Raw genomic sequence first — 144,179 nt, forward strand, 5'->3', positions numbered from 1 at the left:
GCTCCGGTTTTCCCAGCTCTCCCCGCCCGCGGGCATCCTTCACCCCACACCTGCCCGCAACTGAGTTTGGGGGAGAGGAGGTTTGGGAGGTCCCCCAGAAAGGACGAAAAAGGGTAAAAATGAGGAAAAGGGGTGTGGGAAGAGGATTCCCTTTTTTCTTTTACTCCCAGCTCCGCTCCCCCCCGGCCACCTCGGACCCCAGGGGCTTCGGCCGCGGTCCCCCTCCTCACCCACCCACCCACTCCCTCCATCCTGGGCCCCCCAAACTTGCTCCGGGCGTTTTTGCCATCACACCACTGAGAGAAAGTGGGTCACGGCTGAGTCCAAGCCTGGCTGAAGCCGAGGCAGCCGAGCCTCGAAAGCTTCCCCACAAAGCAGACTTTGGGGTCGTCGTTTGCAATGCCTTTTTTTTTTTTTTAATTATGATGAGATGATGATTTATTTTGGACACCTTGGGCGATCAGCTGAGTCGACTCCTGTAGTCCAAGCTGGAAGGAGAGGGAGAAGGGAGGTAGTTTGGGAGATGGAGGTGGGGATTAATAGTTTTTTAACTTTTTTTTTTTTTGCTATTTCCCCACCCCCACTCCGAGAAAAACTAAGTTGCAAAAACCGATCCACGGCCTGTTACAGCTCCAGCATCTCTCCCTCTGCCCTCTTAAACTAGCACTTTCTCTAAAAACCAACAGATAAAACCCCGACCCAGACAAGTCTTCAGAGCCGGTATTTAACTAAAATACTTCACGGCAGTAAAAGCGATGCTTTAAACCGGTTTCCACCCTCGGGGCTCCCTGTTTGAGCACACGTGTGTGTTTGTTTTCAGGGAGACTGTGGGGAGGGCTCAATTGCCAGTCCTTTCCAGCCTCTGACTTACAGGCAAAAAAAAAAAAAAAATAAATAAAATATATATTTTTTCCATAATAAGTCCGGAAAAAAAAAAAAGAAAAAATCCTGAGACTTTAATCTGTCCCCTCTCCTCCTCTTTCACTCAGCCGCAGGGTAAACCCCGAGTCACTCCGGAGTGGCTCCGGGTTAACCCCAGGGATCCGGATTTCCCCTCAGCTCTTCTTCATGGGTGTCCATTACAAACCTAAAAAAAAAAAAAAAAAAAAAAAAAGGCGACTTGGGAAAGGAGGGGAAAGAGGGAGAGGTGGAGGAAGAAGGGTGTGGTTTTTTTGTTTGAATATTTTCTTTTGCTAGTTACTGGTGCTGCAACTGGAGACCTAAAGGTAGAAAATAATCCCGCGTTGTGAATATGAACATCACTCCTGATCTGTATATAAGAGCATATACATATATATATACACACATATACACACTCACATCCACGTGTACATAAGTGAAACGTATAGGAACACAGGAGTGGGAAAAAAAAAAAAAAAAAGAAACCTCTTTCCTGATCTCGCAGGCTTACAAAAGATTTTCTTTTAATGGCTAATACTTTGAAAAGAAAAAGAAGGTTTACTCCTAATTCAGCTGGTAAAAGCAAAATGAAACGAAAGCTCACGTTAACATGACATGAGGTTTATTATAGGTCTGTTTAAAATGAAGAGGTAAGAGTTGTCAAAATATGGACACTTTTGAGTCAGACAGAAATAAAATACCAACATTTCTGAGAAGCAGTATTTATTGTCTTTTTTTTTTTTTTAATGTAGAGACATGTCCTGAATTTCCCCAAAACCTAGATTGGGAAAATAAAGACTTCTTGGAGTTATAAGTAAATCCGTCTGCAGAATCGAAGCAGCACCAACATTCAAAAAAACTGAAGAGGAAAATACAACGAAACACAACAATCTCTCTTTTTTTTTATTCTTATTCTTATTATTTATGTAAATCAGGTCATCACTGGACAAGAAACCAATTTCTACCCATTACCATAACAGCTTGTCTATAAAGAACAGAAAAGATTCCGATAGGATACTATCTAGTCAAGCGGGATTTTTTTTTTTTGTTGGTTTTGTTTTTTCTTTCTTTTTTGTTTTTTTTTTTTTTACTTTTTGTTTTTAAATTCCCCCACCCATTCACAGAGGTATAGATTCACAGATAAATAACCCAAAAACTACTTGCTCGCCATATTTACACATTCCCGTTAAATTAAGCATAAATAAATATATACAAACTCAATACTGAATGCCTCTCCGCGTTTCTTCTCAGGAAGAGTCGATAAACTGATATTTCTCACTGCATGGTCAGATTTTTTCAAGAAGAGGAGGTGAAAGGGATCGTTTGGGGCATAAAAGGAGATTTTTTTTTTTTTTCTTTCATCTTTCCAGTTTTTCATTCGCTTTTTCTGAGCTTTGCATTTGTTTTGGGTTTGTGTGTTTTGTTTTGTTCCTGGGTTTTTTTTTTTCCTTTATTTCTCGCTGGCACACAATGTTTCGTCTCTCTCGAAGTGTTCAGGCGTTTGCCAGTGTGTTTGGGGACATTTCCTTTTACTTTTTCCCTTTGTATAAGAAAATATACTATTTGTAAAAAGCCTACGGTCTCTCTCACGCAGGGAAGCCGGAGGGAAGGGGGAGTGCGGCCGGATCGATCTGGCAAAGCTTAGGGCAGCTGAAACGAGCACCAAGTTCTCCGAGAAACGCATTAAAACAGAGCCGAATAGGTCTGCGTGATAAACCGGTCAGAAAGAGAAGAGCAGGGGAAGGGAATAAGCCCTTTGGGCACAGCTCAACGTCTTAAACCCATCCTCCCTCCTTTCCCTCCCAGCCCCAAATGCAAATTTGGGGATTTTGCGGGAGGTTGGTCTGGGATGCAAAGGGACTTGAAACAGCTTCTCACAGAGAATTTCTATTAGGTGGGACAAGAGACGACCCGATTTTAAAGAAATCATCGGGTTGTAAAAGGATTTCCATAAAATTGGCTTCTTGTTTCCTTCACACCTTGTGTGAATAACAACCAGGAAAAAAATAAAAAATAGTCAGGGAGAGTATGAAAACAGAGATCTTTCCAATGGAAAATAGATAATTGTTATTAAAAAAAAAAAAAGTGAGACTAAGAATGAAATAAAATTTACAGCAATCCACCTGTTTGGTTAGAAAATAAACTTTTCCTGGTCTCTCCTCAAACTTTTCCCTTGAGTTAAAAAGCAAAGCTGCCGTGTTAATCCTCCTGTTTATTAATTTATGATCCCGAGGAAACCAAATCTTTTAATAACTCAATTATCAGATAAACGTCTGAGGTGCCCCGCCAACTCAAGTAGTTGGGTTGGGAAAGTGCAAGGGAGCAGGAGCTTTCCAGTGGGAGGGTGAGTTTGATTTTTGAGGGATTTCAGTTCTCAGCACTGATAGGAGCCACCGGGCGGTGGATGTTTCCCTCTGGGACCAGCATTAGGCTAGGGGGAAGAACAGTGGTGGGTGTACTCCTACACCATGTTTTCTCCCTGTTTATATTTAAATCAGAAACTTTGTGGATTTTGTCTCCAGACTTTGGGGAAGAAACAAGGGGAGTCCCACCAAAATCAGTGGGAATTTTACGTTCGCTTTCATTTCACCTGAGCGAAGCACAGCCTGGCATTTTGAGCCTGTCTCTTCCAGGTAGAAGGCATGAGAGGCAGATCTAAAGTTGCCAGAAGCCAACTGAAACTCTTCCTTCAACCTTCTCGGGGTTTGAGACCCTGGTCCAGGTGACCAAACCCGTGCCTAGGGGACACTTCAGCAGCAGGATCAAACCCTCATGCATGCCTAAGCACCTGCATACATGTATGCACGTCTTTACCCAAGAAGTTGCAAGTGGTTCCCTCTCCTCACCAACTTGCAGTGGTGGTGGGATACTGTCTTCTGCAGTTAAAAGGAGCATCCCCAACATCTCCCCAAAGGCAAGGAAGGACCATCCCAAACATCCCCCCCAAAAGCCTTCAGCTGGAAGCTCTGGGGTGGCAGGCAGCAGGTCCCCACATCCCTACGTGTGCAGCTGGGGAGGTGGAAGACTGAGAGCTAACTTGGAGGTCTCCCCATACCCAGGAGCCCCACTGGGCTGGGTAATGCCGGAGGGCTGGGCCCATGGGCTCCTCACAAAGGCTTTTTGCAGAAAGCAGACAAAGCACGTTCAACACTTTGTGCTCTGCTTTAATAAACTGTATATTGTCATCAGGCAGAGAAGGGAGATGTGCTTTCAGGTGGTACCATCCGTTCCTCCCCAGATACACACACACACACCCCCTGTATGTTTCCCGCACATCATTGCTGGGTCATGCCCTGCACTGGAGTTTGGATTGTCCTTCCCCAGGGCTCCGCTGAAACTGGCGGTGGATGGCAAGGGCTGGGCTGTAGAGGACCAGGGGCTGCCTGGGGGCTGCTTTTCAACCTGGGGGTCCCCAATCTACTGGTGGGGGATCCATGAGATCTACATCACCCAGGGATCCACACCTCCTCTGGTGACATCCTCAGGGACATGCCAATTGCCAAACCCAGGGACCTGCCAGGGTCAAAGCCTACCTCCAGCTCATCCCAGCATCCACGGAGAAGGCTGCCTGCCTCAGTTTTCCCCTTCTCTAATGTGAGATTTCCCACAGCGTTCTGCCACAGAGGAACGAACAGTACAGGACTGCAGAGCAGCTCTGGAGGGGTCAGTGCTCCTTGGGGCTGGATGATTCCTGGGATTCTATTGCCACACACGTTCCCTACCTGTGAACTGGATGCAAGAGCCGAGACCTTTGCTTGGATGTAAAGATTTGGAAAGCAGAGCAGGCCCTAAGCCACAGCCATTTCTCACATAGCTTAGGACACTAAGGGTGACCATCAAGAGGCTCGTTTGTTTTTTTTTTTTGTTTTAAGAAAAATTTTGGGGGTGGTGCGGAGAGTATTGCTGAACTATTTCTCCCCCACCATCCCCTCTGGAAAGTATCTAGAACCTAAAACAAGGCTAAAGTTTCTCTTTACTCTCTCCCCTGTTTTGAGTTCAAGTGTGCCTACTTGGGTGGGTGGGATTGAGTCCTGCAGCTTTCACAGGGATGCCAGGGGGAGGCCTGACCCCACTGGAGTTTTGGCAGTGACTCCAGGAGGTTTACCCACACCGAGTAACTGTTCTGATACAAGCAAAAAGACGTGTTAGTGCACCAACCCTACCCCACTGAGAAACACATGCAATTACCCAGTACGGCAGAATCCAAATAGAAATTCGTATCCTTACACTTCAGCATTATTTTTACCATAGAAGACAAAGAAATGTATGTTAAAAAAAAAAAAGGAAATAAATCAGACTCCCTCTCCACCCCCCCAAATCATATGCATAAGACATCCTGTCACACACCAAACCACTGAGATAAACATTGGAGTTGAGAAGTTTTTTCCCCCCTACCACACCGACTTGTTCTAAAGCAAGAGTCACAAGACATATTTCTTTAAAAGCTTTCTAAGAGAAAGAGATTTCCTCAGACCGAGCTCAGAAATCAGGATATTCCCTGGCAAACCCTCCCCACTCCCATCACGAGGAGCCAGCTCACATGGCAATCCTTTCCTCTCTGGGTACAAAACCCTAGTGCCAAGCAAGCGCGGTAACATTCAACACAGCTCTTATTTTCTTTGCAATATTACACCTCAATTTCAACTTATATTTTTATCTCGTTCAAATTATTCCCTTTGAGCTTCTTTAAAGAAGTGCACCTACAGAATTCAGAAACAACTGGCTTTGATTTGAAAAAGGAAAAAAAAAAAAAGAAAAGTATCAGAATATCAGAATTGTGGATTTTTTTTCTCTGTACCTGATATATTGTGTAGGGATCTCTAGTCCTCTTTGAAGAAGCTCATAAGCCAAGCGGGCAAAGCTTTAGGAAACAGAAGAAAATAAAATAGTGCATACTCCTGAGAAAGAATTACATACTCATATCACTCATTTTTTTGTTGTTGTTAACAGTTCTTTAAAAATGAGGAAAGATATCTCTCAGACACACTACTCAAGGAAACTGAGGACTGAAACATTGGCATAGTTAAGAATCTAAAACTCCCTAGAGAAAAAGAGGAGATCTCAGAAAATTAAGAAATCAGATAGCGCTGACATTTTACCAAACCTCACTTTCAAATTTTGCAATCCATGATAGACAAGGCATGGTACCATCAAAGGCAAGTACTAAATTACAACGGTATGTTTGCATGCATGAGTATGTGTGGCTATACTCACATATATATATATGTACACACATATATATATATGTATATACAAACATACATAGGATACACACACACCCCTCTCCAGGGGCACACACGCGCCCATACACACCTGTAAACGCTGGTAACATAAACAGAGAGTCTGTCTAGACCAGGAAAAACAAAACAAAAAAATTCTTAAAAAAATAGAAATAGCTAATTCGACTGAGCTACGATGACTTGAAACTTCCTGGCTAATGTTAAGATGCTGCCATGAACGCAGCTCAAACCAGCTGGTGTCGATGACTTCGTGAGAGGTCTACACGCTCGCCTCCCCTCCTTTCCTAGTCTAGACAGAAACAGGGCGGTGAGATGAAATGGGAAGAGCTGGGGGAAAATGAGGCGATGGGGTTGCTCAGAAAGGAATGCTCTGGAAGATCATTTTAGCTAGGGTGAAGACAGGACATCATTCAAGAAAAAAAAAAAGAAGAAAATAAAAATAATAGCAAGACAGACCGTGCAGCTCAAGAAATCAAAGCACTGACACCAAAAATGTTTCTCCAATTTCTTCCAATAAGTTATTCATTTCTTTCTTTTATTATTATTATTATTAATTATTATTATATTCCCCTCCCCCCCAATCATTATTTTAAAAAGGTGAAAGAACAGAAGTGGGAAAAAAATCCTGGTGGTTGTCTTCACATGATCCTGGCAAGAGACTCTGAACCACTGGTCTTGCGCCATTGTGCTCCTCTGATCTTAAATTATTGTCTTTCTTTTATTATTTTTTATTATTTTTATTATTATTATTTTATTATTATTATTATTTTGTCCTACCTAATAGAATTCTTCCAAAGCCCAATCCAACATTTTTAAAGCTAAAATTAAGACGGTTTTGTTTTAAAAGATTCTCTCTCTCTCTTTTCTCCTTTTATTTAACTTTTTTCTTTTCCTTTCTTTCTTTCTTTTTTTTTCCTCCTCTCTCCCTCTCTCATTTTCTGTGTTTTTCTTCCTTGTCTCCAGTTTTACTACCTGGTCCTTCGCCAGATGTGTGCCTGTTAGCAGTGTTGTTGTTCAAGAACATCTTGTCCATGCCTTTGAGAGCTTCAGTCAGGTAGTTTTGAAGGGCCGTGAGGGCGGCGCAGATAGCAGGGGCCCCAAAGCCATGAGTGATGAGGCTGAAGTGAGTCAAGCAGCTCTGAATGCCTGGTTCCAAAATAGGGGTAGGCCGGCTGTTTCCAATGGGCGTCCTGTCCTGGGCCAGGAGATCTGTAAATTCTTTACAAAGTTGCCTGCATGGAAGAAAGAAAGGCAAAGAGAAGACAAGAGAGAGAGAAAAATGGTGGTTAGGCCCATCCCACATTTCTCTGAGACAATTAAGGTTGAAGGAGGGTAGGTGCAAGCCTAAGCTGATCCCAAGACCCAGGATAGGACCTTTTCGCCCCATTCCTTTCCCTCAGCAGTGCTTGGGGACTGGCCATGGCAAGCCAACAGCTCTCTGCTCAGGATGACATTCTTCAGGAGGGAGTGAAACAAAGTTCACTGAACGCTCAGCCTCCGATATTGTTTAGTGAACTTCTTTGTTTCAGGAGGTTTCTGCAATTGCAGGATAACACCGGGTCTGGAGAGAAAAATCTCTCCTACAGCCACAAGGATGCTTCTGGGAAGGTTTAGATTGGATATTAGGAAAATTTTTTTCACTGAAAGTTATCAAGCATTGGAACAGGCTGCCCAGGGAAGTGGTTGAGTCACTATGCCTGGAGATATTTAAAAGATGCGTAGATATGGTACTTAGGGACATGGTTTAGTGGTGGACTTGGCAGTGCTAGGTTAATGGTTGGACTTGATGATCTTAAAGGTCTTTTCCAACCAAAATAGTTCTATGATTCCGAAGCACTGTGAAAACCCAGCCCTGCTTGGTAGCTCTAGAAATAACCAGGCCAAAAGGGACATGATCTGCCAACCACTGCAGAGAGGCCTGACCCTGGCTCAAACCAGCTGTTCCTGGAGGAAAGTGCAACCATGCACTGACAGCTACCGGGTGGCACAGGGCCGTGGTGCAGGGAAGGGTCAAAATGGAGCCTCCGCTGAAGATGCTCTGGTTGAGCCACCTTGTCGAGAAAGCTCAGGATGTTGGGAGTCCATGCTGGCTTATTCACTGTATGAGAAGCAAAGCTAGCATTTCCTTTTTTTTTTTTTTTTTTTGGGGGGGGGGGGTGGCATCCCAATTAACACATCAGAGTTGACATCTGGCTCTTGTTTGTTTGCCCATGCCTTTGAAAAATCAGATTCAATTTTTATGATTAATTCCGGCCACACATTTTCTTTTTCATTGCTCTGGTCCAAAAGGCCTTCAAGTCAACAGGTGCTTGGGCAATGTAGAAACCTTAGGGTTTCTAGTGGGGTTCCCAAATGAATAGTTTCTTCGAGACAGATGCCTACCCAGGGACTGGAGAGGAAAAAAAACGGCCAGGAAAAAAAAATAGAAAGAAAAAGAAAAAAAAAAAAAGAAAGAAAAGAAAAAGAAAGAAAAAAATAAACCCTTAAAAAAGGCATTCAGCTCTTATCCTCTGAAATTCTCTGAAATTCCCGGTGGGTTCAGGGTTTCAGAGGGTGGGCAAAGATAAAGGTCTACTTCTATGTGTATTATCCATTAAGAAAGTGCAAGAGAGGAAACTTTGAATTTGGAGAACAAACAGTAATGAGTCCAACATTTTACATCTTCAAAGAGCAAAGCAGGGTCTGCGAGCAATTAAAGTTCTGGGACATTAATATCTTCTGACCCTGCGGAAAAGGCCAATCAAATTCCAACCACGTCTAAAAAACATCTGGACAAATTTGAGCAAATGATTTTTCAACCCTCCATATATTTCTTTAAATTACACTGTCATCGGAGGCAAGCCACGTCCCAGAGCATGAAATAAATGAGAGCTGTTCGGGCTGGCTGTGTTTTTTTTTTTCTTTTTTTTTTTTTTTTCCCCATTTTTTGCTGGATAGACGGAGATGTATGGAAACACATAGCACCCACTACCAAGGATCCGAGCAAACTACGAAGCTCCTGGTTTGTAACCTGGGAGGCACAGCCAAGTGTAAATCATCAAGCACAGCACATCCACAGAGAAAGTCCCAAGGGAGAGAGATGGGTTGGGGGGACCAAACCAACAACAATTAGTGGGCTGTTCTCCTTTTTTTTTTTTTCTCTTTTTTCCCCCTTCTTTAATTTTTTTTTTAATTGAATCGTATGGAAAAGACATTGCAATCTGATAGCAGACAGACAGATATATCAGGAGGGACAGACAGATGTGCTGTGGAAGCAAAATGTAGATTTTTTGCTCCCCTTTCCATAAAGATTTTTGAACTGAGGGTGGCCTGGAAGCCAGGTACAGTAGCTAGAGCACAGGCTCCTCCATCCTCTATAGGGACAAGCATGTGTTGACAGAAACCCCACTGCAGAATCTATAGGGTCTGCCCTTCCTATAGGGAGATCCAGCATCCCTCCTCCCCGAGTGGCCGGTGTAATTTAGGGGCTGGAAATGCTGGCTGCTTTCAGAACGAGCTGGGAGGAAGGGTTTGAGGAAGGGGGAGGATTTTCTCGGAGGGGTGGGCGGGGGAGTTAAGTTCGCACTCACTTTGTAGCAAGCAGCATGTTTTTCCTGGAGTGCAGGTCGCTGGGGTCCGTGTGCTGCCTGTTCAGGTACTCGGAAACAGCTTTGGCTGGGAATTCCGTTTCGCAGATGTACCCAAAATCCCGAGCTAAATGAACGGCCTCACCTGGAGGGAATGAGAGGGGAATTAACCCACCCTGCCGAGGCGGCTACCCACCAGCTCTTTCGGGCCGTGTTTAGAAACCTTCTGACATCCCTCACACTTCAGGGTGCAGGTATGGGTTGTCCCTCCACAAGCCCTGTTTTGGGGGCAGAAGTAAGAGGATGGGACAATTTTTCTGCTGATGAGATTTGCCTTTGCTACAAGGCATTCATGATGATGCCTGCGTATGAAGCTAATTTCGCAGAACTGGGGAGAAAAATACACCCACACACAACATACATACATACATACATACATACATACACATACACACATGGAACATACATACACACACACTTTCAAATAAACTGGGCCAAAAAAAAAACTAGGGGAAACTAGTTAAATCCCGAAAGACAGAAGGACCCAAACTTCCCTTCCAGCAGAGAAATAATTCCTGATTAAATTCACCAGAACACAGTCCAAAATTTTACAGATGTGGACATAATGCTAATGTAAATGTGGGGGTTTTTTTGTGGGACATGGTATATACACTTGTTTGTACACCCACATGGAGCACTTGCATCGTTATCGCAATTATCGCCACATCTGTCAAATGATGGAGATAACTGCATTTCGCCCGATGGAAATTATGAATCTGCTTTCTTAACTGACCATCAGGCAACAGGAACTCCTCTCTGCCCGGTGGAAGGATAGCAACTAATGGCAATGTTTCCCACGAAAAAAAAAAAAATAATAATAATAATTATTCGAACTCTAATTCTAATTGTCACTTTTTCTGCCTGCCTGCTTTCGGGTTTCTTGCCTCCAGAGGTTCGTGTCATCCAACTCCTACTGATGTATTTTATGCCACAAGAAGAAGATAGTAGCTGAAGAAAGGAGGAAAAGAGGAGGGAAAAAAACAAAAAAAAAAACAACCAACCACCCCTCAGACTCTAAGGGGATTCCACCAGATTATAGCTCAGCCCCTCTAGAATAAAGCATTAAACCCTTTAAAGCACCGCCTGAGGGACCGAGAGGGAAGATTTCCAACACGCAAACCAGATATGTCTAGTAACTCCAGGACCATATTATTTTTTAACGATCGGGAGTTGCTTTCCAACGTCACCGTTCTGTTTTTCTCCCAAGCCTTCTCACTAATCACCAAATCGCTTCGGGAAAACCACAGCAGCCGGTGGGGCCCCGGGGAGTCCCCGCCGCCCTCTCCCCGCCCCGGGCAGGGTCCTCCCAGGCTACCCGCTCTCGGGTGAGCCCAATCGGGGCTGACCGGAGCTTTTCTGCTCTCGGCGAGATCAGAGCAGCGAAGCTAAAGCCTGGCTGATAGCAGGAAAGAAGATAAATCAGCAGGCACAGCTTCTTCCAAAAAAAAAAAAAAGAGGGAGCTCTCTTAAGGTAAATTGTTGATTTGTAAGGAAATCAGGGGAGAGGAGGGTAACGCACTCCTTTCCACACACTTGGCAGAGATTTTAGCATCACTGTACCACTGTGCAACCACCCAGGCTTTGGAGCCTCGAGCCAGCTCCGAGAAGAGGCCGACTTCGCTGTGAGTGGGGTGCACTGATTTTTTTTTTTTTTTTTTTCCGCTGAGGTGAAGCTGCACTAACCCCGGTGTTACAGGGCAGTCGTCGCACTCGAAATGCTTTGCATTTCCTATATCCGACCCCTATATCCATAACCTGCGCCGTGCTTTGCACCTAACCCCTGTGCGGGTACCAGGAGCTTCTTCCTATGAGCCCCCTTTTTTTTGTTGTTTTTTGCGGGCCCGCCTTCAGCTCAGCATGCGGCAAGGTCTTATCGCTCTCCCAACTTCGTCAAAAGAGTTGAAAAGTTAGTACCTCGCACGAATGTTTATGCACGCCTATATGCAGAAGAGATAAGTGGATTATTTATACGCCTCTCGGTGTGTATGTCTGATGCAGATACATATAATTCATAATTGCGTCCCTGCTACTGCGGTTGTGTTTTTTTGGAGAAGGTCCAACTTCCCTCCGCATAAACACGCGCATATCCCAAACGTATTAGCGGCTCTAAATTTTACTTTTCAACACCGTAACAATAAAAATCAGAGAAACACGCCGAACACCGAAATTACATTAACTGTCTTGAAATGGGGTGAAACTTCAGTCTCCCTTTCCCTCTCCCCTTCCTCAGGATTTGCTCAGTGCTAGCCACCTCAAGGTAAACCGCGCTCTGTGACTCTTCAATTGCTCTGATTTCTTAAGATTGAAAAAAAATTTAAAAAAATTGTGGTATTTTTCCTCACTGATCATCCCGTAGTGGCCATGAAGAAGCTGGGAAGGAGCGAATTAGAGGGATGATGGAGCAGATGTAGGGTCGGAGAGCTCAGGCTGGAAATCAATATCCATGGGGAATGGGAATGTCCTGCACAATCGCACACATAAATACACATATACACGCATACACACACATATACACACGCGCACATTCTTGCCAATCAGAGGGGTCAATGACCAGTGACTTCATTTTTGGGGATGGGATCCTGAACCGTGCCAGTGTTCCTCCTAACCCGCCCGGAATTTCACCTCTGCAAGATTTTCCCACCTGATTCCGATTTTTTTTTTTTCCTGTGTTTATAAAACGTCAGACAGCAGTTGAGAGTAGGCAGGGGTGTGAAGGGAGCTGCGACCCCCGGCTTACCTTCCACCAGGGAGGTGAGTAAAGTGACATTTGCGGCCTTACGCCTGCCGGCTGGTAAATTCAAACCGATTTTTTCTAGCCTTTCTCGCAAAGATCTCCCCCCGTTTTTCGATTTGGCTCTAGAATTGCAAAGAAATTAAGATCGTGATTAACCCCGCGGTGTTCCTGGAAGAAAGGTTTACTCTGTACAGTCAGTAGAGCTGGGGACGGTCTCTGGATGTGTTGATTTCTTGCTAGGGTTTGCTGAGATTTACTTAATTTCTCCCAGGGGTGGGAGGATGAACCCATTTTTCTCCCTGGTTTTTTTTTTTTTTTTCCCCCAGGAAATCAAATCATGCCAGATAGCAATAACTAGTGGACAGGGTTCTGATCCAGTGAGCAAGTCGGTTCCTATTGTACAACAGTAGTTAGTATTAGGATGGAGTCAGGAGATGGGCAGAAAGGTAGAGGAGGAGAATTAAATCCTCAATTATTCCAGGAAAGAGCCAGAACGGGAAAAAGAATAAGGGGAAAAAAAAAATCTGAAAGGCTCGAAGGAAGAATGTATGTGCCTGGGGATAAATATAAAAGGAGGAAAAGATTTATGAAACTTCAGGAACCATTTCGTGAGTGTGTGAGTGGGTTCTTGTGCGGAAAGGCGATGCTGAGAGGAAGAGCTCACCTGAAGGCAGGGAGCGTTATACAGAGGGAACAGATTGCCCGAAGGCAGATTTGAATATCTGTCGGAGGTTACTGATTAGGGCAATAAAAAGATGAGCGAGCTATAGGTGGGAAATACAGAGCTATTGTTTGGCCGCCTATACGTATGTAAACCCCCAGGGACGAAACCTTGCCCCCTGCGAAATCAGGGAGAGTTTTAGCACCTAAGATCAGAGTCCTCCCCAAATACCTCTTAGTCTTTGCTTAAAACGTGTTTAAGAATTAGCAGTCACGCTTAGCGAAAGGAAACCAGAAACGACAGAAAAGGCAGACTGGCTTCCCACGATTTTACGTCGAAGAAAATAGGGCTGGAGAATCGCAAAAGAGCACCTTTCCCTATTTCATCTGCTCTGGACCAAAAGCTAGTCTAAAATTTAGACTCAAGATAAGAGCTCAAGTAAGCCAGTGATTATGTCTTGGGCCGTCTCCAGAAATCCACTGAAGTCCAGTAATGACGCCTCTTTACCTTGATAATTACATTTTCTCCAGTGTATGTCCCTGCTCCATTTGCAGTTGCGCAGAACGAGCAGGCAGGTGAGCATCTGTAAGTAAAAATCTCTGCTGCTCTCACTGGCAAGGATCACAACTAAACATTGATTACAGACATTCACGTGGAACAGCGTTTATTTTAGGAAACCCTAATTCTCCCGTGTATTTTTGGGTGACTGACTGCATGTAGCAGGACCTTCTCCGTATCTCCAGACACGGAGCTGGAGCCCCTGACGTCATCACTTTAAAAAAAATAATAATAATAACTACTTAATTTTAAATCGCCTTAGAGTCAACGTTGCCCAACTGCTGCTACAGGAGTTAGCAAAATATTTGCATCTCGAAGATTAGCAACTTTTAAACGTGATCTGAAATTGATTCAGGGTCAGTTTGTATGCATTTGTTCCTGTCTCCAAGTTATGCTTCATCTTCCAGTTTGGTGTATACCTCACACTTAGAAAATGAAGTTTTACTCCCTCTCAGCTTTCTGTTGGCTTGAGTGAACTGGTACTTCATTATTTCTTCCCTGTTCTGACCAGAGCTGGAGCTTTAGCTCACCTTTCTTACAGACCAGTCATGTTGTCAACTCGCTTCTCAACTTCAGTCACTGTCAAGCAGATAAAGCCCTTTTTCCCTGATAGTCCTTCCAGCTGATGACCTCGGAGCTTAAATTCTTGTTGCTGGTCCCCAAACGCACAATCTCTCAGTTGACGTGATGGAGTGGCAACCAGGCCTCCAGGTTCTCCCTTGCTCCTCCTTTTCCTCAGTACCAATAACGCCAACTATTTAGAGGGCGTGATTTGCACAAAAGTTAAACAACAAAGGCCTGAAGACAAGGTGTGAGTAATTCCCATTAGCAACCTTCTCTAGATGAAGCACTAAGTTTCTGACTTTCAAAGCTTTCTGTTGATGGCTTCTCTTTAGTCAGGTCCTTACCTACCTTAAAGGTTGCCTATTAATCCCCTACCAATTTCAATAATGACCTGTGTGGCCCCATGTTAATTGCCTTATCAAGGAACCTCACAGATTTATCTGAAATACAAACAGTTCATCCTGCAACATCTAACTGCAACATGCCCACCATGGCATTTTATTTTGTTCATTTGCTAAGAGAGAAGTGTGAGGAGGAGGAGCAAAGATAGAAAGTGGGTGCATGTACAAGAGTGAAAAAAAAACTTCTTGTCTAAGTTCATTTTGAGATGCTTTGACAGAAAACGTACAAAGCCAACTCTTTCTCTAGTTTCCACATGTTGGCCTCAATGTCTGCATACAGCATATTTTCCCCTTATCCCAAACGTTATGCGCACGTGCTGTGACAATGAGATCAACACATATTTGCAACCACCTTTACCGTTGACCAAATATTTCCGGTGCACGCATGGATGCCTACAGAGGGGCATGGCCATGCGTTTGCCCCCAGTCTCTTACCTTCTGAGTACTCCTCCTAGGAGGGATGCGTTCAGACACTCCGGAGGAGAAAGGCGTCTTTGAACTTCTCCCACAGTTACTTTATACTTTGAAGTTGAACTAAGCAAAGACAAGCGGCCAGGTACAGAGCAAAACACCTCTCCGGTATTGACTGAAATTCCACCCAGGAAGCCATCTTTATTCATCATCAAAGAAGTAACAGATTTTGGAGGAACTGGAACTGGAGAAAGAGAAGGGGAAGAGGGGAGAGAGAAACCATCATGCCACGAAGGAGTGCAGGCTAACCACAGCCTCTCTGACATGCACAGAACAGCCAAATGAAAGGGAATTTTGAATCTCTGGCTACCTCCAGCAACCTAAAGGGTGCTGCTCCCCCAACCTCTAGGAAACTGCTCCATGAATGATGGATGGGGAGGAGGGTGGTGCAGTGCAGCCTCTATGCAGGGTTTGATCATTGGGAAATATAAATATGTATTGGCAAGCACCTGGCAACTTTCGGGTTTGAGCCTGTGTGTCACCCAGAGCCCCCCGATGCCTTTTGTACAACGGACAGCGCCTTTCTGGAGGGGAACAAAAAAAAAAAAAAAAAGCAAAATTTACTCTTTTTTTGCTAATGTTTCCATTACTGCTAAACTGAGCCAGGAATAAATTCACTACACGAAGTTGCTGTCTTAAATAAGTACCAAGGCTGGAGGATACAGCAACCAGAAGACAGCTCTGTTATTGCTTTGTGGTTTTATTAAGTCTAGTTTATGAAATAAAATGAGTTTTTTCCTTCAGAAAAATGAACACGGGAAAAAAAAATTCTGGTCTAATCATGGCATTCCCCACCTTGATCATACTGTGCTGTCCGTGAAGCCCTGCCCCTAATAAAGCTGATCCAGTTATTGTAAAACATACTTAAAGGTATTTGTGTGGAAAAAAAAACCAAACAAAACAATAAAGTGAAACTAAAAAGAACCCAAACAAACAAATCCAACCATGTTATTCTGTCCACGATAAAATGAAATATTTATTTTCTCTGAGAAACTAGCCAGGTTGTTTTAAGAGTAACCAAGGGGATTATAACGAACAAATTCCTATAATAACAACTCACTCAGAAATAAACAAACAAAAAAAAATGTGGCTAAACTAAAAATGAGAGCAATTCCCCCGTGACATGAATTTTGTTTACAAATGAACTTAAATAGCTCCCTCATAATTGTGTGTAACTGTTATGATTTACAGCAGGTGCTCTAATCAATCACCCAATCACTTTAATTTATAGGGAGCCTCGCTGCATTTTCCCAGTTGTTTCATTTCTGCAAGTAATTGATAACAAACCGTACTTAAGGTATGTTTTATGCAGGAGTTAATAAGAGCTGACAGCTGCTACTGCTGCTTCCTCTCAGAACTGCAGCAACACGCCTTTCTTTATGGACAAAAATACCCCAAAACTGGGGGTTTGCTGGTAGTAGAGTCCAGGCGTGCTTCAGAGGACAGGACTAATTGATTACACACCCTGCTCGAGCAGATACCGCTTCCCAATCTCCCGTTTCCACTCAATCAATCGCAAAACCAATTCGGCAAATAATAGGGTTCTATTCTGCACATATGCCAGCTATTTAGGTAGTTATAATGCATGTCAGTTAAGCCATAAAAACCCCCTGTTTATTTGCAACATATCTGGAGAATCAAGCCATTAGGGTTGAGGGGATATTTAAGTCGTCTGGAGCTGCTAAACAATAAGATCGGGTATCCCAATATATTACCAAGTGCTAACTACTGGGCAATTGCCAATTTTATAACCTCGGTGTATGGAATAGACACAACCGTGTTCCACCGGTTTTATTACAGATCATTTCCTACTGCCAGACCAGACCCCCACAATAAAAGCTCCATAACAGCTCAAAACCAAAAGGCATGTCGATTTTAGGCGTACATATTGCTTCATATGCCTTGTACACAGTCTCCAGCATAAACAAATTATTTTGAGTGGCTTTACTTCAGGGAATCGGAAAGTGGAATGGATTCCCATTTCTCTATTATTTTTAGTTAGGCACTTTATGCAGCTCATAAAGGCAGTTTCAAATAGTTTGAGAATGGCACAGAAACAGTTATAAAAGAGTTAGAGGCCTGCTCCTGCTTTCGTTGCTATTAATATCATTTGTTGCCATTGATTCTACAGGAAAAGACTTTTGGGGTATCAGAAGTAGTATTGGAAGTGAAAAATATAAGTACAGCTCTATCTTCTCCCATGTTGTACATAGAAATAGAACTTATTTCATGCACGATGTTCTGCAATGTCATTTGAGTGAAGCATCAAGAAAAAGTTTTTGTTATTAAAAAAAAAAAGGGAAAAAAAAGGGTTAGATTAAAGCAGTGCCACCAGACAGATTTTCATGACTGGCATTTTTTTTTTTCCTCGGACAAACACTCAGTGGCTCAAACACACCTTTGCAGTGGCTATATTTAGTGACCAGTTCATCAGGTCACTGTCCAGTGAACTGAGAAATTAAACAAGAGGCAGCAATTCCACGAGAATCTGATCTTAGTCCAAACTCACTAAAGACAGAGGGACCCGTGCAATGCTTCAGTGTCCCTCACCTCACTCACTTTGGCCTTTTGCAGCACTCATTACATTACTTAACCTTTGAAATATGGATTTTCACATGCTCAGTTTTTGGTTGGTTTGGTTTTTTTTTTTCTTTTTTTTTTTTTCTTTTTCCTTGCGAATTGCTTTTTGGGAAGCAGGCTGGCTCTCTTCCCTGCTATACTGAGAGCTGCTCAGCTTTTCTTCCTACCACTGCCTCCTCGAAAAGGACCCTATGTACATATCCATCAGTTGGAGCCTAATAACTCTATACCCCATTTTAGCAGCTTACCAGGCGGTGTAAGCATATCTATTGCAATTTCATAGCTTCAGAGAGATGTATTCTATCTAGATTCTATATCTTCTGTAAATTACCTAATGCTGCCTCAAAAAAAAAAAAGTGTTTGCCATGGAATGAATTATCTCTATCTCTATCTGTATCATATCTATATGTTTATCATGGCTATAGCTTTTCAGATACAGCCCAGGCATTACCAGGGAGAATACAACGTGGAGGTTTTAGTGGGTGAAGAGAGACACGCATCCGTGTGTGCAGCTGCATGTGTCAAATCCCTGCGTGTATGTAAATAAATGGTAATACACAGGGTATTTTTAGTCGAGGTCAACTTTCCCAGTTGGTTAAGGATTGCCACAACTGCTGAAATAATCCAGAATGACACACGGGGATACACACAGTGTCCCCACCACTTCTCCTTTAACTTTATCCCATTTAGTTCTTGTTATCCCCAGCAGAAACTATTCCATTTTCTTTCACTCCCAAAGTCTATTTGCTGTGTGTATGTGAGCACTCACAAATACATAATTCACCCTTCCAAAATATCTGCCTTCTCTCTTTCTTTCTCTTTATTTCTCTCTCCCTCTCTCCTTTCTTCTTTTCCATCCCTTTCTCTCTCTTTCTCATCTCTCTCTTCTTTCTATTTTTCTCTTTTCTCCTTTTATATCCTTTCACTTCTTTCTTCATTTCTCTTCTTTCTCTCCTTTCTTCTTTTCTGTACCTACCAACCTTCCTTCTTTCCTTCTTCTTTCTTTCTTTCTTTCTTTTTCTTTCTCTCTCTTTCTTTCTTTTTCTCTCTCTTTATTTTTTCTCCCTCTTTCTCTCTCGTCCTATGGTTACTTCCAGCCTCTTTATCATTTCTCCCCCTTCCATTTCTCTTCAGCTTATCAATAAACCGGGAGAGCAACAGTAGCCGCTTGATTTGTTAGTAATTATAAGCATACTGTTCCTGCAAACGGGATCTCTAGATGAGTGAGATCGCTTTAAAACGACAGCAGGAAATGGTGGGGAAATGGAGCATGGCGAAACTCAGCGTGAAGCTTTCAGTTCTTTACATGTTTACAATTTTCTGTGCATACATTAAGTCTCAGGGTTGTTGGGTTTGGGTTTTTTTTTTTGTTTTTTTGGTTTGGTTTTTTTTTTGTGGTGGTGGTGGTTCTCTGTTGGGTTGCTCTCTACAACCACACATAAATGCACGCGGACGAGAGGCAATGGAAATAAAAGGGCATTTCAGCAACACTAAAAATAAACAAATAAATATAATTATGTCCAATAACGAGGCTCTAAGCTATAGATATCCTTACAACAAACCTGGCAAATATCTGATAGTCCATCAGTCAAACAAACAATCAATCAGAATAAGTATTTCTTACTAGCAAACGTCATGGACAAACTTATTACTAATCCGCTATCAAACTGCCTTCAAATCTCTTTATCTGCTCACTGGATCTGAAATGAGTAAAAAGTCCTTTGTCCGTTATAACACCAGAAATTTGTTGCTACTGGTGATTTGGTTTGACTCGGTAGGCAGCCCTAGAAAGTCCATGGACAACGTTTTACTTGTTGCCACTAAAAGACTCCGTTCTTATTTTAATGAACAAACACAGAAATAGTGAGTTCATGTCCCCATTCCTCCTGTCCCTTTCCTCCCCTCCTCTTTCCCCCTCCTCTCCTCCACCGCAACCCTTTTCCCCTGAAAGCAGGGACCAAATTTCAAAGTGCAATGTATTCCCTCGAAATTGTTTTGCATTCAGTTAAAGGGGATCGTAAGGTTCAATGGGTAATCCAGGGAAAAATCACGGAACCCGAGTGGCAGCAAAGCAACGTCTCCCATTCCCAGATCTATCACCTGAAAAGCTGAGGCCAGAGTGGTTTTCGGTTAATCATTTATCCGGATATTTCAAGAAGGGGTGGGGAGGAATCTTATGCTGTGTTAATAAGAGTTTAAAAAAAAAAAAAAAAGTTCGGGCATCTCCTTTCAAGTGTTTCTTTAAAATAATATGAACAATAGAGAGTGTTTGCAAGGAGACAATGAATTAAGGTGTTAGGGTTAAAATGCCCTTTCGTGCTAAGTCAGATGTGAGCGCGCAGAAGCAGCTGAAAGTGAATAAATACATCGGGATAATGTTAAGGTCACTGACTGTGCCCCAGAGTCACAAAAAATTAACTTGGGACTCGGGCCACGCAAGGTTTTGCAAGAGGACAACTTCCACCGCTGTAGACTGTGCCAAGCAAATTTCAGATGAGCGGTTGACAAGGGGACCCGATCAGCTGTTCTCGACATAGGGAAAACTTTCCCTTCATTTCAGCAGAAACCCAGGGAAAGGCCTCAAAACCTGCAGCCGGTAAGCTCTTAAAGCCGAATTAAATCTGTTATTAACGCTCTTGGTGATTATGATCATCTTGATTATTTATCTGGCTCCCTCCCTCCCACTTCCACCACCCAAATCTTAATGGAACTGGGAGTTAACGATGATTTTTTAATGTCTTGTTGGATTTTTAGCCTGTTAATGTACCGCATCCTTCTCATTATTAGTTTATTGATTGTTCATTGACCAGCCCCCTTCAAATCGTATTAACCACCCTCTGCCACTTTAGATTAGGGGAGTTTAAAAAGCACCTTTCATTATTTCCCCACCACCACGGTAGAGTTCAGGCTTGGTGGCTTAATGTTCGCTCTAATGGGGCAGCTAAGAGACGAGGGGCCACGGTCCCTGCCTATTGCATTAATAGCTCAAAGGGGGCTAATACAGAAAATTAGCCTTAAACGAGCTCTGGAGATCTCCAAATGAAAGAGCCATTTATCACGCTGGCTACCTTCACTTCACTCGTTTGCTCTCTCTACTGGGAACAACTCATTTCCTCTTAACTAAATTACTTCAGAAATGTCAAGTAAGCTCAGAGAGCAAACGTAACGAGAGGCGGTGTATTTGTAATCTCTTGCGCGGGATCGATACGCGGGATAAATCGATAGCCGGGTATGAATCCCTATATAATTTCCCTAATATTTTTTAGCAATCCTTTTGCATAGAGAGATAATTCCCTCCGCAGGTCTCAAAGACCGTAAAGGAACAGACACTTGCAGTCTGGATGCTATAATTAAGTTTAGGCTTCAAGTCCACATCATACTTTTTTTTCCACTAGATTGTAATTAAAGCATTTCAAGCGTCAAACTAGGTCTTGGTGAAGCAGATCCTCTCCAATCCTCAGCTAGCAAATCCGTATCACGGGGAGTGCTCCACTGCCTCAAAAGCAGTCAACACCTCTCTGTTTGTCTACCCATGCCATCCGCCTGCCACAACGACTTGCAGAGTTTAAATAACTTATTCTCACTTCCAAGTGCATCCTCACAGCCACAAACTGAAGGGAACAAAGCGAAATTGATGCTGAATCCTCTCTGTGTTGCTTTTTTTTCCTCTCGTCCTGATTAAATATTTTCTGCCACCAACGTGACCTACTATTTATTACCCATTTCTGTTCCTCCGCACCCAGGAAAGCGGCTGTGCAAAAAAGAAACTGAGCTCACAATATTCCTTTGTGCTGGGAAGTTTCTTAGAGCTCAGCATTACTTCTAAGGAAGAAAATACTCCTACAGTGACTTCAAAACAGCTGCAGAAGCATCTCAGGATTATTATTTTTTTTTCAGTAACCTCATTTCCAAACTGTATATGTATCCTGTTCATCGCCCAAACACAACGAGCACACCTAAATCTGTACCTAACATATAAAATTATTTACATATCTTTGTCTTAACTGTACCACTCAGCATGCACATTAAATATCTCTGCTGTCTTCGCCATCTGAAGGAGGGAGACACACAGAGGGAGGAAAGGAGGGAGCAAAACCAAAAAAAAAGTGTTTTGGACTCGTGATCAACAGAAGAGTGTTCTGCGACAAAAACAAACAACAACAACAAAAAAAAAACCAAACCCCACAACAGATTGCGAAAGGAAAATGCGAGCGCAGAGTAAGGTTAAAGAGGAGGCTCTGGACCACAAATCAAGCACCAATTAATCAAATACACCCAAGAGGAAACGTCGTGTATGAGGTGTCAAGTGGGGGTGGGGAGGGGAGGAGCGGGGAGGAGAGTGAGGGGAAAAAAAAAAAAAAGAAAGAAAAATACAACCAGAACCCATCAGGTTACAGATCCTGAGCACAAAACCTGCTGAACATTCAAAATCGACCAAACCAGGAGAAATAACTCTTTTTTTTTTTTTTTTTTTTTTCCTAAGGATAAGTCTGTTTCTCCAAAAACACCTTCGACTTTTCAACCAGTGGTCAGAAATGATGCTGCCAAATGGCCTCCAAGTTTTAATCTGTCCTCCCTCAAATAACTACAACTTGATCGTGTGTGTGTGTGAGAGAGGATTTAAATGAAAAAAAAAAATAAATACAGGGAAGGACCTCATGCTGCCTTGAACACATTTTAAATAAACACCCTCCCTGTTATTTTGCTTTACTTTCTAGAAGATCGTCTCTATTAGAGCATTTGTGCGCGTTTGACAAATAATAAGGTCCTGGAGATAAGTGCTGCTGATAGTAAGCATAAGGGGCAGCATTTCTGAGGCTCATCTCTGGTACTTAAAATTGAATCTAGAAAGAGAAACTCCTTAGATAATTAAAGATAGCTTTCCCTGCATTTGCAGTGTGTGATCTGTTTAATGTCTATCAGCATAACACAACACTAATCGCCAAGCATCTTCGAGTGACTGTCAGAGAAACGTAAAAAAAATTAAGCAGCTGCAATACGCCCAAAATGAGTTATTGTAATTACATTTAATTAGTTTAATTAGTTAATTATTTTGCTTACAGCTGTACGAGAGACTGCAAACATTTGTTAATATCACATTCCCTTTAACAGTATGGGGTGATTCTGCAGTTACACTAAATCATGTGCGCATATGTAGAAAGATTTAAAAAATGGGTATGGGAAGGGGGGATTCTTGGGGGAAGGAGGTCGGGGCTGCCTTCCCACAGGCGTTTCTTTCTCTCCCCTTCACGTTCCATTCGCCTGGGAAATGCGTTTAAGCCCCAAAGGGAATCATCCCCTTCCCCCCATTAAAAGCCAAGGGGTCTCCATCGAGGACTACGGGGCGAGGGGGGCGGGGGGGGAGGAAGAGGAGGGGAAACTGCGTTTGAGCATGGGGTGCTGTGTTTGAGAGCATTTGTGTAATTAAACCCTTTGAAGGACGGGGAGGGAGGGATATCAACTCTTACTTCCCAATCTCTTTCCTTTTCCCCCTCACTTTATCTGATCCAGCTCCTCATCTTGCTGCCATGTACGCCTGCTTCCTGGATAAATATGTTGCCCCAAAGTAAAAAATATATCATGAAGATATTGCAACACAGTCAAAGTTTGTCTCGCTTGTTGGAATAATCCATACCTTTTTTAATGACAGACTGGTCCAATAAGTTCATACCGCTGTTATTGGCATCTTCAACTGACTGTGGATATAAAAACATCACTATTCAAATTGACTGGATATTAAAGAATCACGTACATAAATCATGTCATTCCAAACTGGAGTTTCTGTTATTTCCATTTATATTAATTCACTAGGGGAAGAGGGATTTTTTTTTTACTATTATTATTGTTATTATTATTCCCCCAAATCGACAAGGAAATGAAATTCTTACAAATTATATAGTCTTCTAATAAAAAAAAAAAAAAAAAGAGGTGTGAAGCATATGGGGTGCAATGCTGTTTTTGTTATCTTATAAAACATAGATATCACATAGACTTCTTTGCATGCGATAAAGCTTTATATTTCTTCCTTTGAAAATCTGGCAATCTGGCAACATCTGCAAGATCTATTGCATGACATAAATGAACGCGATTAAGGACAACTTAAATTCTCCCTCCCCTTTCCTCCCCCTCCCTCCCCCCCCTTCCTCTTTTTTTTTTTTTTTTTTTTTTTGGTTTTGCTTGTTTGTGTAACCCTGCTACATCTTAATAATTCAAGGACCGTTTACTTTTTATATATAATAGTTTACATTACGGACTTTTAATTAAAGCCTGAGCAATCCGGAGTGCAGCGCAACGCCCACATCGTGCTGGGTAGAGGCAGAAAGAGATTTACAGCTCCCGAGGTTGCTTCCATGTCCTGAATTAGTTGGGAGGGGGGAGCGGGAATATACATTATCGAAAGTATAAACCAATTTTGGCCTAGAAAAACTCTCCTGATCTGCTTTTCAAAGCCTTCTTTTTTTTTTTCTTCCTTTTCAACCCGCTTAGGAGCACACCTGTTATTATGGCATTAACTTCTTTAGGAGGGAAGAGAACAAAAAAGGGCACAGAGGACAGAGCAAATGTTGGGTTTTGTTTCTCAACACGAAAATGGGATGTACAAAAAAAATCAACCAACCAAACAACCAAGCAGCCAAGTACCACTGAATCTGCGGTCGGCGCAGCCAAATCGTCCCCCGAGGAGAAGAGATGTCATAAGAGCAATTTATTGCAGAATGACGACAGGTTCTGTTTTAGGGTAAATTCTGGGTTTCGGAGAAAGGGAGGACCCGTGGGTTTCTTGGTTTTATTATTTTTCTCATTCTTGTTTAGGGTTTGGGGGTTTTTCCCGGGTTATTGCATATCTGGGGAGCTGTCACTTTTTTTTTTTTTTTCCCCTGATAAGGAAAACATCTGTACAGTAAAGCAATGATTTCCTTCCCTATTATTTTAACTTTATCTTTGCTACACCGAAAGGCTGAGCTTATCCGCATCCAACCCTTATCTCCGGCTTCTCCCTGCTCAGCACAGACGTTCAAGATGGAATATGATTTAGGAGAAAATTACATCTCTCCAAAATGCGACCGAACAATATTTTCTATGAGATCTTTCCTTTCATTTTCCGTGAATCCCCACTCAAACCAGAGCGCACACAGAGCGGTTCCTTATGTTGTGTGTTCGTGCATGGCTGTGTCTCTCATAATCAATAGCCTACATACCTAAAGGGCACAAAATAAAATTACAAAGTCTTCCCTCCTTTCCCTGAGCAGCTCCCAAAGAGGGATGACGAGCAAATCCTTCTGGAGCGAGTCGTGGTGCACCTCGATGGCGCAGAATTGGGGGTAAATAATAAAAAAAAAAGCCATATTTTACCTTTTTTTTACTTTTTTTTTTTTCCCCCCGTCCTTATCTCACCTTATCTCTGGAGTGGAGGGTTGTGCACACCCTTTATGTGTGTGCGTGCCCTCCGCTCGCTCCATCAGCAACGTGGGTTCGTTGTTGTAGTTAATGAGAAGACTCCTGTCTGATTTTCTATCTAATTACGCCCTCCTGCTGGGTTTTTGTACAGGATATTCGCTCAGCATGCTGGCAGTTAATAGTCACAGAGAGGATCGTAAAGATTTAATTAGGACTGCATGCGGAAACGTGGAAAAACAACTCAGACTTTTAATTACTAGACTTCTTTAGTTAAAAGTGATACCAGGGGTTACTTTATAAGAGACTTGGGTGTTTTGGTGCAACTTAACTTTCCGTGTCTCTAGCTAGCACAGAGGAGCGGGGACGGCAGTGTGAGTGAGGAGGGGGAGGAGGAGGTGGAGAAGGAGTGGAGGTGTGTGTGCAGGGAGGGGAAAGGTGATGAGTTTCTAGATATACTTAGAAAATCTAGAGAGGAAGATTCCCCTCCTCCAATAATCTGATAACATGGAGCTTCCTGTGTATCATATATATAGATACACCTTATTCAACAGCTACGGATATATCTGAGGAAAACCCCCTGAAGCCTGATTTTTTTTTGTTTTGTTTTTGTTTTCCTTTGAAGAATCTGAATTTTCCCCTGTATTTTCTTTATCCTATCTTTTACTAACATAACCCTACTTCTGCCTAGCCGGTGAGGGTGAGGAGGGAAGATATCTAGGGTATCTAAGGGTTGCTTTTTTTTTTTTCCTTTTTTCTCCAGAGTCTTTATTAGATGATGCAAATTTGTTTTCAATAAGCAGGTCTTGGCTTCTCTGTTCCCTGTCCGAGGGCTGTAAATCGCAGATTGAGAATTCCTCTGGAAAGGGGCAGCAATAGCGATACAGCGCGTCCTGTTTACAATAACAGAGCGCTATCGTATTACAATCACTTAATTCTACCCCCGGACAAGGGCTCACACATGGCCCGGATTTGGTGTTTATGAAATAACCGCAGTTTCTCTCTGTCACGCACACTTTTCCTCTCTCTCATTCTCCCTTGGCAGCCCAATCCAGTCTCAGGGCATGTATTTGATCAGACAGGCGTAAGCTAAAGCAAAGACAGCTCTTTATTCTTCTCTATACCTAGATACTTGTTCAACTTTTTTGGACTATGAAAAAAAAAAAAGAAAAAAGAAAAGAAAAAAATATTTGGGACCCTTCCTGGAAATTCTCTCTAGTGTTCATGGATAATAAGTATTTGTCGCCTAAATAGGAATCCCTGCAGCTAGAACGGATTCCTTGTATGCAGAATAAATCGATATTAAAAATCAGGGTGGAAGACTGCCCAGCCTCATCTGTCACGAGTGGGAGGACAAGAATGGAAAACACCGAGCGGTAGGAGCGAGTGCTGGGCTGCTTTCGCTGCTGCCTGTGCTAACTGGCAGTTGGACACTTCTCCCTTCACGTGCTTCTCCTTGGGATACCCTCCTCTCCCTCTCTCTCTCCTCCCCCAGCTTCAGACCAAACTTTTAGAAGTAAAGGGCCTGTTCATTGCCCAGCACCCCAAAACAGGAACACCAGCCTCGCTGGCCCACAGCCTCGTCTGCCCCGGCTCGTCCCCATTCCCATCCCATCCTCATCGCCCGGGCGAGCGGGTGGCGAGTGGCCGCGGGGCGCCGCGCTGGGCTGGAGCTGTCGGGGGAGGCTGTGCCCTGCCCGCAGAAGAGGTGATTTGTTGGGAAAGGCAGGGAGAGCTGCTTTACTCCAGCTGAGCAGGACTTTGCCTTCTTTCCTCTTCTTTCTTTCTCTCTTTCTCCTTCCTTTCTCCCCACCCCCCCTCGCCCTCTTCCCTTTCTCTCTCCCTTTCTTAATTTTTCCTCTCACTTTTTATCTATGTCCCTTTTGTTTTTTTCCTTATTTCTCGCTCCCTTATTTTTCTTCCTTTCCCTCTCTTCTTTCTCTCTCATTTCTCCTTCTTAATCTCTCTTTTTCTTTCTCCATTTTCTTTTTCCTTCTTTCTTTTTATCTCTTTCCCTTTTCTTCCTTCTTCTCTCTCTTTCTCTCCCTTTTACTTTTCCTTATTTCTCTCTCCCTTCTCTTTTTACCTCCTTCCTCTCTCTTCTTTCTCTCATTCTGCATCTTCTTTTTCTTTCTCTCTCCTTTCGCTCTTTCCCCCTTTTATCTTTTTACTTCTTTATTTTTCATGTCTTTCCCTTTCCTTCCCCCTTCTCTCTCTTTCTCCCACAACAATTACCTGCTTTTCTTTGGGGAAAGTGTAAACACCAAAGCACAAACACTACTTAACGTATATCGGTTATGGAGAAAAAGAAGGAGAGCCATCCCCTTTCTGCATTCGCGGAGCTAAAACTCGCCTTCACCCGCAAGCCGGTTTGTCCGAGCCAGGAACGCGAGACGAGACCTGCGCACCGCTCCCGTGGGGGTGAGGGGCTGACCCCAGGGCTCCAAACCCACTGGGAAACCCGCAGAAACCAGCGACCCCGCGGCCACCGAGCTGGGAGGAGGCAGCAAATCCAACCAGAAAAAAAAAAAAACAACCTTTCTGGTTTTCAGCAACTCGTCCCAGCAACGCTTGGGATTTTCCCTTGAAAGCCTCAAAACCGATGCAACATAGCCCCTCTGCTTCCCTGCCTCTGGTTCCTACCATGTTCAGCAGGATCCTTTTTCACCCATTTTTTTTTCCCTTCTCAGCCTCCTCTTTTCTCCTTTCTCTTTTCCGTTTCTGTAACTTTGAAGCCTGTCTCTCACCCAGTGCTCCATACCTTTATTTATCCCAAGTCTAAATATATATATGTATGACACACATGATATATACATTTTGGAAAAAAAAAAACCAAACAAACAACAAAAAAAAAAAACCAAAAAAAACCAGGATTGCAGGGGAACCCCCAAATCCCGACTAGTAAAGCCTAAAGAAAGATCTGGCCTCTGGAGGCTCCAGCCTTCAGCTTGGGGGTCCCCACCCGTTGGCGATGCCCTGTCCCAGCAAGGTGCCCAGCACCCCACCACCAAAGCTGTTAAGGGCCTTACTGTTTTTTTTTTTGGGGGGGGGGATTTTTGATTGTTTGTTTGTTTTTTAAATAACACGTGATTATGAGTTTCGCGTGGGATGGGAGAAGGCTGGGAAATACTGTGCTTTGAGCCGAGTGACACTCCTTTGTTACCTAAAAGAGGGAATAAAACTATTTAAAATCAGTGCTACCCTATAGTTATTTAAAAAAAAAAGGGGGGGGGGTGACTTGTTCCTGATCACCGGTTATTGCTTTTGGTTTGGGATTTGTTTATATTTTCCCTCCCTCACGGATGAAAAATGTAGTAATTTGACAGTTTCATCAAAATCCCTGAACTGCAGGAAATTGGTTGAAGGGGGCGGGGGAGGGAGAGCTGAGATTGCATGGGAAATAGCTGGAATTGGAAAAGCCAGGCTTAAACTCTGCCAGCTTTTGAAACACGTGGAATATTTCGACCAGCGTGCCTGCACTCTCCCCCTGCACTCTGCTGGCTTTGCCATGTAGGGGAGGGTTTACAAAGCGGAGCTTGTGCGTGACACCGATGAAATAAATTATATTAAAAAAAAAAAAAAAGAAAAGGCGAGGAAGGAAGGAGTATTACAATTATGAGCCTGGTTGACTAAGAGGTGGTAACCAACACAAATATTGCCTTAAAATCTGATTTCTAGCTGAGGGATGGAGGGATCCAGCCTGGAAAACATCTGCATTGCCAAGGAGAAAGAAAGCGCGTGCCTTACCTGGACCTCCTCCATCCCTGGGTGTCCGATTCCGTGCAGAGAAAGGCTGTCCCCCATGCCGGAGTCAAGGCCATGGTGAGCTGAGTGGAGGAGGACATCTGGCCTCCTGACACTGTGGTAGTCCCGCCTGGGGTCCAGTCCCGAGAGCTGGGGCAGGGCGGCCCGAGGCTGTGGCAGCAGTGACCCCGTTTCTGATCCCACCTCTTGCCTCTGCCTCTGTCCCCAGGGATGCTGCTGGGGTTGGTGCAAGGGGTTTAGGGAGTAGGGGTCATTGACATGGGAGTAAGGGTCCTGGCTTTGGTGGTAAGGAAGAGGCTGGTAGGGGGGTGGGAAATAAGGCGGCTGGAAATCCGAGGATGGGGTGTGAGAGAGCGGAGGAGCGCTGGAGTAGGGTCCCTGGGAGACGGATCCCAGCTGGGACAGCCTGGAACTGTGGCTGGGCACTCCATCATGCCGGTCCTACGAGTGGGATGAAAGAAAAAAACAACAACAAAAAGAGAGGACTTTTTAGGAAAAAAAAAATATATAAAAGGAGCACATACCCACACCCAAATAAAATAAAAATATAAACTGTTATAAACCAGGGTTCAGATGTGCCCCCTTTCCCTGCCGGGGATTAGAAATGTCCCAGAGTTTAGCACCCAGATCCTGTTTATTCCCAATAACTATAAGGAAGAAGGAAGGGAGGGAGATGAGGGAGAAATGCTAAAAACGTAGGACTAGTGCTCCGTATGCTTGTGTGATCTGTGACTTCAGTCCAGTAGCACCATTCCCCCTCCAGCAGCCCCCCCCCAAATAAAACCAGCCGTTAAAAAAATACTACTACTAATAAAAAAGAACCCCCAAACCGCTCGTTGTCTCCAAACAACCCACCCCTTGTCCTGCCTAAAGTTTCCAAACATCTGTTTATTCCCTCTGCTGAAGTCCTGAAACTCAAAATCACCGACCCATCTTCACGTGGAAAAGACTAAAAAGAAAGTTGTACTCCTCGGAGGACTCCGAGGTAAGAAGTTGTCCGAGAAAGGATTTTGAAAAAAAAAAAAAAAAAAGTCACGGGAGCTTTTTGTATAAAGACAGTCCATCTCTAAAAAAAAAAAAAAAAATTAAAAAGGTCAAAATAAAAGTAAGTAAAGTAAAAATGAAACACCGGCTTTGAACAAATCCAGTCGCTGTGATTTCTGCAGCAACTTCCAGTGTCTTTTGTCTCCATTTCCAATATTCTATTCCGAAGAATGGGGTGGGGGTTAATTGTAATGAAAAGTCTTTGGGGTGTGCGGGGAGACGTGAGGAGGGGGGGTGGGGTGGGGGGGGAGTGTGTGGAGGCTTCAGAGAAAAGGTGGGAGAGGAGTTTTGTCCAACTCCATCGCGCTGAAGCTGCGAGACTAAAGTAAACAAGAAAAATATCTGTTCCACAAAGTGTAGCTCAAACCCCCACAAGCAATGGCACACATGGTTCAAAAAAAAAAAAAAGGAGAAAAAGTTTCTTCCCCCCCGCTCTCCCCCCAGACTCCCCTAGCTCAAATCGAGAACACACAATGCAAAAAGGGAGAAGCAGCTGCAAGCCTCCTCCAATTATTGTGCTAAATTACCAAGCCAAAGGCGTTTAAAAAGAGAGAGAGGGAGAGAGAGAGACAACAGATCGAGAGAGAGAGAGAACATGCAATTCTAGTACAACATGGATCCAAACTCACCATGGCGGAATAGGTGTGGACTAACATCTGGAAATAAAAAAAAGTCTTGTAACAGCTAAAAATAAAATAATGGTGATAATGCTAATAAGTGGAGGGAAAAATATCAAGGAGATCTGCAAAGGGACGTGTTGGACACAGGAGAACAGCTTGAGATATTTCGAAGTCTATCCATCAAAAAAGAAAAAAAAAAAAAAAAAAGACCAATGCCCCCAAAACCGAGCCTGGAAACCTCTATCTACATATATGATTTACCCCTCCCTCTCTGTTTTTTTTTCTTTTTTTTTTCCTTTTTTTTTTTTTTTCCTTTGAGCTCCCAAATACAATCCTCTTCAACCCAAGGCTAGGCTCAGACTGCTCCGCTACCCCTTCCTCCCTTTCCTTCTCTACACCGCCTCATAATAATTGATATTCATGACTATTAATATTACACGACTACTTTAAAGGGAGAATGCAGGACCAAATGGAGCGTGAAGCTGGCAGCCAGCTCGAGAGCTCCCCTACTATTGTAAATGACGTTCATTCAGTGGAGAATTACTAGATGTAATCAGACGAGGGGGGCTGGCAGAGGCAGAGTTTGGGGAGAGGGAGAGGAGGGGGAAAAAAGTTTAGCAAGGAAGAGGCATAACTTCAATTAACTCCAGCGGAGGAAGATGAGGAAAGTAGACACTGCTGAGCTGGAGCAAGGAAGTGAGATGAAGCCATGCTAGAGGCGAAGAAAAAGAAAAAAAATTTTTTTTTTTTTTACATTTAATTATACATTCCTAATACAAGGAATTGATTGCCTTCGGTGCTTTTGTTCTTCTTTTTTTTTTTTTTTTAAACCAAATAATGAGGAAAAAGAAGCTTTTCTAATCCTTTTTTTTTGCCTTTTTTTTTCTTTTTTTTTTTTTTTTTAAGAAATGGAAGAAGAAATGTGCAGTCACTATAATAGACGTCTATTTACAGCGGAGATTAAGCCCTTCTGGTGCATGTTACAAACCGTATTTATTCGCAATAGGCAAATAAATACTTGAATCTGCTTTATGTTGGGCTACACTTTTATTCTGAATCCTGTTCCTCCCGCCCGGTATGAAAAGAAAATAAATATATATGTACGTATACACCCCGATTTTCACCCAAATGTAAAATGTATGCAGTGATTTTTAAAGGATAGTAAATTTATAGTTTCGAGGCAAAGCCAGGGGCGATATAAAACCTTTTTGATGTTGCAGGAACCCGTTCAACTGGACCGTCTGCCATTTCTGTTAAAGTTCAACTTACGTTCCTTCCTAAATAGGCTCACACTTCCCAGAGCAGCCCCCCCCCGCGCACACACACACACACACACTTTTGTTTTAAGAACAGAGTCAGCTTAAGTGGCTGAGACGCTCCTACCATCTTGTTGTTAATTATAAATGGGAAAGAAGAGAGAGAAACACTTTTTTTTTTTAAGATAAATCTAGAGGGCTTCAGCTCTTAAAAAAAATTAATAATTTTTTTTTTTTTAAGGCTACACGTTACAAAATGACTCGGAGCGCACCCTCTAGTTAGGGTACACCCTGCTCGCAGCCAAATCCTACCCAACGGCTCCCCCAACTCTGCTCCTCTCCCACGGCAATCCAGAAACACGAGTGCCCTTAAAATGCGCAGCGGCTTCAAAGATCCCCTTTAAAAGGAGGGGAGAGGGTAAAAAAAAAAAGAAAAAAAAAAAAAAAAAAGGCAAAACCCTTCAACATTCCCCGACCTCGCTGGGCAGGGAGGGGAGATGTTTTGTCGCCTGCTGCTGCGAGCAGAGACAATGGCCAGGCTGTGCCTGGGGACGGGGAGGGAACAGCAGCGAGGGCTCAGCCGGCGGGACACGGACACCGACACGCACACGGACACGGACACCCCGGGCTGTGCTCATTCTGCACAGGCTGGGCTTTGGCAGTTGATCATTAACCCGACGGCAGCTTTCGGGACCGCGGAGCTTTCTCTCGTGGATCCCCTCCCCGCTTCCCCCTGTCCCGTCCTTTCTCCGGCCGCGAAAAGCCGGAACGGTGTCCTCCCTCTGCCTCTTTCTCCGGTTTTCTCGGGATTTTCCCCGCTGTAAGTGTCAACGCCGTCCCGGAGGGGAGGGATGCGGGGGGTGCGACGGGGCTGGGACCATCACGGCCCCGACGGCGCTTCCCTGGGCTGCGCTCTGGACCTCTGCCCTGTAACCGGTACCCAGCCCCTGCCCGGGAACCGGTACTCAGCCCGGTACCCAGCCCCTGCCCGGGAACCAGCACCCAGCCCGGTATGCAGTCCGTGCCCGGGAAACGGCACTCATCCTCTGTCCAGTACCCAGCCCCTGTCCGGTAACCGGTACCCAGCGCCTGCCCAACCACCTCCCTCCGGCTCAGCCCCAGCTCAGGAGCTGCTAGTTCTGCTCCCTTCTCCAAATCTTCCCCCAACCCATGGATCGACCTGCAAATGCCTCCTCCAAATTAAAAACTAAAACAAAAATTTAAATTCAGCTATCGTTTTGCAGAGCGCTTTTCCTTACGCGTCATTTTCCCGTTTTGGAGCAAATGCACCACGCTGGTTCACTTACAAGAAATGAATTCGCGGAGCCTTTTTGGGAAAGATCCGGGTCAGGAAACCGTGCAAAATTAAGACAGATTTCTCGGTCTTTGCGCTGTGATTTTTTTTTTCTTGGTTTGCTTTTTGACCTCCAAAATACCGAGGATCTCTAAATAAAGCACACAACTTTTCGCGTCCGTGGGCTACGCGGAGCAGCCCTTGAATGTATCTGTTCGGGTGTGTGTACTCACATACGTACAAGAATGTATGTGCCGCTTAATTAAGGCGAGTATATGTATACATTGACATCTTATCAGTTGATTTATAGGTATAAAAAGTCATTAAAAACGTATCCGATTGTGAAAACAAGAAAAAGAAACAAAAAAAAAAATCCAAATTCAGGTTGAGCTTAGTTTGGAATTGCAAAATAAAAAAATAAAATAAAGAAAGAAAGGAAAGAATTTTATCCAGTCCCTGAATAACAGATTGTGTTTCTCCTCTATTTTCAGCTTTTTTCCCCCCCTCGATATTTGTCCATATTTAATCGAATTATATTTAATTCGAGGTCTAAACAATCAAACTCTTGCCTTTAAGCTGCTTCATTCCAACCCCCAGACCGTTTCTTTGATGTTTTAAATCGCATCAAACAGCTTTTCCATGAAAGAAAAAAAAAAGTTTAGGACTTGGCATGCTGAATACAAATATGCAAATAAATAAGCATTTAAACATTTACTCTCGGTTTCCCGTCCCTATACTTGTGTGTGTTGGTGTATGCATCTCTGTATCTGCCTATATGTATATGTAGAGCTATATATGTATTATATAGTCATGCCTCTATCTATATACTAGATGTGTATTTAAATATACATATACTCTCTTACTCATATGCATATTATATACTCACCTCATAGATATCTTCATACTTGACATTTTCAACCAGTTTCCAGAGCATGATGGCAGGCTGTTCTCTAGGAGGTGAGTGCATTCATGTGAAGAGCAGATGTCTGGATTCTCAGTACTTCTCTGTCTGTAATGATCCATCTATAATTGGAAATGGGGGACAGACACCAAATCCGACGTTCCTCTTCCATCGCAACTTATATCTGTTGTCTGAAACAATAGGCTGCAGAAGTCTACCTCAATCGGACAGTAAAAAACATTATCTGTTACACAGTTACATATATCTACAGACATATATGTGACTAGATATATACATATAAACACATATATAGACTTAGACTTATATGCAGGCATATAAAGACATACACATACATGCAGTTGCACATGCACAGATGTACATATACATACACATATACACACATATATCCCCGAATATATAACTTTTTCCATGTACAGACATATATAAATTGACACATTTATATATGTAAATTATATATATTCTTGCGTATGTAGGCACATGGATACTACACGTTACATATGCATGTATACATACAAACCTGATCAATTTATATAGAATTGTATATAAATGCATATTTGTGTATATATTTATACACCTACACATATATACGTGGAGATACAGTGATTAAATATACGTATTACATAGTGCATATATCCCCTGTTTTAGTAGATAGATGGACAGATAGATAGAACGAAGAAATTAATGAACAGTTTTTCCATCCTATTTATATTAAAATAAAGAACAGGTTGCCTCTGCACTCAGCGATTCATCATTTACAACGAGGTATTATGCTTTTCCCCACACGCAGTATGCTTTTATTTACATGTCCAGAAATTATCCTCTCAGATGCAGTAAAACACTAAACCAGCGCCTCATCAAGCACATTCAAGCAAATCTAAAAGGAGCAAATTTAGATCAATGGTTTTCATTTGAAAGCCTTACACTTCAGACTTCTACTGTATATTCTATAACTTGGAAACACTTTCTCTGGAAAAAAAAAAAAAGAAAGAAAAGAAAAAAAAAAAAGAGTTTAGCAAACCCTTCCCTGCACACATCTGAGTAGCGATTAGTACTTTCTGAAAACGATTCAAAACAGAGTTGGATTTCAGCGTTTCCCGGGTAGCCCTCGGTTTGGAAGGGGAGAGGAGGAGTTGGACCATTTTTAACCTTTATTTTTTTTTTCCCCCAGGCAAACCTGCCTTCGCATTGTCCGGTTTTTTTTTTTTTTGTTGTTTGTTTATTTGGTGGTGTTTTTTTTCTTTTTTTTCTTTTCTTTTTTTTTTTTTTTAACACGTTGTACAGCGAAGAGGCGACCTATTCTGCAGGCGAGCAGAGCCCATCTCTGCCTTTGAAAGGAAACAATCGAGCCTTGCAATGGGCTGGTGCACCGGGAGGAGGAGGGGGAAAAGGAAAAAAAAGATAGACACAGAGGCAGAGAGACAGAGAGAAAGAAGGTGTTTCTAAATTCAAGGTCCTGTCTCTGGAAATTTCAAGCTCTGTCTATAAGGTTCCGAAAAATCTTTGTTATTCTGCACGGGATCCTCTGGGAAAGTGCACAGTGTCCTTTGTACTTTCAAAGGTCCTACAGGTAAAGATGCTTTTATATATATGCAATCTCAAAAATGAGGAGAACTTCATCAGGAGACACTTCTGGTGGTGTTTGGTTGGCTGGTGGGAAGGGTGGGCTTTTCTTTTTTTTTTTTTTGTTCGCTGTGGCCTCAAATTAAAGCAGAAAGTATAAATTCATCCCTTTTTCTTTCAGCCTCCACAGCCTCCCTGTTCCACCCTCCCCGTTTCAAAGTGTGCATCATCTTCTAAAAACTCAGCCCTCAAAAGGCAAGAGAGAAATAACAGTCAGATATTATAACAGGAGCTGGACAACGGTCTTGCTAGAAGTTGTTAAACCAGATATAAGTTGGTTTTTTTTTTTTTTTTTTTTTTTTTTTTTTTTTTTTTTTTCCTTAGCACAGCCACCGCTGCACAGAGAAGGAGAAAAGGGCACATCTTTCAGTGGGTTGAACAGATCATTTCAAGTGAAGCAATAGTGTAAAAAATGCAGAAAAAAGGAGACAGGGTGTATGCTGTTTGCATGAGGATGCGTGGAGACACCCATGCAGACACCCCACACGTGCCTTCATGCACCTATAGATCTGAATGGCCCTCTTAGAAAAATACCAGGCTCATAACGGGATAGCTTGCCATCACTTTTATGAAAGTCTTTGAGTCACGTCCTGAAAGGCCAGCACAGGGCAGAGTGAATGTGCTTCATGACAGCTAACGTTTTATAATTCCGTGAATTAAATATGCTTATGTGCTGGGGGAGAGGAGAGGAGGGGAGAAAAGAAAGAAGCTAAAATAGATTTGAAGACCACTGGCTCTCTGCTATCGGAATGGTAGAGACAGTAAATTCTGACTTCCAAGTCCCACTATTACTACATTTCACTTGCAGTTGCAAAACATGACAGACGTGTTTCAAGCGATGATTTAGAAAATTAAACTGAACAATAGTTCGCATTTTTTTCCTGCTTGTTTTGCACCCAACATCCCCGCAGCTTCCTTAAATCTAATGTAGGAATTCAGAATCGGAAGACTGCAACAAACTCTGGGTCCAAAATGCTAGAAGAGTACTCAGAACTGACCATGACAAGCTATACTCTAAAAAAAAAAAAAAAAAAAAAAAGAAGCGGTAGAGGGATGGAAATAGACCTTTTTTGGGCAGGTTTGGGGTAGGCTTTTACAATCTCTTGGATGGAAAGCCTCAGCTTTTTCAGTGGTGAGCTGGGCAGGGGCACTGAAACCTCAGCCTGGCAGCAAAGGAATATTTTATACTTTTTTTGGCTCTTTTTTTTTTTTTTTCTATTTTAAAATAAGGATATCTCCGCATGCAGCCCTGCCTGTGCCGGAGGAAGCCCCCGCCGCTGCAGCCGCAGCCAGGCCGGGCGACGGCCCCGAGGCCCCGGCAGCCGGAGCGGCGTTGAGCGGGGCAGCGGCGCCCTCTGATGGGGGCTCCCCTCCCGCAGCAGCTCCCTTCCCAAACCTGCTGCCTCCCCCACTCCCTTACACCCACAGCTGGGAGTTACGAACAGCCAGACATTCAGAATCCTAGCATCATAGAATCGCTTAGGTTGGAAAAGCTCTTTAAGATCATGGAGTCCAACCATTACCCTAGCACTGCCAAGTCACCACTAAACCACGTCCCTAAGCGCCACATCTACACATCTTTTAAATATCTCCAGGGATAGTGACTCCACCACCTTCCTGGGCAGCCTGTTCCAGTGCTTGATAACCCTTTCAGTGAAGAAATTTTTCCCAATATCCAATCTAAATCTCCCCTGAAACAACTTGAGGCCATTTCCTCTTGTCCTATCACTTGTTACTTGGGAGAAGAGACCAACACACACCTCACTGCAACCTCCTTTCAGGTAGCTGTAGAGAGCAATGAGATCTCCCCTCAGCCTCAGGACTCCAGGTTAAACAATCCCAGTTCCCTCAGCCACTCCTCATAAGACTTGTGCTCCAGACCCTTCGCCAGCTTCGCTGCTCTTCTTTGGACACAGTTTGGTCCAGCAACTCAAAGCCTTCCTGGTACTGAAGGGCCTAAAGCTGAACACAGTATTTGAGGTGCAGCCTTACCAATGCAGGGTACAGGGGCACAATCACTTCCTGACTCCTGCTGGCCACACTGTTCCTGATACAAGCCAGGATGCTATTGGCCCTCTTGGCCACCTGAGCACAGTGCTGGGTCATTTTAAGCCAACTTTCAAACAGCATCCCCAGGTCCTTTTCCCCGGGCAGCTTTCCAGCTACCCTTCTCCAAGCCTGCAGCATTGCATGGCATTGTGACACAAGTGCAGGACCCAGCACCGAGCCTTGCTGAATCTCATGCAAGTGGCCTTGGCCCATCGATCCAGTCTGTCCAGATCCCTCTGTAGACCCTTCCTTTCTTCAAGCAGATCAATACTCCCGCTCAGCTTGGTGTCATCTGCAAACTTAGTGAAGGTCCATTCAATTATCTCATCCAGATAATTGATAAGAATATTAAACAGAACTGGCTCCAATACCAAGCACTAGGGAACATAATTTGTGACCAATTGGATTTAACTCCGTTCACCACAACCCTTTGATTCTTTCCTGTGCTAGAAACGATGCTGATATCAGTGTTTCCTCCATTAGGATAAAGCTGTAAGTTTTTATGTACACTGATTTCTTTTCTTAACAGGCTGCTTGATGTTTGAACCTCTACCTTATAATTATGATAAACCTTTTATCCCCCACTTTTAAATGCACTGTGTAGCCTAAGTCAAATATCCAGCTCACCACAATGAGATGTCTTTTAATAGCCCTGGGAGGAGAAAGGAGCTGCAACATTGTGATGACCACTTTGGTGAGAAGTCAGGGGAAAAAAAAATTGATTTTAATTCAAGAAGTTATGCTTCTCTCATGTCATATGATGTTTCTGGGATTTTTTTTTTAACTTTGCCTGCACCTAGTCAAGATCGTGTTTCAGAAACAGACCTTCAATTCTACTCTGCCTTTTAAATCCAACGGGATCTCTATAATAAAGTATATACCTCTCTATATCCATCTCCCTGCAAATCCGGATTATTGGCCAGAGTTTAAAATAAATTCATTTATCTCAGCGCCCTCTGCTGCTCACTGCAGGCTCTCATATAAAGGCAGGTTTCTGACATCTCTGATTGAAAATTCAGTCTTTTTGGACATGTTTGATATCTTTTATTAGAAACTATCTCTTTTTTTTTCCCCTGACACTTTTTCCATATGTTCTCATGCATATTTCAGAATTCAGTATTTTTTATAAAATATTTCATTGCAATTTTATTCACAGGAGAAAAAAAATCATATAACATTGCAGGTATCTCCAAATGTAGCTTAAAATTTACTGCCTGCTTATTCATGGATTTACAGAAAAATCATTGATTTAGAGTGCATTTTATGCCTTTTCTTTGTGACTAATACTAAGACTTATTGCTAAAATAAATCCAACTTCCTATCTTTTTTTTTTTTTTGCTGATAAATCTAGTTTCCCTGTTACATCTGCAGACATAATCAGGGTTTTTCATAAAATTATAAAATGGTTTGAGTTGGAAGGGACCATTAAAAGTCATCTAGCCCAACCCCCCTGCACGGAGCAGGGACATCTCCAACCAGATCAGGTTGCTCAGAGCCCCGTCCAACCTGGCCTGGAATGTTTCCAGGATGGGGCATCCACCGCCTCTATGGGCAACCTCTTCCAATGTTCCACCACCCACATTGTAAAAAAAAAATTGTTATATCTAGTCTGAGTCTAACTTCTTCAAGTTTAAAACCTTTACTCCTTGCTCTATTGCTACAGGCCCTACTAAAAACTCTGTCTCCATCATCTTGTGTTTTCCCAAAACTGCCAGTGCTCATTCTTCATGAAGGGAAATCACCAAACCTTATCACTGCTGTCTGCTCTCTCAGATGCCAGGAGTAGTTTGCAGCAAGCCAGGAAAGGTCAACCACATGTACTGAGCCGCAGTGGACAGGCCCAAACAGTTTGCCACATTTAATAACTTTGTGGGGAAGAGGTTAGAGACTTTCCCATCAGTGGTGACGTTGTTGGGACAACCTTTGCCACAGCCCCTTTCAGGCTGTTCCAAAGCAAGGATCAGGGTGAAGGAATCACCCCATGGACACCAGGATCCACCTCTTACTGCCCTGGCGCTGCCACTGACTGACTCCCCCTGCCCCCATATCACTGCTTGCAGCCAGGGAGGACAGGGTCGAGACAGTAACTTGATCTGAAATATCTTCTGTAAAAAGGGCTCCAAAACATCCTGTAGGGGTAGGTAGGTTAGAAATGGTTAGTGTGACCATTTCTACCATCAGTACTACTGATGGTGAAAAGAAGGGACAGAAATATCTTCCTGAAGGCTAGGAGGGTTTTCCCTGTGATTCCTGACCTTTTGTGCGAGAGGAAGTTGGTCAAAAGTTCTGCACTGGACAGACTCAACAACGAACGATCAACCAAAGAGTCACAAAACAGAAACCCCACCAGCCAGTTGTTGCCTCTGTCTCCCTCTCATTTTAAAGACTGTTTTTAATGATGTTTGGCAATCTCAGGGCATGCTTTGGACTCCTTTCTGTTAGTAAGACTGAAGTCCTGTTAGTAAACTGTGCATAGTATGTTTGTTGACATTTAGTCATTTCTACTGCCTTTGCTTTGGGGTTTTCTCTTCGTCTTTCCCCTCTGCATCTGGGTCTCTTGGGATGGTGACGAATTGCAAGGGATGAATGACAGGAAAGAGTTTAGGATAATCAGAAATAACCATATGGAAATCACAGTCCTTACCACAAGGAGACACTGAAGATCCCTGGGTAAATATTTCCAGTTGAGAGGGAGGACACTGTCCTGTTTATTTTTGGCAGCAACTGTAAAATCGTCAAATAGCTGAAAAATTGCAAAGAGAAGGAAACTTAAAAGAAGAGAGTAGGTGGGTAGAGAATAAATTTTAAAACAACATCTCAGCAATTTGGTTTGGGTTTTTTTTTTTTTTAGGGTGAGAGTACTCTCAAATATGAAGAAGCAGATAGGTGTAAATTAAACAGCACTGTACAAAACATCAAAGATTGTTTTGAGCTAGTAATAACAAATATCCACTCATAGACAGTAAAGTCATGCTGATGCAGTCTGAAAGATAGATTTGGAGAAACAATTAAGTTTATGGATTTCACAGAATCATAGAATAATTTAGGTTGGTAAAGACCATTAAGATCATCGAGTACAACCATTAACCTAACACTGCCAAGTCCACCACTAACCATGTCCCTAAGTGCCACATCTACAGGTCTTCTAAGTATTTCCAGGGATGATGACTCAAACACTTCTCTGGGCAGTCTGTTCCAATGCTTGACAACCCTTTCAGTAAAAAAAAATTTCCTAATATCCAATCTAAACCTCCTCTGACGCAACTTCAGGCTGTTTCCTTTCATCCTATCACTTGTCATGTGGTAGAAAAGACCAACACACACCTTAGAATCATAGAATCATAGAATCACATGGTTGGATGGGACCTATAAGATCATCTAGTCCAACCGTCTTCCCACTACCATTGCTGCCACAGCTACTAAACCTTATCCTGTAGCTTCTCATCAAGCCGCCTCTTGAACACTGCCAGGGACGGAGACTCCACCACCTCCCTGGGCAGGCCGTTCCAGTGCCTTACCACTCTTTGAGAGTGCTACAACCTTCTTTCAGTAGGTGTAGAGAGCAATAAGGTCTCCCCTCAGCCTCCTTTTCTTCAGACTAGACAACTTCAGTTCCTTCAGCCACTCCTGATAAGACCTGTTCTCCAGATCCTTCACCAGCTTCATTGTTTTTCTTTGGACACACTCCAGCAACTCAATGTTTTTCTTGTAGTGAGGGGTCCAAAACTGAACACACAGATTTGTCTAATCTTCCTAAAAAATTAGTTCCCATGTCACTCATCTATCTGTGGTACTCACCTGGCCACCAGTCTTTAATAGCAGGAATCTCAACTTATGCAGCCCAGGATACTGTTGGCTTTCTGGGCTGCAGGAGCACATTGCCGGCTCATGTCCTGTTTTTTCCAATCTATTTTCCCAGGCCAAGCATCGCACAACCTGTGGGCTATTTAGAAAAGGGAACCCCTCCAAGTGTTGTCTGTATTACTATATTGAGGACACCTCTGGTACCCAAGTTTAATTATATACCTTACTCATGTCTCAGTGTTTTATCCCTCTGTACTACCTTTTTTTTTTTTTTTTAACAAGAAACCTGAGTACATGATGTCAACAAGGACCTAGACCTTGAGGCAGTGTGATAGGATGCCTCACCAAACACCTAGACGCAGCTTTGGCATTCGCTCTTCAAAAGTGTTCTACATGCTCTAAACTCTTTGGAAATGAAATGACAATCAGATCTCTCAGGTTAAAAATTAAGAGTTTTTCAGGTATTTCTTCTTCGCATGCCACTATCACTTCATCTTTGTTTTGATCAGACGTAGGCGCTCAACTTGAGACAAGGGTAGTGAACTTCAAATAAGTGCTTGCCTCCCTGAAGCAGAGAGAACAGAGTCTTGCTCAGGTCTTATTGTCCCATCGTATGAGCTTGGATTGTTCTGTGTCCCTGTACTCAGCACTGGTGAGGCAACACCTTGAATACTGTGTGCAGTTTTGGACCCCTCAGCACAAGAAGGATGTTGAGTTGCTGCAGCACGTCCAGAGAAGGGCAACAAAACTGGTGAAGGGTCTGGAGCACAAGTCTTATGAGGAGCAGCTGAATAAACTGGGATTGTTTAGTCTAGAGAAGAGAAGACTGAAGGGAGACCTCATTGCTCTCTATAGCCACCTGAAAGGAGGTTGTAGGGAGGTGGTGTTGGTCTCTTCTCTAAAGTAAGTAGTGACAGGACGAGAGGAAATGTCAAGTTGTTCCAGGGGATGTTTAGGTTGGATGTTAGGAAAAATTTCTTTACTGAGAGAGTTGGTCAGGCACTGGAACAGGCTGCCCAAGCAAGTGGTGGAGTCACCATCCCTGTAGGTGTTCAGAGAACGTATAGATGTGGCACTCCAGGACATGGTTTAGTAGGCGTGGTGGTGCTGGGTTGATGGTTGGACTTGATGATCTTGGAGGTCTCTTCCAACCTTAAGATTCTATGATTCTATGCTGCTGACTTGTGTCTCCTTGTCTTAGGACCCAAAACTCCCTTTGCTCTTTGAGAAGGAATCCTGAGTGCTAACTTCATAGCTTTTCATGATTGACAGGAAAAGCAGGAGTTAGGTGGTGTAACGTTAAACTGAAGACTTTATGCACAATCTACCACTGAATTATTTATCTTTTGTAACAAAGGGGAGCCTGAGGAGTCCCAAGAGCTGCTGTCACAGATACAGGATTATCCTTTCTCTCCATATCCACCTTTTGAAAGTGAGTTAATCCTTTCTAAAACCTGTTCCTCCTAGAAGCCAAACAAAATAAACGGAAAAGCTGCTAAACTCGTTTCCTTAAAAATTTTAAACTAACCATATAAGGATACCTTTCAGTTTCCTCAGCTATGATATTGACACTTAAATTTTGAACTAGCTCATTTATCTGAATAAAGCACATCCTTTTTATTTATTTATTGTTCCCATTGCCAAAAAAAAAAAGGCCCTGTACTTAAATATAGAGTCACATAATCAAGGACAGGCAAACTGCAGCCATTAGAGACATCTCTCAGTTTTATTGAATGTTTAACATGACAGAAAGTTAGGAGATTCCATTTTTATTTGTTTAATTTAATACAGCTATATTTATGTGGATACTAACTGTTTGTATGTGATTTGTCTGAAAAGTAAGTTTTAGGCTATATTTACCTGACGAAATTCACTCTTCATATTTTAGGACACAGCCTGTAGAGTGAGTTATCTATGATCAAGATATAGCATCTAAATTTTGTGGCAGGAGAGAGTTAATCAGTTTTAAGGAAAGAGAAGAAAATTTCAGACCTGATCTGTTATCTGATTTGAGAATATTTTTTTTTTCCTCAAGTATCACCCTCCCTCACTTTTTAATTCCTCTACTCTCTTAACTTGCTTTCTGGAAGTCGGGGCTCATATAATATGACCATAGGCAATGCTTTAGGGAGTTAAAAAAATCCGGGTACATGAAAGAAGACATAGCAGTCAGGAAACTGTATCTATAGGGTAAACGTATTCCCAAAATTGCTTACAATATACCCAGAGTCAAACCATTCCCAGGATGCCCCCTTCAGTTTAGACCTATACTGTACTGTGTCCATCAGGGACTTCAGCCCAAATAATAGTAGGGTCCTAAACTAAAATTTCCATTAACTGTAGTTTTAAGGGAATTAAAGACCCTTCCCTTCCCTTCCCTTCCCTTCCCTTCCCTTCCCTTCCCTTCCCTTCCCTTCCCTTCCCTTCCCTTCCCTTCCCTTCCCTTCCCTTCCCTTCCCTTCCCTTCCCTTCCCTTCCCGCACCCTTCCCGCACCCTTCCCGCACCCTTCCCGCACCCTTCCCTTCCCGCACCCTTCCCGCACCCTTCCCTTCCCTTCCCGCACCCTTCCCTTCCCGCACCCTTCCCTTCCCGCACCCTCCCTTCCTCCAGTATCAAAGAACATTTCCGGATACTCAACTTTCCAGGTGTAGAGGTTGAGTTTAATAATACAAATACAAGCTACTCTGTGCCAGTTGGACTCAGCTGAATTATCTTAACTGTATCCTCACCGCCTTCCATGCAACAGTCATTCTAGTGATAGAATATGATATTAATATTAATATAAACACACAATTTAGAGTTATAATCCTAAGGTAATTGTATATCATTGCTTTCATTATTATAAATGCACAAGCACAATAAAAATCAAAGTTTCCTACCTAAAAGGCATAGGAATAAGCAAGTGTAAATGAATAATTTTAACAGCTCTGAAATTAAACATTTTGTTCCCCAGTATAAAAATGAAAAAGTTGAAAATTCAAATTTTTGTCTTTCTCCCATCCTTAGTTTTGAAATGAGCACCTAATGATTTTATTTGGCTACCAGAAGAGAACCTATTTTGCAAAAACTTTAGAGCACTTGTACTTCAGCAATCAGTATTTTTTAACGGAGTTTCACAATACATTCCTAAAAATGTAATGACAACACTCCTTAAAAAAAGGCTCACAGAATCACCACTCCATTTTGCCAGCATTGGTCTTCATTACTGAAGTTCAACATGGACATTTTTTTCTCCAACTAAATAATGAAAAGCTTTAGCCCACTTTTGTTTCAGGGGCCTTAGACTGGGTTTCATCACATGTTGAAATCACAAGAGCAGTTTCACAGCTCCCTGAATGACCAGCCTTGTTTCATTTTTTTCTTTTTTTTTCAATCTCTGACAACTAGGGTTGTTTCAAAGTTTATGATGAATGTGTTAGACTTCAGTGAAAACATAGAACAGAAGTATCCTTTAAAACACATGGGATATTGTCTTAGTTTAGCCCTGCCTGGGACCAAGCTATACAGCCTTTCACTCACTCTCCCCACCCTCCAAGGGAACAGGGGAGAAAAAATATAACAAGAAGCTCGAGGTCTGAGGTAAGGACAGGGAAGGGAGAGATGATTTAAATTACCATTATGGGTAAAATAGACTTGACCTGGGAAAAACTATTTCAATTCATTATTAACAAAACTAAAGCAAGATAATTAGAAAAAAACCCAACTTTCTCCAATCTTCCGGGCTTAACTTCCTTTCAATTATCTCTACCTCCTTCCCCATCCCAAGCAGCACAGGGGAGAAGAGGGAATGAGAATTACGGTCAGTTCATCACACGTCACTTTATGCCACTGCTTCCTCCTTGGGGGAAGAACCCCTCACATTCCTCCCCTGCTCCAGCGTGAGGTCCCTCCCACGGGCTGCAGTCCTTCATGAAACTACTCTGGCATAGGTCGTTTTTCCATAGGGTGCAGTCCCTCCAGAATGGTTCCCCTAGTGTGGGGCCTCCAAGGGCCAAAGCCTCCTTCAGGCCTCCACCTGCCCCGGCATCCTCCACGGGCTGCAGGTGGATCTCTGCCCCTCCGTGGAGCTCCATGGGCTGTAGGGGACAGCCAGCCTCACCATGGGCTGCACCACAGGCTGCAGGGGAATTCTGGCCAGGAGCTGCATTACTACTCCCCTTCCTTCTTCACTGCTCTTGGCATCTCCAGCTGTTCATCCCACCAGAAATTCTTCACAGCAGGCAGGCAGACTCCTCTCAGGTTCTCTTCATATCTCATCTCCTCTCCACTTCTTGCAGCCAGGCTGGGCCGAGTCAGGAGGCCAGAGGGTGAGGGCCGCAAGGCCCACAAGGCTCGTGCCTCCCTGTCTTTGTCCTTGCTTCTGCTTCTTCTCCTTTTTTTTTTTTTCTTTTCTTATTTTCTCCTTAAATACGTTATCACAGAGGTGTTATCACTGTCACCAGTTAGCTTGGTCCTGACAAGTGATGGGTCAGCCCTAGACCTGGCCAGTTCCACCAGACAAAGGGGAAACTTCTAGTAGCTTGTCACAGAAGCTGCCACTGTAGCTCCACCCCATAACATAAAACCAGCACAGATATAAAAGAAGGGACCTTAGTCAGTGTAGTGAAGAGGGGACAGGAATTCAGAATGGTTTCTTCTCCCAGCCCTACTTGCATTGCTTCCATGTACATAACCTTGGTTCAGATCTACTTCCTTATTGAAGCTCCATTCTGACTTGCCTTTCTCCCTTTCAATCGCCAGTCCTTATCACACAATTAATTAAAAGGGACCTGATCACACCCTAGAGGTGTGAACATCAGGAAGATGCTTGGCTGACAAAAGAAAAAAAAAAAAAAGAAATCAATGTTGCAGCAGCAAGAACAGCATTCAGTAAAGTTTCCCATTGTGTCAAAACTCCTTATGCCATGTAGGATCTCTTGTGCAAATGAAGGATGATGCCTCTGTGGTCAACTTCTCTCATTCCCTAGGGGCTTCCATTTGTGTATCCTTTGAATATGGAATTAGTATAAAGCACAGCAGTCAATCTATCTTGTGTAAGTCACGAAAACAGCCACAGATAGACCAGGAAGAGTGGGACAGTAAAAACTTCAGAGAAGCAAAAGCTGTAATTGCTCAGTTAGTCTAACTCCTGCAGAACACGAGCCAGGAAACCTCCACAGTTTAACTATTGAACTGCAATGTACTTTGTAGAAGAATTGATAATAATACTGTCTTGGTTTTACCTTGGATGGCCATGGATGTAAAATCTTTGCCTACCTTAATGAATTGTTCCTTCCTTAATCACTATCTCTGATAAAGATCTGTTCCCGGTTTTGTTGAACTTGAAGCTTAAACTGGTAAAATCTTCTGTTCGAGTATATCTTTTATCCCATTTCAGTTCTCTGTATCTCTTTGTTATTAAGATGAATAAATTAAGCTGTTTGCGTCTTCCATCATACGGTAGATTCTCTTATACTTCATAGCATCACAGAATCACAGTATGGTTGAGGTTGGAAGGGACCCCTAAGGTCATCTGGTACAGCCCCTCTACTCAAGGAGGGACACTGTGCAAGCTGTGCCAGTGCTCAATCACAATCACGGTAAAAATATGTTCCCTGATGTTCAGACAGAATCTCCTGTGTTTCGTTTGTCCATTGCCTCTAGTCCTGCCACCGGACACTGCTGAAAAGAGCCTGACCCTGTCCTCTTTGCACCCTCCTTTCAGGTATTTATATACATTTATAAAATTCCACCTGAGTCTTCTCTTCTCAAGGCTAAACTGTCCCAACTCTCTCATTTGTTCCTCATGAGAGATACTGAAGACTCTTAGTCATCTCAATGGCCTTCATTGGACACTTTCCAGTATGCCCGTGTCTCTCTTTTATTGAGGAGCCCAGAGCTGGACACAGTACTCCAGGTGTGGCTCCAGGTTACTGAGTAGAGGGAAATGATCACTCCCACCCGCTTTCAACACTCTTAATGCAGGCCAGGATACCATTGTACCACCTTTGTGGGAAGGGCACATTGTTGGTTTATGTTCGACTTGGTGTTCACCAGGACCCTTAGGTCATTTTCTGCAAAGCTTCAGACAATGCTTTGACAGTACATCAGTTTACTCAGTTCACCAACAGCTGTCTTGAAAGGAATCTAACAGAAAGGAGCATAATAATCCACCTACCATTGCTTCACATCAGTGACAACATGACCTTTATGAATAAGTACATTATATCCTTTTATTTATCAGACACAACACAACCGTCAAGGTCAAATTCATAGTTAGGGGGTTGTCAGCTATGACCAACAATTGCCTTTCAGAGTCACTGTCTTCCAGAGCACAGTCCACCATCTCATAGGAAAAAGATAAGTGTCTTCTTCTTAGATATACAAATTCCTTTTCACTTTGTTAATAAGTTGTTTGCTGGCATCCAGCTTGTTGAACAATCCAAATCATGGTACATTTTTCCCCTTCATCAGTTTTCCTGCAATCTTTCAGTCACTTACAAAAGTTATCATCAGTGATGTTATATTCTCATTGATGAGAATATAAAATAATGTCAGGGCAGGAACTGAAACCTGAAAATCTATTGGGAATGTACATGTTCCGTTATTATTCTCTCTTCTTTATCCATTTCAGGTTCAAATAGATAGCTTTAGATCCATTTAATGCATCTAGTATCTTATCTAATTGCTATAATTGTAATCAACATCCCTGTGATTGCAAGTTAAATGTGCTCTAGAGTCAATCAAATTTGTAATCTCATTAAAAGGAAGAAAACCAAGTTCATTTGACAGCATCTATTTTCTGTAAACCCATATTGACTAGTATTAATTATATTATCCTCCTTTAATTTTTTTATTAATTGAGTCCTCAATCAGATAATTCAGTAGTGGGAACAGAACTGGTGCCAGACTGTTAAGCATCTAATTATGTGGACATTTCTGTTCATATTTTAAAAATTTTAGCAACAAATTAACTTCTATGCTTCACCAAGTTATAAAAAAAATAAATACTTATTTTCCAGACAGCTGATAATTTCTTTGCAAACTCCTCAAATAATCATGTTGTAAGATGTTGAGCAACCACAGATAAGTTATTCCTTTGTTCTTATTCATAGCACTTGCTATCTTCTTCTGAGGCATTAGCAATAGTGGATTTGAGAGACAGGTTACTGAACCTGCTGATCTGGTTTGACACCGTTCTTACACTGGACTGATACACACTTTTATAATCTTCTTCCACTACTCATGTGTAGAAAGCAAAATCTGGACACACTTTCAAATTAAAATCTTACCTAACAAACAGGACTTCTTTTCTTGTTCTTGAAGTTTTCTGAATCTAGAGGTCAAATGAAAACAGTGGCTTTCCATGATTTTAAATGAAGAATTGAAAACGAACAGTTGTTAGACAGTTGTAAGAAAAAAAAAATTACCTGAAAATGACTGTGGAATGTTTCCACTTCTTCTGCCACCATGTCCCCTCAACATGGATATGAAATCAGAGTATTTACTTATACTGATCTTACACATTACCTGCAGGGAAAAACTGAAATTATAGAATCATAGAATGGTTTGGGTTCAAAGGGACCTTAAAGATCATCCAACCCACCTCCCTGCCCTGGGCAGGGAGACCTTCCACTAGATCAGGTTGCTCAAAGCCCTGTGCAGCCTGACCTTGAATACTTCCAGAAATCCTCACGAAAACTCTGTGCACATAACGCATATACATCTAAAATTTATGAATCATATAAATTGGAATTTGTAGATCAGTAATTATCTATGGACTCATATGAAACAGTATTCCTCCTAGAAGCAGGTTGAATGCTGCACTGCTGTGTAGTGAACATACAGTGTGGCTGTAGAATAGGATTTTTGATGGGACAGGAGATGTTTGGGAATGGTCATATGAATTTCAGTGGCTGAAGAGAATGCAGTTTTGTTGTCATCGTTTTTGAGAGTAAGAATTTTGGGGAATCATGAAGGAATAGTAAAATAGTAAATAGCTTGAGCACTCTCCTGCAATCTCTACCAATCTCCTATTATCTTACACTGCTAGAACAGCTCCTGGCAAAGTTTTGACTTGGACTAACCAGTAGTCTCCCAGGCATGGGGGAAAAAGATGCAGTACAAGTCAGAGACCTTTCCTATTGCGCAGTCTGGATGCAACCACCTCTTTTGAAGTGAGAAAGTCATGCTGTATCACTCTGTAAACTTCATATTTGTGAAGAGTACAAGAAGATATCATACAGAATAAGGAACAAAAATTTTGCTAATAAACAGAGTTGTCTGGAATTAATCCTGGTCCTACTAATGTCCATGGGGATTTTATTATTGACTCAAGTAAAAGTCGAATAGGGTCATCAAGACAGCCCGAAGATACTGAGTACTCGAAGTCAAAGATATAGTGTGATATTGGAAAATAAAAGTAATTATCTCTCTCTTTTTATATTCTATAACTAGGTGAAAGTAACAAACTAGGAGGTTCCCTTTGAACTGACATTTGGAGAAGATTAAAGAAACCACTTTGTTTCCCCTTGTAAATAATAGACACACTATAATTATCTTTAAATATTATTCAGTGAATTAGACTCTTGTTTCTCATCCTAAGAATTATTAGAGTGCAACTAAAATTAGAAGAAATATTTAGAATTTTGGAATATAAACATTTTATTATTATTATTATTATTATTATTATTATTATTATTATCATCATCATCATCTTGCTTGGCAATCTTATAATCATCATTACTTGAATAATATACATATTTAGGTTGTCTACTAAGTGGGACTCTTTTACCTTGATCTTGGGGTCAGTCAACACTTAGAGTAAATGCAGCCTTTCACGTGAACACCTTGGAGCCTGAGTATGTCCACTCGCTTGAGGTTTCCTCAGACCCTGTCCAGAAGCCTTGAAGTATGAGGCTGACAGATATGACATAGGACCTACAGGAGATCCACGTCATAACTCTGTAACACTTATTTTAATACCATAAAATAAAAATTGTATGTGTAGCTCACTTCAAAATATAGTGAGTCATTGGCTGGTTCTATCTTTGGCCTCATATTTGGCCCTCTTACCATAGAGTCTTGGTTGACAGCTGTGGTGGCACATTTATCTAATCTAAAATACATCCAGACATTTTATGGAAAGTTTTTAATGATTCCTGGGAACTACCAACCTGTCAGCCTCACTTCTATGGCTGGGAATGTCATGGAATAGATCTTCCTAGAAGCTATGCTAAGGCACATTGAGGACAGGGAGATGATTTGAGAAAGCCAGCATGGCTTCATCAAGGGCAAGTCCTGCCTGACTAACCCAGTAATCTTCTATGATGTCCATCAGTGGACAAGGGAAGAGCTACGGATATCATCTATCTAGACTTGTGTAAGACATTTGACACAGTCCCCCACAACATCCTTCTCTCTAAATTGCAGAGATATGGATTTGCTGGGTGAACTGTTCAGAGGATGAGGAATTGATTGGATGGTTCCATCCAGAGGGTAGCAGTCGATGGCTCAATGTCCAGATTGAGGTCAGTGAAAAGTGGGGTCCCTTAGGGTTGCATATTGGGACCAGTACTGTTTAATATCTTCATTGATGACATAGTGGGATCAAGCGCATCCTCAGCAAGTTTGCAGATGACATCAAGCTGAGTGGTGCAGTTGACAAGCCTGAGGGACAGGATGCCATCCAGAGGGACCTAGACAAGCTTGAGGAGTGGACCTATATGAACCTCATGAGGTTCAACAAGGCCAAGTGCAAGGTCCTGCACATAGGTCAGGGCAACCCCTCATATCAATACACCCTGAGAGATGAAAGGATTGAGAGCAGTCTTGCTGAAAAGGACTTAGGAGTATTGGTGGAGGAAAAGCTGGACATGAGCCAACAATGTGCGTTCACAGCCCAGAAAGCCAATCATATCCCCAGCTGCATCAAAAGAAGCGTGGCCAGCAGGTTGAGGGAGGTGATTCTGCCCCTCTACTCTGCACTGGTAAGGCCCTACCTGGAGTGCTGTGTCCAACTCTGGAGCTCTCAGCACAGGAAAGACATGGACCTGTTGCAATGGGTCCAGAGGAGGCCACGAAGATGATCAGAGGGCTCGAACATCTCTCCTGTGAAGCAAGGCTGAGAGAGTTGGGGCTGTTCAGCCTGGAGAAGAGAATGCTTATAGCACCCTTTCAATACCTAAAGGGGGCTTTTAAGAAAGAGAAGGAGAAACTTTTTAACAGGGCCTATTGTGATACGATGAGGGGTAATGGTTTTAAACTAAAAAAAGCATAAATTTAGACTAGATATAAGGAAGAAATTTTTTACAATGAGAGTGGTGAAGCACTGGCACAAGTTGCCCAGAGAGGTGGTGGGTGCCCCATCCCTGGAAACATTCCAGGCCAGGTTGGCCGGGGCTCTGAGCAACCTGATCTGGTTGGAGATGACCCTGCTCCTTGCAGGGGGTTTGGATCAGATGACATTTAAAAGGTCCTTTTCCACCCAAACCATTCTCAGATTCTATTTTTCTATGATTCCATGATCTTCCTCAAGATAGGATATCTTTACTGCACTTTGCACAAAGTTTGAGACTATTTATGTGTCAGAGGTGACTGATAGGAACATTTTATGTAATGAAATGTAATCAACTACCCTAAAGGAGCAGACAAATGGGAAGAAGCTGTTTATGAACGCTGAGATCACAGACTCCTGAGAGAGGCTGTCTGGAAGAGACTTACAGCATCTGAAATTGCATAGTCAAAATCCATCTCCTACCATCCTAATTGAATGACCACTGAACAGAATCCAGCTAAAATTTTGCAGGCAATTGATAAAAAAATGTGCACAGAGCTGCAAATATATGTACCTGTGAATACAGACTGAAATATATTCACTGCCCCAAACACCCTTTTTGTTGCTTGAAATAGCTGAAAGAGCATCTAGATCATCTGGTCCTGCTGTCTGTGTGTCATGCAGAAAGGAATCCAGTGTTGCTACGAAGACGTCACATGATAGGGAACCCGTCACTTCCTTGGTTATTTGTTGAAAATACTTTTTCAGCACAGGCTAGAGACCATTCCTTGTTTGGTATGTGGCTATTGTATTTTGGAGTCTTTGAAAGTTTAATTGTACAGGTATGGCCAGACCGTGCCAGTTGGCTTCAGAATCAGAGAACAACCTAGGCATTGTGTAGGAGCACTAATGAAAAAACCCAACCAACCAACCAACCAAAAACATGAATTGGAACTTCATCTGGGGTTGTTTGGTTTCCCACTGGTGTAGTTTTGCTATTTTGCTATGGTTGTCATGAAGAATATTCTTCATGTGTCGTTTCTTGCACATGTCTGTGCAAGAGCCATTTTTGAGGTGATCTGATTCTTTTTTTCCTCAATACAACAACCTTGTATCTAGCTAAGCAGGTTAATAACAGTCAAGAATCTGGAGCAGAGGCTCTAATATCAGCTAACTAACTGCAATTCAAAACATCATCCAGTGTGTTAGACGAATTGAATGTGTAAAACTGGAGGACAAAGTGAACTACAGACACGATTGCTACAACTTTTTCATCAGAGGCACCAAGTAAATTTTGAGCTGAACGAATGGCTATTAGAAGTTTCTCTTATCTAATTTTAACTGAAGTGTTAAATATTTTTTTTCTTTCTACTCAAAAGTTAGGTATTTAATCAAGCCAGACTTCTTTGACAGGCAATGAAGATGCTCTAAACAACCAGCCTAAATAGGTATCTGACTCCTATGCTTAAGATTACAGACCTGGGCAAAGCTGTGGTTTTGTTGAGGGCTTCAGTGAAAGGCAGAACAAAGACACTTAAAAACTAACGCTGTGGTAACAATTAAAAGAAAGCAAAGGTCAGTCATATCTCTCTTCATTCAGCTCCGAAATGACAAGATTGGTTCTACAGAACCTTCTTCTGCTACCAGAGTGTACTTTGTTCATTAAGCAGACATAGAAGATTTTTTTCCTTAATTGAAACACTTGTTGCCACCACAAGCATTCTTCTGATGCAGTTTTCAAAAGTGGTTTTATTGCACAGCATTTTGACTTTCAGTTTTAATTAACAGGATTAAAGGGTGAGAAATTTTATCCTAATCCCTTTCAATCTGAATCAAAATCAGTATGTTGTTTTTCAAATTGTTTTCCTGATATACCTTTCTCTAGTTCATTGTGTAACATTTTTTTTTTTCTGGTGAATAAAAGATTGTTTGTTGTCTTTCATTTTTATTTTCACATCACAGGTGTTGTAGTTTAGCCCCAATTGGGACCAGACTATGCAGTCTCTCTCTTACTCCCTCCACCCTCTGAGAGAATAGGGAGAGATAATATAAGAAAAAAGGCTCGAGGTTTGAGATAAGAACAGGGAGAGATCCTTAAAGTTACAGTTATGGGCAAAACAGACTCGACTTGGGGAAAACTATTCATTTATTATTAAAACCAAAGCAGGATAATGAGAAAGAGAACAAGATAACTTCCCCCCACCCCTCCCTCTTCCCGGGCTTAATATTATCTCTGCCTCCTTCCCCCTCAAGCGGCACAGGGGGGAAGAGGGAATGGGGGTTACAGTAAGTTCATCGTGTGTCACTTTACACTGCTGCTTCATCGTCGGGGGAAGAACTCCTTGCATTCCTCCCCTGCTCCAGCGTGGGGTCCCTCCCACGGGCTGCAGTCATTCGTGAAACTGCTCCAGTGTGGGTCATCTCTTCCACAGGGTGCAGTCCCTCCAGAATGGCTGTCCCAGCGGGCCCTCCACGGGCCACAGCCTCCTTCAGGCACCCGCCTGCCCCGATGTGGGGTCCTCCATGGGCTGCAGGTGGATCTCTGCTCCTCTGTGGGCCTCCATGGGCTGCAGGGAGACAACCTGCTCCACCATGGTCATCACCACAGGCTGCAGGGGAATTCTGGCCAGGAGCCGCATTATGGCTCCCCCTCCTTCTGCACTGACCTTGGTGTCTGCAGCCATTCCTCTCACAAGAAATTCTTCACAACAGGCTGGCAGACACCTCTCAGGTTCTCTTCACACCTCATCTCCTCTCCACTTCTTGCAGCCGGGCTGGGCTGAGTCGGGCCCAGTTGGCCACCCAGAGGGAGGCCAGAGGGTGAGGGCCACAAGGCCCACAAGGCTCATGCCTCCCCCTCTCTGCCCCGAGTCTGCATCTTCGCAACTTCTCCTTTTTTTTTCTCCTGTTTTCCCCTTCTTAAATAAGTTATTGCAGAGATGTTATCAGGGAATATTCTGCTACCAACTGGCTCGGCCCTGGCCAGCAGCGCCGCACCCCCCCCGCCCCCCGGCCAAATAAAACCAGAACGTTAGGCAACCTTCAAGGGAAAGTTCTCCCACTTGTTTCCCAGATCCATATGTGACAATTAAGATGATAATATTCTGGCATACTTCAAACAGTTTATTCAGAGAACATCTAATTCCACCAATATACTCTCTACTGTCCATTCCTAATTTTCTATGTAGTTTTATTACTGACTTCATACTGTATATTAATTGTCAAAGGCTCAGTGCTTTGATAACTCCTTAATTTAGCTGTCCATAATGATGGCCCAGAGTGGTTCATTAATATTTGTGTTAAATGCATTAATTAATAAAAAAAAAACCCTGTGAAAACTAGAAGGCTCTGGGTGGTAATAGTAGTAGGACTCATCCTTTTGCTGTTATATGACTGATCCAAGACTAGATGCAGAAGTTGACTTTCATAAGTCATGAAGCTGTTTGTGTACGTACCACCAGTACATTGGCTTGTATTGGCCCAGGGACCAACATGCAACTAAAATATGTGACAAGCAGCTGCTTTTTTTTTTCCACAGTTTCATGCATTTATGGACTAGAGTATCTAAGGAGTCAGAGTGAGGCTGGAAAATATGATGTATATCCTCTCTGCAAAAGTACGTACAAACTGGGCAGGATACCTTATTTGTCTTAAAAGTTGTTTGATCCTGTGTGTGGTCAACTGAACTGACTCCAAAGGGTTCACTGAATCACAGAACAGCTGATGCTGGAAAGGGCGCCTCAAAATCATTTGGTCCACCTATCCTGCTCAAAGCAGAGTCATCTTGAGCACATTGCTCAGGATGATGTCCTGTCAGCCCCCGCGTATCTTCAAGGATGTAGACTCCACAACCTCTCTGGGAAACTTAGTCCAGGGTTCAAATAAATTAGCAGTAAAAAAGGGGTTTTTTAAAATGTTTTTAATGGTGCTTCTTGTATTTTAATTTGTGCATATCAGCTCTTGTGCTGTCACTGAACATTACTGAGCAGAGTCTGTTTCTGTCTTGTTTACTTCCCCATCAGATATTTATATACATTCCTAAGATGGATTCACAGGGATCTATTGGAAGCCCATTCTATTCTGGATTGGTAGATGGACACCAAGCAGAATACTTACTCCTGGACTGCTGAAATGGCAGCAGATGCCTGTGTATGGGCAACTGAATTAAAATGGTACTCCTGTGTGTTTACACAGTCTGTGTTGACTGTACTGTACACGTACAGTCAACACGTACAGTTTGCTGAAAGATGATGTTTGGTACTATTTCAGGTTTCCTTGAGCATCCAAGATACACGGAAGGGATTGACAGATACAGTGAAGTTGCGAGAGACCTTGATCCTTCTGGAGAAGCAGTGGGAAGCCAGGCAGGATAGGAAAGGCTGTCTAAAATATCAATTGATGCTTATATGTGGGTGATTGATTCATACTCCCCGCGTGTCTGTTGGCATAAAATGACAGAAAACTACGTCTTGATTGTCTTTGCATGGGTCTGCCTAGTGTGCTAGATCCTAAATGAGCAGAACTCTGTCCAGTGCTGTAGCGTAATCCTGGTAGTGCTTTCTCCAAAAGCAGGATATTTTGAGTTGCTTCAGCAACTGCATTTATATATCGTTAATTCAAGTATCTTTCCATTAAAAAAAACAACATAAACCTTTGTCCAGGGCGATGACAATTTCCATTAAGTCTTGGAGTTCCTGTTGGTTTCTTCTTCATGTCTTTTCTACAGGAAGGTGAATCGAAATAGCAGTTAAGGGACTGGAAATTTAGTTATATTTGTCTTCTACTGCCTACCTAGAAACTATAGTCTGCTTCCCAGCAAAATATAAATGAACACTCAGCCTCTCTTATATAAGTGGGACTTCTGTTGTTAAACATGTGGACAAATATTATCACACATACATCATCAATTCTGCTAATTCTGTGAGTTCAGGACACTCAGCATTTTACAGATTTGGCCTCTTTTTTTTTTTTGCCTGGTCACTTACTTTGAATGCAGATTTGCCCAAGGTCTCTATAGGCAGTTTGCAAGTAAAATCTGATACAGATGGATTTTTTTTCCTATTCTTTTTTCCCTTTGATTTCCTTGCATCTTGCAGTGTCTACAAATTAAAGGCTACTTGTGTACATTGACATGTATTTTGGCACTGCACTTCTGCAAATCTCAGCAGGTTTGTCCTCTTTTTGTTTTAATGGAGTGACTGGAAAATTTACACACCAAAGTGAAGAGATGGGAGAGGCAACCTCTCATGTGGCTGTATTCGAAATACTGATTCATTTGTCACAGTTGTGTTTCCTTTGACTTTGGAGAAGAGTACATACAGAACTGATCAGAGGAAACCACTATAGAACCTGGGAAATTGTATTTTGCAGAAGATTAGACGGGTAATATTAATTAGTGAAAGTTCATTTGTTAGGGAACAGAGGTCAGGGGTGGATAAACCAAGTTTAAACATGTGGAAGCGGTCTCCTAAACCATTTCCTTTTTCAGTTGAAATTATTCTGAAGTTTCTGCCATTGCAGCTTTGCCCTTAGTGTTTCATTGTCTAGAATTACTCATAAAGTCATTTCTGCAAGCACTGAAACAATGCAAAAAGAAAGGTTCACATCAGATTCCCAAATAGTTTTGAAACAGTATGTTTAGGAAATTGCTTAAGGAGCTCTCTTTTTTCTTTATTTTTTTTTTTTAGTAAAACTTTTCAGATCTGTTTGTTTTAGACAGTTTGGCTAAACATCTAAGCTAGAATTGTTTCAAGTCTTCAAGTCATACCTGAAAGACAATACTATTTACATATAAAGACTTTTTTTCTTTTCTTGTAATAATTTCTGCCTGGGAAGGGTCAAACCTTGTGCCACAACACTGGGGTCAAAATCTGGAGTGGGAGCATTGGTGATTAACCCAGGCCCTTGGCTGAAGTAAGACTTGGAAATGAACCACTGTAAGCTTGCAGGGAGAAGATTAAAGAATTTGTTTGAGATTGTGGAGACATGGATTTGATTACCAGCATTGTCACAGCCTTTCTATGCAATTGTGGGCAAGGCACTTTTGAGGGCATGTGTCTTGATTTAGTCTGGTCATCTAAATATTAAATATTCGAGGTTAGCTAGTCTCTAGACTCTGTCCATTGTCAATGGATAGGGACTAGGATTCCTGCCACTTTTCCCCTGTGGTCGACTGAGAGAGACTAATTTAATGTAAATCATCCCATCTAGCTTTGATTCCTGCTTTAGGACAGTATAAATTGCCTTACTTTTAATCTTTCTCTTGATATCGCAAGAGAGAAATCTGGTAAACAGATTCTAGATGAGATAACTATTTAATATAGCTACCCTTTGGTGGAATAAACCCAACCTTCAATCCCTGTATAAGCCAATCTTCTCACTGTAGTGCAGGAATAGTATTATTGCTGTTCCTCTACTTGGTATGTCTGATCTATTGGATGGACGTTCCAAGTATAGATGCAGTTCCTAGATATGTTTGGTTGTCCTTATTTCTCCAGAGATGGAAATTATTTTCAAGCACCAGACAAATCAGGGATAAATCAACATAGATTTTATTGCCGTGAAATGTTTGATCAAATGTGGTCATTATCTTCATAGACTCATGTAAAACAAGTAGCTTGTATAGGAAATAGAAATATAAAAGATTATGTTTTTCACCACTGAATTATAAATTAAGTTGAATTGAGTGGAAGGAAAAAAATAAAAAGGAATCGAAATCCCAAACCAATAAATAGGACATTGTTGGTGACCAAGTGCGCACTCACATTTAAATACAATCACAACAGCTGCTGTACAGAACAGAATTAATTGTACAAAATAAAGAAAAGTAAAGGATAGCAATAAAAAAAGATCAGATCTCTCCAAATGACCTTCACCTGGCAAAGGAAAAGTACTGTATCTTCCTCCTCCATTCCCCACACAGCTGTACTTGGAGTCTTGTTGAACCTGTAATAAGGGCAGAGGCAGAGGATACTTTTATACACACAGTTCCTATATAATTTTGTTTGCTGATTCTTCCTTGTGTTGCAGGCTTGTGTCTTCTATTAATGCTGTTTCTTCTTGTCCTTAAAATTAAAGAATTAGAGCAGCAGAACTATTTCTCCAAAGGATAAATGAAAGACAAACAACCTTGGAATTCATCATCAGCCCTTTTGGATACCTAAGACATCTAAAACCAAAATTCCTTGTTGGTATTAGGAAACAAACAAACAAATAAAAAAGCAGTTAGAGAAATTGGCTCTTAGGACAATAAAGCAGCCCTTCTTGAGCCTTGCTGCAAAATTCTGAGCTGCAGCTGTGCCACTGAGTCACGTTCAACGGAAGAGATGAGCTGGGGAAATATTTACACAGAGGTCCAGGATTTGGAAGGACTATACATTGTGCCTGCTTTGTAGCAGATTTTTTTTTGTTGTTGTTTTTAGGAAAAGTTAAAGAGAAGCTTCAAAGAGCAGATTCCTTGTTGATTTGGAGAGCTGAAGTCTTTTCCCGGTGAATGCTGGAGTTTATCTTTAGAAAAAGAAGTAAATTAAAGGTCCAAATTCACTCCTTGTACCAGTTCTCCAAGGCAACAGAATGACACCTAGAAGGAGTTATGGTTTAAGATGGCAGCATGAAGGACAAAATTCTTGACAGTCTTCACTTGTAGGTGGCAGGGTCATCACTGCTTTGCAGTTGTTCACTCCCCTTTGCAGGCCATACGAATGCTGTTCCAGTTCTCACCGTCTGCATAAAACTCTCCCTTCACTATACATCTCTGCCATGTAATGATACTGATGGAGGAATGTGTGAACAGAGATCCACATCCTAGAGCAGAGGTTGGAGGAGAGAATGTCACTCCTAGCTCTGCCACAGACTTACCTTCTAAGCTTAGTCAACACATGAGATATTTGTACTCACAGTGAGTAACACCTTGCTCTAGAAAGAAAGGTGTGGTTAGTCAGTGTGTTCACTTCATGAGTAATCTGTTAATAAATCCGAGCATCAACAACTGGTCTTGGTGAGCCAAATGTGTCAGGGCTTACTATAAGAAGTAAGTTCAGAGATCTACTTAAAGTGGTTTGAAATTCGTGATGGGAAAGGTGTAATGTATACAAAGATGAGCAATGGGCTGAACTACAACAGGATCCAAATACTCAGACAGCACTTGAGCTATGAATCTATTTTCAGGGTTTCAAAAATTGTAACGGTTCATTGCCCTGGCCACAGAAGTTTGGACACTTTTCTATACTCTTTTGATATTTTTGACCTGAATAGAAAGGACAATGCCATATCTCAAAGGAATAATTTTTTTTTCAGAACAGATTAATCTCAAAGTCAAAAAGGTGCAAATAGATTTGAATTTGCCACCAGTGAGCACCTGCTAACCTCAAACCATGCCCTTCCTTCAGGCTGATCTAATTTATGAATGTGTTTTGAGATGGGAACATTTCCATAGAGACAAGGACTAAAAAAATAATTAAAAAAAAAAGACAACATGGACCATTGTGCATGTATAAGTGGGTGAGAACGTAAACTGAGATTTTAACAGGAGCATCAGGGAATTCATTGCTTAAAACCACACTGAAAGTTCCAATTAAAAAACCCAAAGACATTTTGACACTAAATTGCTCTGATAGCTAGTTCAAGCAGAAAAGAAAGTAATAATTATTTTTTCTTTCAATAAAATTAAGTACAGTTAAAAATAAATAACAGACAACCTGTGAATGTCAATAAACCTTGCAGATAGCTTTTAAAAAAAATTTTGTTTTTAAAAAGTGCTAAGATACTAAAGAAAAGATGGGGATATAAATGCAGATAGTCTCTTAATGTTAAGAACACATGGTAGTTCAATCAGAGTGAATCAGAACTGTATTGAACCTTACAAAAAAATATATGTAGGTGTCGTTAAGTAAAAAATTGGAAGTTCTGGGGCTTCAAGAGTGCTCAGATCTGTTGATATTAATCGATCAAATGGTAATCCAGGTAAAAAATAATTTGTTGCCTGTAGAGCAGAGGCTTATAGTGATTATGTAATAGCAAAAGATGCAAGTCTTCACATAAATTATTGTTGGGATGTTGGACCATATCCTCAATAGGCAAATATTTCAAATAATGCTATACGCGTGTTATTTCCAGTATCAGACATTTGAATTTGATTGTAATAAAATGCTGCTTTCTCAGCAGTTTTACAGAATAATCTATACAGCCAGTCATTCTTCCTCTTCCAGAAGACTGATATTTTAGTGAAAAAGATTGAAAAGGATTAATTTTTTTCCTTTTTTTCACCTCTATCAAAACCTGATTTAATTTTATTCATATCTTGAATACGAATTAAATTCCTTTACAGTACATTTTTATGTGGCAAATCTGCGTATTTGACACAGTCAAACTTTTTTTTCCCCCTCTTTTCTTTTCTCTTCCTCAGTTTGGGCAATAGAAAAAGCAGAATGAGTTACCTTTTCATTTTTAATCATGGTTATCTATTTTCACATGCAAGTATTTAGTGTTCTAGAACAGTTCTACAATGTTTCTGTTGAAGACATTTCTGAGGATCGTTCATTTGATTATAGCACTTCTCCAGAGGCACTGGAGTGAAAAATTCATTCAGTAAAGTTTAAGTTCTCTTAGGCACTTAGCTGACCTTAGTGTGGTAAGGAGGTGGAGTCCCGTGGACATACATCTGTTTCCCTTCATGCATAAGAGGGTGCTTAGGTAGCACGGAAGTAGGTATCTAAGCTATACACCTACTGTGAACAAGGACAAAACTGGGCAAAATATTTTTCTTTTTTTTTCTGTTTTTTTTTTTTTTCTCCAGATTTCCTTATGTAAGCAAATGGGGACTCATTAGTTCCTAGCATGTTTTCTCACCATAATGGCAACATCCTTACTGACCTCAAGAGGAACAGTATCATGCCACAAGAGCTCTATTTCTTTCCATACATTTGGAAGGTGAGGCTGATCTTGTTAATTCAGGTTGACTCCCTACATCGTGGCTGTAAACACTCTCAGATATTTCTCATAGTCCCTAGGTTTAGTCTAAAGCTGGTCATCCAAGATGCAATGCTAACCAGTTCTAGAAAGCTACGATGAAGACACGTGTATGAGCTCTTTTATCCTTGCCTTGGTTTATACCTAGTTGAGAAAAATATGCACTTTCAGGGCATGATTCATCATTACTTTGAGGTGAGATAAACTGCATACTATAAGTGCCTTTTCTCTCTGCTGATTACAGGGAGAGGAGGGCGATTAATCCAATCATAGTCATGTACAATGCAAAATGCTGCCATTACATTCCAACTATCATCTGTGGAGAATGACAGGCACTTCCAGACAATCCCTTCTACCTGTCTTGGACACTTGGTGTAGAAGTCAAGTGGCCATCCATAGGAATCTAGTGCTGTCTTCTAGGATCCTCCAGCCCCTCCTCCAGGTGGGTCCAGTCCTCCTACAAGTTTCATGTCTTATCTGTCAAAACTCTGTGGCTGTCTTAGATACCCTAAAACATCTCAAATGTCTCTAAACACTTAACACGTGGACAACTATGTTATTTTCTACCATAGAAAGAGATTAATTGTCCCTTGGAAGAAAAAGTCTGATTTTGCTGATCTTAAAAGGAGTTTAGATGGCCAACATAACCCCACCCCATAATACCAATCCTTCCTAACTTTCTTGATAAAGTGATATCAGAGAAACAAGAAAATGAATTAAATAGAAGTCTTGTTGAAGAGGTTAGAATGTGGCTGGAAAAAGTCTCTTGACTCAAAGAGACTTGAGCTCAAATTATGTTTCCAATGTTTTCTGAGTGAGGATGTGTGGTAGGTGGTAAAGTATTATTATAAAAGTACATTAGCAAGGTTATTACCATTTAGCTGCTGTGGACCAAGCCAATCTGTCTTGTGATTTTATTTTTATTTTATTTTATTTTCTGTAAGTGAGTGGATTCTGTTAGGCCTCTGCACTTCAGGTGGATTTCTAAAGACAATAGAGCTGCAGAAATAAGCTGCTGAAGAAAAAAAATCATCATAAAATCAAGGCAACACAAAAGGTGACTCTGATTGCCTGCACTGATCCTGTTGAACAGAGACCCAGATGTGGTAGACTGCAGCGCTGTGGGACCAGGATCTGAGAAGATAGAGGACAGAAGCCTGTGCTGTCATTTAATCTTAAGTTCACAGAGGGATCAGGGCTCTTATTGACACTATCAAGGTTATATTTTGTTTTAGTCTGCCATGCCCTTTTCACAAGAGACACCACATGGCTGCTTCTTGAATGCTCAGGACAGATTCCCAACAGGTTCTGGCCTCATTCCAGTGCAGCTTTATTGTACATTCCCAAGTGGGGATGAGCAGCCCCCAACACCAAATGGTTCATTTGTCCCACAACCCAAGAATTCCTCTTTTGCCAGGTTTCCATATCCTTTTCCCAATGGTGAGTAGATCAAGCATTTCCGATGGATCAGAGGAAGCCCTTCTTTCAATCTATCCAGCACGCAAGCAAAGCCAGGATGCTGGAACTGCGCGTCCCACAACAGATGTGCTGGCCCTAACTGTGTTGCTGGAGAAGAAAGTGCTTCAGATTTCATGTGCCACCTCAGCCAAGTCCAGAAGTGCTTATAAAAAACAGTGTTAGTGTATCATTCAGAACAATCAAATACTACGTGCACGAAAAAGTAGTTTAGAGCAACATAAATTTTTAAAAAGTGACACTTTCATCACACAATTACTGTACACTGCTGTTCTTAGGGTTGAATACTTTCCTCTCTCACGCTCTCTCTTTCTCTCTGTTTTAATCTCTCTCTTTTTTATTTTCTTTTTAAAATTTTTTTTTCTTTTTTTTTTTTCTTTTTCCCCTTTTTTTTTGGATTTGGTCCACTGGAGACAAATTGCCCTCAATGATATATATATTTAAAAAAAATATCAGCAGCAAGACTCTCTTGAAATAGATTCTGTTTGATGTAGCTAGTCTGTCTTTTCTGTTTTGCCCTCTTTCACAGCAGCCTCTGAAGTTTTCCGCAGGGGGGCTTTCTCCGAGTTGGCGTGTCCTTGGCCAGATTCCGCCGTTCCTCCGTTTTTGTGCGATGTATGCTTTTCCAAGTAGTTCAGCATTTCACTGAGAACAGTTTGGAAAGTGCTTAGGGCAGCACATATTGCGGGAGTTCCAAAGCCATGAGTGATCAAACTACAAATAGGAAGGAGACAGAAAAAGAAAAAGAAATACACACACACACATAAATATAAATGCACTCACATACATTGGATAGTTTACAGTATGCTCATTTTGCTATAGTGAAATTCAAGATTTGCTCCCTAAACTATTTATTACCTATGGGAGAAACAGAAAAGAAAAGAGTAGAGCTGAAAAGCAGACTACATACAGCTTCAAAGGTTGGTTTTGTTCGGAGTCTCAGTTCTGAAACACCGTGGGACAGATCCTCAACTGATGCAGATTGACAGAGTTATTGACTTCAGAGAGGCCAGGAGACTGTCTCCTAGGCTCTCCAGCACTGCTACTTTTCCAGTCCCAGAAGGTTTGGCTTCCCCCTTCTCAGGTAAATGAAACCAGTTCTGCGTGGCTTATTCACTCTCCTAGATCAGAGTCTTGAAGAAGACTTGGTTATTCTATGTGGAGGTATGGCTACACTTGTACTAGGAAATTAAGCAATGTTGAGGTGCAGTCTCTGACCCCCAGCACAGTTGGCATGATGTGGCCATAACAATGCTGCTAAGTCCTCTGATCATCCAACAGGGTGGAATCGGAACTGCCTGTTGGAAATAGTCCATGGCCAATGCTAATGCCCAAACAATGACCAGGAAACGTTTCACATAAGGCTAGTTCAGCCAGCCTAAATTCATGGACCGTCCTAACCAATTAATAGTAAAAATAATCAAGTTCCAACAAACTTTGCCCTCATGATGTTGAATTTACTAGCACAGATTTAACTTGTTGCACCTTTCATCCAAATAAGGTGGGTTTTTAAGACAATACTGAATTTTTCTTGTTTTTCTGCACAGCAAAGCAGCTGAATTCCAGTGATGCTCCTCACTAGTTACTGAAATGACGTATTAATGCGGTTGCCAGGCAGAGCTATAGTGGGTTAATCCCATCTCTGTTTAGAGGAGCATTTCAGTGCACATATATCTATCTACAGTCACTTAAGAAGTTTTGGGCATTCAGTCTGACTTCCACCTGCAGATCTAGAAGTGTGCAAGTCTCCTACAGGTCCCGTCTCTTAGATTCTATCTCTGTGAGGATGTATCAGGCTTCCACTTGCAGATCTAGAAGTGTGCAAGTCTCCTACAGGTCCCATCTCTTACATTCTATCTCTGTGAGGATGTATCAGTTACCTTAGGATATCAGAAATGACAGTAGAGACCAGTTTTTAGATGATTTGCTTCAGCCCTATTTGCCCAAATATTATGTGTATAGTATAAGATGTTCATGTAAGGGCCAGGAAAACTCAAATTGTACTAGGCATCTTATTATGAGCACATAAATTATTCTAATTGTTATAACGATGCATTTTGATAAGAGCTAAGTGAAAACAAAAACCCAAACAAACCTTCCAGATTTTAAATTTTCATTTAGAAACAAAAATGAAAAATTATTTCAAAGGTTGAAATGTCGCTGCCGTTTTTAAAAGACTGATTTGAGTTATCTCGCTTCTGCTCAGAGCAGAAAGAAGACAAAGAGAGGAAAAGAAGCTGATTTCTGAGTTTGCGGACATTTTTGAGAAATCAGTAATTTATATTTGCTTTGGTGAGGAAAAAAACCACAACAAAATGGTACAGTGATTCTGACAAAACAATAGCTATTTCCCATCCCATGCTAGTTAAAATCTTATCCCTGCAGTAACTCTCTGGGTATCTTAGGCACCACATCAGTAAACCCTGCTCTAATGCAGAGAACTGGGCGTAGGTCGGAAATGGGAACTTTTCACTTCAGTGAGAACCCCTCTCCTCTGCACTTTGGCTTCTCAGTCTTTCCAGCTGTTTTAGAAAAAAGTGAAAAAGTAGAGACTAAGGGAAAAGAGATTACACAGGACTTGGACAATTGCCAGCATGCTGGAATTATTAAAAAAAAACAACCTCCCCAAATCCAAACAAAAACCTGTGGGAAAGGCTCTAATATATCTTTTAGGTTGATCTTTCTATCTATTGGACATGGGAATCCTTTTTGCTAGCGAAGTTGATATTCTAAGGAAGACACTAAACTTACAGGAGTCCTAATTAAAATGAGAGCTCAGTTTGGAAATATCTCTCCATTTCATATTGGGAGTGGCACAGTCTTTTATAAAAGGTCTCCCAAAGGCTATTTACAAATAACTGGCTTTTAGAATGTTTATCCATCAGTCTCCAGGCACTTCTCAAACTAGGAATTGATGTTTATCCCCAGTTAGTAATGAGAAGAAAATTATAATTAAATATTTACAAATACTCTTTTTCAGACGTCAATTAATAATATCACATGACTCTTGAAGTTTGGACTTGTAGTAATATCTGAATTTAGCATTAAAAAGAGGTAAACATATCTTGCTTTATTATTATTTTTTTTTAAGAAGTCCCTGGCATACCAGGAAAATAAAAATCATCGTCATCATAACTGTGTCGTGTTTTGAATAGCAGTAAAAACAAGATTAGCAGTAGCATACAGATAAGAGTGTTTTTAGCCCCTTTAAGTCCTTTTAGGAGTCAGGTGATTTCAAAATATTGTGTTGCATTTTATTGTCATTGCTAGTCTTCATAAATCCAGGGAAATTAAAATGTGATGGAGTTTACAGTAGCAGAAAACAAGAAAAAGGAAATTCACATGTAACATTACTGGTTATAATATCCCATCATTTTTACACTGCTTATGTGATCTTTTGGTTCTTGATTTGGGAAACTGACTATACGACGACATATATAAAAACTTTATGATCTCGCATGCAAAAGAAACTAGGTTTTTCTTGTTTTAAATGTTGGCAGTATCTGCAATCATTCATTTCCAGTAGACGCAAGTAGTAAGTTTAAGAAAGGATTGAATAGAAGTCTTTTGTTTTGCTCTCTTTGAACCTTTTGACTCCTGAGCAGAAGGAATAGTACTGTGTTCATTTGATAGCTCAATACACTCTGAAGAATAAGTGGGAATACTACAGTGAAAACTTACAGAGATTGCCTCCTAAATGATCTGCAGGGCTGAGAACAAAGATAGAAAACTTCAATGTTCTCATTTGCTGAACAAAACTCTAGAACATACTAGAACGGGACAAAAAAAAAGGCTAAGTGCAGGGTCCTGCACCTGAGTCGGGGTAATCCCACGCACAAATACAGGCTGGGAGGAGACTGGATTGAGAGCAGCCCTGAGGAGGAGGACCTGGGTGTACTGGTGGAAGAGAAGCTCAGCATGAGCCGGCAACGTGCCAACCGCATCCTGGGCTGCATCAAAAGAAGTGTGGCCAGGAGGTCGAGGGAGGTGATTCTCCTCCTCCTCTCTGGTGAGACTCCATCTGCAGTACTATGTCCAGCTCTGGAGCCCCCAGCATAAAAAGGACGTTCCCCTGTTGGAGAGGGTCCAGAGGAGGCCATGAAGATGATCAGAGGGCTGGAGCATCTCTCCTGTGAGCACAGGCTGAGAGAGTTGGGGCTGTTCAGCCTGGAGAAGAGGAGGCTCTGCGGTGACTTTATAGTGGCCTTTCAGTACTTAAAGGGGGCTTATAAGAAAGATGGCAGCACACTTTTTAGTAGGGTCTATAGTGGTAGGATGAGGGGTAATGTTTTTAAACTAAAAGAGGGTAGATTCAGATCAGACACAGGAAAGAAATTTTTTACAATGTGTATGATGAAACACTGGCAGAGGTTGCCCAGAGAGGTGGTGGATGCCCCATCTCTGGAAACATTCGAGGCCAGTTTGGACAGGGCTCTGATGAACCTGATTTGGTTGGAGATGTCCCTGCTTCTTGCAGGGGGGTTGGGCTAGATGATTTTTAACTACTCTATGATTCTATCATTCTAAAATCTGATATTAAGGTACCTAAGCGTAGGTGCCAACTTGTAGGTATATACATCAACAGTGCCTAAGCTCCCATTACCATCAAAGGGGACTTAATGTAGTTTCCTACTTATGAGAGTCTACAGTGATTTGAGATGTCCTATCACATCTGAAGCATCTAAACGGATGTGCTAGATATGATATAGGACTTAAGTGTATCTTGCTTCTAGGTGTTTTGATGGCAGGCAGGTGTGTGCCTTACATGGCACTAGATGCCAATGTTTAGGAGACTGAATTGAGCCTTGGGGATTTACTCAATACAGTCAGAAAAGTCTGGAGAACAATTTAGCACATGAAATAGATGTGTCTCCTTTATGGTGAGCTGCACCATTCTTCTGGTTACACCAAGAGTTCCATCAAATTGAATTAAAATGTGTGTTTGATGCTATTTGAAATGCCCTATCGTAATAAGATATGTGCCAGGTGAACAGGTAATGCAGAGGGCTTACAGCTTACAGAGGAGAACAGCACCCTTCTAAAGCAGCAATGGACTGGTGGCTTACCGCATAACATCTGAAAAGATGCTGCATGTTAATGTTTACTCAGCTATATCTTGTCCTAGGTCTTCACTGACTACGTGGGAAGCTTAGACTTTCAGCTTACATGGAGACACCTAGGTATTTCATCCTGAGCAGAATCTTAAACTTGTTCTCTGACTAGTGTTGATAGGAAAAGGAATTTTTTTGGGTCAATTAGAGGTCTATCTCCTATACAGTTCAGCCTCTTACATACCACTATTGGTAAAACACGGTAGTTTTTTTTTTCAAGATAACATTGTATTTCTTGTGAAAAAGCCAACTCTTTTTTAGTGAAATATCACTGCAGAGTCTCATGGAAACTCTGCTTTCAGTTCCTGATGAATACATTCTTCTCCACAGATGGGGATATGCAGAGTTTATTAATTTTCTCATGAAGCCTACCGAGACAAACTGTTTTATGGAAAATTTCTGACCAGCCTTCCTTGCCATGCTCCTGTGAGGGTGTAGTTTTTTATCCTCACTTTGTGTAGAGGGCATAAAAAAGCTGAGAGATATTATCTTCTACTTTATCCTACATTTTTATTAGTAATTTCCCTTGCTCTAGTTTTGGTGTACTATTTATTTCTTTGCAAGTTATAGTCTAAAAATCTAAGAAAGTTGAATAATTTCCCTTTACTGATGAAAGTAAGTTTCAAGTTTGGGAAAAAATCTGATTTTACATTTAAATCAGACATGACAGACAGGAGATTTATGGCAAAACATTCAAAGGTGTTTCATGAAAGTGGCATTAGTTACTTGACTTTTCAGGCTAACCAAGCTCCCACTGAAACTGGTTCATTTTTGGTGTGCTCCACATCTACAAAATGTGTTGCTTTCATTGTAATACTTTCAATTGGGTTTAAAATCTTAAAATTAAATGTGGCTGTTTCATAATGGAATCTTCTGGGTATTCTTAGCTTTGCAGTGCACCTCATTGCAACTCCTGTAAAATGGTAACTTTATTGTTCTAAAAGGCAAGCTAAAATCTCTGGTTTTGGTACTATGCATGGAGAGCTGCAGAAAGAAGGCAATGAATATCAGGCCAATGTATTATAAATCCTTATGCTTAAGGACATTCAGACCTGCCTGCAATTCTGCCCAGTGCTATGATGCAATTATGTCTGCTCATGTTTTAATGATGGTCTTACTTAAAAGTGAAAAGATCCAAGCGTGCCTGAAGGCTTGGACTCTCATTTGGCAATTACCTCAAGGACTTCTCCCTACCCTAGGCTGATGAAACTCCGACATGCAGCAGAAGAAACAGATTCCCTCTCTGTGAGGGGGGGTGGGGGAAGGGAAGAGGCCATCTGCACTAAATGTTTACACCCTCATTTAAAATAAATAAATACTTTAAAACAATAATAATGAAGGGAAAGCAAGCTTGAACTTATTGGCCAGACTTTCTCAGAATTTTGAACATGAAAGTAACTTCATAATTGTCCAAATTTAATAACACATGGCAGAAGACAAATAATAAGATCTGATAAGACTTTTGATGAAAAGAAAATGGAAAAAGTTTTGAATCTCTTCACTGACACAAGTAACATCCTAAGTTAGACGTGCCTATATTGACTTTGAGGTGCTTCTGTTGATTTCAAGGTCTGTCCTGTGAAGGTTGGCTAGAGAATTAGAATAACTTTACTTCAGAAGGTCAGTTGGCCTAACCATGATACATGTTAGACTGATAGTCAAGGTAAACGTTGGAACACTACCAGTATATATGACAGGGATAAGTAGTCTATAGCATTAGAGTGGCAAACAGTGCATACAAAAGTTGCCTTGCAAAGTAGACCCTCATGCTTGTTTTCTGTTCACAACCAAAAAAGTGTATCATGGACATGTTCTCCTAAGCAGATGGACTCTCCTTTTACCATGTGTAAAAGCAATAGAGAAAGTAAGAAGAGAGTGCTAGAGCTGACGCCTCATATTTCCAAAATATTCTATTTCAGTTCTGTATATTTTAGACCTTGGGATTGATTTTCCACACTAGGAGAATTTCCCAGGGAACATATCTGAAACATCCAACACTGTAGCTGTGGTTAAACCACAGCACTGTGGTGAACATGGAGCTCACGGAAGCTCTTGGATGTTTGCCAAGAAATGTTTGCCAGCATAGCACATTATATTCTCCAAATAAAACACTGGATAAAGCTGTGACTTGCTGGTTTTGAGTGATAAAAACATGTACAAGCTGCTGCCTAACTGTGGATGAAAAGTGGCCTTGCTGTCCATTACTAAATGCGGAGCCAAATACACCAGTGAGACCAGGATGACTGGATACTTTTGAAAAACAGTGAGCATATCCCTCAGTTCTTCCTTCATTTTCTCCTTTCACTTAGTCAACAGTTACACTTCTGTCCCGTGGGAAGGCGGAGAAACGAATAAGATTCATCCAACTTGCTACCATGCATAGACTTTTTCCAGTGAGGCAGCTAATGTAGCTGAGAAACCCCATGGCTCTCCACAAATTAGAAAGGCCAAGAGGTAAGCATTATAAACATGCTGATGACAGGGGAAAAGCAACTTTTTAACATAGTAGTTTGGAAATGAGGGGATGGCATTCCTTTTTTTTTTTTTTTGGGAAACACGAGAGTGCCTTAAATGTTTTAAGAAATCTTGAGTGCTGGACTGAAAAACAAATCAAGCCCCTCAAGCCTTTTTCCATCTTTGATGAATCTGTATTTGCATTTTCCTTGGTAATCATGGAACTTATTTGTTAATGAAAAAGATAAAGAGAAGAAAACAGATTCTTATCTGTTCTCTTGGTTCCATAAACTGTGATTTTAAAGGAATATGGTGTCATGATAACAATTGTTTGCAATATTAGAAATTCACACCATTACAAAAGGATTTTGGTCATAAGTAGAGCAGGAGAAGGTGATTGAACCCTTGCTATGGAAAGATCAAAGAGGCAAACTCTGGAAAAGAGAGTGAGCGAAAAATCCCAGAGGAAGAAGATCTAATCCTGGAGGGTTGGACTAGACTACCTTTAAAGGTCCCTTCCAACCCAAACTATTATATGATTCTATGAATACCTTTGTTAGATAAAGAGCCAAGGAAAAGAAAGGGAAAAAATAAAAAAGAAATAAATTTGTTGATTACTAGCACCTCAACACTAGGAACCAGTGTTGTCCCTGTCAGCTAGCTGAATCTGAAGCCAGATTGAGAGAGATCATGGAAATCAGGGAACTCTAGAGGGCACCAGAGATGTTTCACCACAAACTTCATTGCACAACAAGCTTCTTCCAGCCTGTGCATCCAAACAGAAAGATGCTAATCGAGATGACTGTAATTATGACAGCAGCTGCTTACCTCCTGGTAAGCAAAAAAAGTAAAAAAGAGAAAAATATATACTGGGAGTACATCTGCAGAGGCAACCCATCAGTAAGGCTTTGGGCATGGCACTTTGTCACAATTTAAAAAACATGTTGAACTTCAAACCCCATTGCATTGCTCCCTTTTACCCTTCAGAAATAAGAACGTTACTTTCTCGCTGTTCCCAAAGTCTGAGTCTCTGGTTTCTTGCCTGCCGCTTTTCATGTCACCTTGTCAGTGCGATGCCAGGCACTCGCAGGAGGCTGACAGCTCCAGGCTCAGAGACTAACTAAACAACAAAACTCTTGTCTCAAACAGTTTCGTGGCAAGGGTGTTTCATATCAGCTGGATGGCTAGGCAAAATTTGTGAGGATGCTGATTGCTTTCATTATCCTGCTTTGGTATTCTGAGTCTATTATTTTTTGTCTGTTTCTATAAGGTTTCTGCACTGAAAGAAGTGTCACTTGCAAGAAAGTAGTTTTCCCTTTGCTATTTTGCTGTCTTTATCTTTTATATATACAACAGATGATCTGGATGTGATTTTGCATATTGATGAAATGTAACCGTGACGTTAAAGGATCAAATCCAGCTTCTGTAATCAGTTGGTATTCATCTTTCCCTATGTGATGGATGACATTATTAGGATATCTGAACTTTACGAACACTAGAGTCTTGCAGACACAAGTGTCCCAAAGGCAGATGTAGAAGGTATGTCTACACCCAATTTGAGAAGTGAAGAAAGTGAGACTAAGAGGCTGACTAATGAACTTAGGGAGTCTGTGTGTGTAAGCCAAGAAAAATATACATATCTCTTGAGTATGATCTCAGCAAGACTTCTCCCTGTAAGTTTTTTGTGTTATGTTTTTCAGCTTCCCAGCATAGCCATTTTTAGTGGGTTTTCTTATTTTTCCTGAAATTTTGGGGAGCTAAAAAAGACTTGTGCCAAAAATAAAATTAAAAAGAAAATCAAAGCTGTTCTGATGGAAGGGCAGATTATGAAAGCAAAGACAAGACAAATGTCAGTGCAACTTTCAGGTTTCTGGCTGAATCTGTGGGAAGCTCAGATATAACAGTGGAATGGAAGAGAGAAGTAGATACACATTCTTTTCATCCAATGGGAGATAGGTAGAGTCTAAAATAAAGAAAAATACCAATTTACTGTTTTGGGTATTTGGTCCTGTTGGAGGAATGTCCTAAATTTTGATTCTTGGACTGAAGGCTGGTTTGATACTTCATCAACAGACTTAAGTGTGAAATTAATAAAGCAGGATCCTAGATTCAGAACTATAGCTTTGGTTTAATGCACTACATTAGATAATGATACCTATGGGCTCTCATTCTCAATCCAGCCTTAAACTTTCCTCTGCAAAATCGAACAGCTTCAGGATGAGGGATGGAAAGAAAACACGCAGGCTCACCCATGCCACCAAAGATGCCATGGGACATTTAGAGTATTTATAAGGTTGGGAGATGTGATGCAAGATTCACAAAAGACCCTTGAACTGAGGGAGTGGCAGATGAATGTGAGACAGAATGTCCTTTTATACCTACAATGATCCTAGATCGCTAGATTAACCGGACAGGTGAATCACCCTAAGGTTCTTAAACTGAAGACAGAGGATGTCTTTAGTCAGCTATATCTGTATTAGCTTAGTGAAGAGTGCCCAGGCTCCTTCTCTGATCTTGAGTAATCTGGCATAGCCTGGCCTCATCTCCATTATTCAAGCATTTCAATCTGCAAAGTAGTGATCATATCTAATCTTCCAACTGAGAACACGCTCTTGACTGAGATAAGGCTGACTTGTGCCTGGGAATTGTTTGGGACAGAAAGAGTAGGTCTAGGCCAAATACATACAAGGACCTGCACTAGCCATCAAACATTACAGAAAATTGTGTTCCTGTGTCCAGGACCATACCCACACAGTTTGTTGGATTAGTTTTTGTGCATATTTTGGGAGGTCTTAATTTCTACATGTCTCCATTCCTTCTCTGAAATGTTTCCTTTCTTCACAGCAGGAATCTATACAACTGAAATTGTTTGGTTCATCTGGTCTGGTTCTCTGCTCTGGAGAGGGCTGGATGCACGAAATGTCTGGGAAGTACAAAATTGCTAGAGAGATGTGTGATATGCAGGTTAATCCCAACCATTTCCCATACTGACATGCTTTAGATCTCCCTGCTTGCCATTAACAAGAAAAGGATGAGGCTTGATGATTGTGCTGGTTAACATTGTTCCTGATCCAGCAGAAGAACCTGTTGGCCTGCAATGTCACCATTCAGCTATGCTGAATTAGTGGCAGGATTATGGATGTTGGGGATTAGCCAAGGCTTCGCCATCTCCTGTCACAGCTACCTGCACCATATAGTCTCTGAAAGTATGTCTCAGAGCTCTTGTGTCTCCAGCCAGCCCTGACTTCATCTACTGTAGGTCAGGATTGCCCTAGTTCACCATTTTCAGGCTTTTCTGAAGTGAATGATTCTCAAAGTCTTATATATTGTGAATTATTCTCAAAGTCTTATATATTTGCTCTCTTTGTACCCATCTTTTTGCTTTCTCTAATTATTCCAACTCTGTTTTTCCCTCCCATCACCCTGGATAATTGAGAGCTGTCTCTCAGTTTCACTGAGCGTGAAAGTAGGCTCTCTTACCAGTTCTGAATCTCAAACCAATCAACTTACATGGCTAAAGAGAGATTTGTATAACCCTTCTGTCCTGAAAAAATAAAGATGAAATCTCAGCTTTACAGACATCAGTGGGATTTGAGATTTTTTAAGTTTCAGAAGAAATTAAAATGCCAGCTTTTCTCTCTTGCATACAGAGAAAAATGCACGTGTATGCAAAAATCTTGCAGGATTCTGTGAGGTTTTTGGGAGAAGAACCTCTGAATTACAAGTAATAGCGGCATTTTAAAAGAAACTGAAGTATATCAAAACATATTCTTTCTCTTAATTTTTTCATTCTCTTTATTTTTTTTTCTTTCTTTCTTTCTTGCTCTCTCACTCTTCCTTTCCTGATGTTCACTCCATTTTGAAAGCAAAGAGTGAGAGAAATAAGTTCCTCTCATTAAAACTATAGAAACTTCTGAATACTTTTCTAATACTGATGTGCTGACTTTGCTCTCTACTGTAGTAGACTCATAAATGCATTTACACAGATCAGCCTTTAGAGGACAACAAAGAGACACTCATGTATCTGGACAAAAATTCTCAGCACTTAGTAACGGGAACGGATTTTTCCAGGGTTCTCGTTTGCTGTGTGGCTTAATGCTGATTCTGTCTTCAGAAATTGGGGACAGGGTAGATAAAGTGGTGTCTTTCAGGCCAGATACAACCCACAGGATTATTCCACTTGCTCCTCTGCGTTTATTATTAAAAATCAAAGAAGAGCTGAAAGACAGCTTGAGTAGCCCTACAACAACTCTTGAGTAGGGTCTGCTGTGACAGGACTAGGGGTAGTGGTTTTAAAATAGAGGGAGGTAGATTTAGATTAGATACTAGGAAAAAAAAATTTACAATGAGGGTGGTAGCACACTGGCCCAGGTTGCCCAGAGAGGTGGTGGATGCCCCATCCCTGGAAACATTCAAGGCCGGGTTGGACAGGGCTCTGAGCAACCTGATCTGGTTGGAGATGTCCCTGCTCCTTGCAGGGGGGTTGGACTGCATGGCCTTAAAGATCACTTACAACTCTAACAATTCTATGATTCTATGAACATATCACCTCTTCTTGAACCCACACTTATGTATATGCTCAGAAATCTGAGCTGCCCCAACACTTAGCCCAAGCAGCCATGGCTGCTGTGACTCAGCCATGACAAGGTTGAACTTCTCTAAATCTTAGTACATTATTTATAGCACGAGTAAGGCACCTAACTGGGCTGGAATAAGGGCTGGTTCTTCCCTGAATTCTCAAGCTACTTATACATTAGTGATATAGATGTACCATTGTGCCCAGGAATATTTTAGGACAGTGCTAGTTAGACCAGACAACAAAACCCCAGGAATTCTACAGAAAGGCAGCACAGGCAGCCAAAACACACCTGACACTACTTTTATTTACTAATATCAAGATAACTTCTCTGCAGTGAGATACGCCAAAAAGTATTGAAAAGGGAGAAATCTTGACTAAAGCATACATAATAGTAACCTGGCTCAGCTAGTGCACAACAGTTACTGTTGTGAATGTAAGGCTCTACAGAATCGTCTACTCATGGTCAAACAATACTAGGAAATCATTCTTCCTGCAGCACTGAGTTTTCTGGTCAGATGGACATCTCAGAGAATAGCTGCACAAACATGATTATACTAGGGCTGTAGAAGAGCGTCTGGTTTTTTTGTGTATCTGGTAAGGTTGTACAAAACTCAGCAGTTTTCAAGCTCCCTGGCAGCTCCTTTGAAGATTTATCCTGTTTTATGCTTTGCATGAACTTTGAGTTTGGAGTTTGAGCAAATACAGCAATTCTGATCCCTTTATGGGGACTATCCTGTCCTTCAGATTTGACACAGGTTTACAGATCTTGATGAATTGGGACTCAGTGGAAAAAAAATCAGAGAGAAGTGTGAAATTCAGGATTTAAAACTGAGGGAACAGGAAATGCTACTTCAATCTGACCTGTGCCAGTCTGTGAATCCTGGTCTTAATTATTAAGATTGAGCCAGTAACATCATGAGCAAGTGGAGCACATAACTCTACACTTACCAGCTGTAGAGTAATTTATTCCTAAAGAAAAATCCCTTTTACCCCAAGGTAGTAGAGGCTGGATTCCACTGTAGGTATCAGGTATTAGATCTGATATTATATCAGATATTAGATCTACTCTTTCATTATCTTAGAATTTATTCTAATAATAGAGATCTGTGCGATTCCTCTGAGTTTTTCTGGTAATAAAAAAATCTCTTTGACTTTCTGACACCGTATGGCGTAAGCATATACATATATGTATAAAATACCAGCTTTTAATCTTGTGGTTTATTTACTGCCTTGATTGTGGTTTACAAGGCAGAATTTCTGAACCTCTTCTTGTTATATTAAATCTGTATGAAATCATGTGAGATTTCTCATGCACAAAAATCAAGTCTTATTGAATAGTGGTTGAAAACCATGCTATATTTATGCTAGAAACATTCACAAAACCTTGTCAGAGATTCCAGTGAAAGACTGTGGCTTGTCCTTGCCAAATGCAATATTTTGGCTGCATCCCAACCTAGAGATTTATACAGCATAGAGACAGAGAAGCTATTGTGATAAAGCCCACAGTTCTGGAATACATATAGAAATTAAGATGAAAATTTCCCTATTGAAAAAGCTTGTTATAAAATTTGTGATGACTCTATGGAGTCACTGCTTCATATTTACGTCTCCTCTACAAGACCTATTTGTAGAGCAGCAACATCTTTTGGCATTTTGGTCATGAATAACATTAATTTCATATGTATAATCATGACCAGCCTCTTATTAATTTAGACTCTGACTATTGTAGATGTCATCAGAGTATTTGACAATTACTATAGAATCAAGGTCAAACCCTTCTCTGGCATAGAATTGCAAAGCTCTTTATCTACAGCTACAGATACAAGATAATTGTGTTCATTTCATTGTAACAAATAAGGACAACCTGCTCTTTTGGAAGTCTAATCTTAGGTGAGACCTATGACCAGGGATGTGCAGGCCAATGTACTTTGAACATTTGAACTCTTAGTGTTAAGCATGTGCTTTGTTAGGCAGGTGCTTTGTTAGGCAGATTCTTTCAGCATCTTTTTATGAAATGATTCCTGACTGATGTATAATGACAAGCAGCTATTTATGTTTGTGATAAGAAGGAGGCTGTTCTATGCCTCAAACAGAGTGAGAATGTTGACCGTGGGTTACAAGGACTTTCTCTGTGTGTTAGGGCACCAAGAATTTTTTCCTCTTCTCTCATGCCCAGCAGATCAGGTGCAAATTTGATGTGACAGAGGTCAGTTGAATCTGAGGCTCATCTCTCAGAGAAAGACAGAAACCAAATGATTGGTCAGAAGGAATCTGTGTTGAAAACTTTACTCAGAAAATACTTAATGCTTCTGGAAAACATGGTGAAGTGCATTCTTGCATCTTCTCCGCCATCTGACACAGACCCAAGTGTGTTCTGTGATATTTAATCTCAAGAAGACAAGTAGTGGTAGGAGAGGATCAGATGACATAGCAGTGGAGACTGGCAGATTTAGGGGGTGGGAATAATGATTTTTTTTGCCTACACTAGATTTAGCTATCTGCAATATAAGTGTCTAGTGTGTACCGGTTGGCTAAGCTCCTATTCAGCTGGAGATCTAGAACAGACTATTCAGTCAATGGAGTTCAGAGAGAAATTCAAGTCCCCTAATGCAGATGTCTATGTTAGGTCTGCTTAATTGTAATGCTGATTTCATGGTCTATACAGATGAGATCCCTAGAGACTATGGCAGAAGATATACACCTGGCTGAAGTGGAGGCATCTGCATGTAGAAAAATAGTGTTAGAAGTCTGAGTCAGAAGATGGATCTGACCTCAGCTTCTCCACAATAGATGGAAAAGGAACATGGTCTCAGCTCAGCCTCTGGGTCTGGCAGTGCTCCTCATTCCCCAGGCACAGATATGAGAAAAGGCTGCCTGATTTAAGCCCAGGGAAGTACCTGTGTAGAATAAGACCTGTGCTCTTCTAGGTGCCCACCTCCAGTCCAACACTTACTGCCTGCAGCAGGCATGAAAGAAACTACTGAATGATCCAGGAGCTGCCAACAGAAGCTTTGCACTCCAGCCTACTGAAGTAAAGCATAGAAAAAAGGATAGGAGCTGTAGCAGTTGACAGCTTTTGTAGCTGAAGCCTTCAGCACTTTATCCTGACTGCTCTTCCTTCTTTAAACACAGGAATCCTTGGGGATTAGCTACCTTATGTCATATTTTCTTTGCGTGCATGTAATGTGGAATTATCTATTTTTCCACAAGCCTAGGTAGCCCATGAAAATCCCTCTCTGAGTACCTTGTACAAATAAATATGTCTTCCTTGGTATGCAAGTGTATTTAGGTATTTTGGAGTATGTTTGCATAAGGGAAAGTATACATAGACATAGGTGGTATGTGTACATGTGTGCATATAACTTAATGAGAATAGAAGTGGAGTTGTCTAGGTGTGTTTGTATATGCATACGTTGCACATATGTATGTGTAAACAACTCTCTGGAATAGTTCTTTACATGTTGATTTTTTCAGGTATCAGGTATTGGCTACAAAAAAATAAAAACCTGTAGCCTCAGCTAGTCTTGTGTTCCCCTCTGTGGTCTGAGCAAAGATAAGAGCACCTCTAGGATGTTTCATCACACTTATCTTTGATAAATATCTTAGATGACCCCACTATTTCAAAGTGGCCCTCTGGAAGTTCCCATCTCACTCTTTAACTCTACCTAGCACATAGCCTAAAGCAAAAACCTGAAATTGCACAGCAACTCTTGGGCTAATAATTCTTTCTGATCCCAAACCATCTATACAATTTTATCTGTAACTTGGATAAAATTCCAACAAAGTTTGAACTTGGTGTGCATGTACCCTGCGTCCTTATCTTCATAACAGATTCTTAGGCAGTCTACACTGGTAAATTAAATATTATTAGGGCATGGGCACAGGAACTGTATCTAAATATGTTAGCAGTCTCTGACTTTTTGGTCTGAGACAGCTTGCATTCTCCCAGACCTTTCCAGGGTGTTGTTTAGGAATTAGTGCAACGAGACCGTTGCAGTAGGTAGTTTGCTATGAGGCTAGTCTGCTTTGGAGGCCAAAGAGTTAATACTATGGTCATGGTAATGTGATGTCAAATGGTCTCAGTAGCATAGAGAAGGCTATGGAACTATTTAGTTCATTGGTAACAATGCAGCTTAACTGTTCCTCCTTTTGTTGCTACTTTGACTCATCAATGCTGCCATTATGGCTCTGAATTTGGGTTTCTAGACCATCCAACTTTGTCTGTTGGTTGACTTGTGATTTGGTTCACGTCTAGAGCAAGTCAAATGTCTGGCCAGATCTGGCCAGCAGATGTGGCAAATTACTTACTCAACCCAGACTGTGGTCCCAGAAGCAAGGTGAATGCAACTGGCCTGAACCTCATTGCTTTTAACAGGCGAGCTTTTAACAGGCACAGATAACAGAGAGAGTATAGACATTATCATAGTTTGCTAGGTAACATACAAATATTTCTGTAGCATTGTATGTGGTTTTTACCAAGATTATGAATTTTGAGTAGCTATTCCTCTTTTAAAATCATACCTGAAATGTGTTAAATGTCTCTGGATGTCGAGGTCTAATATTGGAGTCGGTCTGGAGGATCCGAGGGGTGATCTGTCTTGACTTAGAAGATCTTGGAATTCTTTACATATTTGTCTGAAAGAAAAATAGAAATTCTTAAATTATCCTTCCCATAAAGGTAATTCCCATAACACTGTCACCTTATCCTGAGTGATCTCATTCATAACAGAAATGTTTGGCAAACAAATCCTCCTCTTGCCTCCTTGCCCCAAATTCTCAGAGCCAACAAAACACAGCATCTTTTGAAGAAAAATTCCCCTGTGAAAGCACGTTAGCACTGGCATTTTAAAATGTGATTTCTCTCCTGAATTGTACCCAATTTGGCAGTGTTAAGTCTGGCTTACCTCACCTACATTAGAAGCAAGGGTTACGGTTGAAAAAAAACTAGGAACTAGTATTAGAACATGTCTGAAGACTTTGTGTAAATACACCATTACTTGTACATTTGCCTCTGTGCACTGGTTTAGCTGCAAGTAAAAGTGGTGGCCATTCCAGCCTTGCCTTCTTGACTTCCAACTCTTAAGACAAATGGAACACTAGGAGTTGTGAAGGAAAATGTTATCTTTGCTCTCCCAGTTTCCATTTGTATTCATACTCTACATCCTTGTAGAGTCTGGGGCAGAAGAACTGATGGATCCTCAACTGAGACCTCTCCCACTGGTCTGTCCAGAATGAGAATTTATCCCAGTGGCAGCTATTTAAATTTCTTATTGAAACATTCATTAAATTATTTTACATTTTTACTGTGTATCAGACAGCCTAAAGTAGATGTCTATAGCTTTACTTTGTAAACACAGACACAATTACTGATACTAAAGAGCATCTCTGTGATCCATGATTTCTGTTAGAAGACTCTTTGCACATCTGGTCCTAGATAAAGTTCAAGTTCTTCATTATCACCTTGTAACTCTTGTCCTTTGGGACAGGTGCATAATGGAAAATAAGTGGGTAAACTCAGCTTCTTCGTCTTTAGAAGGTCCTCCGTTGCACAGTTACAAGCAAGGAAACTACACTAACATGTTTTTACCCTGCATTTTATCACTGTTCTGCAAGTTTTGGATGTAGACTTTGGATACTACAGCTCTCTCCTGACAGAGGAGAGGACATGCAGAAAACTATTTCCTGCTGCACTGCTGGACTTCATCCAAGCCTGAATTCTGTAAATGCTTGTCATCTGTATGGACCTAGACACTGACTGCTTGAAAAGACAGCTTCGTCTTAGCCTTTCAGGCAAAGAGAGCTATTCAGCAGAAATGTATGTAAATGCAGCATACAGTTTTAATGAATCAGGTCCTTAGAGGAAAAACAGTTCCTTTCAACAACAGAAAACAGTCAGTCATTTTGGCTTCTAAACAATCTACTATCCCCAGTCGGCCCTGTCAGCACAGTTCTTCTCTCCTTCCTCCAACCTCCACTTTCTACCTGTTGAAAAAGTTCATCTTAAAAGTTCTTATATTTTGACAAAGGAAAGTGTCAGAACCAAGTGTGCAATTAAGTTCCCTTCTATCTTCACATGTCAAAAGTCTTTACTGAGTGCTGGCAGATTGAAAGAAAAGAAAAAACTTTTTTATTATACATGAAAACCTGCAAAAGGCAGCAACCTACTTTTTCAAGGGGATTTCTAGGCAAAGTGGTGTCTCAGAGCCTCCACTACGAATAAAACATCACCTGGGGTAGTGGCAGGGAGAGGGCTGACAGTTATTTGCTGAGTTGGACTGTGACTTTGAAAAAAACAAAGATGATTATGCTGTCTTAGGGGCAAAAGATTAATAAAAAAAAAAGAGTCCTGGTCACTCCTGCAATGGAGGCATCTAATGATTTGGACAGATGATCAGATGTTCCAGTATATGGCAAAGAAAAGATAAAAAAATCTGTACGAAATCTGAACAAGAGCCTATCTAGTCCATGACCCTACCCCTAGCATTGGCTAAATCAAATGCCTTGTGATGAATAAGAGTGGGGCAAACGCGTGCCCGTGAGTTTGACGTATTTTAAGTGTGGTAGAGTTGCCAAGCATCCAAAGATCAGATATCAGAGAGGTGCTCAGCAGGTCCTGTGCATCCAATCTCAGAGCTACTTTTCAGAAAACTAGCAAATTGAGCACATAATGTCATGAGCCAGCTGTTGATTATTCTGTACCAACTGTAAGCAACCCCACAATAAAATATTTGGTTTTGGTCTATGTAAATGTGTATGTATCTGTCCCCCTGTCTCATGTGGAAGGCCTTGTGCTGCCATACTCTGTGATGTTTTCCATAGGGCAGTGTGCCTCTCCATTAAGTGGAATTATTATGTGGCCTTCAGCAGCTCTGCATCTGTCCTAGCTGCAGCCTGATGAGGTCCTGTCCCCTGTTGCAAAGCCATTCAGGGTCTCCCACGCTTCTGCAAGTTGAACTAACTCATGCCTAAAGACCCTTTAAAACCACGTCCTAACTTTCTATTTTTTTTTCCATTTCTGTGTGGATTGCATAGGCATGTGCTGAAACCTTTCTAAAAAGTCTAGGGTTAACAGGCCAGTATCAACACCTTTTGGACAGAACTGTAATAATTCAGTCTTGTTTGTTTGTTTGTTTGTTTGTTTGTTTGTTTTTTTAAGCATTTTGCTCTGGAGTGCCCAGCCAATCTTCTATTCAGTCAAAGGAGGTGACTGCAGAGAAAGAGAATCAGGAGACTGGCTTCTCTCACTGTTTACCTCTTTCTTATCCTTTAAACTCTTAAACAAAGCTTGCTTCACTCCCATCCTGCCTTTGGTGTCACTTGCGTTCAGTTCTGTAAACTGGCCACACAGCCGAAACATCTCTTCTTCCCATGATAATTATCTGGTAAGGCTCTGATTCTACGTTGTCTAGGCCATCACATTTTTAGAACAGGCCATGGCACCATCAAACAGTACTGTCCTAGGCAGATCTTGAGTTTGCAAATATGAAGGACCATTTCCAAGAGGTAATTTTGGAAGATCAAGTAGTTTGACACAATAAATATGGTTTGTTCCATGCCAAAAAGTGGTCCTGATTTCCTTCACTGTACTGCTGTCAATATAGCCTCAGACTAAGTAGGGCTGAGGACGGCAGTGAACGGCATGTTAGCTCAAGCTTAGTGACCACCAGGTGCTAAAGAGGGCTATTGACATCAGAAGTAGCAGTCTTTAGTCTTCGCTAGCCCATGAGCCGCAGTTCTGTGCATGGCAGCTCTGGGTGGGTGGATTGCTTGATTATAAGATATAGGTGCCCTTGATAACACTGGAAGTTTCTACTGGACACCGGAGATGTCTGCATTGTAGATCTTGAAGGCTCTGCTTAGTTACCTACACGTAGATATGTAGAACCCAAGACATCCATAGTAACTGGCAGGTACAAGAGAGTAACAAAAAGAGACCTGTCTGCTTGTGGAGTGGCAGCTGGTAACCAAACTGGGTAATCCAGTTCATCTCAAATAGCAGTAGTTCGGGCAACAGAATGAGGCCACTGAAGTTGAGTGTCTGAATCCAGAATGGAGTTTCATCTATATACTAGGAATTGCAGAAACAATTTTGTTCTTTCCCCTTATTATTTCTCAAGGCCTCACATGTGGAAGATCTCGCCAATTCTGCCAAAGGCACGCTTCTATGGGCTTCTGGCTGTGTCCCGGAGTACACAGTGGTTACACACACAGGCAACAGCAACCCATTTCTTTCCATAGGCAATAGAAGAAGCTTACAATGAGTAATTTTACCACCTTGGAATTTCAGTGTCGTTTTTTGTGACAGCGTAACATTCCATCACCTTTTCTGGTGTCATAACTCACAAGCGCATGATGCAGGGGAGTTGTGAAATTACTAAAATTACAAACCCAGAGCTTATATAGCCTAGTGAATAAGTTAAACTCCTGACAAATAACTAGAGTAGAGTACCTACTATGAGATACGCGGAAGCATGGCATACCATGCTAGTATTATGATGTCATGGACCTGTGTCTCCTGTGGTATCTGAACAGGGCTGGTCTGTGACTCATTGTTCTCCTTCCAGGCAGGAGAGGGCAGTAGTAGCACACACATTGACCCATCTGTCCCTGTTACAAGCACTGCAGTAGGATGTGACCTATCCCCGTATAATTGACAGACCTCTCTGACCAATTTACTGGTGATTTTAACTGATGGAAGAGGGGGAAAAGTAATTTCTTTTTCCTTACAAGTCCAGGATTACAGCTTACAAGCCCAAAGTTCATGGGAAGTAAGAGTAATGCATGCCTGCGACTCTCCATTGCAGTAGTAAGGGAGGGTGAGAAAGTAGGTATGAAGTGGTGAGAAAGAGTAGTGAGGCTGTTATGTGTCTCTCAGTTGGACAACCTTTGGACATAACAACTGTCCACTGACTGTTACAACTCATGGCAATGTGATCTCTCCTTAGAACCAGAAAAGAAGAGGGAAGATTTGCATCATTATAGCTGAGTAACATTTTATAAATGGGGCAGATCCTCCAGCTGGGGCAATTTACAGTCTTAACTCTTGATTAGATTGTGCTGCCCAGCGGTACAATCAGCTTTTACAAAGTTAGAGGGGCAGATTGTTAACAGGCTATACAGCCATGGGAGAAACACCTTGCAGAGAGGAGCTGCTTCTTGCCAGCTGGTTTATTCTCATGCCTCTGAAACCTCTTGGGCCCTTAGAACAAATGTGGATGTAGGTAAGAGTAAGATCACATTCCACTTATATTATTCCTTTTAATCTACAAAGGACTTAGAAGCAGAATGTGTGAGGTCTCTCATCACCTTTACAACCAGCAAGTGTCCCCTGAGCCACATGGAACTCTGCTTATCACCCCAGGGAGACATCACAGGCTATATTCACGGAATTTGCAAGTCTGAGATGTTCCAATGCGTGTCATTTCTGAGTCGCCTTTAGGATGAAGAGCTCTGGATTCAAGAGGGACACCAAAGCCAGAAGTCCTGTTCCCCATAAACAGACAAAGCAGAAAAACACTGCGATAAAAAGGATGATCCTGTTGCTGGTCATCTTTTTCCGCTGCTACAGGCTGATTCCTCTCTGTTGGATATATCACAGCCTGGATGATTCCTAAGCATTTCCAGCACTGGGATGGTGGTTTGAGAGCTCAAGCTTCTGTTCCGAGCTCTACTGCAGCCCCACTGTGTGACACTGCAGTAAGTGCAGGAAGAGTAATAAAATCATATAATGGTTTGGATTGGAAGGGACCTTTGAAGGTCATCTAGTCCAACCCCTCTGCAAGGAACAGGGACATCTTCAATTAGAGTATGAGTATGTTCAAGGCTACCCCATGCAGACATACCACACACTTCGTGTGGTTTACGTTGTTCCATGCAGACTATTTATTCCTGTTTCCCATGGCTCATGAAGGCTAATTCCTCCCTCATCAAGGCTAATTAACCTAGATGAGATGTTATCCTAACATGATGTTACTGCTCTAGGGAGCTGAGTGGCTTGTTTAGAGCAGTCAAGTGTCTCTGTGGGTCTTTAATGACTTCAGCAAGGCTTGCCTGCTGGTCTACATTGTTCCAGCACCTTTGACTTCAGGGAAACTCTTGCAATTTCCATCCAGAGAGAGTCTATCCCTCTGCAAACCAACTCTCCCTCAGTAAACTAACGATAATTATCCCACAATAACTACTACTTCAGTATAAGCTTAGATCTCCTGCTCACATGCAAACAGCCTCTGTCCTATAGATCTTACCACAAAATGATGTCCCTCCTCTCATCTAAACCAAAGCATCTGAGAAAATGTGTGTGTGTCTCCTTGACCTCAAGCAATGAGAGAACAGCCACTAAAACCTTATGGCAGTAAATAAGATTCCTCTTAGAGCATCTCTAAAGAGGATTGCTCTCGCTTGCTGTCAGTACTGTTGTGATAGCAGTCACAGCAATCCCAGCTCCACACTCCCACTCCTCCCTCCCCCAGCCCCCAGATCCAAGATGGAGAAGTGATAGATTTCTTTTCCAGTTTCCCCTCCCTTCTTACTTTGTCGCTAGGATCATCTTTTTCCTCGCTGTCTGCTCTTTCTGTTCCATGTGCTGTCTGGCAATGTGCTCTCCTACCGCCTTGGCAGGGAACTCTGTTTCACAGGTGTAGCCGAAATCTCTGGCCAAATGTAATGCTTCCCCTGTGGACAAACAAAATGAGTCAGTTAGTTTTTAAGGTTCTTCTTATTATTATTATTATTCTTACAGAATTTCTTCCACTCTTAAAAAAAAAAATCATAATGCCATAACAAATTGCTTTTCTAGACATTCATTCCTAATCTCAGTTACAGATCTAGCCTGCTCATGCTTAGTCATCAGATGGTGCCAGCCAGAAGATAGGGAGGTTATTCCTCTCATGAGAAAACACCTGTCAAGACACTTGGGTTTAATTCCTTCCCCTGCCACCACTGAGCACTGGGCAACTGCTCAAGCCCAGCTCATCATTGATATTTAAGGCATGGAAATTAGTGGAAGGTAGGAATGAATCACTCTGAAGAGCTGAAATTCAGCCTTTGGTGCTCCACTTGTCTATCTCTAAAGGAAAAATAGCCTCCTACCCCAGGAAAGAGCTGTGGAGATAACTTACATTTCAGTATATTTGCTTAGGAGTTAAGCCAGTCAGCACAATACAAGTGCCCCGTGCTGAAGATGAGCAGACCTCAAAGTAGAGCACAAGAAACAATCCTGTTTCCAAAAAGACTGCAATCAAAATTAACCAAACAAAATAAAAAGAGATTACAATGAAGATCACAGTTACTGTTTTATAGGTGGGGAGATCAAGGCAAAGGGAGTACACGGCTTGACCAGGCTTTATGAGAAGTTTGTGACAGATGCAAGCACTGAGCATCTCTCTACCTCACCACAGAGACTGGACACCATAACCCAACTCCATGTTGGATGCCAAATACCTCTAGAAGAACCCGTCCCTCTCCACCAGCTTAGAGAACCCAGGAATTTATTTTAGGGTTTACTGAACACTCTGGCCTGCATGCTGTGACTCTGACAATCTTGGTGTGGGATTAATCTGAACAAACACAGCTGCCTGAGTGTGAACATCTGTGCCTAAGTTAGTCTTTCCCTGGTGGGAAATAGGTACTTCCAGATGATGCTTGATTTAATCTCATCGTAGAAGGTAGAAATAGGTCAGCTACCAGAAGTGTATGTTGAAGCACATCTGCGTGAGTGACTGAGAGATGTACTCTAGAATAGTTTGGGGGTTAGGGTGTTGTGAGGTTTTTATGTTATTTTTCTTTTTTTTTTTCAGATTTGTGCATTTGATTGCCATCATGAGAGGTGGCATTGGACCCTGGCTTTTTGGAGACCAGGCTGATGTTCCAGCTGAACAGTTAGGAGGGGTGCAGGGGTGCAGTAACTCTTCCTTTTGAGAACACGTGGAGTGGAATTCCTCCGAATCGATGCCAGTCTTGACTTCTGACCTAATACTTTCAAATCAATGGAGACAAGCTGGCACTTGAAGCATGTATCATCCATGCTGAAGTGGAAGGCAAAAGAGGATTAAAGGAATTATAGAAAAGTCCATGTTAGAAGGGAACTCAGGAGATCACCTTCTGTTGAAAGTATGGCCTTAGATTAGGTTATTCAAGGACTTTTCAAGCCTCATCTTGAATATTTCCATCCATGAGGATTCCACAGCTTTTCTGAGCAACTTAATAAAATGTTTAGTTATTAATTTAATTTAATTGCCAGTCACCCGGAAGTGCTGATTTCTCCCTGTTGACTACAATGAGACATGTGAGGGTGACAGAGACCATGAGATGAATCCCACTCCCAACAAAACTGAATCTGCTCTGCTGGCCACACCAAGGAAGATGGAAACTTCCATGGGAGCAGTGGTCCTGTGCCAGGGGCAGCATGAGGCGTAAGGAACCACATGCACTGACCTCTATTTCAGTCTCTGTTCTCCACCTTTTAAAACTTTATTGTCTCCCTTTCTGTCATTGGAGTTCTTGCCAGAAAAATATCTTTTGTTTCCACAAGTAAATACTTTGCTGTTGTGTTTATCTGACTTAATTGGATTCAGGTACCAGTAAAATACATGCACTACTCCCAGGAAATTTGTTTGCTGACATAAGTCAACAACAATCTTCACAGCTGTAACCAGTTTTATATACAAAAATTGAAGATTATACTCAAATTAATATGCCTTATTTGGATTTTAAAAACCTGATTTCCAGTATACCTAAAAAGAATAAGACATTAATAATCAATCACTATCTCCGAGTTGAAAGGAGAAATGGTTTCCACTTAGTTTACAGCTTCTGGAAAAGTAAAACAGTTTCCAGTGAAATTAAAATGGATTTTAGTGGTGTGTTAACAGTGAGTCAGAATGAACAGACACATAGCTGACTGCCAGTTTTGTATTTAAAATGTTTATCCTTGACTTCTTCATGGATGAGTACAAATTAAAACCATAGCTGCTAAATTTCTGAAGAATTGCTTCAAGATTTCTATTTCAGCTGTGCTTCTACTCTTCCTTAAATAAAGACTTACTCTTTAAGTCAACTGCAAAAGAGTATCTGGTTTTCGTTTTTAACCAAACTCCATTAAAACACTCAATAGGTTTGTTTTCATGCCAGCGCGGAAAGAAGACAGAAGTCGAATCCATTAAAGCTGTCATCAGGTGGAATTACCATTCTCCAGGCATCTCTATCCTGGTCCCAGTCAGACCCAGGCAACAAAGCAAGGAATCTAGTTTGCAAAGCATTTAAGCATTTAGCCATTAGAAAAGTCTTGGTTTCAAGAGAACAGAATTTTATGTGATGAAATGTATGCATTTATTTAACATGGTCAACAACAAACTCATTAGAATTTGTACGTAATTTTCACTTAATGTCAAAAGAAAGGAAATTAAGATATGAATTATCGTTAAAACTTATTCCTAAGATGGTGTGTATTATTTACTACAGCTGAGAAAATTATACTAAACTGTTTTGATTATCTGAGAAAATTATATAAAAGTATAAAACTTGTCTGTTTTTCATGGAGTTGGGATTGTAATTGAATGCTAATGGTACATGAAGAGATAAACTAATGAGAAAAATGAAACGACTTACCTACTTGTGGACATATATAGGTAAAAATGTATATACCTATAGTGAAAAAATAAATCTAAAATTTTAAAGTATATGTATATTAAAATATATTTTAAAAGTAGAATTTAAAAATACATTTTAAAAATGTGTTTTTGTTGGAAATGGAAAGTTGATATATATTAGGAATGCACATTATAAGTATGTGTATGTATTCATACAAGCAGGCACTTAGCTTCCATATGTTATAAGGAATAGGCACTCTAAATTAGAACACCAAATCCTAAATAAAAATAGAAAACTGGACATGAAAATGCTCTGCAAACATGATTTCTCATACATTGTTGTTAAGCAAAGATCTCATTTTGAACTGGGGCCAAATGATGAGGTATTTAGAAGTGGATTGTGTTATACTTCTATACATATTATTTGTAGTTAATCTCAGTTTACAGAGGTCACATATTACCACACAGTAGGAAATAAGTCTGCTTAGTGGGGGAAAGTAGTTTGTACAATATGTCATAAGAGATGTTATTTCTTTTTCTAAATCATAACTTGAACAAAAATTTGTTATAGGAGAAAATATGGAAATGTGAATGAACTGACCTCTTTCATTTCACCTTAGATTTGTCGTCTTCTGCTTACTTATTTTTTATGTCAAGAAGGAGTCATACTAAAGGGAGAAACCCCTAAAATCCCTGTTTTTTATAGCCAGTTGCTTCATTTGAATTTAAAATCAAATTTCCCTGTGTGCAATATCCCCAGCTCTTTCTTCCTGCAGAGACAAAGAACGGGTGCTGGAGACTGTTGACTCTTTCTCCTTCAATCCAGCACACAGCTTTGCAGCTATAGGCAGCACTGCCTTTCCTACGTAATTTGACAATTGACCAGAGAGCTTTGCATGATGGAAAATGACAGTTGCTGAAGCTGAATTGGCGGAGACAGCTCTGGAAAACCTCAGTGGAGAGACCAGCATGCGTACCTTGACAGGCTTCTGTGGGCAGGTGCAAGGAGCAGCGTGGACGTCTCCTGGGTCTAGCAAGAGTGAAAGATGCTCCTATGCAGAGTGAAGGCAGAAGCTGCATCCCAGGAGACGGACGGTCTGCATCTGAACCTCCTACTCTCTCCTTGGCTTCGCCTCCTCCCGATGCTCTACCCAGCCGAAACAGTACCCAGGGGGAGGAGGGACAGGCAGGAGGTGAAAGGAAAGGTTTTTTTCTATTTGTAGGGTGAGAAGGGAGGAGGAACAAGTGAAAGGATTGGGGGAAAAGAAGTGGGGAGAAAGTGTGGCAGTTGATAGCAGGGTGAAAAAAAGTAACTGCTGACTTATTTTTCTCAAGAATTTTGGTCCCCAAATGATGAATGCAGTCAATTCTATGTCTAGTAGATTTAGTGTCTTGTTAGGCTTGACAGAAAAATAAATTCTAGATTTTTTTTTGTAAGTGTTTTTTTTTTTAATTTTATTTTCGTAAATAATCTGATGGTTTTATATTCATTTATGCATTACTTTTACCTGCACCTGCATAACACTTATACTGTGTTCTGCCTTGTAAGTGACCTGTCCAAATAAATGGGGACATCTCTCGTCTTCTGACGTCCTTTCTTGCTCCTACTGGGGAGGCTTTTGACTGCTTTGAGCCAGCAGTAAGGCTTAGCCTTAGCAATGCTGGTATTTAATGGATAAGCCTTTATTGTATTAGCTGAGATGTAGGAATTTTCGTTTTAGAGCTGGTGAGAAAAGTGACCTTTCCCTTCCTCTAATCTAGGCACTAGAGGGCATCCCGCACCTACAGGTTGCGGAAGGCTGTGTCCTATACTGCTGTGGAGAGTCTTGCAATACTGAACTCATTCTCCCTGTCTCTTTCCATCCATTGTGTTGATTTATGTGGATGACCATATAAAGAATAGAACTGACCTGTCAAACTAATCCTACACTGGGCCCCAGAAATCCCTACCAAAGACACTAAAGATGCAACTTGACCAAAACAAGAATAACAGTAAACAACCAGCAGCCATGCTGAACTCCAAAAGAAGTAAGTTTGCAGAAAACAAGCCATCACAGAATAATTTTCATCAAGTCTATATCTTCATATGACTACCACAGCCTAGAAATTCATTGTGGTTCCTCTGTTGTACTTGGCAGCACTCCCAAAGACTCAATTATTTTATTCTGTTTTAGAGGAAGAGAAGTCTTAGTCATGCCAGAGACTTTCAAGATGTCTTTGATCAATATAACTGATCACCATAAAATTAATTTTGTCTTTTCTTACCTCAGGTATTCAAGAGGCTGAGCATATTCGTACCTTACAGAGATATTAAAGGCCTCAATACACTGAAGACTGTGAGGATCTTTAGTAATAATAAACTTAGAACTATCTAAAGTAATCAAGAGTGACACAATCCTGGGTCCTTACAAGAAGTCCACACAGTGCACCTGATATTTAGGAATTTAATAAGACTAACAAATCATGATGTCAATTTGTGTGTTAACATCACACAGGAAAAGCCAATGCTGTTTTCTTCACATTTTCTTCTCCTCTAAAACCTGGAATAAGCCTGTGTCTTTCCATTTCTGTCTCCTCCAGCATCAGGAGCCATTGAAAAACGGGTTTCCTTGCAAAAACTGTGCTATAAGTTAGTACCACTTGGAAATAACGTCTGCACGTACAAAAAGAGGACAGCTTATACCACAAAGAATTCAATGAGCACTGCTAAGTTTGACTGAGGATTGGTTACATAGACAGAAAATAAACTTCATTTCGTTTTCTATTGGAATGTTTACACACATGGTGGTGCCTTTCCCAAAAATTCCAGTAGACAAAATTCATTATTAGGATATCTAGGCAAACAGATCTCTGTCAAAGTAAGCTCAGTCTCCGCAGTATATATCTTTAGGACTCACATTAAGGTAGTTCAAGAAGAAAAGCAATACCATAGACTTGATAATAGGTTTGCTATTGGCTTTGCGGAAAAGGCAGGGAGGCAAGCACAGCTTCATTCTTGGAAAAAAGTAGTCTAATCCTGACTTACAGTAAATGTACTTTGCCATCAATCCCAGGCCAGCAGTTGAAAGAGGGCATCCTCACTCTCAGTCTCTTCTAATGAATATGTAGCTGGCCACACACCTCTGTTTATTTTTCCCTGCTAAGAGTCAAGATCCATGAAGGACGGTGAAGGTAGTAACACACTTTACTCCTCTAAACTGAGGGAGAAAACTCCCTTTTCTAAGACTGTAACTCCATTATGGCTTTCTCTTTATTACAAGCAGGTGTGATATAGACACACCTGTAGTTCAGAGCAGCCCCATTGTAGTTGTGTGTACTCCGTGGCCCCTGAGAATTTCAGTCCCTCCCCTTAGATGGTGAAAAACATCCATTGTTCTGGATTCAGCACTATTTCTCCATCTTTTAAGATACTAAAAATCTGACTAGACAAGGTCCTGAGCAACCTCTTCTAATTGACCCTGCTTTGAGCAGGAGGGTTGGGCTAGAAGATCACCAGAGGTCCCTTCCAGCCTCAGCCTTTCTGTGATTCTGTGGTAATATGTGCTGAGACCTCAGCCTACTTACCTAGATCTGTACGGACCTTTCAGGTGGTGATCCTAGAAGGTGTTGACCTTTAGGATGAGCTGAGTGCTCTCAACATCAAGGAGAAGGGATCTGAAATTCCCAGAGTTGCTACTCGCAGACAGACAGCAAACCGAGTACTTAGTGGATTCATCCAGAATAGAAGAGATGCAGGTACAGTTTCTTCCCTTTGCCTGAGGGGTTTGAACCTGTATCTCCCAGCTGAAGGTTTGAAGAGCCTGGCAGTATTTGGTGAATGATATTTAAACAACAAATAAAGGCCAAGCAAGTATCTCCTGGGCCTGTCTAGAATTTATCTGAAAACAGATTTCATTTACTTATGTGTGGGGAAAAGTCTTGTCTAAATATTTTGCCTTCCTTTGGAAAAAAAAAAAGGAAAAAAATCACATTTTGGATCAGCTCCAGGAAATTCACAAGTTAAAAAAAAAAGGAGGATAAACAAACCTACTTATAGAGTTGGTATAAGACATTCATCTCTCTCACAAGAACACTTGGATCATCGATTTGTAAGACAGATCCCAGCACAGAAAGCACAGATCAATGCTGAGGAAACTGCAGGACCAAACCACTTGCTGGGAGCCAAGACATCGCAGGGTGAGCTTCCATTTTGCCACTCCTTCTTTCTGTGGCTTTAGGCAAGTCAGTTCTCCTCTTTGTACAAAATACAGAATTTTATATTTAACACTGTGTCTGAAAAGTGTTGTATACAAGCAAATACTTTAATTCTGTTTATATTATATTGCAATATTATAAGCCCTACCTTCTACCAAGGAAGTCAAGAGTGTGACATTTGCAGCTTTTCTTCTTCCTGCTGGCAAATTCAGTCCCAGTCTGTCTAATTTTTCTCGCAAGCAGCGTCCTCCATTCTTGGATTTTGCTCTGTCATGAGAGAACAGTAGGAGAGAGAAACTTGTCTTTATTCTGCACTTTTTTTTGCCATATTAACATAAGTCTAGAAATTGTACACACCTTATTGACAAACATGTGGGGTAATGCCTGCACTAATGACATCAATGGAAAAATCTTTCAGAGCTGTATTGTTACCATCCTGCTCACCCTATGTGAGTCTTTCATGTTGGTCCTTTGACAGAATTAGAAATTTTATTGCCTGTCACAGGGGCATCAGATCTTCAGACAGCTTTGCACCTAGTGGAACCCATGGTCCTGATTTGGGCACTGAGCCTGGGATTGCAGTGACTGAATATAAATATTGACAGTGCAATCGCTGATGTCTGATCTAGCCTTCCCAGGTTCCCAAGTCAATCGAGAGAGAAACATGCATTTCTAGAACAATATTAAACAGATATCTAGAATGAGTTGACTTTACCCATCTCTCTCACCTAACTAAAAAAGGAAGACAGATGGCTACTCAGATGTAGTCGTCCAGGTAGAATGCAGCTCCAGCTATCCCTGTATAATTTATGTAGAGACCTGGGTACTTAGAAATGTAGTCTACAATGCCCAATACTTACAAGGAAGAAGGCTAAGGCAACAGGAAATGCTGAAGCTAAAATCCCAACCGTCTTTGGTCACCCTTGCCCCTATCCCAAATGCCTACATTATTTTGTTCTCACAAAATGGTTTCTGGTGCATCCCACATCTGCTTTTCTGCTGTACCTCAGTGTTTGAAGCATTTGAGACATACCCTCTTACACAGCAGAGGTAGGTTCAATTTCTTGCTCAGCCTGAGAGAATTTTAATATTTTGTGTTAAAAGGTTAAAATGTGTCTTTTAGACAAATGCAGCAGTTAGCTGGCAGTGAATAACTAATGTTAAAATGCTTAAATATTGAATAGAGCAGTGACTGGAACAAAGATCTCTCTCATCCCAAATGAGTGACTTGGACATCACACAATAATGTCATCACTATAGTTACACCTTTGCTTTTGTCCAACAAAATGAGACTGAGGGGCCTTCAGCTTAGAATAACCAATCACTAAGTATAAAATACACCTAACTAGATGCTTTGAGGTGCAAGTTCAAGTTCCTTCAGGCAGAGGAAGGAACCAAACTTGGGATACCACCATTTGGATGGTTGTTTTTACCTACTAAGATATACTGCAACTTTGACCCTATTGGATGTCAAGAAATGTCTTCTGAGAACATTTTATCCAGAAAAAAGAAAAAGCTAGTTGGCAAAATATCTAGACAGTGACTACTGACAGGATGCAAAACCAGCCCTGGCAGGTGTCAGGCAAACCATTAACAGGATTCAGTTTTTTTTACATCTCTGCTGTTCAGCTACAGAGTGAATCTGTTCTCTAGTTGTGACACCTACAGGTATAGCCCGACGCAATCTATTAATTTACACTCTGCTCTGTAAAACAGAATTAGCACATCTAAACTACTGGCTGGGACTAGTTCCTGGCTTATGCTAACTGCTGAGCCATGTCCGGGGTTGATTTGGAAGAGTAATATTTGGTCTTGGTCAAAAACTTATGGGGATTGTTCTAGCATTTTAACAGCACAGAGAAATAAGTCCCCATGTTCAGGCGGATGCCCTTACATTCTTAATAGCTTGCACTGGTATTGAAGAAGTTTATGGAATGAGTATTTAAAGTGAATATTTCTGTGACTATTAGCTGAAGGCCTTTCCAAGCTGAATCAGTAAGGCAGGAAAACTTTTGTGAATGTAGGTTTTGTATTTCAATGCCTATAGAGGCAGGTAAATAGGGCTTATGCCCCTGAAACAATTTTACTATCTATAATCCTCCCTCTGCAAGATGGCTCGAGGCAGCTCTTGGACTGCTACGTATCTTAGAACATCGCAGGTTGGTTAAAACTACTTTCAGTATAAGTACGGGGATCAGCGTGGCCTTCAGTGACAGCAGTGAAATAGCCTATGACTTCCCAGCTAGTTTTGATCAAAGGGCATCCAAGTAGCTTATGCCATCTAAGTTGACGCCTCAGGGCCATTGCGACTTACATACGCCTGGCTGAATTACAGTTCCCGCCCTGTTTTCCACTTGCAATGTGAGGCAAAGTCTGCCACTTTCCTTCTCTCTGCTACTGCTCTCTGCACGTGTCTGTTCTGGTCAGTGAAGGGTCAGAGGCAAAATTGCACCTAATTACTTGCTTCTCCTCCAGTATCTCACACCGAGAAAAATAAAACCAGCATATTCTGCTAAGTCTGTCTTTTCTGTGCTCAAAAGGCATACAAGGGAGAGTGAAAGGAAATGACATCCCTACACCTGCGTGTTTTAGGGTTTTGATGAGCAAGGGTTGTAACTACACTTAGTAAAACAATTTACGTTGAAATACATTCTCAACAAGAACTCAGATTTGTAGCTCTCGTGAAATTTTCCACACACTAAACGTCTTTTTTTTTTTCATTCAAAACAAGAAAAGTGCCACCTGTCCATCTCTGATGGGTGATTGAACTGAGAGGGGGAAAAAAATAAATTCACTGAAAAATATAAACTTTCTGTGAAAAATGTTAACACAATTTTCATTTTTCTCATTTACTGAAAATTTCCCTAGAAACAGTGTTCACTACCAATCCATCTCCTTCTGTTTTCCCAAACTGTGACCACCTAGCCAAGTGGGGAAAGAGAACAAAAGCTATTTGTAGAAAATAAAATTACAGAAATTACAGCACTGTCTAGGACTTGTTATTCTCACCTTCAACTTACCTTCTCAAAATACCTCCTAAGAGGGAAGCATTGAGGCATTCTGGTGGCGAGAGGCGCCTTTTCACCTCTGCAATGGTCACCTTGTACTTCGAAGTGGAGCTGAGTAGAGATAAGCGACCAGGAACAGAGCAGAACAGGTCGGTGGGGTTAACAACGCAGGTGCCACCTACAAAACAGAAGAAATATTACAGAAAGGGAAACCTCATATTCCATGTTTTAACAAATTCAAGAATGAAGAACAATTCTGTTGTCTACTTGTGGTTGTTGGTGGTGGGGTTTTTTTCTGGGGTTTTGGAGTATTTTCGGAGGGGTGGTTTTGTTTTCATTTTTAAATATTGCATCACATTGTTGCTTTGAGAAAAATGAACAGATTGAAATTTTAGTCTGGGAAAAATGAACTATTAGATCTTATAAGCTTTATAGTCAAGTTAGGTAGTTACGGCTACCTCATTTGATTTCATGCTTAGTAAAAATTACAGTCAGTTTTTAGAGTCTTATGTCTGGTGTGATTGACAACATAAGACTGAACCAGATTCAGATATGACTCATGATTTTTAAAAATACAGTTGGTGAAAAATTTAGGACATTGATTCTAGTGAGAAATGTTCATTTTAACTCTCACAGAAGTGTTTAGGGTAACAAAGATGCAACAGCACTATAGATTTGCAGCCAGAATAGCTTTCCACGCCTTTGAACTCTCATATACTCCCTCTGAAGTTAGGTCAAATTGTCAACTGATGTTAATGATTGAAATCTATTGAGCTACATCAGTTTATCTCAGGTTCATCCAGGAATTGTTTATTTCTTGAAAGTGCAATTACTTGACCTGGGTCTAAATCTGCTGAATGATCACCAAATCTTTTAATGAAGACTGTAATCAATAACTCCTCAGGCAAAATCGAGACTTTAACTGAAGTTAATATGTGAGAGAGCAAGAGAGAAAACTTTCTCTGCAACTGATCCAAGAGGATAGGGCAAACTCCCAGGGAAAAAAAAAAAAATAATAGTCTTAACTAGCACATATTTTATCACCAAGTGCAAAACACTTTTCTTTGACCTGCCTTCTCCAACCTGACTACAACAAAAAAATTCTGTGGAAGAAATAAATCTTACCACTGCATGCACAGTTCTTCCCTGAGGGAAAGATGAGAAAAAATAATGAGCTGCATATGACAGTGATATAAACTATCATATAATTCAATGCACTACTAGAAGGGGTTCAGATGGTTTTTGTGAGGATTGTGGTATAAAGACCTTCTTACAGCAGAATGAATCTGTGCTCATCATTCATGTTTAAAGGAAAGAGATTGTATTTTTTAAAGTACCGTGATAATTTCTTCTTTCCTCTGAGCGCTCTAATCTTTTTGAACTGCAAGAGCTCACATTATTATGCTTAAAAATTTTAGTTTGTAATCTAAGTTATGTAATGTGAAGAGAAGAGAAGAGAAGAGAAGAGAAGAGAAGAGAAGAGAAGAGAAGAGAAGAGAAGAGAAGAGAAGAGAAGAGAAGAATAGCTTGCTTTAGACAAGATCCTAACACTTTTACTTCATCTTCTTCCACATGTAATCCCTCTTAAAATTAAGGTGACTGTGTATGTTCCAATTTTGGCAGAGACAGAGGAATGTAACTGAAGGATGAAACTTCATTAAAGGCAGACTATCACTTGCTTACATAAGGCAAACAGAATTTCTTTCCAAATAGTTCAGCTTTTGAAGGTATATTTAAACATTTGTGCTGACAGCAACACCAGAAAAGAACATCTCTCGATAGAAATCCCAGATGGGTGCTGACTCAGTACAGCAAGGTATTTTATGACTTTTCTAATTATGCTACAGGATAGATATTAGTGTCCACTTCTCAGACAGAATACAGAGACAAATTGTGCATCATCAAATAAATATACATATCAAGGGCACTTAATCACATTTTTGCACAGCTCAAAGCTACAATTCATGAGCTCATATGCTCAAATACAGAAATCTGGTGCCACATGCCTGAAATGTTTTCATTGTTTTTGTTGTTTCGGTGGCTTTTTTTTTTTTTTTTTCTTCTTTTTTCATATCTGAGGTAGGGCTGCACAGGAACCTATAAATATTTTTAATCAACATTTTCAAACTTCCAGTCTGTCAGGTACATTTGCAAAGAGTGTTAACACTGAGTAGATTTGTTTGCTTGGCATCTCCTGCCACACAATACATGTACACATGCACACGTATTTACGTGTCAAGAAAACGGTAGCAATGTGTACATATTTATTTACTTCAGTAAGTCTGTATATTCTATAATGAGTGAGACTGTACTGAAATCAGTGTCATATTAAAGTTTATCTTCTTGCCAGCTTAAGCTAGTATGTGCACCATTTATGCCAGATAAATAATTGTTCCTTTAATCCAAAAACCTGTTACCCAGCAGCTGCTCCTACCCTAACCACAATTTACTGGAACACTTCTCATTACTATTTAGTAGAAGGCTGTTTACAGTCTAAAATGTTTAAAAAATATCATGCCTATGCAGCATGACCTTAAACAAAGCAATTCCAGGTAAGCCAGGAATGGGTTAAAAGTAAAAGAAAACAAGTCTAAGTCATTTGCTTTCCAGAAACACGGAGAACAAGTTGCAAATTACAAGAAGGTAAAATCTGTTGCATATAATTATTTCACTATATTAATTATTCATTGACACAGCAACGGAGCGTGTTGTGGTGATTTCTAGATGAAGCTATCTCTTTGTCACAAACTCTGAGCAGTTTGGAAGGCACGGGTCACCTACCACAAACAGCTTGGAGAGGGGATGGATGAAGTCCTGGCCTTTACACCAGGTAGACAGAAAAAGGGATGACAGTAAACAAAGGGAGGGCTACTGGAAAGAGAAAGGAAAGGATAAGTGTTACCACACTGGAAGATGAAGGGTTAGATTTCTTTCCAAACACACACAGTTCAGTCTATTCCTTCCCCCATATTCTAATCATGTGTTAGAGTGAAGAAATGCAGCTCAATGAAGAGAGGACAAGGTATGTTTTAAGTCGCTCTAAAGAGTAGTGGCAACAACCAGCTTTTCTTTCCCGTTAACCCAATGCCGCTGTAGATGCTGTTGGAAAAGTCAATCCTTTTTTTGGCTGTCGAGTTGGTCTTGTCATAACAGGTATTTGAGAAGTGGGATGCTAACAGACACCAGCTGAAGAAGCAGAAGAAAATGCCCTCAAAAATAGAAAGGAAATAGTGCCTTTCATGAGTCTACCAGTTCAACCCAGAGATCCCTATTCTTCTTCGCAGCTTTTACTTGCTTTAGAAAACTTTACAGTCTGGCTTCTGGTGCCAGGATACAGAAGACACCATCGGCTCATCAGATGAACAGTCCCACACATAGCCATGGCAAAGTGATGTGCCCACCAGAATACATAAAGAAGCGAAAACTGTGGCCCTTGCTCCCTGACTAGTTACCCACACCATCGGTCCTACTGCAAGGCTAGCAAAAAGAAAATGACAGCAGGCAGAAGGTGGGATATCTGGTAGGATCACTCAGCAGATTGCCTCAGCAATTTCGTGCTCCAAGTATCACAAGAAACGGGCCTGTGAATGTTAAAAAGGTTCTTTTTAGGAAAACTGTTTATTCACAGAGAGAAGTGATTACGTGGTCTGGTCTGACATCATCTGTTGCCATAAGATACTGTGTTAGAGATGACTGGAAATTCTGGTAGTTGTGCTATTACAGCCACAGAGGTCTAAAGGCACAAGCAAGAGAAGATTTAGATAAAGGGGGAATATCTTTTATATGGCAACTGATAGGTTTGGAGGGAAAAAAAGAAAGAAGGGAAGCTTTCAGGCGCACAAACTCTTCTTTAGGGCTTCTCTTTTATCCACCTCTGTTCAATTACTTCTTCCTTCTTCATGACAGACTTTTACCCTCTGATCTGTCATCTTCGTATTGATTTCAACAAACATGACTGTTTGAAAGGAAAAAGATGCGAGAGGAAGAGATATACTTTGTGCAGCAGATCACATATGGGTGAAAGACCTGGAGCCCGGTACTGCCATATACAGAATCACCTCAGCTACCAAATCACCTCAGGAGATCATTGTCAAGTGGTCTGGGAGAGGAATAACAAAAGACTACTCTTATTTTTGCCAGCTAGCTTACTTTTGGGACTCAGTCTTTCTCCTTGTAGCTGACTGGTTCGTACTCAACACAACACACTCCTTTGTGTGAAATGCACTTTTCCTTTGTTTCCCAAGCCTCGTATGAACAAAAGTTAGGCTATGTGATACTGCAAAAGGCAGTCACAGCAAACATCGGGAGAGTATTTTCCCTTCCTTATTCCTGTCTCCCCATCAAATAGCACAAGTCAGTACAAAATGCCAACACAAACTGATGATGGGTTGTATAGATGACAGCAGGGAGAACAACAGAGCCATACTTTAACCCAACAGTCTTGTCAACACAATGAAAATCCCAATAAAGAGGGATGCAAAAAGAGCTTGGTCTGTTTTGATTGTAGATTTCCCTTTGTACAGATGAAGAGGACAATAGGGTGGCTGGAGTGCAACAATTTATTCCGATTTAGTTATGTGCTTGGGCATCGTCTGAAATGTAAGTCTCCATGACGCCCTCAGAGTTAAGTATTTGTGTGTCTTTTCATTGACAAAATCCATATTTTCACATGTTTTATTCCTTTCATAAGTAATGTTATTGCTTTATTAGGAATGAGAGAGAAATATCATTGATGTCACTGGATGATTTTTACACTTTAGATACATTTTTTTTTTAATTTATGTCCATAATTTTCTATACATACATATATCCCTGCACTCTGCAAGGTCATTTCTTATTTGTTAATCGTAACAGCTGCAATATGATGAGTATTTTATATTTATTTGAGAAGATATTCACCCATAAATACCGTTCAGTTATAGAAGGGAACATCATAATATACTGGAAACGACAGTGCAGGAGTACAGTTTATTTTGTTTTTCAGGATATACAAATTTGTGTGCTTGTGTACATTATTAAGTACAAGCACACGTGACTGCCTACAGATTAATCTTATATAAAATATTAATAACATGCTATGCTTTTTATTAGTCTATTATTTATATCTACAGGTGCTGTTAGTAGGAGTCTCCAGCTTACAGTATATTTTCCGCTCTGCTCTGAAATTCAGGCAACTTTACAGTACGTTACAAAATGAAGACAAGAAAATTTACCTCACGTCAACTTTTTTTTTTTCCCTAGCAAGTAGCAAATTTAAGAAAGCAGCTAGCTATATAGAGTTTATCAGTGTTCTTTAATCCTGTGTTTAATTCCCAGAGGCCTATAAGCAATTAAAAATGTTCTTCAGATTATCCTCACATCATCCAGTCATTGATCTCAGGAACTAAATAGTCAAAATTCTAAAATTTATTTACATCTGTCAGGAAAAAAATAGTAAGCACTGGTTTTTTTTTCCCCCAGTTATTCTTTCGTTTTCACTTGGGTGTACAAACTTTGCATTGTATAAATAGCCATGTAAACCAGCTTGTTCCATGAACATAAATAATTCTGAGATAAAGTCCCTCACTACAACATTCACACTAAGGAAAGACGGACACGCTTGCATGCACAAGACAAATTTTTAAAAATATGAACCAGAAGATTCAATAGGACTGAGGGGATGGTCAGCAGTTTTTAAGACCAGTCTCTTACCTAAACAGCATTTTTAAGAGTGTTAAGAGTTTTAAGTTTAAGCAACGTTAAAAAAATAGTTTGGGAGAAGTGAGGTACTATGGTGGAAAACAGAGTAATACAAATAAGGGGGAACTGAACTTTAAAGGTTGTTTGAACATGCAAAAAGACGTTACATCTCAGGCACCCAGGCTCAGCCCTCCATCAGCGAGCTGCATCAGCACTGACACAGGAGCACTCTTACGGCTCCTGGGGCAAAGGATAGGACCCAAACCTCAACCAGAGCCAAAAGAAAAGATATGTGCTTTGTTCCTCTTTCCTATGCACAAGCCATAAGAACTCATTGGCACTTTTTGACTCATCTTCGGGCCCTCTGCGGCAATGGTTTGGGAAAATAACTGCGTGTTGCTGGACAGTGTGCATGGGGGCTGCAGGAGGAAGGCTGGGACGGGTTGTGGTGGTGTGTGGGGTGTGGTAAAGGTTTGAGGCTCAGCCTGTGGTGTCCCATGAGTGAGGTCTGCATGCAGCAGAGAAAGTGAAGTTGAAGACGGGGAGCTGTGATCCCCATGAGAAGTGCTGGCAGGTTATGTATGCAGTGTGCAGTGCGCATGTTGTGTGTTCATGTGCATTGTGTTTTTACACACTTCGGTGAGTGTGTGCCTGAGTTTGAGGGCTTCTCTGCCTGGTGTGCATCCCGTGTGTGCATGGCTCCAAAATCTCTGCCGAGGCAGGCCAAGTTGGAACTGTGCGGATCCACAGAATGGAATGGAGCCAAGTGAGACAGAAAACACATAATACACAACCTCTACCTCAGCAAGAGAGGGAAGCAGCACAGACCCCCAAAGCAGGTGAGATCCCTACCCGGGGCCTTCCCATCGCCCCTCTGTGTGCAACCAGAAAATACCCCTTTGCAGATCAGCAGGAAAAACAAGCGAACAAACAAATGAAAACCCACAGAAAAATAAAAACAAACAAAAATTCCCCAAAACATCCCAAACTCCAGCCTTACATCTCTTTCCCAAACTCCCAAAGCTCTTGCTGGTGCCAGGACCTAAGGGAACCGGTTCCGCTCCCTTCCCGGCCCGGCAAAGCTCTCGGTGTCCGGGCAGAGCCCACTTTAACCGGTTACTCAGCCCCCTCCGTCCTCTTCCCCAGCCCCAAACTCCCGGGGAGCTGAAACTCGCCGGCCGATTTGGCTTTAGACGGCTGGAGATTATCTCAGCTGGAGCCACGAAAGGCATTAATTAAGCCCGCTATTTAGGATTTTAATGCGATTTAAATTGGCTTTTGGAATAGAAAAGAAAAGGAAAAGACAACAGTGCTAATGACAGGGCGTTGGGATCCGAACACAATGATGGGCCGTTACAAGAGTCCCGTGGCTCTTGTAAATCTGAGAAGAGTCGGGAAAAAGGGAAGGAAGAGGACAACAAAGGGAAGAGCAGAGGGGACCTGCCCTGCCCTCTGTGGGCTCCTGGATGAGAGAGGGTTCAGCCCAGGGACCCCCGGTCCGCCCGCCTGGGACCACCTTCACCTCCCGGAGCTGCCGGGCAGTGCTCTGGGGTCGAGGGTGCTGGAGAGGTGGGGAGAGGGGGGTCCTTAGGGCACCTTTTGGGGGGCGCGAGGGGGTGGGGGCTGGCCACGTAACTCCAGTTGGTTTATAGAGGAGATAGTAAAGTGCAGAGGGGTGTACCTTCTGCCTATTCCTGCCTCCCAGGATGCTTGTACGAGAGGGCGAGGGTTGCGATAACAACCCAGCACCCCCCTCTCCCCCCCCCCCCCCCCGTTTTTTCTGCACATAAAGTAGCAGGGGAGAAGATTCTCCTGGGGAGAGGTGCAAAGCCCTCAGCCCCTGCCTTCACCCGCCTCCTCCAGCCCCTTGCCCGAAGTCTCGCCGTTAATGCCTGCGTCGTTAGGCGGGCAGTTTGGAGCTTCAAAAGTTAAAATTAGAACGGGGGAGAGGATCAAGGCTCAGCCAGTGCCTTTCAAATGAGAGGCGATACCACGACTAAGTACATAAAAGGTAGAGACGAGAAAGGGGAGCGTCTTTCCCCGGATTTTATTGGCAGACTTGATGGTGACTGATGCTTCAGCTTTTAAGAAGAGGGTGGGGTTTTTTTTCTTTCTTTCTTTTTTTCTTCTTCTTTTTCTCCCTCCCCACCCCTTTTTTTTTTTTTTTTAGTCAAATAAGATCTGAGGGTTGTTCCTAGCTAGGCACTAATGCATTCGGATGTCAGTCACCTCTAAGCGATTTGACAAACTCAAGATCTCTTAAAACGTGCAAAGTTCAGATCATATTAATTCCCTAAAAATGTTTTGATTCAAAGTAGTTTGTATTTTACGTTGCCAAGGGCAATCGAAAAAGAGCTATTGCCGATAGGTTGGCCCTTCTCTCTTCATGGCCCAGAGGCGATAGCAGTATTTAAGCTTCTGAAATTAGCCTGGGGCAGGAGCGATGGATGATCACAAAGCGAAACAAGAGCTTTTTTTGGAGTTTGCCATCTCGATTTCATAAAACGATGCAGGCCAAATGTCATCGTGTTGCCTTTTTAGTCCAAATATATGGAGGTAAGGACAGCAAGCCTGCATACACTTCAGGTCCTAGAGAGGGGGAAGGGATGGCTGTGGAAGGGGGCTTGGAGGGCATTTTAAAAAGAAAACACGCCCCCCCCTCCCAAAAAAAAAAAAAAAAAAAAAAAGGAGAGCGAGAGAAGGGAAAAGAGAGAGGGGAAAATCAAACAGGAATCAGGTTATTCTGCTTTTAAAATGGCAACCTAGAGAGGAATTAAAAGGGAATGGGGATGTAATAAAAGCCTGAGACGATTAATAGGAAAGTATAAGAGGGGAGGGATTTTTTTAATGATTAAAAAACACAGACGACTCCTGTAAATAGAAGCTTCATTTCTTCAAGTGATTTCTTTTGAAACGAGCGATCTGAATATTCAACTTTAAGGCAAAGCTCCACTCTGTATGTACAACATTAATATGATCTCTGCAGAATTTGGTACTCAGAAATATTAACATATCAAAGCCGCTGCCTGAGGCTAGAGAAGCTATCGATACACGAGCAGTAGGAAAAGTAAAGATTATTGGTTCTGATGGTTAGAGCAGGGAAGCTCCGGGCTAAATCCTGCACACCATTAACTGAAAGTGATAGCATGGGGATCTCTGCCCTCGAATCGGTGGCAAATATTTTCTCTAGCTAGTAATTAGCTCGCCAGCACCTAAGCCTTGCAAAAATCTTTTACTTTCCGAGCCTCATTAAAAGCAAACACCAAATCACTGCACTAAATAATCTAGAAGGCAACTGATATGGGCAATGGCAGCCGCAGATGGAAGCAGGGAAGAGCCGTGTTTGTGGTGTTTGTCATTCCTATCAGTGTTAATACCAGGACTGCAAACCATGGCACTTCTTAGAGGTTGCTTTTTTTTTTTTTGGAGAGGACTGAAGAATGATGTGTTCCTCTGGGAAAGTATATGGGAAGTTTCCTTTCCTCTCTCTCTCTTTCTTTCTTTCCTTCTTTCCTTCTTTCCTTCTTTCCTTTTTTCCTTTTTTCTTTCCTTACTTCTTTCTTTCTATATCTTTCTCCCTTTCTCTCTTTCTCGTTTTCTTTCTCACTGTTTCTTTCGTTCTGTCTTTCTCTTTTTCTGTGTCTTCTTTTTCTCTTTCTTTCTCCTTCCTTCCTTCCTTCCTTCTTTCCTTCCTTCCTTCCTTCCTATTCCTTCCTTCCTATTCCTCTTCTCTTCCTCCTAGTGCATCTAAAACAGTCAAAGGCAACCTTTTAAAAAATATATGTATATATTAGTGACAAAAAATAAAATAAAAAATCTGACATGAGATGTTTAAAATATTAGGGAAGCCACTCTGGAGTTAATATATTCTTATTGATGTATTACTAGAAAAGAAGTGTGATTTATTTATATGGGATACTGCACAGCGCTTAGGCGCAGGATGTTTTGATTACTGCTAACACCTATCGCTTTTTTTGAAGTCGGACAAAATATTTATTATGTATTTTTAATATACATTTGAAACTTATACTCTCGCCTTTGATATCTTCCTTGAATATGCCAAGAGATAGATAGCAGTGCAGTAGTAGTTCAGCACTTAGATCAGGGTAGAGAAAACCTCACATTTTCATGCTGGATTTCCTTTACTATCAATCTTTAAACCTTTGAATAATTTGATCGCTTTTAAAAAGGAGAGAGAGAAGGGAAGAGAGAGACTCGACTACAATCATCTGCACAGGTAATTGGAATCTCCTTAACAGGAGAGCTGAATAAACTGGAGTTAAGCTTAGCTGAGATTTGAGCCGCCCTTCAGCTGGGAAATGAGAACCGCAGTCAAACGCTACAGACACAGAGCCCAACTGATGGGGACTCTGTCTGACATTCTCTTTTTCAGCTCGACGGTCTCCGCTTTTCGGAGGTCAGTTCTCGACTCAAACATGAAAGAATTCTCCCTCTTCCTAGGGATGATTAGGAGCCGCACTGACAAGAGTTGGGCAGGACAGAACAGGTTGCCCAGGGAGGTGGTGGATGTCCCATCCCTGGAAACATACAAGGCCAGGTTGGATGGGGCTCTAGGCAACCTGATCTGGTTGGATCCCAGCTCCTTGCAGGCGGGGGTTGGACTGGATGGCTCTTAAAGGTCCCTTCCAACCCAAACTATGCTACGCTTACGTGACTTTGCAACCCCGCCGCGCTGCCACTCCTCCCCACAGCTTCCGGCCAGCGGTGCCCAGCGAGGGGCCGGGAGATTTGGAGTGGCCCCCACACCCTCTCCTCACCTTCCCCGCGTCCTTCTCCCCTCCGCCACCTCCGCCCCTCGCCCTCCCTGCTCCGACCGGCAGCGGGGCCGGGCGGGGCGGAGCGGCCGGGGGGGAGCGGAGTGGCGGGGGGAGCTGTCCCTTCAGCACCACGCTCCGCCAGACCGGTCCCGTTACCATTCCCAGCCCCGTTCTCGATCCCAACCCTATTCCCGATACCGGCCCCCTCCCCACCACCCCCCGGCTCTCCACCTCTCGGCTCCCACCGTACAGAACAGACAAAGCCTGGTCTGAGTCGGTGCGGGGAGAGGGTACACCCAAAAACTCCTCTCCACTCCCGCCTGCAGCCCTGCTTTTCATCTCACCCACAGCTGAAAGTATGACTTTCAGTCGAAAGTTTGTCTAGGTGGCTAAAATCAGCTCTCAGACACCGTAGTGTCACATTGCCCGAAATACCTCCTAAATATCTGTTTTTCCTGGTGGGTACAATGAATCAGGAAAGGCAGTGATGGGATGAGGAATGTGCATTCCAAGAGGTTGAGTCACCAAGTATCCTGTCCCCGACTGCATTATTGGTTTTATATTATAAATGAAAGTATGTATTTAAGCTTGTAAGAAGAACGTGCTCCTACGTTGGACCTTTAGATCACTTTTGTTTCTCTTCACGGTAAATGATAGTAATAATACACACCCCCCCCCCCGCCCCCGAATACTCAGATTTCACAAATGCTGAAGAAATGCGTGTTTAACAAGACTTCCAAACCTTTCTTCTAACTTTGACATCAGATATTTGCATTGACAGATGGCTATCAAATGAAGTGACAATCAAAAAAGAGTTTCACACCGGTCTGTAGCTCTGCTGAATCCACATTTCCAAAAAAGCTCCTTCCTCTCCCTACATGATATCAAACTGCCGATTTAACAGCCCGGAGCCAGGGAACCCGTTTCTCAAACTCTCAGGGATCAGCTCGATTAAACAGGGAATGATAAAACGAGTCAAGAAAGACCTGGATTCAGCGGGAGTATCCAGGTGCAAATGGACTGTGAAATGTGGAGTGCTCTAAACTGGTTTAAACGTAATTCTGTCAAATTATCACTATTTCGGCAATAACTCCAAACTAGGCTAAACAGCGGGCTAGGGAAGGAGAGAGAGAGAAACGGAGAGGGGTTTGTGTCTACAAAAACTGATAGACGCAAGTATTTGTAACCTCTTACCTCTTCTTATGACACCTCCTTGCCCGTTCAGTACAAGTCCACACTGGGCCTCCACTGAGCTCTTAAGTAATGAGGGGAAAAAAAAAAAACAAACAGGAAAGAAAGGAAAGAAATCAGATACAGAAACCCACAGAGAGATCACACAGCTTTGCTTTGTTACACGACTCGCACAGGAACAATGGTTAAGGTGAACTGGAAAACCACAGTTGCTCTCATCGAACTCAAGTGCCCAGGAGAAATCCCACCGCCATCCGGCAGTCTGCCCCACGAAGTGCAGAATAATTGTCACTTTCATTGCCATTTAAACACGAGATTCCCCTGAGCTGAGGAGTTAGATCCGCAGTTATGTGTCAGGATAGAGAGACAAACGAGTGGTCTTAAAATAAATGTGATCATGCTCTAGAGTTGCACCAACAAACGTAAAAATACACTTTCATATAGTATTTTTCATAGAATCATAGAATGGTTAGGGTTGGAAGGGACCTTCAAAGGTCATCTAGTCCAACCCCCCTGCAAGGAGCAGGGACATCCCTGACTAGATCAGGTTGCTCAGAGCCTCATCCAGCCTGGCCTTGAACGTTTTCCATTTTTGTTTGTTTAGCTGTATCTTTATGTATATACACACAGTTAAATTAATATGTACGTTTCTTGACACGTTTATACCGACTTACAAAGTGTGCACAGAAGTAGACAAAGAGCACAAACAACAGGCGACCTATTGGGCTTTGCCGGCTACAAAGAGTCGCAAGGGTGTTGTAGCCACGCGTGTGCCCGCACATAGGTGGAGATGAATACGCATCTGTGTGCACACACACACAGGCACCCATGTGTGAGCCTGGGGTGAAGAACCATCCAAAAACCTGCCTAGGGCTCCTGGTGCACATCCGAGGAGATCTCACTTCATTATTCTCCTCTCACACGGCTAATTATTTGGGGATCTTCACCCTCCTCAATAAATATTTTTATTGGAATGATAAAAGACTTGAAAGGGTTGGGTTTTCTTTGGGTTCTTCCTTATGTTGGGGTTAAAAAAACACAACAAACCAAACCGAAATCTTTGCCCAGTGGAAATGTGTTAAAGACGCATTTTCCTCTACAAACAAACGAGGTATTGGACATGAAAGAGGCCTTTAAGGGTGTTAACCTACTCAACAGCCCGTGAAGAGTTAAGTAAATGCGGAGAGAGTCGGTGCATAATAAAAACCCCACTTTACAAAACAACCTTTACAGTCCTGGCTCTCTCCCCCACTTTCACCATATTGGCGCTGGCCCTGTAAGACCTTCCTTTTCAAGGCTCTTTTTTATTTTAAGTGTTCTGCCTTAAAGTGATTATGAAATCAATATGAAAAAAACTTGGCGACTGAGCATAAATTAAAGCGGTGATGGGAAAAGGTGTGACAGTTTTCTTTGTTGCCCATGGAAAATCTTTTTAGGGCACTGAAAGATGCCACTCCAGCTCCAAGACTGTTTGCATCTGTTAGGCTGACTTAAACCGCCCTCGAAACTATTGGACATTCACTTAAAATTCTGTGCAGGGAAAAGTATATTTACATTTGTTGCATTTGAAATGAGGCATATGCTGATGAACGTTTTAAAAAGAAAGACTAAGGAGAAAGGGGAAGACTGGTTAGACCACGATTATGGTTTAAAAGTATTTGTGCAGAGTCGTGTCTCTCTTCGCCACCACAACGCTTCCTTCTAAGCTCAATGTGATACTCGCAAGAGTCCAAGTTTGTTCTGAATCATCTAAATCTTAACGACAAATATTAATATTTTCAACTTCGCATCGTTCAGGCTTTTCGACACCTCAATACACCCCCGCTTCTGTTCGGGAAAAGAGGGAGGAGGGAAAATAAAGAGAAGATTAACCTAAATCTTTTACTTTCGAATAAAGTGTGATCGAAAAATTAATATTTTTCAAAGAGAAGCTGTTCATTTTTTTTCCTCTTTAAGCAAATACTTTAAAAACCCAATGTGCCTCTAGCAGCTTAACCAACCTCTTCTCTTTTTTTTTTTTTTTTTTTTCCTTCTAAAGGGAAACATGTTGTTTGGTCGGATGACATTGCATAAATGACCAGTTGAATGGCACTAAGTCGAAAATTGGATAAACTATGGTGCTTTTTTGCCCGGGATTTAGGCATTGTCTGCTGTCTTGCAAACGTTCCTAATCCCCTCTTTTGAAAAATACAAGGCTTTGTGCCTGCCAAAGAAAAAAAATTTGTACAGATACAAAAAAATCAGCAGCAGACGTGGTTATAAAAAGGAGTAAATAGGTTTTAGTTGGGTTGAGCAGTGAATGGCAGGGTTTGGGTTGGGTTGTATTTTTTTTTTTTTTGAGAGGGGTAACATAAGGAGATCCTTGTGAAAAATGTAAACAAAAAATGGCCAGAGAGGATAAAATTATATAGTGAATTTTAATGGAGAAAGCTAGATTTAAATAGGTAGGATTCTCTAGAGATAGAAAAGATAATATTATTTGTTGTTCCGTTGTTGGATTAAGTTCCTCCTTAAAAAAAAAAAAAGATCAAAAGAAAAAAAAATATTTTCTCCTACATAAATAGAGGTTTTGCGTTTTTTTTTTTTGTTTTGTTTTGTTTTGTTTTCAGGGGAAGAAAATAAACCTTCTTAGTTTTACAAACTTCGGTTGTTTTTCTTTTTTTTTTTTTCCGAGCCTGCGACGGCTGCGTATTTTTGGAAAGACAAACATAGCCAGCTTTGTGTGGCTGGGAGAGAGATTTGGGGGAAAAGTAAGTACAGTAAATACGGTCCCGTTTGTCTCTCCCCGCTGTTCGGGAAACCTTTAGTTCCTCAGCTCGTCGGGAGAAGGAAGGTTTGCTTTTGATTTGGGAGACTTTTCGAAACGGGTCTTAGAGGAGGGCGTTGTTTGCGATTTTGGAAACAAATTTCCTTTCAGCAATCACCTCAATTTACCGGAGGTGAATTTTTAGTGCGAGGGAAAGGATTTTCGAGAGGATAAAGCTGAGGTTTTGATACATAGAAATAGACTTTTTTTTTTTTTTTTAATGGGTCCAGATGCCGTTTAGGGGGGAGCAGATGAATGATTAGACACACAGGTGGACGAATTCAGCTTTATCTGCTCGTATCTCTCTCCCTATTAACATCTAGATCGGATATTGCGAGGGATTTTTATCACATCGAATATTTCTGAGGAACATTTGCTCCCATGTGTTTCTTCCCTGCCTCATGCCTCGGAGTTGAACGAAAGGTTTGCTTTTGTATGCATGTCGGAAAGTAGATTTAATTCCTCTCTTTGTTTCTGCCTTTTTATCTTTTCCTGCTCCACTCCTTCCTTAACACATTTCCCTGCTCTGTCGGTACCTGTTGTTTTAACGGCTCCGTTCGCCGAAAGAAAGGAAAAAAGTTTAGGAAAAGCAAGAAGATGGGTTTGGTTTGGTTTGGTTTGGTTTGGTTTCTGTGCGAGGTCTGCTACACGCACACACGGACCCGCACGGGCACACACGTACCCCGACATCTCCGGATAAGTCCCCACGGCCTCATCCGTCACAGAGATACAATCCACGCGGGGATGTTTTTTTTTTTTTCTTTTTGTTTTCAAGAAAGACCACTTGCTTTTTTTTTTCTCTCCACAGTTTTTGGTTGATACTTTTTTCCTTTTTTTTTTTCTCCACATTTTTTGTTGCTACTTTTTTTTTCTTTCTTTCTTTTTTTTTTTTTCCCCCTCCGCATTTTTTTTTTTTGTTGCTATTATTCTGGAGGAATATGGGCTCCGAATCAGGTTTTGGAGGCATCTTCCCTCCTTTGTATGAGCAGAGGAAAACGGGGAGGGTGAGAAGGGGGGGGACCAGGGGCAGGGGGAGGGGAGAAGGTGCCTCGAAAGGAGATCGCATGCTATTTACCTGCAAATCGTCTGCTCCCGAGGCTGCCAGCCCGAGGCTTGGTCCTGGCAGGAGTCTTTGATCTGGATGCATCCCATATTGGGATCCATGGCTCATAAGAGAGAGGTCGTGGCGGCGGTAAGCATCTAAGCACCCCAGCTCTCTCCTCTGCTCGTCCAAGCAAGAGGACTTGAGCGCCCGCGCATTGTGCAGGTTGATAAAATCGGTGGGTTCCCCATGGTGGATCTGCTGGTAGTATTGCTGGGAGTGATGGAGAGAGTTCAAGGAGTAAGCGTCGGGGTTGACGGCCGGGTGGCTGTGTTGGAACTCGTAGTGGAAGGACTGGTGGTGCAGTGGGGTGTACTGGTGGTTAGTGGAGAAGTACGGGGAGGCGAACTCGGTGCCCGTGGTAGAGTAAGTGAGAGGAGATGAGGAGGAATAGGCGACGGTCGAGTTGGCCACAGACTCCAGGCATCCCAGCTGCATCAAACGGTAACTGTTTGATCCGTCATGACGTATCTGAAAGGAAGAAGTGAAAAGAAGACCCCAAAACTGGAGGTTTGTCATTGAAAACCCCGGGTGCGGCTCTGCCAAGCACGCCGTCCTGCATAGCTTCTCCCCTCGCAGAAGCGTCTAAGTCTGCGACCGGCAACCCCAGCAACAAAAGATCCTTTCCTACCTTGGGCTGGTGCCATCAAGGTCTGTTAAAAAAAAAAACCCAAACAGCCCAGCCTGCCCTTAACACCGCCAAGCAAAAGGAATCCACGCGCTGAAATAAAAACTCTCGCTCTTTCTATCTGTCCATCCATCCATCCATCCATCCATCCATCCATCCATGTCCTGATCACAGCTGTAATATCTGGGGCTGACACCCAACAAAAAAAGTCATCAAACAGAGGAAACTACCGAGAATACACCCAAGTCCCGTCCCTACGTTAGAGCGTTACACATCGAGAAAGCTTTGCCGCCAGCTTGCCTTCCTTTCTTCCTTCCCTTCTTTTTTTTTTTTTGCTCTCCTCGAACCCCTATTTTTCTTTCTTTCTTTTTAAAATAACGAATCAGATCCAAAATTCGCCCCCCCCCCCCTTTCCTGCGTTTCGAAAGAAAAGGAGAGTCCTGTTTTTTAGTGAGAACTCCCCATTCCTGGCGAGCTGGTGGTGATTTCTCTCCACTTCATTATATTATTAGGGGTATTATTCTGATTTTCGTTCTGGCAACGGTTTTAACGTGGTAATGAGTTGCCCTTTCTGGCGACAGATGTCATAACGAATTTTCTCTCTATACTTCTTTAAGTTATCTCTGAAGCCGGATTATAATTAAACGTAACGGTCCAATATGGATTTAAAAAAAAAAATGGAAACAACCACACAGGCACATACACACACACACATATGCACACACACGCACACACACATCCACACACGCGCGCACACACACACACACGCTCTCTCACACACACAAAATACCTCTGCATCGTGGACGAGACCTGGAAAAGTAGTTGACATTTTTCGGTTCTCCGAAAAAAAAAAAAAAGAGAGAAAAAAAAAAAAAACCCTTCTGGATAAAATTCCCCTCTCCAAATTAAAAAAAAAAAAAAAAAAAGAAAAAATTGAAAAATCCAAAGTTCATGTATTTCCCCAATTTTTTTTTTTAGAAAAAATCTCTACAGACAGAGAGAATTTGCAATGTATCTGCATAGATCAGATCTCTCGCTTTTCCATGCACCTCCTTAAAAACCTGTAGGAACAAAATTTTCCCTCTGCACAAAAGCTGCTCCCTGGATCAGATTTTGTACTTGCTGGGTATTTCTTTGGCTGATGTCGTAGGTCCCTTGGTAATATAGAAGTTTTGAAAATTAAGCATCAGCACTGAGAACTGGGAGGACAATAGATAGAGGAGCTTCATCCCAGGAGACAAGGAATAAATATTGTATCTTCGCCTAATAAGGAACTGTAGGTTCTTTCAACATTTTAATACATTTTTTCCTCCACTCTTTAGAATGTTTTTTCTTACCCAGGCTAATATGGGAGCTAATCTGATCGAAGGGGGTAATTTGTATACATTTTATTGGGAAGACATAAAGCTAATATATATTAATAGATATTATTAAACCGTCCTTTTCCATAGGTAAGTGCTCCTTCCTGTTGATTATACTGCTTTTAAATACTGACCAAAATTTGAGATTGCACATTTGTATGTGTGTCTGTTTAACTGTAATTTTATTTATTTCCTAAATGAAAACTATGTGGTTTGTTTTGGTTTGGGCTTCTTTTTTTTTTTCTTTTTTTTTTTTTTTTTCACCCTTGTATTTACATCGAATTTAAGTCCACCCCACACTCCAAGCTGCTTTTAAAGCTTCCTAATATGCTGTCTTACAGGCTTCTTTAAATAGCGTTTTCAAACATAAAACTAGGGTGAGACCACAAAGTACCACTGCAGTGGCGTACTGTATGGAATTATACATTAAATACATATAGATCTATGGAATCACATCTGGAATAGGAGAAAGAAAAAGAGGGAAGGGAACGCAGGAGGTAAAGATCACCGAGAGCTGGTTTCCCTTCAACATTTCCAAGTGCCGATGGGTTTTAGCGATGGAAACGCACGGAGCCTTGGGTTGCAAAGCTGCGGGGGTACCTTATTTATTTCTTTAACGCTCTGTGGAGTTACCACTCGAGGAATAAGTCCTCTGCCCCTGCCACCCCCCCGGCAGTGACTCTCCGGCCCCCGAAGCGGCTGCGGGCTGAGCCCCGGGGGGGACCCGCCCGCTGCCAGGGGGAGAGGTGGGGGGTAGGGAGAGTGGGGGGGAGTCACACGCCCCCCGAGAAGATGCCAGCCCAAATGGCTCCGCTGATGGCTAGCTTCCACAAATGATAAGCCCGGAGACAGGGGAGGGTGTAGCTTGCTTTTAATTGCCATTTAATTTGGGTTGCTTTTCAGCGTTTAAGCTGCGAAGGTGTCTTAATAATGAGCCGCAGGCAAACAGGCGTGTGGCTCGCTCCCTCTCGCTCTTTCCTCTTTTTTTTTTTTTTTTTTTTCTTTCCAAGGGCCAGGTTTTGGGAGGGTTCCTCGCGCTCTGCTCGGGCTGGCAGGGGCTGTAGCTCAGCCCTCGTCTCCTTCCAGCAGCGGACAAAGGCACAGGCACAGGGCCGGAACGGGGGAGTGCGGCTGCCCCGGAGCGCGGAGGGGGTCCGCACCTCACACCTCGGGCTGCTCCCGGCCAGCCCTTCCTGGAGGGAAGTGGGGGGAAGATGGGAAGGGAGGGAGGAAGGAAAGAGAGGGAGGAAGAAAGGAGAAAAAGGAAGGAAGGGGAAAGGAGGGAGGAAAAGGAAAGGAGGCAGGAAAGGAAAAAGAGGGAGGAAAGGAAAAGGAGGGAGGAAAGGAAAAGGAGGGAGGAAAGGGAAGGAAGGGAGGGAGGAAGGAATGAGGGAAGGAAGGAAGGAAGGAAGGAAGGAAGGAAGGAAGGAAGGAAGGAAGGAAGGAAGGAAGGAAGGAAGGAAGGAAGGAGGGAGGGAAGGAAGGAAGGAAGGAAGGAAGGAAGGAAGGAAGGAAGGAAGGAAGGAAGGAAGGAGGGAAAGAAGGAGGAAAGGAAGGAGGGAAGGAAGGAAGGAGGGAAGGAGGGAGGGAAGGAAGGAAGGAAGGAAGGAGGGAAGGAAGGAAGGAAGGAAGGAGGGAAGGAAGGAAGGAAGGAGGGAAGGAAGGAAGGAAGGAAGGAAGGAAGGAGGAAAGAAAGGAGGGAAGGAAGGAAGGAGGGAAGGAAAGAAGGAGAGAAGGAAGGAGGGAAGGAAGGAGGGAAGGAAGGAGGGAAGGAATTGCATCTTTCTCTTCATTTGGATTTGCTACAGTTCTAATGCTGTTAATGAAATAAAAATATTTCTCCCCAGTATATATTTGGGAAAATTCTAGGAATTGTTCCAAATTCAGATTTCGTGTGGAGTCCTCAAGATTTGTGTAGTGGAGAGAATAAAAGAATACGTAGAAATGGGCAAACTCTTCTCTTTCCAACATTGGAGCCCGGCGAGCACAGTTTGAGGAGCCAAGCCAGCCTTGAACAGGACAGTTTAGACCTAAAAAAAAAAAAAAAAAAAAAAAAAGGTTAAGACACCTTGAGCTCACCCTCCTGACAGAAGAACTGTCCCTTTCCTTCGAGGAGGAAGGCAACTCCCCTCCCACACATCCAGATGAGCGCACCTCCCAGTTCGACGGATTCCCCCAGCCGATTATTTGTACAGTGTTACTTTAGTCCCGTCTGAGTCTTTTTTTTTTTTTTTTTTTTTTTTCCAGGGGATGCTGGTATTTTCCTTGATCTCGTCAAGGAAAGCCCAGCTTAGTGAATAAACGGGAGACACACAAGGTGAGGGGACCCGACGGGGTGTCCCCGGGCAGGGGGGTGCAGCCCAGTCCCTGTCGTGATTTATGGGTGGCAGCGCTCCCCACCTGCTCATCTCTGCAGGACTTTAATTTAATTTAATTTAATTTTTTTTTTTTTTATTTCTTTTTTCCAGAAAACTACGAGTGTGGGAGAGGCTGGGAAAGTATTTGGGAATAGACTCCCTTCTTTTGGTTCCTGTGGGTGCCGTGGTGCGCTGCCTCGGGGAGGGGGCTGCCCGGCCCCTCTGAGTGCGGGGAAAAGCTGATGTTTTCCCAACTCGTTTCCCGAGCTGCCAGGAGATCAAGACATCCATCCTGCGAGAGATCACTCCCCCTACTTCGACCCCTTTCCCCTCCACCCCCCCCCCCCTCCCCACGCACACACAGCCCAGACAAACCCACAGACACAGCACCAGCCAGCTCGGAGCCCAACTTCGCTTCGAACAACAACAAAGCCACCAAAATGGTTTTGTTTGGGGGAAAGTTTGTAAGAAACCCGGCTTGCCAGATGCACGTTACTGGTCAGTTCCATCTGTTAGCTTCGCTTACAGACCCTAAAAAAAAAATCATATAGACCGTTTGCGCTTTTACCCCCCGCCCCCCAATCCAATTAATAACGCGAGTCAAACTGCAAAGCAGTTATTAATTGCTCGCAAAGAAAATCTTTCAGGAAAGTTAATTGGGAGCTTTCTGGTTTTCCAGCCAGCCCCATGATCTAATGGTCAGGGCAGACAGATTTGGTGTTGAGCTTCACTGTGGCTGGGCACGTTGTTTATCCCCTGCTTAAAGTTTGGTTCTGCTTCTAGGCTACAGAAAGGAGTTAGGGGGTCTGGTAGTTGTTTGTTGTTTTTTTTTTTTTCGTAGGCGTCTGGAAAAAAAACTGACTGAGCAATTGGAATGAGTGGAGATGTAAGGGGGGGAAAAAAAAAAAAAAGAAAAAAAGCTCCCTCTCTGGGATCATCTCTGTTTCCCTGGTAGCTCACTCAAGTGTGTGAAGCGGTTGGTGCTGCTGCAGGGACAGGCTGGGCTCGACGTCTGGCTGCTGTACAAGAGCAGCTCCCTGGACTCACAGAGCTCTCTCACCTCCTGTTTGACTTACAAAACTTTCCCAGCATTTAGGAGCCTGAAATTACAATTTTTCCTTTCCTTTTTCCTTCCTACAATTGTAAATTGTGCTAATAATTGTTTATCCTATTTCCTAATTAAGAACCTTCTCTTCCCCTGAGAGCCACCAAAACTTAGTCCTTGCTGGACCTAAACTTCTGATGACTTTTCCTGGAGTTTCTTGTGTCTGAATGAGACCAGAGAGCAGTTCAAGCTGCCACAGGCAGCTGGGGTCAGCAGTGCCAGGACATTCTTGCAGCAGGGTCCATCCTCTGTGATGCCCTTTTCTTCAAAGGACCCAAAGAGAAGTCCCCTTCAGCAGCCAGCAAAGGCTTTTTATTTAATACTCTTTTCCATCCCCTTTGTTCTCTTCAGTTCCTGAAGTCTGGAGGCTGTGAACTTTAGGGACACTCAGCTGACCTAAAAAAAAAAGGAGCCCTGAGGTCCCTTTCGTGCATCACCGGGTCCTGGCCATTGTTTGCAGATCTATTGTCGTCGATCCTTTGTCTTGTCCCCCCACCATGGGCAAATCTTTTTCTCCTTCCCCTGCTCCCCTGCTTGGCTGAACTCCTCCCTCTTGTCTGGCAGAGGGGATGAACTTGAACATGACCGAGCATCACCACCCCGTCTCCTTCTCCTGAACTTCACGTGAAGGGAAAACCCTGGGAGAGGCCCAGAGCTGTGTGGGTTGGAGGGAGGGAGCTGGTAGCACCCCCCTACATGCGCACACAGACTACTGACTTTCATTTTCAGGCAAATCTGTCCGTGCCTACCTTTCCACTCATCTAGCCCCTGTCTGGCAAATAAATAGGCTCTATACACTCTCAGGGGGAAACAAAAAGACTGAATTTTGGGGGAGATGGGGTGGGTTGAAGTACAGATTTTTTTTTTTCTCTTGTCTCCCTTTAAGAATAATTATTTTGAGATTTACAAATTACACTTTACATTTTCTCTTCCAAAGAGGAAAAAAGGAGAGAGGAAGATTTAACACTGGAGTTCACTGACTTCAGTTGTGGGTAATAAGTGTGGGGAGATTTGTAGGGGGTTTCTTCAAGCTACAAGACAGAGATGTCCTACCTTGGGCTACGGCAAAAACCTGCCCATTCTGAACATACCTAATCTGATGCTCACCGCCACATTTCCTGCTCCTTGCAAATTTGTATTCTGCCTCACTGCAACAGCCAAAAGGCAACATAATGGGACAGAGAAAATGCATTTGCAAGCAATTAAAATGTTGTGAATATATCAGTCAAAAATTAAAGGGGATAACTGGCATCTCCAGTCATTTCTTTGATGTCAGCAAGACTTCCTGCTTGCTAAGGCTTGCATGGAGACTCAAGGGCGGCTGTATTTCAACCTACGTGCCGGATATCACTCAGAGTCAATGCAAAAGGGAAAGACGAGGTGGCTTCAAAGGTGTCGATATCGATCAGTATTGCCTTGCAAAAAAACAGACCAGTGCTTACTGGGAGTGAATGCCCGTGCAAGGATCAGGAGGGCAGACTTTGTGGCCACTGCATTGCAATGTCACTTTCCAGACATTTAATAAGGGTGATCCATTGACTGTCTGTTAATGAGACATCCTCTTCCCCTCCTTTTTCCAGCTCAGCTTCTCCTCTCCTCCTCTTCCTTGAGTCTCTGTTTCCCCTGCTGGTTGCTGCTTATTGCTGGCCAAATGGGACTATGAGACACACAGTCTCTGTTCCTGTTGTGTTATTTCCTGTGATAAGTGTCTTGGTGATGTGACTACCCTGCTTTCTGCTTTAAGCACCCTGTCCCGCAGCCACATGTTTACTTCTTACGTGGAGCTGCTCCTCATGTTTATCCTCCCCACTCAGCTGATCTTACAGCCAGCTCATTTCTTCCTCTCCTGACTGCTTCCTCACAGTTCCCTGAGCTGTTGAGTGCCTCATCCCATCTGTCTTTGCTCTCCAGCCAGATCTCAAGAAAACAGCTTCTCTTGGCTCAGGCTTGTAGAGGTGCGGAGATGGTACCGAGGAAGCTGCCTAGGGCCCCTTCTTACATGGTTGCTAGGGCTGTACCTGCTCCATGGAGGCCTCTCCACCTGGTCCTCCTTGACAGTAGCCTCTGGTGTACCTTGGTCTTTCACACACTTTTGCTTTAAGGCGTTTATTTCACCATCACTGTTGTGTTTTCAAGCTGGCTACTTGCCTTTTCTCTCTCCTTTAGGCACATACATCAAGAAAAACAGGCTGACTCCACTCTTCTCCTTTTGGGATTTCCCCCCTTCAGGTATTCGCACAACACTGTGGTTTTGTCAGTGCCTTTTACTGCCACATTCCTAATTTCTTTCAGCATCTCTACCATGTCCCTCAGTGGAGGAACATGACGACTGTCTGTGGCAGCTGTCCTCTCTCCAGTTCCGCAAACACCAAGAGAGTGGAAAACCTCCTGCTCTCCCTCCTTCCAGCTTTCTTTTGAAAGCAAAAGCTACTTCTTCTGTAAATTGCTCCTGCCATCTCTTAGAGGCTGTTTTCATTTTCCATTGACCTCTTCTGTACTTGAAGAATGTCCTGTTACTTTACTTATCTTGCTCTTTTGTGCAGTTCTTTCATTCTTCAACATAGCTTCTCTCACATGTTTCACACTTGCTTTCCTTCATAAGGTAATCCTCTTAGACCTCTTTTCTGTTTACCTGGTCTGTCTCATTCAGGTAGGTCATCTTTTTTACCCTTAAATCCTTTTCCGTGGCTGTCTGAAGGTACTTACTGCTGTGGACAATAGAATTAAGATAATTTTGGAGAATCCTTTAAAGATCTCTTTCTTTTTCCTGTCTGTCCAATGATTTGTCAAATTTCTCATATTCTGTGTGTTTTGCTGTTCTGAAAGGGAATGTTAGGTTATAATCACAGACCTAGCTAGACTCTAACAAATCTTCTATGTGAGAGCCTTGCCTTCCTTCACATGGTGGCTCTTCAGTCACTTCCTCTTTACTTGTAAGTAGTTGACACTTTTAAATTTCGGCGAAGAATGCAGTCACAGAGATCTCAGCAATGGTTTGTGCTCTCAAGTTTATATAAGGGAATAAGACAGAAATTCTCCCTTAAAGAATCTTTCTCTATGATAACAATTTTTGTTTTCAAATTGTGATAATGTAATTTCTTGCTCCAACCATACTAAATCCTTCATCTAGGATTGCTGTAAGTTATTTCCAATATTAATGCCACACCGTAAAACTGTTGAAAGGAAACACAGACATAACCATCTCTGTTAATGAAATAGGATGAGGTTAGCAATTTAACAGTAGAGCAGAACAAGATCTGGTTCTGGAAAACCACATGATGGTGAAAAACCTCAAAGTGTGAAAGGAATTATTGTCCAAATTCTTGTTACATTTCTTTTGATATGGAGATTTGAACCTAGTCCTTCTAGACCTAATAATTTGTGTGAAAGCTTGTAGGTTTCAATAAGGACATTCCTCTGGATCAGAATGGAACTTTGGAAAAATGTGGAGTTAGGAGAACTATTCTCTGGCATTCCCACTTGGCTCTGTAAACTGTGAAGTCCATACTCTCCTTAAAATAGTCTGATTTCAACAAAATTCATAAGACGCTTTCACTGACTTTTTTTTTAAACTAACTACCAAAGTAAAGTTATGAAGCCTGCTTCTATAGAAAGCACTGTAGGAAGCTGTATGAGATATTCCTGCTAATTGACGTAGCATAATATCCATACCCAACCAGGGCAAGAGGAAAATTCTATATGTGACAGGGATTTTCTATCAGGCCATCAAAGTTCAATGGGAATTGTCATCACAACCTTGTATTTTACTGCTCAAGAGAAAACAGTGGTGAAGAAATTGGAAATCTTACAGTTAACTGTCGTACCTAATTAAAAGGTTGTGGGTGGTTTTGTTTTTTTTTTTTTTTTTAAAGCGTGTTCCCCCCCCCAGTTTTAGCCCACAGGGCAATTCAAAACCAAACTGTCCACATGTAACGAGCTAAACTAGGACTTTAGAAATTCTCCTGATCATGAACTGGCTAAGATGACATTACCCACACTATTTTCTGGATGCCTTTCGATATATGAGGCAAAATCTTATCATTAAACTCCTCTCTGGTAGTGGAGAATGAAAACATCTGTAGACTGTGATGTATTAAAGATGTACCTTATATTAGAATCATCCATAATTAATGAAGACATTCCAATAAATAATACAGTGTCAGGTTCTTTGGATTATTGAGTGTACTTCACTGTGCTCATATACTCACGCATGTGGCAGTAATAGTGAGCAAGTTTCCTTACCTAATTAAACACTGAGCTTTATTATATGTTTAAATAGCATTAAGGTTGTATCACAAACTTAAAAGAGTAAATTCAAAGGTAAGGTTGACATCTTTGTCCTCAGCTCATGAGTCATGTATTGATGGCTTCTTCCTTCTTTTCCCCACCTGCGTGTCTGCAAGGACATACATTTTAATGGATTTTTTTACCCCTTACACTTAATTCGTATCCTTAACACTTTAAAATTAGGTGTAATAGTATTAATATTTTAAAGAGATTCTTTCCTCAGGAGCCTGGAATTGCTCTGAATAGCTCAAATAAATCTGTATTTGGGTTAAGTAATATATAATTTTCACTGAACACATATATTTGTTAACATATTTGAAAATGGGACTTGTATTGACCCAAGAATCCTGGGTAGGTGCAAAGAAACCACTATGTATTTTTTATTGGTTCAGTATTCAGGCACTTACTATTAAAATGCATAAGATGTATCCCCAAAACTGAAGCTAGCTACTTCAGAGACAAGATTCCACCAAGGGAATAGGTATTTATGCTTTAAAAACATATTTTAATTTCCCAATTGATCATAATAGCTCATGCATAAAATCAAGAGATTTTGGGATTTCTATTACATTAAAATTAAGCATTAAAATTCATTTGGAAGCAGGAGGTGGTGCTTTTTTGTTGTTGTTGTTGTTTTTTTTTTTTTAATTTATTTCCAGAAATAAGATCTTTGCAGGATCTGATTCTGGAATGATATCTTTGATAGAGGGGACATCATTCACAACCTGACAATAGCTACTAGAGAATTGATAATGAGTGTATTGATAGAGCTCACTGTGAGCTCCATTCTGCATCCTCGACTCATGTCAGTAATCCCTGTATAAGCCAGTTGTCTCTTTGACCTCCAAGGGCCTGAGCACACTAGTGAAGGTGGAGGGGTCAGGCAGTAAAAGACTAGTACTCTCTTGCATGAGGGACCTGATCCAAAGATCATCTTAAGTCAATGGAACTCTTTCCCTGGAATTCAAAGAGCTGTGGAAAATGTCCCAAACAAGTGTTTGGATTTGTAATGTGTCTAAAAGATGAGAAGAATAAAAAGGAAAATAAGAATGTAATAATGTTCACCTAGAAAATATCTTAAAATAATTTAAAATGTTAGTTCTATAGTCTGAAAGCTGAATAACATTTATTATATTTTTGAGAACTGTAAGAAAAATTATTTTCCTTCCTTCCTTCCTTCCTTCCTTCCTTCCTTCCTTCCTTCCTTCCTTCCTTCCTTCCTTCCTTCCTTCCCTTGCTCCCTCCCTCCTTCCTTCCCTCCTTCCTTTCTTCCTTCCATCCTTCCTTCCTTCTTTCCCTTGCTCGCTCCCTCCCTCCCACCCTCTCTCCTTCCCTTCCTCCCTACTGTGTAGTAATACCATTATATAGATGTACATACACATACTAGCTCTGTGGACAGCCTAATTATTCAGTTTCTAAACTGTGACTTAAAGTGTGATTTTCAGCAGTAATTTTCCTCAGTTCATATAGTCTGGCTGCTCAGAAATGATTATTTGTAGACGAGTGAATGAAACATGGACAATCAAGAATTTTTGATTGTACAATAAAATGACTGCAATTGAAGTACAATGTTTTCAGCAGTTTAAAGACAATGGGCTATAGCTAACTGACCTCATTCAGTAAAGTGCTTAGCTGAAACAAGTGCTTGACTTTATTTCTGAGTGTAGAGTTTAAAAAAAATGCAAAGGAGTGCATTTAGCACCAGTAAGCAACATTCATTCGAGATGAAAACAGAAACTGGTAATTAGGTTAGCAAAAAACAAGATGTAACTTTGGTTCATATGTTTTAGGGGCAAGGGACACAGACCATGCATTAAATGATAGTCAAATGGGTATATTATTTCTCATTAAAAGACTCCACATTGCTATTTCTAACAATACTTATGTATATTTTTCCACTTCCTTAATGAAACAAATCTGTGACAACAGTAAATAAAGACCCTCTTCCTCTCTACAAACATATATCTCATATATACACATCATACAGATGCATAATGCACTTGCATGTGTATGTGACAGAGAAAGAGAGAGATTTTGCAATAATTTGCACAGCTATTTTATAACTTCATTTTAGATGAATCAATACAGCTATGTTAATATAATTGATTCACCTCCTATTTGCATCAGCTGAACCTCTGGTCTGCTATTTTGAAATACAGAAACACACTCCTTATGCACTTGCAATTCCTCACCACATCGATGGGAAGTGCTGAGATATTGTTAGCAATCTCATCTGCAAGTGCATAGTGTTGACTTTGCACCCACACTCATACTCCCTCAAATTACTATTTTGGTTATAGTGCATCAAAAGTGCACAGGAAGAGGATGTGTTTCCCTCAGCTGGAAATATGAACATTCGCTTTCCACATAACCTTAACCTTGACCCTAAATTTGCAACCCTTAAAGATTAGTTTAAACAGAAGATCAATTTTGTTTATAGTGATGAGCATTGATTTTTCTCCCTGCAGTGCATGACACTGGCCTGGCTATTAATAGAGAAGAAAATATTATCCCCTATGGCTAGGAAGTTCTATAACATAAAAAAGAAGCTATATATCATAGAATCATAGAATGGTTTTGGTTGGAAGGGACCTTCAAAGGCCATCCAGTCCAACCCCCCTGCAGGGAGCAGGGACATCTCCAAGCAGATCAGGTTGCTCAGAGCCCCGGCCAACCTGGCCTTGAATGTTTGCAAGGATGGGGCACCCACCACCTCTCTGGGCAACCTGTGCCGGTGTTCCACCATACTCAGTGCAAAAAATTTCTTCCTTATCTCTAGGCCAAATATATAAAAATACATATATGTGCATATTAAGATACATATATGGAGTGTGTGTATTTTTTTATATATATATATATATTTAGAGATATACATGGAATGTTGTCATCCGGTTAATACCTGCTGCCCTGCAGGATGAGTTTCTAAAATGAAAAGTTACTTTATTTTCCTCAAAGAGCTCCCTGAGCTAGGTCAGTTGTTTATAGTAAGCCAAAGGAGGAAAAAAGCCTGTTTAGTACCCCTCTTCTTTCTTGCAGCAAGAAGCGGGCTGCGATTTGGACGCCCCCACCCCCCCCTTCCCCTCCCCCAGCTGCGGGGGGCCGGCGGGGTGAGTCCCCCCGGCAGGAGCTGTCCATTCAGCACCCCGCGCCCACCGGCTGCCTGCCCGCCCGCCAAAAAACAGCAACAAAAAAACCACCACAAAAGAAGGGAAATATTAATTAATTAAAAAGAGGGGGGAGAGTTAAAAAAAAAAAAAAGCCAATCTGCTCAATCCTCTGCCTGCAGGCAGACTCTAACGGAAACCACATATGCTTTGCCTCTCCCTATAAGAAATCTTCATTGGGGCATTAAAATACTTAAAAGGATTAGTCGTTAAATACTTGTACATTTGGTTTAATTCACTAGAAACGCTATGTCACAGGGTTACATCAGAAAGCTAGAGAGTTTTAATCTCACTTGCAGTATTTACCTAGATGTTTTATTCCTCCTGCTGCTTGTTACAGGGATAATATTAATATCCTACTTGTCCAGAGGGAGGAAGTTTAAAAAAAAAAAAAAAAGACCTGACTGCTTTCTGATGGTATAAAAATATCAGAGACTTTTAAGGTGAAACAAAACAATATGAACTGGAGTGTTGCATTCCTTCCCACAGCCTCTTGATTAATCCTGATGATGATGACAACGGAGAGGTAAGGAGCTGTTGCCTTAGGAAAACAAGGTAACTTAGTACATCACACAGTCTTGGGACATTGGAGACAGCGTCTTTGTTTGAGGCTATCTCCTTCTTTATCCTCAGTTTTCGTATATGACAGGTGTGCAGCTCCCTCATAATTCCTTTTTCAGTGTAGTAGCTAAAAATACACTGTTTTGGCAAGGGTCTAAAGTTGTCTTCAACTAAGTAAGTAAAGGAAAGAAGGGTCATAAATCTAATGAAGGCAGGTACAGAAATGCCTTACTGTGAACTTCTGAATGAGGAGGGCAATTAGTGTGTAGGACATTGTCATTTGAGACTTGGCTCTTTTTGTGACTAATGAGAGAGGATGGACTGTTAAAGCTTAAGCCTTCCCTCACGTAGAGGTTTCTGCATTTAGTCCTGGCATACCTTCTGCAGCCTTACTGTAACTGTATCCATCCAAGAAAGACCTCAAGTAATGAGATATCAGTGAAATTCTTTGCTTTTAAAATCAAGATCCACTTTACTCATATTTAAGGCTCTCTGGGAGAGAAATGACCTAAGGATGAAATTCCGGTCCCATTTAAGTGAATGAGTGCATTGACACAGATTTCTGTTTATTTTTAGAATCATAGAATCATATAATATTTTGGGTTGGAAGGGACCTTTAAAGGTCATCTAGTCCAACCCCCCTGCAAGGACATCTTCAACCAGACCAGGTTGCTCAGAACCCCATCCAACCTGGCCTTGAATGTTTCCAAGGATGGGGCATCCACCACCTCTGAGAGCAACCTGTTCCAGTGTTTCAGCATCCTCATTGTAAAAAATTTCTAAGAAAACCTCAGTGGAGTGGTATGTATATATTATTTCCAAGAAATAAGTCCTAGATCTTTTGTAGAAAGGGAAGAAGGGATTAAAACAAGTTCCATAATCAACTTTGTTGTTTGCTTTGCAGTGTCTGAACAGCAGAACGTCCCTTAGCAAACCATTTTTATTGTATTAATGGAGTTATGACTGTAAAGAGTAGTCTCACTGGAAGTTCTGCTGTGACTTCAGTAAGGCACATCCTGATCTCATGGTAGGTCCTCTCAGCCACCATCCTGAGTCAGACAATCTTCAGAAATAGCAACATAAACCACCTGGTCAAAAAAAAAAAGTTAATAATAAAAATATAGTGTCACTGGCTTTGTATAGAGATACAGAAGAAAAAGTAACATGCAAACTTCCCAAAGCACACCCACACATTCCAAAATGCACACATATCTACCACTAACCTGGAATGTAATTTCAGTGATGAGATTTAATCTCAGATTCTGTCCAGCTGAGGTAAACAATACATTGTTCTACAGTAGTGAGGTATGGGGTGAGGCCTCGCTAAGACTCATCAAATTAGGCACCAAGTTGCTTTGGATTCAGCAAAGAAGATCCTATTCTAGAATTGCCCATTCATTCTTCTTGCAAACTATGGAAGAGGAGCATTCCTGGGGATTGACCAGAAGACTTTCTGAATGCCTGAATGATTTAAGCAGCATAAGAAATACCATTCACTACACAGTGACTCAGGAGACTTTTTTTTACCTCTTATAATCAATCTATTATTTATTTATTTATTTATTTATTTATTTGTGGAACCCCTCCTTATTGTTTAGGGTGTTTTATCCCTCCTAGACCCCTCAGCCTAGTTTAATTTTTGGGGGCGTCTGAAAATCAACCTGCCCTTGACATAAAGGATAGTTCTTTGTGAGGCTTTGTGCCTTGTTGTGCTTTTTTTTCCCTCCTCAAAAGCAGAGAATGGTTTCTTGTATTCAAAGCATAAACGCAGCTGCCCATGAGACTGCTTGGATGAGGACTAGATAAGAGAGTTACATTAGGGCAGAAATTCGGGTCACATCATATCAAACTGAAAGCATCAGGCCAAAGACAGGCTTGGCTAATAATATTTATACACAATAATTTTAAATGTGAAAACTCCTCCTGCCATGAAAGAAAATAGTTTTCAGTCTCGTATTGGTGCAGGTATTTTCAATAGGTTTATGTCACCGCTTGGTAAAATGCGATGCATTTGCATCTTCTTTGCATTATTTATTGTTATCCTGCAGGCTGGATTGTCACACTAATCATGATTTATGTCACTGAATTTTATCAGCTTCTGCTAGATTATATTTGCAATTGGTGCCCCTGGACTTTAGGAAGAGAAATGTCAGTGCAAGTCTTTTACACCTGTTACACAGCATAGGTGGATGCTGCTTGTTGTCAAAGTCACGCAGGAAAATGTCTCTCCTTCAGCAGCAGCTCCTGGTGACCTTAACGCATCCTTAGCAGACAGACTCTTTAATGCTTTCAAAGCCTTTAGAACCGTGTTATAGGAACATTTTGTGAGTTTACGCTTGACAGACCAAGGGGAGAATTTTTCCAAGTCACTGTGATGCGTGCCGCAATATGTGACACAGTGGGCTCTGCATGTGATTAGAGGACAGTGGATGACTGGGGTGGGGGTCGGTAAAGGTTTTGGGCTCTATACGGAGGATCACTGCTCGCCTCTGCTACTGACATTCTGTGTCACCTTGGACAAACCACCTACCAAGTTATTGCTATGTTCCTTGTATTTTGCATGTGTGGTACATACATTTCTTCTTTTCTTTTTATGCCTTATTTCTTTGCAATGCTAGTTCCTTAGGGTGAAAGCTGAGTCTTGCTGTGTGACTGCACGCTGCTTGAGAGAATGGGAACCTTGATATAAGCTGGAAGCCACTCAAAATACAAAGAGTAAAAGTTTTGCATCTTTCTTGGGAAAAACAAAAAGAAATGCCACATATGAGATGAAACCTTGAATCGTCAAGACCTGCTTAAGAACTTGCTCCACTTTAATTTCTTCTGAGAGACTTTGCTGTGTCACAGTCTGTCTGTAGGTCCATATAAATAGTATGAGTCTGCTACTTCGTTGGCAAACAAAGACACTCCATTGCTAGAAAAAGTGAAATTAGGAGTCTAATGAAAGCTTTAGACTTTGTTGGTTGATCCACACTGATAAATGAAATATTGCCATGGTAGTTCCAGTTATTAAAATTACAGCCGGTCCCTTGAATTTGCTACCAGAAAATAAGTATTTTTACTCTATGGCAAAAAAATATCTCCTTGTCCTCCCACCACGCAATAAAGGCTTGAAGTTTGAAGCCATTGTAATCTGTGATAGTTCCCCACCTTTGCTCCCATATCTATTCTCCCTGGCTCTGAACTTCAGGCCACCTGGAATTCCTCTGACAGTACGCCGCTCCTGCTGTTACCTACATACTTACTAGTGCCATAAAGATATTTCAAGGTGTCATTAGCCTTCCTTTTGTGAATGAGGAGTGAACTCACCTGAATGAGGAGTGAACTTCCTCTTATTTGCAATTTTGCATTGCTTGAAGTCACAGAATCATAGAATCATAGAATGGTTAGGGTTGGAAGGGACCTTCAAAGGTCATCTAGTCCAACCCCCCTACAAGGCGCAGGGACATCCCTGACTAGGTTACTCAGAGCCCCATCCAGCCTGGCCTTGAAAGTTTCCAGGGATGGGGCTTCCACCACCTCTCTGGGCAATTTGTTCCAGTGTTCTATAACTCCCACTGTAAAACATTTTTTCCTAATTTCCAATCTAAATCTACCCCCCTCTATTTTAAAACCGTTACTCCTTGTCCTATCGCAACAGGCCCTACTAAACAGCCTTTCCCCATCTTTCTTGTAGGCCCCCTTGAGGTACTGGAAGACCGCTATCAGGTCTCCCCGGAGCCTTCTCTTCTCCAGGCTCAACAGCCCCAACTCTCTCAGCCTGTCCTCATAAGAGAGGTGCTCCAGCCCTCTGATCATCTTCATGGCCCTCCTCTGGACCTTCTCCAACTGTTCCATGTCCTTCTTGTGTTGGGGGCTCCAGAACTGGACACAGTACTCCAGGTGGGGTCTCACCAGGGCAGAGTAGAGGGGGAGAATCACCTCCCTCGACCTGCTGGCCACGCTCCTCTTGATGCAGCCCAGGATGCCGTTGGCCTTCTGGGCCACAAGGGAGCATTGCGGGCTCATGTTGAGCTTCTCATCCACCAGCACTCCCAAGTCCTTCTCCTCAGGGCTGCTCTCAATACATTCCCCGCCCAGCCTGGATTTGTGCCTGGGATTGCCATGACCCAGGTGCAGGACCTTGCACTTGGCCTGGTTGAACTTCATGAGGTTGGCACGGGCCCACCTCTCCAGCCTGTCAAGGTCCCTCTGGATGGCATCCCTCCCTTCCAGCGTGTCGACGGCACCACTCAACTTGGTGTCGTCGGCGAACTTGCTGAGGGTGCACTCTATCCCACTGTCCATGTCGCCGACAAAGATGTTGAACAGGGCTGGGCCCAACAGGGACCCTTGAGGGATGCCACTCCACATGGACATTGAGCCGTTGACCACCACTCTCTGAGTGCAGCCATCCAGCCAACTCCTTATCCACCAAGTGGTTCGTCCATCAAACCCATGTCTCTCTAGTTTAGAGAGAAGGATGTTGTGCGGGACAGTGTCAAAAGCTTTGCACAAGTCCAGGTAGATGATATCTGTTGCTCGTCCCTTGTCCACTAATGCTGTCACCTCAGTCCTAACTGAGGGCTGAGTTTTCTTTCTTTCAGCCACCAGGACAGCAAAAGCTCTGATGAGAAATGGGGGAACAGGTGTTGAAATGCCACATGGTCTGTGGAGCTGCATTTTTTTTTTTTTTTTTTTGTGTAAGTGGATCATCTAGGACATTTCTCTTAAATAACAGCGTTCTAACCTGGGGTAGCAGATATACCATTGGTGTAAATCAGCACAACTTCCAAAGGACATGTGTTGATTTTACACCCACTGGACATGTGGCTCAGCCAGTCTGTGATTTTTAGCACTTAGTTTTCTTCATGAACAGAAAATAGCATTATCATTTGCCTGTGATAAGGATATCTTTAATCTTGAACTGGGTTCTAGTGTGCAGTTAGGTACCAAAAAGACAGTCCTTAATTTAGAAGCATCTTGGTGTAGCATAGAATTGCTCCACAAATGCAGGAAACTGAAGTAATAAAACAAAATGATAATGAAATAATGTTAAAGTGCTCAATTTTATGTGGACGTGACTTGTTTAGGGATATGTATTTGTCTGAATTCTTTCCAGAGCAGATTTAAATGTGAAGGAAGAGAATTCTTTTGTTTTCTTTAATATATATTCAGCTGCAAATGTTATCATTTTCATCAGTAGGAATATAGAGCAGGTCAATGGAGTTATGCTAGCACAAAGCATAAGATGTGCATCCTGACTATTATTTTTGAACAGAAGTAGGAAAGGAGAGTTATTGGTTTGATAGCCCAGCTTTAAATTATTTCTAAGAACATCCTGTGGAAAGAAAATGAATTTGAAAAGATATTGTAAAGGAAAATTCATTTACATCTTTTGTGCAGAAAGAACCTGTTGAATGACATTTAAAAGAGGATTAAAGCTGATTTCTTACAAGCAGTAGAATAATCAGATTTCTAAGCTAAAGTGGAATTAAGGTCCTTCAATTCATCTGCAAAGCTGACTGAAGTTGAATCATCGTTTGGTAATTTACATGTCATTTACAGGGGCATTCATTGTGCTTTTAGTACTGTAAATATGATCTGAACAGCTTTTGATCTTTTGCAGCATTTGCAGGAACATATTATTGTTCCTGAGAAAAAAAGGAAGAGTTTTATAAAAAAAAAAAATCCGTAACACTTTTTTATAATGTCAAAACAAATGTGTCAACCAAATGGTAATATCTGCACTAGTTTCATTTATCTGCACACGGTGGTTGTGAGGTTTAATGATTGTTTGTCAGAAAAATACATTTTAAGAGAAGCAAGCAGATTGCTGAACAGCAAACATGTTTTATGGAACATGTAACATTGTGAACACATTTTTGTTTCAATAGGATTTACAGAGGATTGCAAAATGAATGTGTTCATACAAAATGAGAAGTAGACAAAGCTTATATTTTCCTATCTAAGCATTTTGCATTCATATTTGCACTTACGAAAAGGATTCATTTGCTACCATTAAAATTCACACCTTCATAATTTTTTCTACTGGACTAGTCTCACCTTTGAACTGGGACTAATTCTTCTGACATATATTTGACCACAGCTCCCATAGCAAGAAAACCCTCCCACGTTTCTCACAACTGCCAACCTTGTTTATCCTGTCAATTCTCTCTTGAAGGATCAGATCTTTAACTGTGCCAAAGCCCAGGGAAGTCAATGAAAAGATTCCCAAAGGCTTTGAATCACTCTGGCAGCAAAGCAGCAGTAACTTCAATAGAATTACACCAATTTACTTCAGCTGAGGATTTGACCTGGCATTTAATACTGCACTCATCACCATTCTGAGATTCATCCTCAACACTTCTTGGCAGCACAAAAAAAGAGATGTTCTGAAACCAGAATTTTGGCTGAGGGTGGGGTAGACGAAGATAGTTTTTATCATAGAATCATAGAATCACATGGTTGGATGGCACCTATAAGATCATCTAGTCCAACCGTCTTCCCACTACCATTGCTGCCACAGGTACTAAACCGTATCTTGTAGCTCCTCATCAAGCCGCCTCTTGAACTCTGCCAGGGACGGCGACTCCACCACCTCCCTGGGCAGGCCATTCCAGTGCCTGACCACTCTTTGGGAGAAAAAGTTTTTCCTCACGTCCAATCTAAACCTCCTCTGGTACAACTTGTGGCCATTTCCTCGGGTCCTGCCTGTTGCCTGGGAGAAGAGGCCAAACCCCTGCTCATCACAACCTGCCTTCAGGAAGCTACAGAGTGCAATGAGATCTCCCCTGAGCCTCCTCTTCTCCAGACTAAACAATCCCAACTCTCTCAGCCGCTCCTCATAAGACTTGTGCTCCAGACCCCTCACCAGCTTTGTTGCCCTTCTCTGGACATGTTATTTAGATAACAGATCAGTCAAATAATTAATTAAAGAAACTAAGGAAAGAGAAAGTTTGGATATGATTATGGGATGATGATGTCTTACAACAAATTTCTGTCTACCTGAATAGCACTGTTGATGTGAATTATAGAGGGAATGGTGATAAAATTTATTGTATGTTATTGACAACAGATTTATTCTGTAATCAGTTAAAATAATACCTAGAAAACTCTATAAAGCTTATTTTTTGTCCATTAAATTATTTGCCTCTTTTTATTGACAAAGGTTCAAGAGTCCCTTCAGGAGCATGACATGGTAGTCACACAAAAAAGACACTAGTTGGTGGTCAGTCAGAAAATACTGGTAGCTTTGATGTTACAATTACAAGACTCCATCTCAAGATATAAAAGCAAATTAAAAGAATGTGATATAATATTAATTATCCTTAAATAGCTATCTAGATTCCAATCGATGGAAGTGGACAGATGCATCCAGAATATCTTTTACCTTGTTCACTTTGGGCACCAGTTTTAAGATCTGATGAATCACCTTTTGGAGTTTCTGCATCTTTCCATTGATGGTAGAGAGCTCAATGAGTAAATTGTATCATTTTTACTGTTCAGGGTGCTGAAATTGGGCAGATGATTCCTGCCAATACTGATTTAATTTGTAAAAGCAATAATGTTTACAGTCAGGAGTTATGCTGCCTGATACTGGAGGTTTTTTTTACCATAATAGTAGGATGGTAACTAGAGTTTGAGTTTTAAGCCCTCGTTAAGCCTCAGCTCATATTTCATTAAAAGGATCTATAATCTGAAAGCAAAGCAGTTCTAATTAGGTGAAAAATACTGGATCACAATCTGTCCATTACATGCAGAGCCACAAGCTTAAAGTTTTAGAGTGATCTAAAAGGCATATAGATGTCTAAATCCCCTTGATATATTTAGATTCAAAAGATTATTAAATCCTATTAGCTTTGAAACCAACACCTCATATCTGGCTTTAAAAATCCTTGCTCCAATTTAAAGCATCACAACATATGTGAAATTCATGTCAAGCTGCACTGGTGTTCATACTCATATTTCATACACATCTCCCTAGTAGAGGTCTAGGTAGTTCAATTTCTTTCTCCAGTTCATGCTGTCTACCATTCCCTTCCCTCTTCCTGGAATATGTGGAGGATTTATTATCAGTTTAAATTCATTAACTATCAGATTTAGATGTGTAATGCTCCTCAGCTTCCTAAATTACTTCTTGTATACCTGCTCAGAATTTAATCTAGAAATTTTTGTTGTCTATTTTTCTGAAAAAAATACCCAACATTTGAGTTAATCATCTTAAAGGTGTATTTTCTTATGGTCTGTCTGTTTTTTCCTTGTGTCCTCAGGTTCCATTTCCTCCACTAGCTTATAGGTGGCACTCAGTATGAGTAGGATGGCTGTGATATCACTTGTACAATATTCATAATATTTAGCACTCTCTTGCTCATACCAGTTTCCTATGGTACAGGCACAACATCATAATCTTGTTCCATCCAGCCACTCGTGTTTCATCCAAGAATTCTACAACATCTGGTTTGATGGTTAGTTTCCACATATGGACAACTTGTAGGTAAGCAACTTTTTCTCCCTTCCACAAAGCTGTCCAAAGGCATCAGGAGCTTATTTCAGAGGTGCCGTGACTGACCTGTTCTCATACGGACACTAATTTCACATTCAAAATTTCTTCTCCCTGTCTTCTCACCTCTCTTTCTTCTTTGTCTATCAAGACATGCTCAGATCTTATTTTTGGAATGCAACAATCAGCCTCACTGTGTCGCTTGCTCTCTATTAAATGAGCCTTTTTGGGTTATCAGATTCCTGTAGTCCTGCCTCACCAACTTGGTAGCACTCTGCAGTACGCCCACAAAAACTGAGTATATCTCTAGGTCATGCTGCATCTATAATAAAGTAAAGAAATTTCCTCTTCCCAAGAGCTGAAGGAATAAGAAAGGACAAGTGCTTGCAGCGAAGAAGAGACTATGAGACAGGAACATCGTTTGCCATGATCAGGTATCCTGTGTATCTGGGGTATGACAGGGTAGAAGAGTGTGTGGTATCTCCATGCACAGACAAACCATGTACCTGACATCTGGATGTCAGGCAAAAATAAGTGAAGCAGTCAGTTGGATTTAATCCTTTGGAGTTAAGAAATTAAACAAGACATAGTCACTGTTATGTCTTCTACCATACAGGTGTTGTCTTGGAAAGAAAACTAACCTTATCTTTCCTGCCCTTTTGGTCTGAATGCAGACATCACGCCCTAGGATCTTCTTCATTGCATAGCTAAAGGTTCAAATGAAGGTATGGGTGGAGGAGCTCTTTGGAGATACGGGAAAACATGAGTTTCTTGATTTTTTTTTAGAGGTCTGTGTGTGTGGGCACATGTATCTGTGTAAAATCCTCTAAAAAAAGGCCAAGTGTCTGGCTGCTCATGCTGAGGGTACATCCTTCTACTGTTTAGGAAGACATTGATGTTTCTGAGAGAAAATGTCATAAATAATAGGTGAAATGATAAATCTATGGTCTCTTTTTCTTGCTTATCCATTTCCTCTACCTTGTTGGAGGAGTCGGTCTTTTCCATAAATCATCAGAGGCTTTATATATGTGGTGGCACATCTCAAGCCCATGGGCAGCTCATTCATAACTTTTAGCTGCCCCAAGAAAAACTTGTACTTCTCATCTGTTTCAATGAATATTGATATATGACTCATATCCCTTCAGCATTTCTTCAGATCCTCAGCCCTCAAGCAAATACCCCAAAGGAAATAATTTCTTGGTCAGATTTCCACAGGCTTGATCTTTAGTGATGCTTGACAACTTTTGCACAAGGAAGAAGAATGTTTTGTGTTTTATTATCAGTCAGCTGAATTTAGCTGTACGTGACCAACAAGAGTTACCCTTGACACCATTAGGGCTACTACTCCTAGGTTTCCTCCTTGACTGAATCCTTTTCAGCAATTTTCCAGAAGATATTTTTGGTGGTTAAAGGAATTAGAAATGCCTCCACCTGTCCTACTCCATCCTTCCTTTGAGTTTTACACCATTGTGAATGAGTGGCTGTTTTCTGCTTCTCATCTACCTTAGTCATCTGTTTAGGCTTGGGTGAATTGGCCCTTGAAGATGCCTGTCTCTCCAATAACTCTAGAGACATCCCACGTGCTTGGCTAGATGAAATAAAACATCTGACTTTCAAATGTCTCTGTTGAAACGAGGTGAATCCCATCCTAAGTTGGCAATTTTATATTTTGGAAGCTGCAAATACAAAACTTTCCCCCACTTCGTCTGCTCGTAATTGTTCTTTTCACTGCTTGTTGGTAGTTTGCGTTCCTTCTTGTTGCAGTAGGCTGCCAACTGCTTTTCATTTACCAAACGAATAGATTATGGCACCATTTCAATGGAGTGATTTAATATTCTACTTCAAGAGGAATTCTCCTCAAGTTTTTGGCTTTGATTCATTGATGTGGGGAAATTGCCGTGCTAGTAATTACATTTTTTATAAAGCATCTAAAAACTTTTAGAAACTGTTGCCTGAACTGATTGTTTATCTCATTTGTAATACTACTCAATACATTAAATGACTCAGGGGTATTTCTTAGCAATCCTGACTCACTTCTGCCTTGCTTTGTCCCTGCTCCTTGTGGGGGGGTTGGACTAGGTGACCTTCGAAGGTCCCTTCCAACTCTAACTATTCTATGATTCTATGATCCTACAGTACTAACACAGCTGAACAGCCATTGAAGTATCAGAAAGCAAAACAAATGATGCTGTGGCTAAATAGAAGCAGTTGGATATAGGAAATCAGGATTAAACTTTATCTTTTGTATGGACATTACCATCCTTACTGTCATTATGTAATTTTTCAGTCATGGATCCTTTGCTGGTTATCAGGTCTGACCTCATAAATGAATGGTCTCAATTCTGCGCAACTCACTGAGATCACCATTTAGGATACATGTCCATCATTACTGTTCATATCCTTGGAGATCTGTCCCAGGAGTGCAGCACTGAGAAAATTTTGCTTGAAACAGTTTTTACTTCATCTGTAGTATTTGGTGCAACCACTTAGTAATTCTAGTCTTTTTTTTTCTGTCTCTTCCATTAGATTGAAAATCTTGACCTCTTGAAAAAAACTTACTTGTAAGAATTTTCATAATTTAGGATGGAGAAAATGGAAAAGATCTAAAATATTAGGTTTAGATGTCAATCATACTGTGGTGGCCTCGAGGCTTATATATATCTCTTACCGGGTAAGACCTCTCTCATCTTTTTAATCCTTTTTTTGAAACTTACCTGAGAATCATACAGATTGTTTAACTTTTCACCAACAGGGGTTTTAGAAATCAATTTTTGCCTCATTGGAACTCCTAATCACAGAACTCACATCCACAGAAATGTCATACTTACAGGAGTATAAATAGGAGTATAAATATCTAGATTAAATAATATCAAACCCTATTATTACTAGTTTCATTTTTTAAAAAAGAATTAACTCTTTCTAGTTGAATTTGAAGTTTAGTAACTATTTAGGTCAGAACTGTTTCATTCTACTTTAAATATACCACTACTCACAGGTTTTGTTGTAAGAGCGTCTATGTAAGGAAAATATTTTTGAGAGTAAGAGCGGAATTCAGACTAGCTGTGAATATTTGAGGGACATCTATCTTCCCTAATGTGTCCTCTCTTGTCATTGTTTTTTTCTGACTGTAATTCTCAAGTGGAGAAAGCTGATGTATGCATATATATGCACACATACCCTCACACTACACTCTTTGTCAGCTGAATAGGAAAGATTGATTTTATGTAACTTTTTGTATGATATTCCAAGCAACACAAGACACTGTGCCGTTTATTAGCATGGCAACAGAACTGTTCTCTGAAGACTAATGGAAGTGGCAATTCTTAGCCGAATTTATCCTCATCCCTTACCCTGGTAAATCAGCAGTTTCATATCTCTCATGTTAACTGAAAGGAAGTTTATATTGACAAAAAACCCACAACAATCTCCTGGGTCACTCCCTAGCTGGTGGAAACTGCAGCAGATCCACTCGTTTTCCTTCCCACTGTCATGGCAGGCTGCAGGCATAAGCGAAGCAAGCAATGTCCTCCGGGAGCGGATGCCAAAGCCATCTCACTTTCTACTTTGCCTGTGATTGCGACTAGGAACAGAGTGAAACCAGTCGCACTGATAAAGGAACATTTCTAAAGCAGGCTAGATTTACACATCAAAATTAAAAATAAGTCTTGTGCTTAGTTACTCTGTTAGACTACCGACCCCATTATAGAAGTAATTTGTTAAAATTCTTAATCTTCAATCTTATTCACCTGATAAGATGAAAATAAGAATCCTTCTGGACTTAAAAAATGAGATCATAATCATTAAGATCATGTTTATATACTTGACTGTATCAAAATCTAAGCTCTAATGAGGACAAAATGGTTTGCATAGTTGTAGCTGAAAGAAGAATTTGGCTTTAGGTTGCCATTCTCTAAAGCAAGGTAATTTTTTTATGCTAACAATTCACCTTCCTCAGTCAGAATTAGGCTAGCTAGATTATTTCCAGAAAATAGAGAAGCTTGGACAGAAAGCTCTTTTTCCATTACAAAGAGTACATCAGCAAAAAATTTAGAGTAAAGTGGTTAAGAGCCTTTAAGAGGTGCAACACCAACCACAAAAATAGAAACAGGAGAGAAAATACACAGCACCAACCAGATTTGTGCAATAATTAATCACAAAACACTTTGCCTTCAGACTGTACTACAGCAGTGCAGCACTGGGTGAATTTTATCCTCAGAGTCCTACTTCGCATGGGGTACTGCGAGGCTTAATTAATGAGCCTTTGTATTGTGGTTGGAGATCCTCAGATAAAAAAAAATTGATACATGAGTGGGAAAAACCAAACAAATGAACAGAAAGGGCAACAGGAAAATAATAAATCTCTACACGATCTTGCCAGAGTTAAGATGCCGTTATTTCAGCTGTGATTAAAGAATACAAGCTTTAAGAAACTGCAGCAGTGAGCTGCTTCTGTGGCAGAACACTGTGGTTTTGTGACATAAAATAGGGCTGTTGAGTTGATTAGCAACAGCGTCGCTTAAAAAAAAAAAAAAGCAGCTTCTTATTCACATTCAGCTTAAATAATTAAAATGATATTTACAAGTGCTGCTAAGATCTTTTGTTATTTCGCTTGGCATGTGTTGCTTTTTTTTTTTTTTGGTAGGGCTAATAAGTAAATTGCAAATATACATTATTCTTCACCATTCTCCACTCACTTTCCTCCCACTGGCAACCAATCTACCAGAATTTTCTTCCATTCCCATTAATTGGTCCTTAGAGAATCTCCCTCGCGTACCTTTGCAGTGACAGTCAGTGAACATTTCTTAGTAATACTGAGTCAGAAACCCTGTGATAGCTCGCAAGTCACATATTGAACTGGAGCTGTACTACTCCCTTCCATTATGTTTAATGCATGAGGCTTCTTAAATGGCATGGCTCAGGTGATGGATCATACTTTTACTTCCAGAGTATCATGAGTTCCTCTGGTTATTTCTTTAAGATATTTTTATTTTTTTTTTCCCAATGTAATGATTTCTTGGCAGTCCATATCAAATACAATAGTATGGCAAGTAAGATAGCCTCATGCTTTCTGAAGCTGCAAAATCGCAATGTCTCAAATGACCATAGCTCTACAGGAGAGAGGTAAAAAAAAAAAAAACAGCCATACCTCCCAGACATTGATATTTTTAACATGTTTGAAAATTTTGTACTGGGAAAATTTCAGTACAGTATGGAATCCACAGGGTCTTGCAGAATTTAAGTAATCCATGACATTTTTTATTTTAAATGCATATTGTTCAGCAGTGCTACAAAATCCCAGGTGAAATCAGGTGTCTACTTTGCACACTGCTGTGCATAGACAAACAGAAAAAAGAGTTTTCACTACCCCGAAGAACTAACAATAAAAGAGACAAAATAAACAATTATTCTCATTTTTCAGAGGAGGAATTAACATGCCAGGTGATGAAGTCTTGTTTAGAGACAGTCTTCTGTATATGTCCAATGTATTCGTTGTGTGAATTTTAGGAAGTCAGGCACTGAGAACAGTGGGGTGGTTCAGGTTGGTGCAAGCTGCCTGCAACTGCTGTCAAAACACGTAAGTTAGAAACCAAGGGTGAAATTTATTACAGCTAACTATAGGAGTGGGAATTTCACCCACCTCTGTGTTCACTGAATCCACAGTAGGTCTTTGCCCACTTGGTTTTCAGCTGCCAGGCCAGAAAAGTGACTGTACAATTGTGTCACGTCTGCTAGCCCCAGACAGACGTCTTACACCCTGTAAGGCATCTCAAATACCACTTTGTCTTCTCCTGTGAATTTTGAGCTCTAAACTAAGGATGTTATTTAGATTATGAATATGGAGAGAGCCAATGGAGAGAGCTAGACACCTCCAGAAGCTGGTCTGATCCTTTCTAATAGAGGTATCTGGAATAGATGGGATGGTTCACATCCTGGAGGTTCCTAGCCCTCTCCACTAAGAGCAGAAAAAGGCTAGAATCTTAGCTTACACAGGATACATATTACTGAGGTACCTAAACTCCTCTGAAATGCTCCTCCCATGGCTGAGAGAAAACAAGCAGATAAAGTGTCTTCTCCTTCTCCTTCTCCTTCTCCTTCTCCTTCTCCTTCTCCTTCTCCTTCTCCTTCTCCTTCTCCTTCTTTCTCCTCCTTCTCCTTCTCCTTCTCCTTCTCCTTCTCCTACACTTAGGACTGGAGCCATGAAAAGTCACCTGACATTCTTATCTTAAGATACATAAAGGCAGTGAGGTGTTATGAAAGAGTAGCACAGTTCTGTATATCAAGAAAAAAAAATCCAACTTATAGTACACTTGACTGCAGATCCTTTGATAGAAGGGGCTATCACTGACTTTACCTCTGTATGGAAGTTCTCTCAGTGAATTCTTACCTTGTTAAGGCTTCTCTCTGCTATTGCAGTAGGAGTGGTAAATAGTGATATTACTGGAACCAATAATTTGTGATCCAAGGGTGAAAAGCACTCATATTATAATAGAATGACTTTTTGTAAAAAATATTAGCAAGAGCTGTAGCTGTTCAACAAACAACCTAAGCACGTTTATTGTTATATATGAAAGCTACTTCCTATATTACTTTCCTTGCTATCTTGAGATGGACTGCATCTTCCTTTAGCTTCTCTTGTACCTATAAAGAACACCTGGGAATAATTCTCTAGCATGAAGGTGTTGAGCTCCCAGATGCAGCTGGAAACTGATTTTGTAATAGCCATTGTGACTCTGCTGAGTTCTCTTATGGATGGTGTTCAGCCATGGATTAGTGATTCACAGATCACTATCTGTGTTTGTCTTCTCAAAGTGGTGAGGAAGTTTCAGTGTAGCGATACAGGACCTTTTTCATCTTAATTCCTACAGGTCTACATGCTAGGAGACAGCCATTGAGAAAATACTGTGAGTGTGAGAAGATATTGGAAAGCTTCCGTATATACAAAACCAAAGACAAGTACCTGTTTTTTTCCTCATGCCTTTGAAACTGTTTTGTTTGGCCCAGCTGGGTTTTATTTGGCACCTATACCAACATATTAAGCAGAGCCAGGGTTTGTTCCTAAGCGCTGGAACTTGGTCATCTGTACTCCTTAATAATTAATGAATCGCTTTGGCCTGCTCCAGCTAGCAGTCTCTGAAATAACTCCTAGGCATGATCAAGAGTTAGCATGAGCTAGAAATAATTCTCAGCAGGTAGTTCAGATGTTGTCACTCTGTTTTAAAACGATGTTGCCAGACTGTCCCTGGTGACCTCAAAGTCAGAGAATAGACTCTGGCATTCTTTAGTATATCCATAAAGATGCAATCATTTGAAATGCAAATAAAATAAAAAGAATTTACTTCCCTCTTTTATAGGCATATATCCAGAGATTATTAAAATATTATCCATACTAATTGTTTCAAGAGGAAAACATTAAGTTCCCTGCCAGTATTCCAGTGGAAAGGGTGCTGCATTCACACACATGTATACCAAAGTTGTCCCCCTAATGGCAAACTGCTATCAATATACTTGGTATGTGGTTGAATCCCAGATGTTTGGGTAAATAATTCCCATGTATAAGAATACAATCCTTTATCAAAAGGGGCCAGTGATCTGTGCAAGCCTGTAGGACTAGCATTGCCAAGACATTCTAGTTTCTGTAGCCAAAGGCGGCAGTATGGCCAACATCAGGATTACTTACCTTGGCTCCTTCAATTTCAGCCTGGATGATTATATGACAGCTGGGTCAACTTGCCTTTGGCATGAATCTGGAGGGAGAATTCATTTAGTACAAGAAGTTTACGGTGAAATGCGTTAACCATTGCTACTGCTGCACACGAATCCCATAGTCAAGAATGTCAGTTACCATTAAAAAAAAAAAAAGTGTCTTGAAGTAGCACTGTTTCCTTCTTTATTTTGTTCCTTTTTGCTTCCTTACCTCCCTGCAACAAAAATTCAGTTGTTATTTTTGAGTTTAACACATGACTTTTACAGTTTGTGTAAATCAGTTTTTTCGAAATCCAAACTATTTATGATTTTTTTTCTTTACCAATATGTCAAATGAAAAGTGTTTGTTTTTTTTTCCTGGAAAAGTTTCATAGAAGCTTAGTTTCTTCTGCTTGGTAACAACTTAGTCTAAAATGCCAAGATAGATCGGTTGATTCTTCTAATGAAGGATGACTCTTCCAATATTTTTTATAAGAGCAGGAATGTTCCCGTTGAGCTGAAATCAAAGCCATGTTTTAAAATATGACTTCTGGATTTTGCATTGTGAATGCATGCAGAACAGGATGTCCCATATCTATTTCTAAGGCTGGAGTTTATCTATCACTGATAAAATGGGCAATGATTAATGGGATGAAATTAATTGGGCAATGATCAATGGGACAAAATTTAACAAGTCCAAATGCCAGATCCTGCACCTAGGACGGAGTAACGCAGGGCACAAGTATAAACTGGGAGAGGAGTGTCTGGAGAGCAGCCCTTCAGAAAGGGATCTGGGGATGCTGATCGACAGCAGGCTCAATATGAGCCAACAGTGAGCCCTGGCAGCCAAGAGGGCAAATCACATCCTGGGGTGCATCAAACATGGTAAAACCAGCCGGTCAACAGAGATGATTATCTTGTATTCAAGTGCAGCCTCACTTCAAGTACTGTGTGCAGTTCTGGGCCCCACAATTTGATGTGAAGTTCCTTGAATATCTCTAGAGGAGGGCAACAGAATTGGTAAACGGGCTGGAAGGCATGTCCTACGAGGAGTGGCTGAGGACTTTGGGTTTTTCTAGTTTGGAGAAAAGGAGGCTGAGGGTGTGACCTCATTGCTGTCTACAGCTTCCTGAGGAGGGGAAGCAGACAGAGAGGTGCTGTGTTCTTCTGCCTGGGATCCAGGGACAGGATGTATGGGAATGGTTGAAAGTTGCACCAGGAGAGGCTTAGGCTGGATATTAAGAAGCATTTCTTTACTGAGGAGGTGGTCAAACACTGTAACAGACTCCCTAGAGAGGTGGTCAATACCCCAAGATTGTCAGTGTTTAAAAGGCATTTGCGCAATGCCCTTAATAACATGTTTTAACTTTTCGTCAGCCCTGAACTGGTTAGGCAGTTGGAGTAGTGTCGTAGTTCAGCCCCGATCGGGACCAGACTACGTAGTCTCTCTCTCGCTCCCCCCACCCTCCGAGAGAATAGGGGGAGATGATATAAGAAAAACGGCTCAAGGTTTGAGATAAGGACGGGGAGAAATCCTTAAAGTTACCGTCACGGGCAAAACAGACTTGACTTGGGGAAAATTATTCATTTATTTCTAAAATTAGCAGGAGAATGAGACAGGGAACAAGATAACCTCCCCCCACCCCTCCCTCTTCCCGGGCTTAACATTATCTCTACTACCTTCCCCTCCCAAGTGACACGGCGGGGGGCAAAGGGAATGGGGGTCGCGGTCAGTTCATCACGCGTTGTTTTACGCTGCTACTTCATTGTTGGGGGAAGAACTCCTCGCATTCCTCCCCTGCTGGGACTGGGTCCCTCCCACGGGCCACAGTCCTTCATGAAACTGCTCCGGCGTGGGTCATCTCTTCCACGGGGTGCAGTCCCTCTAGAACAGCTGTCCCAGCGGGCCCTCCACGGGCCACAGCCACCTTCAGGCGTCCACCTGCTCTGGCGTGGGGTCCTCCACGGGCTGCAGGTGGATGTCTGCCCCTCCGTGGACCTCCATGGGCTGCAAGGGGACAACCCACTCCACCATGGTCTTCACCATGAGTTGCAGAGGAATCTTGGCCAGGAACCGTATTACTCCTCCCCCTCCTTCTTCACTGACCTTGGCGTCTGCAGCCGTTCCTCACAGCAGGCTGGCAGACGCCTCTCAGGATCCTTTTGACATCTTATTCACTTCTCATCTCCTCTCCACTTCTTGCAGCCAGGCCGGGCCGAGTTGGGCCCAGTCAGCTGCCCAGCAGGAGGCCAGAGGGTGAGGCCTGCAAGGGCCATGAGGCTTGAACCTCCCCCTCTCTGCCCCCAGCTCAGCTGCTTCACATCTTCTCTTTTTTTTTTTCTGTTTTCCTGTACTTAAATACGTTATCGCAGAGGCGTTATCACGGGACATTCTGCTACCAATTGGCTCGGCCTTGGCCAGCAGTGGGTCTGCCCTAGGCCCGGCCGAGTTCACTGAACAAAGAGGAGCGACTTCTAGCAGTTTCCTACAGAAGCTACCACCGTAGGCCCCCCCCCACTAACAAAACCAGAACAAGTAGATGATCATTGTTGGTCCCTTTCAACTGAAAATATTCTATTCTATTCTATTCTATTCTCTTCTATTCTCTTCTCTTCTCTTCTCTTCTATTCTATTCTATTCTATTCTATTCTATTCTATTCTATTCTATTCTATTCTATTCTATTCTATCCTATCTTATTGTAAAATCTTCTACAGCTATAGCAGAGGCACTTTTTGAAAATGTCATCCATTATGGTGGGGAAATGTATTTGAATTCTCCATTTTATACATTCAAGGTTTACAAGTTCCATCTAGTAAAGTATTGTCTTTCTAGCCATTCAGTTTCTCCTTTGAGTTTGGATGA

General features: G+C 41.6%; 2 protein-coding genes across 8 annotated transcripts; both read right to left on the reverse strand.

Moving 5' to 3' along the window:
* Positions 1 to 438: 438 nt before the first annotated feature.
* TFAP2B (transcription factor AP-2 beta) lies at positions 439 to 34,073 on the reverse strand. 6 transcript variants are annotated; one of them, XM_086744319.1, is made up of 10 exons: positions 33,993 to 34,073; positions 30,566 to 30,592; positions 28,875 to 29,333; positions 23,371 to 23,431; positions 15,605 to 15,679; positions 15,120 to 15,339; positions 12,504 to 12,622; positions 9,710 to 9,851; positions 7,113 to 7,372; positions 5,721 to 5,761 (listed from the first exon to the last, which is right to left on the reverse strand). In XM_086744319.1, exons 1-10 carry the CDS (start codon positions 34,071 to 34,073, stop codon positions 5,721 to 5,723), a joined length of 1,485 nt encoding a protein of 494 aa, XP_086600445.1. The 6 variants fall into 6 exon arrangements, with proteins under 6 accessions (XP_086600447.1, XP_086600445.1, XP_086600448.1 ...); XM_086744321.1 differs by lacking the exons at positions 5,721 to 5,761; positions 30,566 to 30,592 and adding an exon at positions 439 to 488; XM_086744322.1 differs by lacking the exon at positions 30,566 to 30,592.
* Positions 34,074 to 62,879: 28,806 nt separating this feature from the next.
* Positions 62,880 to 112,421, reverse strand: TFAP2D (transcription factor AP-2 delta). Of its 2 annotated transcripts, XM_086744912.1 has the most exons (8): positions 112,319 to 112,421; positions 111,661 to 112,158; positions 107,783 to 107,843; positions 96,144 to 96,309; positions 93,272 to 93,390; positions 85,873 to 86,014; positions 79,865 to 79,978; positions 62,880 to 63,913 (listed from the first exon to the last, which is right to left on the reverse strand). In XM_086744912.1, the coding sequence occupies exons 2-8, from the start codon at positions 112,123 to 112,125 to the stop codon at positions 63,694 to 63,696; spliced, it is 1,287 nt and encodes a 428-aa protein (XP_086601038.1). In that variant the 5' UTR covers positions 112,126 to 112,158; positions 112,319 to 112,421; the 3' UTR covers positions 62,880 to 63,693. The 2 variants fall into 2 exon arrangements, with proteins under 2 accessions (XP_086601038.1, XP_086601037.1); XM_086744911.1 differs by lacking the exon at positions 112,319 to 112,421 and having other exon boundaries at positions 111,661 to 112,206.
* Positions 112,422 to 144,179: the final 31,758 nt, after the last annotated feature.

Source organism: Chlamydotis macqueenii, chromosome 3, assembly GCF_036417535.1.
Source record: "Chlamydotis macqueenii isolate bChlMac1 chromosome 3, bChlMac1.mat, whole genome shotgun sequence".
NCBI classification, from domain to species: Eukaryota; Metazoa; Chordata; class Aves; order Otidiformes; family Otididae; genus Chlamydotis; species Chlamydotis macqueenii.

Coding starts and splice junctions, on each gene's coding strand:
- TFAP2B (XM_086744319.1), bottom strand. CDS start 34,073: ATGCACTCACCTCCTAGAGAACAGCCTGCCATCATGCTCTGGAAACTG. Junction 9,852..12,503: donor ACTCACCTCCCTGGTGGAAG/GTAAGCCGGGGG, acceptor CATTCCCTCCAG/GTGAGGCCGTTCATTTAGCT. Junction 7,373..9,709: donor AACATGCTGCTTGCTACAAA/GTGAGTGCGAAC, acceptor TCTTCCATGCAG/GCAACTTTGTAAAGAATTTA.
- TFAP2D (XM_086744911.1), bottom strand. CDS start 112,206: ATGACAAACCTCCAGTTTTGGGGTCTTCTTTTCACTTCTTCCTTTCAG. Junction 86,015..93,271: donor CTTGACTTCCTTGGTAGAAG/GTAGGGCTTATA, acceptor GTTTGTCCACAG/GGGAAGCATTACATTTGGCC. Junction 63,914..79,864: donor AGACATTTAACACATTTCAG/GTATGATTTTAA, acceptor TCCTATTTGTAG/TTTGATCACTCATGGCTTTG.